Genomic DNA, 122,200 nt, shown 5'->3' with positions numbered 1-122,200 from the left:
GTTGCATATGGTCTTCATCTGCAAGCCCTAACATAATAAACACAAGCAGAAGATTACCAAAGAATATGGGGACAAAAATATGATATAGTGAAGGTAAAAATAAACAACACAACAATGTTAAATCCAATTCAAAAAGTGATACAAGTTAAGATGCAAATAAATGAAAATTACCAAGGATGATGAAGATCATCGAGATGATCTGGATGCACAACATCCTTAATAGATTAAGAGGTGGTGCAGAGAATCTCAACTGCTACTGCTATGGAGAAATCATGTTGATGAACCACTATCAGTATCTATATTTTGGAGGAGATGACTTTTTCGGATTTGAATTCAACTTTTTATATTTATTTTTCATTAATAAAAAAATACACATTATTTGTTATGACTATTTGTCCCATTTTTTTATTTTTATATATTTACCTGTTACAAATATTTATATTTTTGTTTATGTATTTGTTATCACTATTTGTCCCATTTTTTTTTATAAAAATCGGTGACTTATATTTGACTCTTCTTTTTTATATTACTAATAAATACTCCCTCCGTTTCTTTTTAAGTGTCGTTTTAGAAGATTTTTTTTGTTCCTATTTAAGTGTCGTTTTGATGTTTTAATGTTACAATTTGTCAATTATACCCTTACTATTTAAATAACTCAACTTTATATTTTCCATAAATTTTTCTTTCTTTATGTAATAACTCACTCCACATTTTCCATAAAATTCTCTTTCTTAATACGTACTCTCATTCCCATACATAACTCTCATTCCTATTCTTTGTTAATGATGTTTCTGTATCACTATCTAAATCCATATTTTATGAGTTGTAAATATTTTGAACTTATAATATGAAACCATACTATATGTACTACTGGTTTTAATTTTTCGGTGGGAAACTTAAGTTTTTATTAAAATAATTGGAGGGAATATTTTTTCCTTTTACTATATGGTGGATTAAAATGAGGGTACAATGGGAAAAAAATTATAACAATTCATTTATCTTGGTTGGAGAGCTTTATGCTAAAACGACACTTAAAAAGAAACGGAGGGAGTATTATGTCTCTTGTATATTTTTTTATATAATTAATCAAGGACAAATATTCGATGTGAACTCTATTTTCATGAGCCAAATACACTGAAGTGAAATTTGTTTGTGGAAATGTTCAAATTAATTAATAGATGTTTTAGATAAAATAGAAAAGTGAAGAAATATAATAACAAAAAATATGTAAAATATAAAAACTCTAATTAATATATTATTATAATTAATCTTATTTTTATCCACAAGCTATTAAAAATATTAAATTTAACTATTTAATTAGACAAAAACATTTATTTTCTGTATGAATTGTATGCTATAACACCTTTTTAAGTGCCTTGTTTCTTGATAAACCACTTGAATAAAATTAAAGTTTCCAAAAAACAATTATAGATTATAATTGTTCATATTTTTAATTGAACATTATTAAAAATAATTCTAATTTTGACTAATTCTTCAATCATAAATATTTACTATTTAAATTAGTATTTTATAAATAACTTTCCTTTTAAGATAGAAAAATAACAATTCTTTGTTTGGTTTCCATTTTATAACCGATTTTGATATGTTTATTTATTCTTGATAGAATTAATTTTTCCTCAATAATTTATTATAATTTGAAGATGCGATCATAGTAGATTTTGAGTCTTAATATGAATTAATACTTAAAGTTATAATTCATCTCTCTTACATCAATGCATCCAAATATAAAATATTCAATGAACTTTAAAAAAAATTATTCAAAATTTTATCATAATCAAATATTGACTAAATCATGTATAACTGCATGTGTCAACGAATTTTTTTAATGACTCATTTAAATGATAATGATAAAAAATGTTAAAGTATGAAAAATTATAATTATTATATTATAAATGTTCTCATTTCTTTTAAAGATATTAAAAAGACTTTAATTTTAATAAATTATTTTATAAAAAACATTTGTTCATTGAATGGTTTTTTATAATAATATCAAGTTAGTATATTATAATTATTTTCTAATTTTATCTAAAAATTATTTTAAAAAATATTAATTTAATTTATTGATCAATGTCAAATAAACGTTTGTCCCTTGTATAAAAATAACCTCAAAAGTTATAATTAAAGTATATTATGATTATTATTTTTTATATGAAAGTATATTATGATTATACTATACTACTCATATATCAACTATAAATAAAGCCTCACTACATATTGTACTATCCAATCGTCTAATTATATGCAATCCTTTGAATAAATGGAAGATGCTTGACCCAAACTTGTGTGCTTTTTTTCAAGTGTCTTCCATGCAATATCGCTAGTTGATATGACATGCTTAATTAACTAAAAAGAACAGACTAAGAAATATTAGTCATGGAGAGTCGCAAGACCATTAAAGTGCACTTACATACAAATTTCAGAAAGAGAAAAACAAATATGAAGTGAGAATTAAGAATGTCATTATGTAAAATAGGACCTAACCAAGTGTCTTTTGAAGTTATAGGCATAAAAAGGCACAAGTTTAATTATTTTTTTGTAACAAGTGGCCTAAAATGATTATTAGAGTATCTTAATTCAACATCATCAATGTCAGAAGTGTTGGTTCTGAATATAAATGTGAAAAATGTCTAGAAGAAGAGTTGAATATATAAACTATTTCAAAATCTTTTAATATAAAATCATAGTATAATGGACGAAAACTGAAATAAAATAAAATGAAAGCTTAGAATCTCATCAATATGAATACTAATCAATGTATTTTAATGGTGTCACTAAAATATTATCTTTTCAAGGACATAAACAAAATAGTATAATTTAAGTTGTTTGATCCAAACAATTTAATATTTCAATATTCTCATGCTTTTTATTACAATTGACTTAAAGGCAATTCAATAGGTTTGATGCAACACAAACATATGATTATACGATAAACCACTATAAGAATTATCTAATCTATATGACCTACAAACTATGATATGATTTAAATTTTACATGATGAATGAAGAAAGTTAAAGAGAGAATGGGGAGAAGGAGAGTACACCAAGAGATATATACTAGTTTGGTGCTATCGTTCTTGCATGCACTTACTCCAATCTTCAATGGTTTAAAATGATTGAAAAATAACCATGTCTTCTATTATTTTCATGAGTTAATATACAAGTATTTTGATACAACGAACTATCATTAATTTAAACACTAATAGCCACATTGTATTAGCCTACACATAAATCAAATGGTAATTCCTTCTTTTGATGTAGATACTCAACTATTACACACCAAATCCTCAATAATCTTGATCCAATAATCTTGTTATCCATAATAACTTACTTCAAGTTTCACGTGTGCAACATTCTTTCCCCGAATTTGACGAAGATTTATTTTAACGATTGTTATTAGCCACGAATAATTGGATAACTCCTAACTTTATTTTGCGACAACTTTCACAAGGTTTCACCAAAGTCTTCAATGAAGTGTATAAATACTTTTCTATCTTTGTGAATAACACACAACTAAAATCCATGTCCAAGAAATGATTCTTCCACATGATACACAAAAACATAGCTTCAGAGAAACATTATATTTCCTAATGTACCTTTAGTCTCCTTCTCACACTCAATCTTTAGAGTTGGAGATCCATAACAACGGTTCTTGACAAAGGATGAATATGATTATTATGATGAATAGTATCTGAAGAATCTCTCTCTCTCTCTCTCACACATACACACACTGATGACTTCTCGGCAAGTGTACTGATAATATCGTAGTAATAAAAAGATATTGATTCCACAGGGACTGCTATTTAACAAGAAAGCAGTTAGGTTTTGTATAGAATTTCTTATTTCTACTCTATTGATGCCTAATGCATTACATGAATGAGAATGTTATTATATTTCCACGGTGAATTAACACAATCATTATACTCAATTCCTTGGTGTATAGCTTACTACTTACCATTCCGGTTCTCTTATCCCTATTTAACCAGCATAAGTGAAATCAGACAATCCATATAATGTTAATTCAACTATCACTACTCGGGATCTCATATCCCTATTCAACCAGCATAAGTACAATAATTTCTCTAGTTTTAACACATAGACTAATGGGCAGTATTCCCTATGTGTCCAAGATCAAATTAAAAAAGTATCTCACATAAAAAGCATTAAGCAAAATAAGTAATTGAATAGAAATACAAATCCAATTATCCCTGCAATGACAAGTTAAACATATGTCCCAACAGGATCAAAATAAGCTCATCAAATAAAACCTAACTTAGAGATATTTAGTTACTCATAATGATACAATCAAATGCCAATTGATTAAATGAAGATTGCATATGAAACTCCTTGAAGAACTGGTCTCCAATGGCTTTCAATGATCTCAAAATCTCCCTTTTGGTGCTTTTTGCCGTCACTCTCAGTCTAAAAACGTTGAACCCTTGAAAAGATGTCATAGACTCCCTTTTATAGCAGTCAAATCAGTCTAGAATGCGTCAGAATAGACCCATAAAAGAATCTATCACGTACGTAACTTGTTTCGCATGCGATGTTGACTTTGCTTTTCTATCATGCGCGCGATGTTGCGCGTGATTATTCTAGGAGCTGCATGTTTTTGCTCCTTTTTCCATCTGATTTTCATTAAGTCCTTAATTCTTCATACTTAGTCATTTTTGCATCTTTCTTTGGCCTTTATTCTTCATTTTTTCTCTCATATTTAACTTGTTTTGATCCATTTCTGCAACCGAAAATATGCAATGACAAAGTGTCATCACAATCCCAAACTTGAATTATTGCTTGTCCTCAGGAAACTTGTCTGCATTGCTAATTTCAAACAAAAAAATGTTGCACAATAACAATTGAACATCTCCATATGAAAATTCTTAACCTGACCATCATTCTAACTTCCAACTTTATTCCGGAAAATTCATAAAACATCCTCAATCTTTGACAAGTACTGAACTTGTCTCTCATCTCATCATGACTTACTCAATTGATAGGGTAGTCTCTCAATCAACATGCAAAATCGTTTATACTGAGTTTGATCATGTTCTAATAGAATTCGTTAGCACATACATTTGAGGGTTTTTTCGATTGTATCTTGGCTTAAGTTCGGGTAGGATATATTTGGGAAAGCATGTATAAACCTTTGGATGGTGTAATACCCCAAAATTTACCCTTCATTTTTCCTAGAAGCATACGCTTTACACCTCATACATGCATTCATTTTTAGGTCATTTAGCATTTGTATTTCATCATGGCAATCAGAATCAGATCCAAGAAACTTTATTTAAAAAAAAAACGAAAAAAAAAATTAATTAATTAAATAAATAAATAAATAAAATATAAAAGAAAAAAAATCTTGGACTTGGACCTTTCTCATTTGAGCCCACAGGTCCACAAAAATCAGGTTATAAATTCAGAGTTTCAGTGAAACAAAAGGTCATTCTATTCCTATTACCCTGTCTGGGAAAAAGATAGTGAGAGAAGAACCCTGGGGAAAAAGATAGTGAGAGAAGAGCTAACAGAGTTCAGAGCAACCTCCAGGCAACTCTGAAAGGTTCATTCTGACTCACACACTTTCAGCTCAAGCAAACCCTAACATTGGTTTGCAAATCCAGTCGTGCCGTTTGATTTCAACCGATCTCTCCAATCAGGTTTTCCCTTATTCCCATTACCTTTGTGCTTTGAAGTTGAATACTCTGAATGTTTGAGGTATGATGGATGAATTTCATTAGGTTTTTGCCCACGGGTTCATAATTATGTATGAATGTATAAATAATGCCTTGAATGCTTAATCGTTTAATTTCTGAAGTGTATGCCACAGGGTTTGAGGTTTTTGAAACCATACTGTTATCCATGAAAAAAATGCTTATCGTGTTTCACTAACCCTTTTGTTGAGTTTTTGTGAAGGCTCACATGACTTTTGCAGGGATAGCTCGCTGGATATTCCACTTTGCTTGTGGGATACCATTTGGGAGATTTATTCTGATTGCCTTGTTGGTACATTTACTTTATACATGTTTGTTTTGTATGTGTTCGTATCCCCGCAGGTAGCGCGGTTCCTTCGTCAAGGACTGCCTTTTTGCATGAGCATCCCAAACCCCAACCCTTCATTGATTTTTCTTCTCCTAAACACACGTTTACTCCTTCTACTACAGGTGAGTAAGTCTCCAAAGGTCGAGCATCCGATAGATTGCGTAGTAACGCCGTCCGCACCCAAAACATAATCCTTAACCCCGTAGTTAGTCGAACTACGGCTTGCTCTGATTCTCATTCCATATGAGATACGTAGGCATAAGACGCGATGTCTTAGCGAGCACACATCCCCCAAGCCCATAGGTCAGCCGAGCTACGAAGACTCTGATTCTCATATTCAGATGAGATACGTATGCAGTGGATGCGACATCCGCGCGAGTCATTTTCATTTAACCCCTTTTTTAGTAAACAGCACAAGATAAACTCACACCCTTTAGACAAGAACTACAAAAGTGGATCTCGTAGAGTACTACGTATGTGTAAGGGTGCTAATACCTTCCCTTCGCATAACCGACTCCCGAACCCAAGATTTGGTTGCGAGACCTTGCCTTTTCCTTTCCTCTTTTCATGTTTACTTCGAGCGTTTCCTTTCCCTCCTTTGGGATGAATAACGCACGGTGGCGACTCTTCTGTCATTTTCTTTCGCCGGTTGTTTTTTCGCACACTGTATTTTTCAGGTTGCGACAGATGGTACTAGATATCTTGTTATTGTGATCCTCAACATTCATTATGCATTCTATTTCTCTTTTTTAAGGAGTTATTTTAACTCCTTATTTTCTTAAAATTTTGAATTTTTGACCTTTTTTTTCTCTAGTACCCACACCCCAAACTTAAACTTTGCTCACTTCCAAGAGCAACCTCAGACTTATTCTTTTTTATACAACTTAAGAACTAAATATTTCTACCTAACTCCAAAGAGAGGGTGGAAAGATGAAATCTTTCAAGTCATATGGCTAATAAATAAGGCTAAGTCACCGAAAGAATGGTCAAACCCAAATTGGTTAGAAATGGACGTATCATATTACTACATAGTGGTTACAAAGGCTCAAAGTTAAAAGCAAACAACTGCCTCAATGTGTGTAAATAAAATCAGACAAATTTAAACGGAAATAGTTAAAACATGATAAAATAATAATGCATGGATACACTCAATAAAAGGAATAGTAAACAATGAAATTTATTTGGCTTGAACCTTAATAGTTGAGGTATCTGAAGGTTGGGTATAAATCTTTTGATTCCTTTTTCATTCTTTGCCTTCAATTTGTAAGTCACTTTCCTAAGGATCAAGTTTCCTCGAATGATACTTTTGGTTTATTTTTTTAATGCTACAAGTGCAATTTTTGTAAATCTGAAAGAAACAACAACTGCAAGCTCATTCATTAAAGACAAACATTACTAAATTAATAAAATGGGGAAGAGTACTTATAAGTTCTATTACTCTTTGTTAGGTATACATTCGGAAAAAAAGAACTTCTAAAAATAAAGAAAACTAGCTACCATTATTTTGTCATTGTGGAAAAGATCATGCATGTCTTTTCATATGTTATCATTGTGGAAAAGATCATGCATGTCATTAATGGTATTGTTGAAATCATTATTTATCCATTAGTAAAGGGTAGAATCTGGTTGGATGGTCTCCGTTGCAGATTTCACAAAATGAAATTTGCCTTTATTGAAGTACTTATGCATCTCTTTTAGTTGTTATGGAACTTTGATATACATTTTGAGCAAGAATGGCATCGTTGGTATTCAATTATATGATATCGTTTTCCTATTAGAAGGGTTTCTATTGTCTTGTCCTTAATGATCACTAAGCGCCATTCGCCCAATGATTGTTATTGCATTGTCCGAGCTTTTGAACATAAGAGAACCCCCAACAATAACGTCTACCATCAACTTTAGTTGTTATTAAAGTCCATTTCTGAAGACGTGTATCTGATTGAGTTTGTCAAAATCGTAGTTTAGACATCGGCTCAGCATAAACTTGTACCTTTCCCATGCTTCACAAAGAGTTTTTGTTGCGCCTTGGGAAAACACTATGGTGGTTATCTTGGTTTCCATGAATTTGTTGTGAGGAAAGAATCGGTTTAGGAATTTTTCCTCTAACAAGTTATAGTTTATCATCATCGATGTGGGTTGATCTAGATACCACTCATTTATTTTTCCAATTAGAGTGTGGAAACAATAATAGGAATGCCTCTTCCTCATTGTCTAGAGCTCTTAGTATTCAAACAATTTTGTAGAATTTTGTGAGGTGTGTGTACGAGTCTTCATGATCTAAATCTGCAAAAGGGCCAGCATACAAGATTTGTAATAATTCCATTTTTATTTCACTTTCTTGGACATTCCTCTGAGTTCTAGTGAGATGAGCTACACGTCTGGGACTATTATGACATGGCGTACCATAATTGTTGTTTCCATTGTTGTTGGTGTTATCATCTACTTTAGCCATGGTTCTTTATTTTGAGATAAGAGACTCTTCTAGATCTAGAATTTTGACTCTTTGTTTTTATTTCTGTTTTTAATGAGGTTTCTGCGCGCGGTTCTTTCGATTCTAGAATCGAATAACAATTTTTACGCAGGAACCTTATAGCGCCATTTTGCTACGTTTGCAATAAAAGTAACTTTTACAATTATTGTATCGACATAGATTGATGGTTTCAAATAACCTTCAAAGTTTTTTTTTTAAATTTTAAGTAGAGAAAGGGTTGTGTATTGACTGTGATAGGCAAAATTAAATAACATATAGATAAATGACAAAAAGTAAAGTGGAGATTTCACTGTTAATAATACGAAAACTTGTTGGGGGGTAGATTTCATAATTGCATATTTATCATGCACATCCTTAGGTCAGTAATATGTTCCTCTTGTCATACCCCTAAATTTGCCCATTAATCTTGCAAAACATTTCTCGAAGCACTCCGACTTATTCTGCAAGGCATTGATCTTAAAGGAACAAAAGGCCAGCTCACAATGGGCCCACTCCAGAAAAAGGCCCAAACTAGCTCGCTCGCTAGGCGAGCAATTCCTTCGCCTAGCGAACCCCTCGTTATGACACTCGCCCCAGCGAAGCACCAGATCCAGAAAAAGCCCAAACTAGCTGGCTCGCTAGGCGAGCAATTCCTTCGCCTAGCGAAGCTGGCGAATATCAGAATTTCTGGGCTTCATTCAGAGCCCATTAGGTCATAACAAGAGCACTATAAATAGCCAAGCTTCAGTCACGGAAAGGGGGACGAAAACGGAGAAAGGAGAGCCCTAGCAAGCAAACCCTGATACTCACTGGAGACGAACCCTGAAGGAACTCGGCGGCACCAAGGTCTACCTCTGCCCAATTCAATCCGATTTGCCGATTCGAAGTCGCAATTCAGTTGCCAACAGGTTTACCTTGCTATTACTGCCTTATGTTTTTAATCTACATATGGCTTCATGATTAGATTTATGAAAATAGCTTAAGTTTGGCATGTGAACTTTAATATGTATCTGAATACCTTAAATGATTAACCATATAATTGCGGTAATGAAAGCCATAAGGCATAAAATTGGTTGAAAATATACTGATATCAAAACCAGAATCCGCAGCCGCTCGCTAGCATATCGCTAAGCGAGCATGCAGCGAGCATTCGCTAAGCCTTCGCTAGGCGAGGCAGGGGCGAACGTGACAGTAGCCGACTTTTCTGTTCTGATTTTTTATTCATGTTCTGTCATGCATCATTCACCCGACATTATTTACTGTTGTGATCTTTTTTTTTTCCTTGTGGTGTAATCCTCGATTACACCCTGATTTGGTGTTCTGACATGTTTTGTTGAGTTTTGTAAAGGTTCACGTGCCTCAGGAGAGGATTGCTTGTTAGGTATCCCCCTTTATTTGTGGGGTACCCTTATGGAGATTCACCCTGAATTACTCAATTGATTTTAATGTACTAATTTTATGGCGAAGATCCACCCTAATGGCTCAATTGTTCTTAATGTATTGATTTTAATATGGACCTAATTACCTACTTCATTATGGCTACCTAATTAATTGTAAAACTTTGCCTTTAAACAAGTGATCTCGGACCTCTCTTTGCTGCCCTACGGTATTACGGTATAACGGTCGTGTCCCGCGAATGTAGGGATACACTTAGCAAAGACCCTTCGGTTAAATCATCATAAAATAAATCATGGTCCCTCGGATGTTGCCTTCGAAAATACGATTTTGTCCCTCGATGACCCTTCGGTGTAGCCTACGGTTAAATGATGATCGTCCCTTCGAATGCTAAGGTATCCTTACAACTGTTGCCTTCAATGACCTATCGATGACCCTACAATGATCCTTTTACATCCAAAGGATAAAACTACTTACTTCTCAATAGTAAGGACAGTTTTACCCTCATAAGGATAGGAAATGCCCATAACAACCTTAGGAAGGTATAACTCTCAATTACTGGATCATAACCTAAAACATTTTCCACCCCTCACTCTTTGCAAGTCCTAGAAAATCACCACTTGGTATACATTCATACTAGGATCATTACCAAGTTACATTTTTCTAAACTGTTTTTTTCAAAATCAAACGAGATAAATACTTTGTATACATTCATGCGAGAATCATTACAAAGTTAAACTCTCTTTTCGAAACATTTTTAAACAATTCACCAACACTTTTCAGACAAAAATATAAGTGATCCAGCAATTAAGAGTCCATGGATAACCATGGATACAAAGGGTGTTAATACCTTCCCTTTGTATAATGTACCTCCCGAACCCAAAATCTATTGAGGTCTTTCCTGTTCTTTTCCACCTTTCCTTATTGGATAAAAGAAAAGTCGGTGGCGACTCTTGCTATCCGCGACATTGCGATAAAAAGCAAAACACAAAAAGTCAGTTCACCGTATGACAGAACTGGCGACTCTACTGGGGAGTCGGAGAGAGGTCACCTTAAAAAATCATTTATGTTTTTAAATTGTTCCTTCTTTTAAGGGTATTTTTGAGTGAAAGATCCTACACCCGGATCTAGTGTACCTTAGGTAAGTAGCAATAGATCATCGCGACTATCCGGCGTATACTGGAATGGTTAAAATGATGGCTACGGTTAATGTGACACTTTGGATGTCCTGATGTTCCTCATGTTCACTTGAGGAAAAATTTGGCATTCGCGTGGTGTCATCAAAGCATTAACCAGACCTTTAGAACCCTAATTGACTCATCCTAGCCATTAGAAAGTAGTGAGATAACTAACTTCGGTTCCGACCGTGGTTAGTTGAGACTCGATACTACACTCCTTGAGATTGGACTTTAGGGAAGCTTCGGTCAACCACTTGGTGTTGCACTGAAGTGGACTTGAAGGAAGGTCAATGATTGGAGATCCTTTTAGAACCGGGTTACTATTCTAGGACAGGTTGAACCAACCAAACTTCAGTGGGGAGGGTACTTACCTATGGAACTCATGCAAGCTCTAAAACCTAGGAATGATTGTTGTGTGACTCGTTTGTGCTTGTTGTTTACTTAACATCATAACATCATAACATCATAACATCATGACATTGTGCTAACCATTTCAAGGACTTAGGGATTTAGCTTTACTCCGTTAAACAGGTTATGGCTTCCAGGAAGACCATCCGGATCAATTTTGTAGCGATCTTTCCTCAACTAAAGAATTTGGTGTCAGAGCTTCCCGATCATGCTCAGTTCATCAAGAAACATGGTCATCTCCTCAATTTGGTTACCACTGATTTCAAAGAAGATATGATGAGAGTCCTATTCCAGTTCTTCGACCCTAAACATCATTGCTTCACATTCCCAGATTATCAGTTGGTACCCACATTAGAAGAATTCTCCAGACTGCTTGGGATACCTATCCTTGATCAAATACCTTTCGGTGGTTTAGAAAAGATTCCGAAGTCTGAAGAAGTTGCCGCAGCTTTACACATGACAAAGTCCGACATTGAAGCTAATTGGGTAACAAGAAGTGGAGTTAAGGGTTTACTTGCCAAGTTTTTGATAAAGAAGGCCCGGGAATTCTTAAAAGTTATGAATGTCCATGCTTTCGAAGATGTCCTAGCATTACTAATCTATGGTTTGGTGTTATTCCCCAATCCAGACCAATTCATAGACATGAATGCTATTAAGATATTCCTCACTCATAACCCTGTGCCTACCTTGCTTGGAGATATTTTGCATTCCCTTCACACTCGTACTATGAAAAGGCAAGGGACTCTCATGTGCTGCATACCTCTATTGTCTAGGTGGTTTATTTCACACCTTCCTCAATCAGTCTTGAAGAATGAGCAAAATCTGAAATGGTCTCAAAGGATAATGTCACTCTCCCATTCAGACATCCGTTGGTGTCCTCATCTCGAAGGAAATGTTATCCTCATTGACCGTTGTGGAGAATTCTCTAATATACCACTCTTGGGGATAAGAGGAGGTATTACTTATAACCCAGCTTTAGCCCTACGCCAGTTTGGTTATGCTCGAAGAGATGGTCCACATGAAATAATTATCCAGGGCACTGTGTTTGACTATGACAATGATTCTCAAGGTCTCCGTCAAAGGTTTGTACGAGCCTGGGGCATGGTGAAAAGAAGCACTTTAGGACAGAAAAACTCTATTCCTATGGAGCCTTATCTCAGATGGGTACGCGCCAGAGCTCGCGAACTTGGCATGCCATACCTTGCAGTTGGACCACTGATTGTTGAACCAGAAGCTGAAGGAGGTACTTCTCAGATCATTCCTTATCCAGATATGCCCACCGATGTTGAGGAGTTGAAGAGATCCTGGATCTAGTTGAGAGAGGAAAGGGATACTTTCGAGACTCAGTTTGTTGCAGAAAGGAAGAAAGTGTTAGAGCTCACCAGCCAGCTTAATGAGGAACGAAGACTCAATACATATCTTCGCCCAAAAAGAAGCCGTCCCTGGGAGACTTGAGCTTTCATTGTATTTTCTATTTTTCCTTTTTGTAATGAACATTGATTAAAGAAATTATCGATAAAAAGTTCCTCTCTTTTTGTTGGTTTACGCAAAGTTAAATTCCAAAAGTCCTTGAAAACATTTCATACATTGCATAGCATAACATAACATTGCATAACAGGTATTCTAAAAGATCAATGTTCTTACGGTCTTCCCTCTGAACAGAAAAATGGCTCTCGAACAAACTGTCAAAGATCTCCAGGCTCAGAATGCTCAATTCCAGGAGATGATGCTGAGCTTATCCAAGGGGCAGGAGGAACTGAAGGCTTTTTTGCTCGAGAAGAAGAAAGACCAGAAACCTGTGGGTTACATTAACCCAGGAAGAAGGCTTAAAAGACAGGCCGCGAGAGTCAAGTGTGGAATTCCGAATGGTCCAGAAGAGGAGACGGAAGATGATTCAGGAGAGGAAGATGTTGATCTCTTCAACGCTGAGGACAGTGAGGAAGATTATGAAGATGAACAATACTCTCCAAAAGGTGACAAATACAAATTGCTGGAAGAACGTATGCTAGCTATGGAGGGTCAGAAGGCGCCCGGTCTGGATTTCGAAAGCTTGGGACTGGTCTCTGATGTGGTCATTCCCCGCAAATTCAAGACCCCCACTTTCACTAAGTATGACGGTGCATCTTGTCCTCAGATGCATCTGAGAGCTTATGTGAGAAAGATTCAGCTGTATACCACTGATAGGAAGCTTTGGATCCATTTCTTCCAAGAGAGTCTGTCTGGCACACAATTGGAATGGTATTATCAGCTCGAGAGCTCTGACATCCGCACCTGGACTGATTTAGCAACAGCTTTCTACAAACAGTACCAGTATAACTCTGAACTAGCACCTACTCGGCTACAGTTGCAGAATATGGCCATGGGATCTAAAGAAAGCTTCAAAGAGTACGCTCAGAAATGGAGAGATTTGGCTGGCAGAGTCAAACCCCCTATGACTGACCGAGAATTAGTGGACATGTTCATGGGCACCCTGACTGGCCCATTCTACAGCCATCTACTGGGAAGTTCTTCATCAGGTTTCACTGAACTTATATTGACAGGTGAGCGTGTTGAAAGTGGCATCCGAAGTGGAAAGATACAGGCGGCCACCTCTGCAAGCACCAAAAGGTCCTATCAGGGGAGGAATGAGTCAAATGCTGTGTACGGTCAAAAGGGTCGTAACAAGAAAAATCGTGACCATACCATAGGAGCGGTTACGATTGCAGCACCGCCATCTCAAAACTTCCAGCCCAAACAAGACAAGCCGAGAAGGTAGTTTACCAGGATCAATATGACCTTGGCACAAGCACTGCAGGGGATGTTAAAGGCAAATTTGATCACCCTCAGAGATCCTCCTATGAAACCCAACACTACTTCGTCTCGTTATAATCCCAATGCCAGGTGTGCGTATCACTCCGATAGCCCCGGGCATGATACAAACGATTGTTGGTCGTTGAAGAATAAAATCCAGGATATGATCGAAGCTGGAGAAATTGAATTTGAGCCTCCGGAGACTCCTAACGTCATCACTGCACCTATGCCTAACCATGACAAGACTGTTAATGCTGTGGATAACAATTCTCATATCTCTAATGTAGCTGATCTAACGTCTCCTCTCCTGGTCATCAAGAAGAAGTTGTTGCAAGCTGGTTTATTTCCAGGATGTGCTGAAAATTGCGATCTCTGCATACTCCGACCCAATGAGTGCTTGAAGTTGAGGAAGGGTATTCAACGGTTGATAGATGATCGTACAGTTCTCTTCGAAAAGATTCCTAAGGCGGAAAACCCTATTGAAGAAATATCTGTGATTGCTAAGTCCAAAGTTCCAGTGAAGATTACCGCTACTAGGGCGCCTGTGAAGATTACTGTTGAGCCCAGGGTAGCTCCCCTAATCATTACTGCACCTGGCCCGATCCCGTATTCCTCAAGCAAAGCTATTCCGTGGAATTATGGCGGTGATGTTTACATCCATGGCGTAAAGCAAATTGACAATTCTACTAATCCTAATGGCATCGTTGGGACTAGTAAAATTACTCGAAGTGGAAGGATCTTCTCTCCAGAAATCTCACCTCCTGTCCTTGAAACTCGAGGAAAGGAACCAGTCAATCCTTCTCAGTCAGAGGCACCGGTCGAAGTTACTCCCGAAGATGTTGCCAAGCAGGAAATGGAGGAAATGCTGAAAATCATCCGCAAGAGTGATTTTGATGTGGTAGAACAGCTGGGGCATACTCCGTCTAAGATCTCGATGTTATCCTTGTTATTATCTTCTGAATCTCATGCCAAAGCGTTGATAAAACTCTTGAAGACTGCCCATGTACCTCAGGAGACATCTGTCGATCAGTTCGAAAACTATGTTGCCAACCTGACTGTTGACAATGGCTTAGGCTTTTCCGATGCTGATCTGACACCAGCAGGAAAGAATCACAATAAAGCTCTGCACGTCTCCATTGAGTGTAAGGGGATCACCTTGGCTCATGTGTTGATCGATAATGGCTCTTCTTTGAATGTGCTACCGAAAGCTGTACTCGATAAGCTTGACTGTAAGAGCATCGAATTGAAACCTAGTGATACTGTGGTGCGTGCGTACGACGGTGCGAAAAGTGTTGTCCATGGTGAAGTGGTTCTCCCTATCAAAATAGGACCTCAAGTCTTCAATACTACCTTTCACGTGATGAACATCCGTCCTGCCTATTCATGCTTGCTGGGACGACCTTGGATCCATGGGGCAAGTGTTGTAGCTTCATCCCTCCATCAAAAGCTGAAGTATCCAATAGAAGGTAAAATTGTCACTGTGTATGGAGAAGAAGAGTATATTGTCAGTAGTGTGCAGGCCTTCAGATACGTCGAGATGGATGGCGAGTTCGTCGAGACTCCTTCTCAGTCATTTGAAGTGGTCCCTCCGCCCAGTCCTGTCCTTAAGCCAACTCCCCTTGTGCCCAGGGTTATTCATGCTCCTCCTGTCATAATTTCTCTGAAGGACGCTCAAGCCGTGGTTGAAAATAGTGGTTTTGCTGGTTGGGGTCGACTGATCAACGTACCGTACAAGGCTGACAAGTCTGGTCTGGGGTTTAACTCTGAAAGGATGGTCAAAGATCATGTTAATGCTGTAGAAGAGGCTGATAGCGATGGCAACCTAGATAGCTGGATTTTCCCAACAGTTGGTGACGGACTCAATAATTGGAAGGCTGAAGACACTATCCTGATTTCCGTTAGTCAGGAGTAATTGTTATTGTCTATTTTAGTGTTGCAAATTTTTTACAATTGAACTTCTTAAAGCATTGTGTCTATGCCCGAGGCACAATAGCTAATTTGTTAAGGGTTTTGTCATTTTCATAAACATATTCATATTCAATAAATCAATGGACTTTTTGCATTCAAATATTGCGCTCTTTATCTTTCCTGTCATCTTCCGAAAAAGCTATGTTTTCTTACACACACTCACGTAACGAATTGCAGATCCATACCCACTCTGGATCCTGTTGGTAATAGTTCTACTACTGTTCATTATGACTTTGAAAATCCGATCTACCAAGCCGAGGATGGAAGTGAGGAAGATTGCGAAGTACCTGGAGAACTTGCCAGACTGCTACTGCAAGAAGAAAGGACTATACAGCCGCATGAAGAGTCAATCGAAATTGTAAACCTGGGTACTGAAGTGGACAAGAAAGAAGTCAAAATAGGAGCAGGCTTGGAAAACAGTGTCAAAGAAAGATTGATTCAGATGTTACATGACTATGTAGAGATTTTCGCTTGGTCTTATGAAGACATGCCCGGATTGGATACTGACATAGTAGTGCATCGTTTGCCAACGAAGGAAGATTGTCGGCCTGTCAAGCAAAAGGTTCGCCGCATGCGTCCTGAAATGTCTGAGAAAATCAAAGTCGAGGTTATGAAACAATTCAATGCCGGTTTTCTAGCCGTTACTTCTTATCCTCAATGGGTTGCCAATGTGGTACCAGTGCCGAAGAAGGATGGTAAGGTGCGAATGTGCGTAGATTACAGAGATTTGAATAAAGCAAGTCCCAAAGATGACTTTCCGCTCCCGCACATCGATGTTCTGGTAGATAACACCGCTTAACACAAAGTATTCTCCTTCATGGATGGATTCTCGGGTTATAACCAGATTAAAATGGCACCTGAGGACATGGAGAAAACTACGTTTGTGACGCAATGGGGCACTTTCTGTTATAAGGTAATGCCATTCGGTTTGAAGAACGCAGGAGCAACATACCAGCGTGCTATGGTGGTCTTGTTCCATGATATGATCCATCATGAAATAGAAGTGTATGTGGATGACATGATAGCCAGATCTCATACTGAGGGAGAGCATCTCGATCATTTATACAAACTGTTCGAGAGGTTGAAGAAATACAAGTTGAGGTTGAACCCGAACAAATGCACCTTTGGAGTAAGATCCGGCAAACTCTTGGGCTTTATTGTCAATGGTAAAGGGATTGAGGTTGACCCGGCTAAGGTGAGGGCTATTCAAGAAATGCCAGTTCCCCGTACAGATAAAGAGGTCAGAGGTTTCTTGGGACGTTTGAATTATATTGCCCGATTTATCTCCCACTTGACTGCTACCTGCAAACCCCTCTTCAAACTACTGAGGAAAAATCAAGAGATGATATGGAATGACGAATGTCAAGAAGCTTTTGACAAAATCAAGAAGTATCTCCAGGAACCTCCGATCCTGGTACCACCAGTTGAAGGAAGACCTCTAATCATGTACTTGACCGTGTTAGAAAATTCAATGGGGTGCGTGTTGGGGCAACATGACGAGTCTGGTCGAAAAGAGCATGCCATATACTACCTTAGCAAAAAGTTTACCGACTGTGAAACAAGATACTCACTGCTCGAGAAAACTTGTTGTGCTTTGGCCTGGGCTGCTCGCCGACTAAGACAATACATGCTGAATCATACCACTTTATTGATTTCTAAGATGGATCCTATCAAATACATATTTGAGAAGCCTGCCCTCTCCGGAAGAATAGCAAGATGGCAGATGATTTTAACAGAGTATGATATCCAATATACTACCCAGAAAACGATCAAAGGAAGCGTGCTAGCTGATCATTTGGCTCATCAAGCAGTGGATGATTACCAATCTATGAATTTTGAGTTCCCAGATGAGGATGTCATGCTTGTTACTGATTATGAAGAACCTGGACCGGATGAAGGACCCGAACCGGGATCCCGATGGACTATGGTTTTTGATGGATCTTCTAATGCATTGGGTAATGGTGTTGGTGTTGTAATTATTTCTCCCAAGGGGTGCCATACGCCTTTCACTGCTAGACTATGTTTCGATTGTACCAACAATATGGCCGAGTATGAGGCATGTATTTTGGGACTCAGAGTTGCTATAGACCTGAGAATCAAGTTTTTGAGTGTGTACGGAGACTCAGCATTAGTAATCAGTCAGATCAAAGGAGAATGAGACACTAAACATCTGAATCTCATCCCTTATCGAGAGCGGGTGTTGACATTAATCCCATACTTTGAAGAGATTACATTCGAACATATTCCACGAGAGGAGAATCAGTTGGCAGACGCATTGGCCACCATGTCATCTATGTTCAGAGTCAGATGGGACAATGAAGCTCCCAGGATCACCATTGGACGATTAGATGAACCAGCATATTGTTACGAACTTACTACTGGGGGGGTAGAGGAGAAACCTTGGTTTCACGAAGTAAAGAGATATTTAGAAACTCAGGAATACCCTGAAGGGGCGTCCATCAATGACAGAAAATTTCTGAGGAAGTTCTCCGCTAAATTCTTTCTGAGTAATGGAGTATTATACAAACGTAATCATGATTCGACTCTGCTTCGCTGTGTGGATAGAAAGGAAGCAGAAAAGATTATGGAAGACATGCATGACGGTGTTTTCGGGACTCATTCTAGTGGACACACAATGGCCAAGAAGATTCTGAGATCAGGGTATTACTGGTCTACCATGGAAGCTGATTGCCACCATCATTCCAGAACATGTCTGATCGGTCACCATTTCCATTGAATTCCCGCCGTTAATCCGACGTATTTTCATCACTCTGGTAAGATTTATGTTTGTTTTTAGTTGCATTTGAGTCAAGTATCGAGTTTTGTTGGTTTGGTATTACATTACATTCGATTACGAGTTTAAGTCAAAAAGACCTTGTTTATGCTTCGTTTGGGTAGTGTCATTGTTCCAGGTTTAAAAAGCAAGAATGGTGAAGTTCGGGACACTCTGAAGGACGAAAATATGACAGAACAGCAGGTCAACACGGCCACCCGTGTGCCACCACACGGCCGTGTTGTTGGTCAAGCAGAGAAAAAGATGAAGCAGAAAACAGGGATCAACACGGGCACCCGTGTGTACACACACGGCCGTGTTGATTAAAACAGTGCATCTACACGGGCACCCGTGTGTAGGGACACGGCCCGTGTTGTTGCTACTGTAACAAATGCTGAAATTAATTAATGCAGGAGAAAAAACACGGGCGCCCGTGTGTACACACACGGCCGTGTTGATTGCACGCAGCCTGGAAAACCTAATTTTGCATTGTGAACCGATTCTTCTCATTAAGGGCAGTATGAACCTTTTGCTTGGAGAGGAGGCATCTGAAACTATAAGAAGGCTTGGAAGAGAAAGAAGAAGGGACTTTTTGGACAGACGAACGAAAGCATTACCGTGGAGAAGATAGCGAATACAACGAATTCGAAGACGGCGAGATTCAACGGTAGCCACCATTGAAGATCAAATTCTCCTAATTCTTTGTAATGTCTAATCTTTACTTTATGAATTCTTTAAGTACTATGAGAGGCTAAACCCCCTGATGCTAGGGGGTGGTCCTGATGTTATCGTATGTTATGAATGTGAACCAATGATTCCTTGATTACTATGTTATGTCTTTCAATTTAATTGTGTGATGTTATTATGCTTTTGTATCGGACAAATACAAATTAATCTATGACTTCCAATAACAGGACTGTGATTGGTAGGGTTTTCACACAATTGGGTTTATGAATGCATCATCTAGGACTAGTAACTTTCATAAATTACCGTAAACCTTGATATATTGTACGATTAAAACCAATGATTAATTGAATGGACATTTGAGTAAGAATTGGTAGTTTAATAGTTTCTCACTTAAGGACTTAAGTAAGAACATTCTGAGGTTAGGTGATTGAATGTATCATAGGCACTAAGGAAATCGGGAGAAATTCATAACGGGCTAACTCAACCACTTACCCTAGCATCTTTTATCTTAAACAGTTATTTTTACTATCTTCGTGTCACTATTCGCAATTCCAAAACAAACCAACCATTATCTTTTTGTTTGAATAGAATCGAATTGAAATAAGTAATTCCTACGCAATCCTCGAGATCGATACTGGGAAATAAACTCCCTATTACTACATCGGTGAAAATAGTACACTTGCTATTTTTCCGACCAAGTTTTTGGCGCCGTTGCCGGGGATTGCCAAACTACATATTTTAATTTCTATTCTATCGAAATTTTGTTGCTCGCCAACCAAAATTTTATCTGTGAAAATTTTGTTATTCAATTTTAATCTTTGTCTAACTTGTTTATGCGAGGTAAGTCCTCAGCTGATTTTCATTTTGACGCAGAACCAGAGAGAATATTGCGGGCAAAGCTCAGAGAAGCTAGAAGAAAGAAACTGACAAACTCTGACAGCGAAGAACCGGCCACACCGAGAACACCAGCTTCTGTTCACTCCGAAAAATCTGAGTCAGACACAGATTCCCATCCAGACACTGTTAACATGGCTGCAGACCCACCTCCCCCGGAGAGACTTTTAGGTGACTATGGCAGACAGAATAATCCAGCAGTGCGGTTGACCATTGTGAATCAACCTGTTAATGTTGCTCACTTCCAGTTACACCCGTCTACTATCCGCCAGTTAGAAAGCAAACCTTTTGCAGGAAAGATCAATGAGGATGCAAACAAGCATCTGCAGAGGTTTCTGACTATGACTACGTCATTGAAAATTGATGGGCATTCTGAGGAAGCAAAGAGATTGGTCATGTTTCCATTCACGTTATCTGAGGACGCTGAGGAATGGTTTTATTCCCTACCTGCAGGAAGCATTACTACATGGCAACAAATGGAAACAGCATTCTTGAATGAGTATTTTCCTGCTTCTGTGTATATCCGTAAGAGGTATGACATTGTGAATTTTAAACAGAAAGAAGGAGAGACACTTGGAGATGCCTACAAAAGATTCAAAAGATGTTTAGTTGCATGTCCTACACATAATCTGGATGAAACTGAACAAATGCAGAATTTTGTGAATGGGCTGAAGATGAGAACTAAGCAACTCATTGATACAGCTGCTGGTGGCTCGTCTAATTTTTCTACAGCAACCGGTATCAAAAAAATCATCGAAGCTATTGCAGCAAATGAGCATTTGGAATTGTATGACCGTACTGTAAATCAGCCGGAGGGAAAAATTGACTTGAAATTAGCAAATCAGGTAGTGAAAATGGAAGACCAGATTGCTGCTGAGGTTGAAAGGAGATTGAAAGCTATGAATTTAGGTACCCAGACTGTTGCTCAAGTTCAGCCGGTTCCGACCATGATTTGTGAAATTTGTAGTGGACCACACTTTGCCATGCATTGTGTTGCAACCGCAGAACAAGTGCAAGCTATAAATTACCTGAGGCAGAATAATCCCTATTCAAATACATATAATCCGGGGTGGAAAAATCATCCTAATTTCTCTTGGAAAGATCAGCAACAGGTACCTCAGAAGGCAGATTGGGAGATTGCAATTGAAAAGATGGCAGCTCAAAATATGCAATTTGAAGAAGAGACTAGAAACAATCAGAAAAACACCACCGCCTCCCTAAGGAATCTCGAAGTTCAGCTGGGGCAGATAGCACAACAACTGTCAAGTTCTAGAACACCAGGTTCCCTACCAAGTGAAACAGTGCAAAATCCGAGAGGTCAGGAGAATGTTAACATTGTCACGACGACAGAGAAAGAGGTTGCTAAGAAGAAGAAAATTATATCACCGAGCGAGCCGACTAAAGAAGAAACTACAAAAGGAACTAAACCGGTGATTAAGTTGCCCTACCCTCAGAGAGTGACAAAGAAGGAACCTAGTGAGTCAGACTTCGAGAAATTCATAAAAATGTTTAAAAGGATTGAGGGTCATATGACTTTGTTTGAAGCACTTGAAAGGATGCCCATGTACAAGAAATTCGTGGAAGAGGTAATGGCTGAAAAGAAACCAACCACTGAAGAACAGGTATCTGGTAAGGAACAATATAATGCAAACTCCCTGGAGCAGAACATTCCTAACAAACAAAAGGATCCAGGAACCGTCACAGTACCGTGCACAATCAAAGAAAGAACCTTCAAAAAGGTACTAATAGATTCGGGAGCCAGTGTGAATCTGATGCCATTATCGGTCTATCACAGGTTGGGTATTAAAAATATTAGTGATATAAAGACCAATCTGAAGTTTGCGGATCACTCAAGGAAAGATGCATATGGTATAGCTGCAGATGTGCTGGTAACAATAGCGGACTTGACTTTCCCAGTTGATTTTGTAATCCTAGACATACCTGAAGACAATGAGGCAACCATTATTCTGGGTCGACCTTTCATGAAGACGAGTCGATGCAAGCTCGACATGGATGAGTGCACGCTAACCTTGAAAGTTCACAACAAGGAAATAACATTGAATGCTATTGAAAATCAGGAGATGGAAGAAAATACAAAATCTCAGTATCAAGTAGGCTTAATCAAGACATTGAATACTATCAAAGGCTCACCACTGCCAGTAGCCACCCGAAATGGAAAGATTCCTAACACTGAAAGGATAGTTAAAAAGGAATCGTGGTACAAAGGAGTCCACACTGATAAAAGAGACAATTTCCGTGTTGTAGACAAGAGGTGCAACAAGGTTTTGAACCTGAAATACCCCCCATGATAAGGGAAATGAACCGTCGAGCCATGCGACGTTAAACGAAGCGCTTCGTGGGAGGCAACCCACGCGTTTGATTTCTAATTTATTTCGTTTTTATTTTTTTGGTGTGTGCTAAAATTTTGTGTAGGGGAGGAGGAGAATTAAAAGGGCAAAGTCACAAACACCTCCAAGTGGAAGGAAATTACACAAGTGCATTAAACCAACAGTAGTCGCTGTGAGTCCCCTTAGTATCTGGATTTAAACATTGAGGTCAATGTTTAGTTCAGGTGTGGGGGGGTTTTCCTTTCATGTTTTATTTCCATCGCTTGTGTTTTTGTTTGTTTTCGTTGTTTACTTGTGTGTACAGAGTGATGAGAAATGGTTGGACGAATCCGGGATCAATGGTAGTGGATGAATGACACCCCTCATACTTATTCTGATATGGCACCCCGGAAGTTGATGCAACCATGATAAGTGCCAGATCTATGCGGACAAAGTACATGTGCCTCCTGCTCCGTTGAACGTGTTGACAGCACCTTGGCCCTTTGCAATGTGGGGCGTCGATATGATGGGAGAGATTAAACCTACTGCTTCTAACGGACATCGTTTCATTCTTGTTGCTATTGATTACTTTACAAAGTGGGTAGAGGCGGCCTCATTTGCTTCTGTCACCAAGAACGTGGTGGTACGGTTCATCAAGAATAGTCTTATTTGTCGATATGGCATCCCTGAAAGGATTATCACTGACAATGGTACTAATTTGAACAACAAGATGATTACTGAACTCTGCACGCAGTTCAAAATAAAACACCATAACTCTTCTCCATACCGGCCAAAGATGAACGGCGCCGTGGAGGCTGCTAATAAGAATATCAAGAAGATCATACAAAAGATGACAGTAACGTACAAAGACTGGCATGAGATGTTACCGTTTGCTCTCCATGGTTATCGCACCTCAGTACGCACTTCGACAGGAGCAACTCCTTTCTCTTTAGTCTACGGAATGGAAGCCGTTTTACCAGTGGAAGTCCAGATTCCCTCTCTAAGAATCATGAAAGAGGCGGGCCTAGATGAAGATGAATGGATTCAGACTCGACTCGATCAGATAAATCTGATTGACGAGAAGAGACTTGCGGCTGTTTGTCATGGGCAGATATATCAGAAACGCATGACCCAAGCATTTAACAAAAAGGTCAAGAGACAGGTGTATCAAATTGGCAACTTGGTGATCAAGCGTATCATTCTACCACAAGGTGATCCCAGGGGCAAATGGACTCCCACATACGAAGGGCCATTTGTAGTTAAGAAAGTATTCTCTGGTGGAGCCATGATACTTGCTACGATGGACGACGAAGACTTCCCGCATCCTGTGAACGCGGACATAGTTAAAAAATACTACGCATAAAAGACCCGCTAGGTCGACGTGTCTAGGCAAAAGTAAGGGCATCCCGGCGAGCCAAAAAAGGGTTCGGGCAAAAATTAGGGATAAACATATAAAAATGTACACCCGGCAAGTCGAAAACCTGAAAAGGCGGCTTGGGCAAAAAGGGGTATCCTGGTGGACTGAAAACCTGAAAAGGCGGTCCAGGCAAAAATTAGGGATTAAAGCGTAAGACTATGTCCCGTTCTCAGTCAGCTTCAACCCAGTTCAAAGGACTGAACAAGCTAATCACTTCCATCCGACAGCGGGAGATGAGATGCTTGAAGACATAGTGACAATGGCAGAATTAAAATCAATAGGACTTCTTCTTCATAGCTTTCCTTTGTTTTCTTGACGATTTCCTCTTACTAGGATTTCTGTCTCCTTGTACACAAATTGCCTGTTTATAGGCCCTCTTTCAAAATCAATACAATTTTATTTCCTAAAAGATGATTTTGTTTTTACTTTGTCTGTTTTGTTTGCGTAAACGTCCATTGATTTAATTTGAATTAATATATGCATTTGAATATGATCAATGTTTACCAAAAATACATACATAAAATAGCAATATCAATTACTACGAGACTTCAGGATCGAGGAGAAGGTCTAACCATGCTTCTGATGAATCCGCTACCAATTCCATTCCCCCGGCAAGCCTGTTATTCCCCAGAAGGAATTGGCACTATTCCCTAGCAAGGCCAGTTATTTCCCAGACAGGTTGATCATCTCATCCATCCCCAGCCAGGCGGTTGAATATTTCTACCATCAGACAAGAATCGAGTATCCCCAGTTAAGAAAGGATCACCGATACCAGTATCTCCAACCGGCAGACTAGATTTATTTCCCCAGTGGAGTCCCCTGGAAGAACATTTCAGACGCATAGTGCATTCATTACATCATTTCATATCATATACCTGCGTACAATGTTCACATTTATTTCATTCCGCATCATATACATTACACCGTTTCATAGCATGCACATGCATACCATGTTCGCAGGCATAAAGCATCTCATGCATCGTGACATGGCATGAAACTAACTTTATTTTTCAGGTTAACTATTCTCCTAAGGATGGTATCTTTGAGCCCATCCCGACCGTTTATTGCAAATACAACATATACAAATACTATCAGACATAGCCTAGCGTACGGTTCATCCTGAGTCAGCTCAACATATGACTCCTCCAGCTCAGATACGATCTAGCGTACGATCCATTCTGACCGTCAACGACTCCGATACGGTCTAATGTACGACCCAGTCAGACCTTCATTCCCTCAGACGCTACCTAGTGTACGAGACGGTCTAGTGTACGACCCAGTTAGACCTTCATCTCCTCAGATGCTACCTAGCATACATACATCTCTGAAGTGTAGTCTAGCGTATGACTATCCCTTTCATCCTCAGATGCAGCCTGACATGCCACAACTCCAACACGGTCTAACGTACGACCCATTTGGATCTTCAACTCAGATACGATCTGGCATACGATCCCTTCTGATCCCTTATCCCCAGCAGTATATAACACACTCCGACTCCCCGGCGAGGTCGACAGCATAATGGAGGACTCATTATACGGTCTAACGTACGGCCCGGTATGACACCCATGTCTTCAGATATCGTCTAGCGTACGACACAGTCTGAAGCTCCCATCATCGAACTTCCTGGATGGCATCGTTAAGCCCATCTCTCGATTGACAAGTGCAAATTTTTGGGGCATTCTAATGTTCAATAATCTTCCACCTCCAGACCACGAATGACATACTTGCCATCCTAACTCTCTCGGTTCAAGAATATTGAACAGGGGCAGCTGTCATACCCCTAAATTTTCCCATTAATCTTGCAAAACATTTCTCGAAGCACTCCGACTTATTCTGCAAGGCATTGATCTTAAAGGAACAAAAGGCCAGCTCACAACGGGCCCACTCCAGAAAAAGGCCCAAACTAGCTCGCTCGCTAGGCGAACAATTCCTTCGCCTAGCGAACCCCTCGTTATGACACTCGCCCCAGCGAAGCACCAGATCCAGAAAAAGCCCAAACTAGCTGGCTCGCTAGGCGAGCAATTCCTTCGCCTAGCAAAGCTGGCGAATATCAGAATTTCTGGGCTTCATTCAGAGCCCATTAGGTCATAACAAGAGCACTATAAATAGCCAAGCTTCAGTGACGGAAAGGGGGACGAAAACGGAAAAAGGAGAGCCCTAGCAAGCAAACCCTGATACTCACTGGAGACGAACCCTGAAGGAACTCGGCGGCACCAAGGTCTACCTCTGCCCAATTCAATCCGATTTGCCGATTCAAAGTCGCATTTCAGTTGCCAACAGGTTTACCTTGCTATTACTGCCTTATGTTTTTAATCTACATATGGCTTCATGATTAGATTTATGAAAATAGCTTAAGTTTGGCATGTGAACTTTAATATGTATCTGAATACCTTAAATGATTAACCATATAATTACGGTAATGAAAGCCATAAGGCATAAAATTGGTTGAAAATATACTGATATCAAAACCAGAATCCGCAGCCGCTCGCTAGCACATCGCTAAGCGAGCATGCAGCGAGCATTCGCTAAGCCTTCGCTAGGCGAGGCAGGGGCGAACGTGACAGTAGCCGACTTTTCTGTTCTGATTTTTTATTCATGTTCTGTCATGCATCATTCACCCGACATTATTTACTGTTGTGATCTTTTTTTTTCCTTGTGGTGTAATCCTCGATTACACCCTGATTTGGTGTTCTGACATGTTTTGTTGAGTTTTGTTAAGGTTCACGTGCCTCAGGAGAGGATTGCTTGTTAGGTATCCCCCTTTATTTGTGGGGTACCCTTATGGAGATTCACCCTGAATTACTCAATTGATTTTAATGTACTAATTTTATGGCGAAGATCCACCCTAATGGCTTAATTGTTCTTAATGTATTGATTTTAATATGGACCTAATTACCTACTTGATTATGGCTACCTAATTAATTGTAAAACTTTGCCTTTAAACAAGTGATCTTGGACCTCTCTTTGCTGCCCTACGGTATTACGGTATAACGGTCGTGTCCCGCGAATGTAGGGATACACTTAGCAAAGACCCTTCGGTTAAATCATCATAAAATAAATCATGGTCCCTCGGATGTTGCCTTCGAAAATACGATTTTGTCCCTCGATGACCCTTCGGTGTAGCCTACGGTTAAATGATGATCGTCCCTTCGAATGCTAAGGTATCCTTACAACTGTTGCCTTCAATGACCTATCGATGACCCTACAATGATCCTTTTACATCCAAAGGATAAAACTACTTACTTCTCAATAGTAAGGACAGTTTTACCCTCATAAGGATAAGAAATGCCCATAACGACCTTAGGAAGGTATAACTCTCAATTACTGGATCATAACCTAAAACATTTTCCACCCCTCACTCTTTGCAAGTCCTAGAAAATCACCACTTGGTATACATTCATACTAGGATCATTACCAAGTTACATTTTTCTAAACTGTTTTTTTCAAAATCAAACGAGATAAATACTTTGTATACATTCATGCGAGAATCATTACAAAGTTAAACTCTCTTTTCGAAACATTTTTAAACAATTCACCAACACTTTTCAGACAAAAATATAAGTGATCCAGCAATTAAGAGCCCATGGATAACCATGGATACAAAGGGTGTTAATACCTTCCCTTTGTATAATGTACCTCCCGAACCCAAAATCTATTGAGGTCTTTCCTGTTCTTTTCCACCTTTCCTTATTGGATAAAAGAAAAGTCGGTGGCGACTTTTGCTATCCGCGACATTGCGATAAAAAGCAAAACACAAAAAGTCAGTTCACCGTATGACACCTCTACTCAACTATTAATAGATATACACAAATATAAACAATACTTAAAATAACTAAGACTATGCTATATCTTTAAATTTTAGTACCAGTCCCTGACAACGACATTATTTTTTTGCGTTTACTGAAAAAGCAAGTTTTACAATTATCTTATCCACAAAGTCTGATGGTTTCAAAGACTCTTCAACAATTTTTTAAATTTTAAGTAAAGAAAAGATTGTGCATTGGTTGTGATGCGTGAAAGTAAATAACATAAAAAAAATTAGAAAGAAGAAAACCCCCTACTAACTTTACGATCAACCACCACCACATCTACCATCATGTCAAAATTAAGTATTCTTCCTATTTCTTATGAATCTCGATCAGTATGAGTCATAAAGACTTTTCATTGTCTCATACTCTCCATCTTATTCTATTTCTAATATGAATGTCCTAAACCTATTTCTCTTACTAATACTTTAAGGTTCTTTATCAGATGCCAGCGAGTCAATAATGTCTATTAAATTAGTACAAGTTGTCTTTCAAGTCACCGAAAGAATGGTCAAACCCAAATTGGTTAGAAATGGACGTATCATATTACTACATAGTGGTTACAAAGGCTCAAAGTTAAAAGCAAACAACTGCCTCAGTGTGTGTAAATAAAACCAGACAAATTTAAACGGAAATAGTTAAAACATGATAAAATAATAATGCATGGATACACTCAATAAAAGGAATAGTAAACAATGAAATTTATTTGGCTTGAACCTTAATAGTTGAGGTATCTGAAGGTTGGGTATAAGTCTTTTGATTCCTTTTTCATTCTTTGCCTTCAATTTGTAAGTCACTTTCCTAAGGATCAAGTTTCCTCGAATGATACTTTTGGTTTATTTTTTTAATGCTACAAGTGCAATTTTTGTAAATCTGAAAGAAACAACAACTGCAAGCTCATTCATTAAAGACAAACATTACTAAATTAATAAAATGGGGAAGAGTACTTATAAGTTCTATTACTCTTTGTTAGGTATACATTCGGAAAAAAAGAACTTCTAAAAATAAAGAAAACTAGCTACCATTATTTTGTCATTGTGGAAAAGATCATGCATGTCTTTTCATATGTTATCATTGTGGAAAAGATCATGCATGTCATTAATGGTATTGTTGAAATCATTATTTTGTCGGATCCATTATGCTCGCATGTGCTTTCTTCTCCTTGCTTGCTCTTGATCCTGATTTGTGAAGTAACTATCCATCTCTTCAGTTGTTGTAAAGTGTGCTCTTAAACTTTGAGAAGGCATGTGGTTTTCTTGTTGGTTGTAGAAGTCAATAAATACATGAGCGAATATTGGGGGTTCGACATACAAAGTGGGTGAAACTTCCATTATCCACCTTGTAACCCCCACTGCATGAGCTTCCATTCTTCTTTGAAACTCATATGCATGTTGATTTCCTTGCATTTGCACTGGCTGTTGCTGCACCTGAAGTTGGTAGAATTCTTCGTCATTTCCTGATGGGTTATCTTCTTGATCATGTTAAACGGCTTCTGTTGGGTGATTATGTTGCAGCCTCCTAATTGCTTAAGCATTGATAGGTTCTTTCGGACTTATCATCTTGTCATCGGGGTAGATGGGCACTTTGTCCCTCTTGCATAATTCATTAATAACAAAAAAATACCCACAAACTCTTTGTGCAACGTTAACCATATATTTAATATTTTCAAAAATTAAATGTCCTAAATCAATTAGTTCCCCCCTCAAAGGAGCTAAAAGTCCTAAACATCGCTTTACAATAAATTTTGATTGGTTAGACGCGACTTCTAGAGAGTGCACAAAAAATAAGGCTCAAGCTATAACGCCTCGGACTGGTTTCAGGATTACCGACTGACCTCACAAACCAACACAGGTCTTTTTAGCATATTATCCTCACTCACACGACTTCCGAGAAACTTCCCCTTATAAGCCTTCCTTCAACCATGCAATCTCATTTTATACAGCCTCAGGATCCCTTTCATTCCTATGTTAATTCGGCGACCACTCTCCGCCCTCTTCGACCTCGAGTGTTGCATCCACTCTCCAGCCTATTCAGCCTCGGGTGTCACATGCCCATCAGCTTCTGCTTAGTTCATCCCCAAACCACATCGTACTGGGAGAGTTTTGGCTCTGATACCATGTCTAACGCCCCGGACTTCTTTCAGGATTACCCACTGACCCCACAAACTAAAACAGGTCTTTGCATCATGCTTTGTCCTTACTCACACGCCTTTTGGAAAACCTCCCAGAAGATCACCCATCCAAATACTACTCCAAGTCAAGCACGCTTAACTGTGGAGTTCTTATTTGTTATGCTACCGAAAAGAAGATACATCTTATTGGTATATGTAGTAGTATCAATCAATCCTTATAAGTCTTCCTTCAACCGTGCAGTCTTACCTTACACAACCTCGGGATCCCTCTCCTTCTGATGTGAATTTGGCGACCATTATCCGCCCTCTTTGGCCTAGAGTGTTACATCCACTATCCACCCTCTTCGGCCTCGGGTGTTATACAAGCCCTCAGAATCTGGAAAAATTAACCAGTTTTAAGTCTCAGCGTTAAGCCACACTTAATCACCTATTTCACCTCTAGTCTACAAAATGCTTCAAGCATCTCTTGTGACATAGCTTCGTTAATAATATGATGCTCATTCCTATAAGTTCTAAGATCACACACATGAGGAGGTTGAAGATTGAAAAGAGAGTTAATAACACTAAAAGGGTAATCAATATAATTACTTTGCACATAAGAAGTATAGGTGCCCACATCGCTAAATGTCGCATTTGCATAAAATTCTAGGCCTATGGTTTTATTGGTTTCTTGAATCAAATTATTGAAATTTACCCAATGTCATTGTTGCATCCTTTCCACCACTTCTCTGAAGCCTCTTAGGTCATCACATGCAAATTCTCTCTCTCGCATAATGTGGTGGTCAACCAACTTGAGATATTTTTCTACATTAGCCTCTGAAAGAAACTTGATATTGGGGAAGGTTTGAGCATTAGGTGCGGGGGAAGCTCTTAAAGATGAACCTCTTGTAACTTTTCCTCTTTTTGAAGCCATAGTTCCTACAACAGCACAACAAAATAACACTTCATAGAGAAAAAATATTAAGCAGAGATTGTGATCAGAGGAAATTTTTTAAGAAGTAGTAGAAAGAGAGTTGTGAGGAGAAAAGATTCAAAATATCTATTTATAGGCCATGTTTTCGTTTCATCGCGTGCACTATACGTCCATCACGCATGATGCTACCTGTCTTACCAATGTCTCTCAGTCAATATCTATATTACGTGCATTTTGCGTTCATCACGCGTGATACTAATGATTTTCAAATTCCCCCAAAGTCTTTATCACGCGCGTGATATAGCCCTATCACGTGTGCGATGGCCTACGGGATTTTTCTAGGGCTTCGTCCTTTTCTTATTCTCTTCTTCTCTTCTATTTTCTTTCCTTCTTCTCTTTCACCTGCTCTTTTTTCTTGCACAACAACACACAAAAATGCCTCTTCTAAAGACGTGTATGCAAATCCTGCTGGAGTGCAAGGTGCAATGTTGGATAAGTTTTTATCGAAATTCCTTTTATCAACGTGATTCACTTCTGTCATAAAATAACCCTGATCAGACTCTATGTTTTCCACAACTTCATCATTCCTCTATATTGCAACCCTCTGATGGAGCATGGCGCAACCCATATACCATGGATCCACTCCCGACCTAAGAGTAGATTGTAAGTCGCCTTCGATGGTATCACCATAAAAATAGTGGGCCTGGTTATTGATCTGAATGTTACGTCGACCAATATCACACCCAAAGTATTCCCTGTTTTACCTTCATAATTCGATAACACCGTGTTGTGTGGCCTCAAATTAGTATCATACTTTCCTATTTTTGTTAGCAAGAAATGGGGCATCAAGTTGATTGCAGCCCCTTCATTTATCAAAATCTTATTCACTATGGTATTCTCGAATTTGGATCTTATGAATAAGAGTTTCAAGTGATTTTGCATACCCTCATCTGGCCTTTCAAAGAATGAATTTTTCTCCTAAATGCAGCCATTATTCATCATAAAATATCACACAAGTTTGTGCTTTGCCATCTCTTCTTCATCACAGCTCACTGGTTTTGTCACCTCTGTGACACATTCATACTACCTTGGAAGTATTGAAACTACATTACATACAATGTCGAAGTCATCCTTCGACCCTGAATCAAAATTATTTGTTGTTCTCTCATAGTCCTTGAGTGGCGTCTCCTCCTTCACCCCTTTCGCCTTGATCTTCTTTGGGGAAAACAAATGTCTTCCTACTAGTTTCTTGACTTGATCATCAACTTAGTTTTGATATGGTTTGTTTCTTCTTCCTTTGAAATCTCTTTCATTGGGTCCTCGACATTTGGTTTTTCGCTTTGTAATTGTTGGCCCTATAGGAACATTTCTCCGACACCTGAAATTTCTCTCGGTAAGCCAGTGAGGAACCTCTACCCATCTTAAAGTTCTTCCATATCTGGTGGCCAGATCCCTCTTTTCTTGTAGGTTAAACACATTTCCCCTAGGGGAGCATTGGATGTTGGAACACATGTATGGGGCTTGTTCCTCTGATGAATCGGGAACTAATATCTCTTCTAAGGGATTCCCTTTTTGTGAAAGTAGAACTGAGGTTTGTTGTTCTTCCATTTTCCTTTCTGTTGCATTTGTCGAGCATTCTCTACCTCCTTAACAACCTTTTTGTCGAAGACTGCACTAGATCTTAGGAAGAGCATCACCTCCTACTCCTTAGCCTTACAATGATGAAGGAAGTCGACTAGACCTTCCTCAATTATGGGAGATGTATTGCATATGATTTTTGTTGCTTTCGACATCCTCCTCTTCAGTCTCCATGTTGAAATCTTCAATAGTTTCGACCATGTTGATCTCCACAAGTTCGACATAGCAGGTTTCCTCAACCTGCAGCAGATCAGAATCAAACTTCATAGGTGCCTTATTCTTGCCAACAAACTTCACTCTCCCGTCATTCAGAGCATTTTGGAGAAGATCCCTGAAAAGAAAACATTGTGAAGTTTTATGCCCCAAAAAATTATGATATTTGCAAAAACCTATTTTCTTTCTTTGTTCTAAAGGTGGCACTTTTGCACCCTAAGGCACTAAGATTCGGCCATCTGTAACCAACAAATCAAAGATCTCATCACATTTGGTCACATTGAAAGTATATGTTTTTTGGGGGAACTTGTCACTATTTTCAGGCTCAACAGGGGTTTTTCCCATTTGAGAATGTAAGAAGTTTTCATACATATGGGGGTCCTGGCTTCAACTCAGCCAAGTTGACCTCATTATCTTCAACGTGATTATATTCAACATCTGACTCAGGGTCATTGTCATCCACGTTGACATAAGCCACTATTTCTTTTTTGTTTCTGTTCACTCTAGATTTTTTGGCCTTCAATCGCTCGAATTATCAAATACGGTCTGCCAGTTGGGCCATATCCCTTAGATATTGTGTATCTAATTTCTTTCTTATGGAATAGACTAAGCCCCTAGCCTCCATCTAGACTAGTTCGTGCTCGGGCACTTGGGTAAAGCACCTTTGTTTCAATAGTCAGAACCTATTTAGGTAATCATCAATCGATTCAATGAATTTTCGCTTCATGCTTGACAATTCTTTCAGGATGATTTTAGATTGTCCCATATAGAATTGTTCATGGAACAATCATTCTAAATGAGTCAAATCATTAATGTAATGAGCAGGGAGCATTGTAAACCATGTAAATTTGTTTTTTGTAAAAGAACTAGGGAAAATATTTAATCCTTAAATTCTCGTTATTCGATATGTCCCATGCTTCAGTCATATATCGAGTGATTTGTTCGATTGTAAATTCGTTAATATCACTGGTAAATTTGGTGAATTTAGGGACTTTCCAACCCCTTGGGAGTTCCACCTGTAACATGTACTTCGACAATGGTGATGTATAATTTGGCTTCTGTAAGCCTAGGTTCATACCATTTCACGCCATTATTCTTTCGGCTATGGCTGCAAGATTATTATCTCCTAACAAGTTCTCTTGTCAGACTCCTTGGACCACTTGGTATGCATCGTGGTTTCGATTAACCATTAATATTGGTGGGAAATTAACTTATCTAGGCCTTTCTTGTTCGACTACATGGAGCACAAATGGTTGTCCCTGATTAACTGTGTTTTCTTCTAGGGGTGTTCCCTCATTTTGAATCGGCCTAACCACCTGGGGTTATATAATTGGTCGAATTTGCGCCTAAGGAGCACCAAAGAGATCGACAACTCGAGTCATTTGATTCGCCAATTGCTGGTAACTATGATTCGTATTCTGAATCAAGATGTTAAATATAGTGCTCGTTTATCTGGTAAGCAAGTTAACCATATCATGGTTACTTTTGTCCATTTGTTGTCTCATCGTCATCACAAAATTTGTAGTGAAAGTCAACATCACTTGGGAACCGAATCCCATCCCCAATTGGGGTTGCATCATTCGACTAGGGTTACCTATAGCCGATCTTGATGCCAATAGAGGTGAATATGCAATTGCTGCATTGTCAGTAAATGTCAAAGCATTTGTGTTCAAGTCTGTCATCACTGATGTTGGCACGCCAAAGGATTGTTCCCAACCAGGCATGGGCATTATGAAATTGGTGGCAAAAGGCCTGAAGTTACTTGCCATGGTTGTCCTAGGAGTCACAAGGATACTATGTGTTATTTATGGGGAGAATATCACCCCTTATTGTGCAGTCGATGACATGGTCATCGTGCTAGATATGGAAGGATTTGCTTCAGACGAATTGGCAACGATTGTGCCTTCTCCCGTGTTATTGGACAACTTTTCTCCATTGTTGTTATTATTTACGGGATTTGTCATTCTTCTAACGTATCTCCTTATTGGTTTTCTAACATCTTTTTTGGTTATCCTACCACTCCTTAATCTCATGCACACTCACAAGTTTGAGAAGTTTCACAAATGAAGAATTTATGCAAATCTTAAAGAAAAAAGTAAAATTTTCGCACAAATGCCAATTTGTTTATTATGGATTTTGATAAACATTAACAAGTTTAATTTCGCTTAAGGGATTAAAACCGAAAAGATCCCAGGACATATTGTGTAAAAATTATGAGCTTGAAACATTTTGACATTTAAAGTCGAAAGTAAAAGATTTGAAAATAAACTTTAGAAAAGCAATAAATGACTTAAAAATAAAGATAGTAATTAATAAAATAGAACGCATATACATACATTCTTAGAACACTCTTTTCTCGCTAACACTTGGACACTTTGAGTTTTCGGAATTTGTGTACAATTGTGGACCCTTAAAACTACAAGTAAATATTACTTATATACTAATCCTAACATAATTTCCTTCAACGGTCGGCTAAGAAAATAAAGCCACGTCTTCGATTTCATGCAATCTTCGCTCTCGACAAGTTTCCACATGTCCTTGAATTACTGTCTGATCTTATCCATTTGTCTCGTTCAACCGTGTGAAGAAACTTAGAATTTCACTAAGTCCGAAAACTAATAAATCCATGGTTTCTAACTGCTTGGAAATTCGACCAAGGTTAGCAACATCACTCGACGGAAATCAGTTTGTCGAAAAACGCAAGCTTGATCTCATAGTCGAATGACCATTTCGACCTAAGAAGATCCCAAATCATCAAAGTCAACAAAAACTTCTAAATTCTTAAAATCAATGTTGATGTCGAAAATTCGAGGTAACAGGGTCGAAAGTATCCCCAGTTGGTCGAATGCTAGTAATGGCGGTGACATCGAAAAGATTGAGGGTTATCATTCTGCAGCGAAGGTAAAATGTATTTGTCGAACCCTCCCAAAAATAAAGGGTTGAGATGAGCCTGTTTGAGTTGTACTTGGGACCAGTTCTTGACAATTGAATCAAGTTTAAAATGCCTTGGTTTTTCCAAATTTGTCCTTTCTTCTTTTCCACTTTGTTCAACTGTCATACCCTAAAATTTGCCCATTAATCGCGCAAAACATTTCTCGAAGCACTCCAACTTATTCTGCAAGGCACTGACCTTAAAGGAACAAAAGCCCAGCTCACAACAGACCCAATCCAGAAAAAGGCCCAAACTGGCATGCTCGCTAGGCGAGCAAATCCTTCGCCTAGCGAACCCTTCGCTACAACGCTCGCCTAGCGAAGCTTGCGATATATCAGAATTTTCGGGCTTCATTCTGAGCCCATTAGGTCACCACAATCACTATAAATACCGACACTTCAGTCACGAAAAGAGACAGACGAAGACGGACAGAAACCCTGGCATAGAAACCCTGGAGACCAACTCAGAGAATTCCGAGTAAAGAAACCCTGAAGGCCGCTCATCCGCACCAAGGTTGCCTCCGCCCAATTCGACCCGATTTGCCAATCCAAAGCTACAATTCCATTGCAAACAGGTTTGTGCATCACTACTGTTTTATGCTTTTAATCGGTAATCGCTACATACATAAGGCGTCATGATTAAATTTTCGGATATGTAATTTGATTTCACATGTGAATTTAAGTATGCCTGAATATCCTGAATGTTTGTCCATGTTATTCCTGTAATTAAATGCCATAAAGTTCAGGGTGTCGGAGATCATGCTGCTATCAAACTCAAAACCCGTAGCAGCTCGCTAGCACGTCGCTAAGCGAGCCTGTAGCGAGCACTCGCTAAGCCTTCGCTAGGCGAAGCAGGAGCGAACGGGACAGTGGCTGTTTTATTTCTTTTCTGTTCTGCCTTATGTTTATCTAATCAAGATTTATTATAATTCTGCATTATTTGGCCTGACTTTATGACTGTTGCGTTTATTTTGTGGTGCAATTTTCAATTGCACTTTATCTCGATGTTCTAACCCGTGTGCTGAATTTTGTAAAGGCTTACACATTCCCGAAGAAACGGCCGGCTAAGTATTCCACTTTATTTGTGGGATACCCTTATGGAGATGGATTCTGAATTACTTAATTTTAATGTGGAGACACATCCTAAATTATCTAGCTGATTTTAATGTATTGATTTCATCGATTTTAATGTGGACCTAATTACTTAATCGATTACGGCTATCTAATTAATTGTAAAACTTTGCCTTTAAATATGCGATCTTGGACCTCTCTTTATTACCCAACGATATTACGGTATTATGGTCATGTCCCGCGAATGTGGGGATGCACTTAGCAAAGACCCTTCGGTTGAATCATCATAGTCCCTCGAATGTTGCCTTTGTCCCTCGATGACCCTTCAGTATAGCCTACGGTTAAATGATGATCGTCCCTTCGAATGCTAAGGTATCCTCACAAATGTTGCCTTCAATGACCAATCGATGACCCTACGATGACCCTTTTACATCCAAAGGATAAAGCTATTTACTTCTCAATAGTAAGGACAGTTTTACCCTCATAAGGATAGGAAATGCCCATAAAGACCTTGGGTAGGTATAACTCCTAAATGCTTGCTCACAACTAAAACTACTTTTCACACCTCACACTTTTCAAAACCCCCATTAGAAAATCACCACTTGGCATACATTCGTACTAGAATCATTGTCAAGTTATATTTTTCTAAATAACTTTCAAAACTAAACGAGATAACCACTTTGTATACATTCATACAAGAATCATTACAAAGTTAAATTCTCTTTTCAAAACATTTTCTAAACAACTCTCACACACCTTTTCAGACAAGAAAAACATAAGTGATCAAGCAATTAAGAGCCCATGGATAACCATGGATACAAAGGGTGTTAACACCTTCCCTTTGTATAATGTACCTCCCGAACCCAAAATCTAATTAAGGTCTTTCCTGTTCTTTTCCACCTTTCCTTATTGGATAAAAGAAAAGTCGGTGGCGACTCTTGCTAACCGCGACATTTGCTTTCCAAAGCAAAAACACACAAAGTCAGTTCACCGTATGACAGAACTGGCGACTCTGCTGGGGATAAAAAAGAGAGGTTACCTTAAAAAACAAGATCACTTATTCAAAATATCTGATTTACTTTTAAGGGATTACTTGGGTATTTTATGCTTGAGTGAAAGATCCTACACCCGGATCTAGTGTACCATAGGTAAGTAGCAATAGATCATCGCGACTATCCGGCGTATACTGGAATGGTCAAAATGATGGCTACGGTTAATGTGACACTTTGGATGTCCTGATGTTCCTCATGTTTACTTGAGGAAAAATTTGGCTTCCGCGTGGTGTCATCAAAACATTAACCAGACCTTTAGAACCCTAATTGACTCATCCTAGCCATTAGAAAGTAGTGAGATAACTGACTTCGGTTCCGACTAGGGTTGGTTGAGACTCGATACTACACTCTTTGAGATTGGACTTTGGGGAAGCTTTGGTCAACCACTTGGTGTTGCACTGAAGTGGACTTAAGGAAAGGTCAATGATTTGAGATCCTTCTAGAACCCGGTTACTATTCTAGGACAGGTTGAACCAACCAAACTTCAGTGGGGAGGGTACTTACCTATGGAACTCACGCAAGCCTTAAAACCTAGGAATGATTGTTGTGTGACTTGTTTGTGCTTGTTGTTTACTTAACATCATAACATCATAACATCATAACATCATGACATTGGGCTAACCATTTCAAGGACTTAGGGATTTAGCTTTGCTCCGTTAAACAGGTTATGGCTTCCAGGAAGACCATCCGGATCAATTTTGTAGCAATCTTTCCTCAACTAAAGGATTTGGTGTCACAGCTTCCCGATCATGCTCAGTTCATCAAGAAACATGGTCATCTCCTCAATTTGGTTACCACTGATTTCAAAGAAGATATGATGAGAGTCTTATTCCAGTTCTTCGATCCTAAACATCATTGCTTCACATTTCCAGATTATCAGTTGGTACCCACATTAGAAGAATTCTCCAGGATACTTGGGATACCTATCCTTGATCAAACACCTTTCAGTGGTTTAGAAAAAATTCCGAAGTCTGAAGAAGTTGCCGCGGCTTTACACGTGACAAAGTCCGATATTGAAACCAATTGGGTAACAAGAAGTGGAGTTAAGGGTTTACTTGCCAAGTTTCTGATAAATAAGGCCCGAGAATTCTTAAAGGTTATGAATGTCCATGCTTTCGAAGATGTTCTAGCATTACTAATCTATGGTTTGGTGTTATTCCCTAATCCAGACCAATTTATAGACGTGAATGCTATTAAGATATTCCTCACCCATAACCCTGTCTACCTTGCTTGGAGACATTTTGCATTCCCTTCACACCCGTACTATGAAAAGGCAAGGGACTCTCATGTGTTGCATACCTTTATTGTCTAGGTGGTTTATTTCGCACCTTCCTCAATCAGTCTTGAAGAACGAGCAAAATTTGAAATGGTCTCAAAGGATAATGTCGCTCTCCCATTCAGACATCTGTTGGTGTCCCAATCTTAGAGAAAATGTTATCCTCATCGACCGTTGTGGAGAATTCTCTAACGTACCACTCATGGGGATAAGAGGAGGTATTACTTATAATCCTGCGCTAGCCCTACGTCAGTTTGGTTATGCTCGAAGAGATGGTCCACATGAGATAATCTTTCAAAGCACTATGTTTGACTATGACAATGACTCTCAAGATCTCCGTCAAAAGTTTGTACGAGCTTGGGGCATGGTGAAAAGAAGTACTTTAGGGAAGAAAAACTATATTCCTATGGAACCTTATCTCAGATGGGTACGCGCAAGAGCTCGTGAACTTGGCATGCCATATCTTGCAGTCGGACCGCCGATTGTTGAGCCAGAAGTTGAAGGAGGTATTTCTCAGATCATTCCTTATCCAGATATGCCTACCGATGTTGAAGAACTGAAGAGATCCTAGATCCAGTTGAGAGAGGAAAGGGATACTTTTGAGACTCAGTTCGTTGCAGAAAGGAAGAAAGTGTTAGAACTTACCAGTCAGCTTAATGAGGAACGAAGACTCAATGCATATCTTTGCCCAAAAAGAAGTCGCCCCTGGGAGACTTGAGCTTTCATTGTATTTTTATTATTATTCCCTTTTGTAATGAACATTGAAAAAAATTATCATTAGTAAAAGTTTCCCTCTTTTTGGTGGTTTACGCAAAGTTAAATTCCCAAAGTCCTTGAAAACATTTCATACATTGCATAGCATAACATAACATTGCATAACAGGTATCCTAAAGAGATCAATATTCTCACGGTCTTCCTTCTAAACAGAAAAATGGACCTCGAACAAACTGTCAAAGATCTCCAGGCTCAGAATGCTCAATTCCAGGAGATGATGTTGAGCTTATCCAAGGGGCAGGAAGAACTGAAGGCTCTCTTGCTCGAGAAGAAGAAAGACAAGAAACCTGTGAGTTACATTAACCTGGGAAGAAGGCTTAAAGGACAGGCTGCGGGAGTCAAGATTAGACTTCCGAAGGATCAAGAAGAGGAGACAGAAAATGATTCAGGAGAAGAGGATGTTGATCTCTTTAACTCTGAGGATGACGATGAAGATTATGAGAAGGAACAGTACTCTCCAAGAGATGGCAAGTACAAGTTGCTGGAAGAACGTATGCTAGCTATGGAGGGTCAGAAGGCGCCCGATTTGGATTTCGAAAGCTTGGGACTGGTCTCTGAAGTGGTCATTCCTCGCAAATTCAAGATCCCCACTTTCACTAAGTACGATGGTGCGTCTTGTCCTCAGATGCATATGAGAGCTTATGTGAGAAAGATTCAGCCGTATACCACTGATAGGAAACTATGGATCCATTTCTTCCAAGAGAGTCTGTCTGGCACACAGTTGGAATGGTATTATCAGCTCGAAAGCTCTAACATCCGCACCTGGACTGATTTAGCGACAGCTTTCTACAAGCACTACCAGTATAATTCTGAATTAGCGCCTACTCGGCTACAGTTGCAGAATATGACTATGGGATCTAAAGAAAGCTTCAAAGAATATGCTCAAAAATGGAGAGATTTGGCTGGCAGAGTCAAACCCCCTATGACTGATCGAAAATTAATGGACATGTTCATGAGTACACTGACTGGTCCATTCTACAGCCATCTACTGGGAAGTTCTTCATCGGGTTTCACTGAACTTATATTGACAGGTGAACGTGTTGAAAGTGGCATTCGAAGTGGAAAGATACAGGCGACTACCTCTGCAAGCACCAAAAGGTCCAACCAGGGGAGGAACGAATCAAATGTTGTGTACGGTCAAAAGGGTCGTAACAAGAAAAATCGTGACCTTACCATTGGAGCAGTTACCATTGCAGCACCGCCATCTCAAAACTTCCAGCACAAACTAGACAAGCCAAGAAGGCAGTTTACCAAGATCAATATGACTTTAGCACAGGCACTGCAGGGCATGCTAAAGGCAAATTTGATTACCCTCAGAGATCCTCCTACGAATCCCAACACTACTTCTTCTCGTTATAATCCCAACGCCAGGTGTGCATATCACTCCGATAGCCCCGGGCATGATACAAACGATTGTTGGTCATTGAAGAATAAGGTTCAGGATATGATCGATGCGGGGGAAATTGAATTTGAGCCTCCGGAGACTCCTAATGTCATCACGGCACCTATGCCTAACCATGACAAGACTGTTAATGCTGTGGATGGCAATTCTCACATTTCTAATGTAGCTGATTTAACATCTCCTCTCCTGATCATCAAGAAGAATTTATTGCAAGCTGGTTTATTTCCAGGTTGTACTGAAAGTTGCGATCGCTGTATACTCCGACCCAATGAGTGCTTGAAGTTGAGGAATGGTATTCAACGGCTGATGGATGATCGCACAATTCTCTTCGAAAAGGTTCCTAAAGTGGAAAACCCTACTGAAGAAATATCTGTGATTGCTAGGTCCAAAGTTCCAGTGAAGATTACCGCTACTAGAATGCCTGTGAAGATTACTGCTGAGCCCAAGGTAGCTCCTCTGATCATTACTGCACCTGGCCCAGTACCGTATTCCTCAAGCAAGGCCATTCTGTGGAATTATGGAGGTGATGTTTACATCCATGGCATAAAGCAAGTTGGTAATGTTGCTAATCCTAATGACATTGTTGGGACTAGTAAAGTCACTCGAAGTGGAAGGATCTTCTCTCCGGAAATCTCGCCTCCCGCCCCTGAAACTCGAGGCAAGGAACCAGTCAACCCTTCTCAGTCAGGGACACCCGTCGAAGTTACTACTGAAGATGTTGCCAAACAAGAAATGGAAGAAATGCTGAAAATCATCCGCAAGAGTGATTTTGATGTGGTAGAACAGCTGGGGCAGACTCCGTCTAAGATCTCGATGTTATCCTTGTTATTATCTTCTAAATCTCATGCCAAAGCGCTGATAAAATTCTTGAAGACCGCTCATGTACCTCAGGAGACCTCTGTCGATCAGTTCGAAAACTATGTTGCTAACCTGACTGTTGACAACGGCTTAGGCTTTTCCGATGCTGATCTCCATTGAGTGTGAGGGGATCACCTTATCTCACGTATTGATCGACAACGGCTCTTCTTTGAATGTGCTGCCGACAGCTGTGCTCGATAAACTTGACTGTAAGAGCATCAAATTGAAACCTAGTGATACTGTGGTGCGTGCGTACGACGGTGCAAAAAGTGTTGTCCATGGTGAAGTGGTTCTCCCTATCAAGATAGGACCTCAAGTCTTCAACACTACCTTTCACGTGATGAACATCCGTCCTGCCTATTCAGGCTTGCTGGGACGCCCTTGGATTCATGAGGCAAGTGCCGTAGCTTCATCTCTCCATCAAAAGCTGAAGTATCCAATAGAGGGTAAGATTGTCACGGTGTGTGGAGAAGAAGAGTACATTGTCAGTAGTGTGCAGGCCTTCAGATACGTTGAGATGGATGGCGAATTCTTTGAGACTCCCACTCAGTCATTTGAAATGGTTCACCCGCCCAATCCTGTCCTTAAGCCGACTCCCCTTGTGCCCAAGGTTATTCATGCTCCTCCTGCCATGATTTCTCTGAAGGACGCTCAAGCCGTGGTTGAAAATGGTGGTCGTACTGGTTGGGGTCAACTGATCAACGTACCATACAAGTCTGACAAGTCTGGCCTGGGATTTAACTCTGAGAAGATGGTCAAAGATCAAATTAATGCTGTAGAAGATGCTGATAGCGATTGCGACCTGGGTAGCTGGATTTTCCCAACAATTGGTGACAGACTCAATAATTGGAAGGCTAAGGACACTATCCCGATTTCCTTTAGTCAGGAGTAATTGTTATTGTCTATTTTAGTGTTGCAAATTTCTTAGTTTTTACAATTGAACTTCTTAAAGCATTGTGTCTATGCTCGGGGCACAATAGCTAATTTGTTAAGGGTTTTGTCATCTTCATAAGCATATTCATATTCAATAAATCAATGGACTTTTTGCATTCAAATATTGCGCTCTTTATCTTTCCTGCCATCTTCCAAACAAGCTATGTTTCTTACACACACTCACGTAACGAATTGCAGATCCATACCCACTCTGGATCCTGTTGATAATAGTTATACTACTGTGCATTATGACTTTGAAAATCCGATCTACCAAGCCGAGGATGGAAGTGAGGAAGATTGTGAAGTACCTGGAGAATTTACCAGACTGGTACTGCAAGAAGAGAAGACCATACAGCCGCATGAAGAGTCAATCGAGATTGTAAACCTGGGTACTGAAGTGGACAAGAAAGAAGTCAAAATAGGAGCAGGCTTGGAAAACAGTATTAAAGAAAGATTGATTCAGATGTTACATGACTATGTAGAGATTTTTGCTTGGTCTTATGAAGACATGCCAGGATTGGATACTGACATAGTAGTGCATCGTTTGCCAACGAAGGAAGATTGTCGTCCTGTTAAGCAAAAGGTTCGCCGCATGCGTCCTGAGATGTCTGAGAAAATCAAAGCCGAGGTTATGAAACAATTTGAGGCAGGTTTTCTGGCTGTTACTTCTTACCCTCAATGGGTTGCTAATGTGGTACCAGTGCCGAAGAAGGATGGTAAGGTGCGAATGTGCGTAGATTACAGAGATCTGAATAAAGCGAGTCCCAAAGATGACTTTCCACTTCCGCATATTGATGTTCTGGTAGATAACACCGCTCAACACAAAGTATTCTCCTTCATGGATGGATTCTCGGGTTATAACCAGATTAAGATGGCACCTGAGGACATGGAGAAAACTACGTTTGTGACGCAATGGGGCACTTTCTGTTACAAAGTAATGCCATTCGGTTTAAAGAACGCCGGGGCAACGTACCAGCGCGCCATGGTGGTTTTGTTCCATGACATGATTCATCATGAAATAGAAGTATATGTGGACGACATGATAGCCAGATCTCATACTGAAGAAGAACATCTCGATCATTTGTACAAATTGTTTGAGAGGTTGAAGAAATACAAGCTGAGATTGAACCCGAACAAATGCACCTTTGGAGTAAGATCCGGTAAACTCTTGGGATTTATTGTCAGTAGTAAAGGAATCGAGGTTGACCCGGCTAAAGTAAGAGCTATTCAAGAAATGCTAGTGCCCCGTACAGATAAGGAAGTCAGAGGTTTCTTGGGACGTTTGAATTACATCGCCCGGTTTATCTCCATTTAACTGCTACCTGCAAACCCATCTTCAAACTACCGAGGAAAAATCAAGAGATGATATGGAATGACGAATGTCAAGAAGCTTTTGACAAAATCAAGAAGTATCTCCAGGAACCTCCGATACTGATACCACCAGTTGAAGGAAGACCTCTAATCATGTATTTGACCGTGTTAGAAAATTCAATGGGGTGCGTGTTGGGGCAACATGACGAGTCTGGTCGAAAAGAGCATGCCATATACTACCTTAGCAAAAAGTTTACCGACTGTGAAACAAGATACTCACTGCTCGAGAGAACTTGTTGTGCTTTGGCCTGGGCTGCTCGCCGACTAAGACAGTATATGTTGAATCATACCACTTTGTTGATTTCTAAGATGGATCCCATCAAATACATATTTGAGAAACCTGCCCTCTCCGGAAGAATAGCGAGATGGCAGATGATTTTAACAGAGTATAATATCCAGTATACTACCCAGAAAGCAATCAAAGGAAGCGTGCTAGCTGATCATTTGGCTCATCAAGCAGTGGATGATTACCAATCTATGAATTTTGAGTTCCCATATGAGGATGTCATGTTTGTTACTGATTATGAAGAACCTGGACCGGATGAAGGACCCGAACCGGGATCCCGATGGACTATGGTTTTTGATGGATCTTCTAATGCATTGGGCAATGGTGTTGGTGTTGTAATTATTTCTCCCAAGGGTTGCCATACGCCTTTCACAGCTAGACTATGTTTCGATTGTACCAACAATATGGCCGAGTATGAAGCATGTATTTTGGGACTCAGAGCTGCTATAGATCTGAGAATCAAATTTTTGAGTGTGTACGGAGACTCAGCATTAGTAATCAGTCAGATCAAAGGGGAATGGGACACTAAACATCCGAATCTCATCCCTTATCGAGAGCGGGTGTTGACATTAATCCCATACTTTAAAAAGATCACATTCGAACATATTCCACGAGAAGAGAATCAGTTGGCAGACGCCTTGGCCACCATGTCATCTATGTTCAGAGTCAGATGGGACAATGAAGCTCCCAGGATCACCATTGAACGATTAGATGAACCAGCATATTGTTACGAACTTAACGCTGCTGAAGTAGAAGAGAAACCTTGGTCCCACGAAGTAAAAAGATATTTAGAAGCTCAGGAATACCCTGAAGGGGCATCCATCAATGACAGAAAATTCCTGAGGAAGTTCTCCGCTAAATTCTTTTTGAGTAATGGAATATTATACAAACGTAATCATGATTCAACTTTGCTTCGTTGTGTGGATAAAAAAGAAGCAGAAAAGATTATGGAAGACATGCACAACGGTATTTTTGGGACTCACTCTAGTGGACATACAATGGCCAAGAAGATTCTGAGGTCAGGATATTATTGGTCCACCATGGAAGCTGATTGCCACCATCACTCCAGAACTTGTCACAAGTGCCAGATCTATGCGGATAAAGTACATGTGCCTCCTGCTCCATTGAACGTGTTGACGGCACCTTGGCCCTTTGCAATGTGGGGCATTGATATGATTGGAGAGATTAAACCTACTGCTTCTAATGGACATCGTTTCATCCTTGTGGCTATTGACTACTTTACAAAGTGGGTAGAGGCAGCCTCATTTGCTTCTGTCACTAAGAATGTGGTGGCACGATTCATCAAGAATAACCTCATTTGTCGATATGGCATCCCTGAAAGAGTTATCACTGACAATGGCACCAATTTGAACAACAAAATGATTACTGAACTCTGCACGCAGTTCAAGATAAAGCACCATAACTCTTCTCCGTACCGGCCAAAGATGAACGGCGCCGTGGAGGCCGCTAATAAGAATATCAAGAAGATCATACAAAAATGACAGTAACGTACAAAGACTGGCAGGAGATGTTACCATTTGCTCTTCATGGTTATCGCACTTCAGTACGCACTTCGACAGGGGCAACTCCTTTCTCTTTAGTCTACGGAATGGAAGCCGTCTTACCGGTGGAAATTCAGATTCCCTCTCTAAGAATCATGAAAGAGGCAAGCTTAGATGAGGATGAATGGATTCAGACTCGACTCGATCAGATAAATTTGATTGATGAAAAGAGACTCGCGGCTATTTGTCATGGGCAGATATATCAGAAGCGCATGACCCAGGCATTCAACAAAAAGGTCAAGAGACGGGTGTATCAAATCGGCGAATTGGTGATAAAGCGTATCATTCTACCACAAGGTGATCCCAGGGGCAAATGGACTCCCACATACGAAGGGCCATTTGTAGTTAAGAAGGTATTCTCTGGTGGAGCCATGATACTTGCTACAATGGACGGCGAAGACTTCCCGCATCCCGTGAACGCGGACATAGTTAAAAAATACTACGCATAAAAGAGACCCGCTAGGTCGACGTACCTAGGCAAAAGTAAGGGCATCCCGGCGAACCAAAAGGGTTCGGGCAAAAATTAGGGATAAACATATAAAATGTACACCCGGCAAGTCGAAAACCTGAAAAGGTGGCTTGGGCAAAAAAGGGTATCCTGGTGGACTGAAAACTTGAAAAGGCGGTCCAGGCAAAAATTAGGGATTAAAAGCGTATGACTATGTCCCGTTCTCAGACAGCTTCAAGGGACCGAACAAGCCAATCACTTCTATCCGACAGCAGGAGATGAGATGCTTGAAGACATAAGGGCAATAGTAGAATTAAAATCAATAGGACTTTCTCTGCATAGCTTTCTCTTTGTCTTTGACAATTGCTTCTTACTAGGATTTCTGTCTCCTTGTACTCAAATTGCCTGCTTATAGGCCCTCTTTCAAAATCAATACAATTTTATTTCCAAAAAGATGCTTTTGTTTTACTTTTTCTGTTTTGTTTGCGTAAACGTCCATTGATTTAATTTGAATTAATATATGCATTTGAATATGATCGATGTTTATCAAAAATACATGCATAAAACGGAAATAGCAATTACTAAAAGACTTCAGGATTGAGGAGAAGGTCTAACCATGCTTCCAATGAATCTGCTACCAATTCTATTCCCCGGCAAAACCAGCTATTTCCCAGAAGAGGTCAGAATCACCAGACAGGCTGATCATCTCATCCATCCCCAGCCAGGCTCTGTTGAATATTTCTGCCACCAGACAGAAACCAAGTCCCCCCCAGCTGAGAAAGGGCCATTAACACTAATACCTCCAACCAGTATCTCGGGATTTATTTCCCCCAGTGGAGTCGCCAGGAAAAACTTTTCAGATGCATAATTCATTCATTACATCATTTCACAGCATACGCGTGCATACAACATTCACATTTATTTTCGCAAGCATAAAACATCTCATGCATCATGACATGGCATGAAGTTAACTTTTCTTTTCAGGTTAATTATCCTCCCGGTATTGTCAAATTAAGAAGTTCATTCAGACAGACACCGTTATCAATCACATCCAAGATTCGATACATCTTTCAGATATAATCTACATGAACGTCCATTCCGACAAGCACATCCCAGACATTTGCTGCAAATACAACATATATGAATATTATCAGATACAGCCTAACGTACGGTTCATTCTGATTCAGCCCGACATATGATTGCCTCAACTACTCCAATATGGCCTAGCGTACGACCCATTTGGATCTTCATTCCTCAGATACTACCTAGCGTACGGTACATTCCGAGGTGTAGTCTAGCGTACGACTACTTTCTTCAGATACAACCTAATGGACGGCTCATTCTGCAATTCAGATACGATCTGGCATACGATCCATTCTGATCCTTATTTCTTCGGATACAGCCTAATAGACGGCTCCTTTTGCAACTCCAATACGGCCTAGCGTACGACCCATTTGGATGTTCATCCCCTCGGATATTATCTAGCGTACGATCCATTCTGATCTCTCATCCCCAGTGAAGTCATCCGCCTAATGAACGACTCACTCTGCTATTCAGATACGGTCTAGCGTATGATCCATTCTGATCCCTTATCCCCATCAACGTATAACACACTCTGACTCCCCAGCGAAGTCGACAGCCTAATGGATGACTCACTATACGGTCTGGCGTATGACCCGGTATGACACCCATGTCTTCAGATATCGTCTAACGTACGACACAATCTGAAGCTCTCATCATCAGACTTCCTGGATGGCATCTTTAAGTCCATCTCCATCAAGACTAATTGACAAGTGCAAATTTTTGGGGCATTCTAGTGTTCAATAATCTTCCACCTCCAGACCACGAATGGCATACCTGCCATCCTAACTCTCTCGGTTCAAGAATATTGAACAGGGGCAGCTGTCATACCCCAAAATTTGCCCATTAATCGCGCAAAACATTTCTCGAAGCACTCCAACTTATTCTGCAAGGCACTGACCTTAAAGGAACAAAAGCCCAGCTCACAACAGACCCAATCCAGAAAAAGGCCCAAACTGGCATGCTCGCTAGGCGAGCAAATCCTTCGCCTAGCGAACCCTTCGCTACAACGCTCGCCTAGCGAAGCTTGCGATATATCAAAATTTTCGGGCTTCATTCTGAGCCCATTAGGTCACCACAATCACTATAAATACCGACACTTCAGTCACGAAAAGAGACAGACGAAGACGGACAGAAACCCTGGCATAGAAACCCTGGAGACCAACTCAGAGAATTCCGAGTAAAGAAACCCTGAAGGCCGCTCATCCGCACCAAGGTTGCCTCCGCCCAATTCGACCCGATTTGCCAATCCAAAGCTGCAATTCCATTGCAAACAGGTTTGCGCATCACTACTGTTTTATGCTTTTAATCGGTAATCGCTACATACATAAGGCATCATGATTAAATTTTCGGATATGTAATTTGATTTCACATGTGAATTTAAGTATGCCTGAATATCCTGAATGTTTGTCCATGATATTCCTGTAATTAAATGCCATAAAGTTCAGGGTGCCGGAGATCATGCTGCTATCAAACTCAAAACCCGTAGCAGCTCGCTAGCACATCGCTAAGCGAGCCTGTAGCGAGCACTCGCTAAGCCTTCGCTAGGCGAAGCAGGAGCGAACGGGACAGTGGCTGTTTTGTTTCTTTTCTGTTCTGCCTTATGTTTATCTAATCAAGATTTATTATAATTCTGCATTATTTGGCCTGACTTTATGACTGTTGCGTTTATTTTGTGGTGCAATTTTCAATTGCACTTTATCTCGATGTTCTAACCCGTGTGCTGAATTGTGTAAAGGCTTACACATTCCCGAAGAAACGGTCGGCTAAGTATTCCACTTTATTTGTGGGATACCCTTATGGAGATGGATTCTGAATTACTTAATTTTAATGTGGAGACACATCCTAAATTATCTAGCTGATTTTAATGTATTGATTTCATCGATTTTAATGTGGACCTAATTACTTAATCGATTACGGCTATCTAATTAATTGTAAAACTTTGCCTTTAAATATGCGATCTTGGACCTCTCTTTATTACCCAACGATATTACGGTATTATGGTCATGTCCCGCGAATGTGGGGATGCACTTAGCAAAGACCCTTCGGTTGAATCATCATAGTCCCTCGAATGTTGCCTTTGTCCCTCGATGACCCTTCGGTATAGCCTACGGTTAAATGATGATCGTCCCTTCGAATGCTAAGGTATCCTCACAAATGTTGCCTTCAATGACCAATCGATGACCCTTTTACATCCAAAGGATAAAGCTATTTACTTCTCAATAGTAAGGACAGTTTTACCCTCATAAGGATAGGAAATGCCCATAAAGACCTTGGGTAGGTATAACTCCTAAATGCTTGCTCACAACTAAAACTACTTTTCACACCTCACACTTTTTAAAACCCCCATTAGAAAATCACCACTTGGCATACATTCGTACTAGAATCATTGTCAAGTTATATTTTTCTAAATAACTTTCAAAACTAAACGAGATAACCACTTTGTATACATTCATACAAGAATCATTACAAAGTTAAATTCTCTTTTCAAAACATTTTCTAAACAGCTCTCACACACTTTTTCAGACAAGAAAAACATAAGTGATCAAGCAATTAAGAGCCCATGGATAACCATGGATACAAAGGATGCTAACACCTTCCCTTTGTATAATGTACCTCCCGAACCCAAAATCTAATTAAGGTCTTTCCTGTTCTTTTCCACCTTTCCTTATTGGATAAAAGAAAAGTCGGTGGCGACTCTTGCTAACCGCGACATTTGCTTTCCAAAGCAAAAACACACAAAGTCAGTTCACCGTATGACATCAACCAATTGAGATAAACTTCTTTGTTGGTAGAAGGAGAATAACCGAATACACAGTGGGGTAAATCCATAAACTTTAACTCAACGATTTTGTCTTCAAACGCACTAGGTTTAGAGTAAGGCAAACAAGGAAATTATTTTGCTCAACTTAACAGGTTTTGTAGAAGATTTGGATAAAGGACCCAACAATGCATGAACACTACCTGAGATAGAAAAGGAAAATAGTACTAGGAAGCCTAGAAGATGATTTTTTCCTTTCTCCATTGGTGGTTCAAGGATGTAGGTGCAGATGTCAGAGTAGGAAAGAGCATTAACTTCAACAACGGAAGGAATTTCGAGTTGTTGTTTTGAGGCATAAGCCATTTTTCTAGAACTGAATTTAGAAGAAGATGTGAAAATGGAAGGTTGTATGGTACGAGAGTTCTTAAGGTTCAAAAGAATAAAAGTGGTGAAACGAAATAAAGAAGAGAAAAGTAAGTTATATAGTTGTTAAAATAAGACTTTTTATTTTTCCTTTTATTTAATGTGGTTAATTCTTGTGGCTCATGATAGTCTTGAAAATCATAGCCATGATAGTAGATGCATGCATATTGATGACATGATGGCTAGGTAGTAGTAGCCATGATGATTGTGACGCGTGCGTAACAGTTTGAATAGTACTGGGAGTTACTGAAAAACATCATTTATCTTTCCATATTGAAAATAGAATTTTTGGGGGGCATCTATTAGCCTATGATTTTCGACTCATGTTGTTCGACAAGTAGGATATGATATAGATATAAGTGTTAAATGCATGGAGCTAAGGTATGTCTTTCGACACCAAACTACAAAATTCGACCGAAGAACTTTTCGACAAAGATAGTAAAAAAACTTTGAGACAATTTCGAGTGTGATAGCAGTTTAAGGTAGTTCAAAAACCAAACACACGTGAAAACACATCAGATTCGACCGTTATTGATGTACATAGTAGTATGTAAATAGATTTGATTTTTGGGACAAGAGTTCGTTTTTTATTCTAATTTTTGTAAAATTCACATATTTGATTCAAATCACAAAGATAAAGAATTGTTGAGAGATGTATCAACTTACGTCTGCCTTCTAATTTAAGCATTTTTTACTTAATTATTTTAATTATCTTTCTTCATTTACTTTATCCTCTTAAACAATTATCCACTATTACACTTTCGGAAACATTTCATACAAAATATCCTTAAAAAAATGTTTTGGGTTTAATCTTTTAATTGAAATTAAAAAAAAAAACTAGTGATTTGGTTAGAAAAAACCAACCGTAAACAAATATTTTAAAATTCAAAACAGCAAACTTGTAGAACTCAAAGTCCAATGACTGCCCATATTCTATGCTTAAAAGATGAAAGTTATGACTGTAAAAACAAAAAAGATAGAATTGATAATTAATAAGTATAGTAAAAAAAAACAAAAAAGAGCAAGTACCCACTTGTGTAATGAGAGCAACATTTAAAGCAGAGAGGACGCAGAAACCGGGAAAAAACAAGACAATTGGTCAGACTGTAACACTGCAATATTCAGAGTACTACCAAACCTCTTCTCTTTTTGGTCCACACCCTTTCTTAACCATGGTTACTATTATTATCACTTTTTCATCTTTCTTACTACAGATTTTTCTTTACCATAGTTTATTCTTGTCCTCTCTACTCTCTTTCTACCTTACCTATTTTTTCTTTTTAATCTTTTTCATGCACTGATAAAAAGAAAATAACATGCAAGTAGGAATGAATGGACAGAAAAAGAAACTGAAATATCACTTAAATTACTTTTTCACCATTTGTTTATTTTAAAATGAAGACCTCTAGTTAATTCACCATTTCACACTAAAGTATATAAATAATATATTTTTACTATATTATTTTATTTAAGTGTAAGGATATTTTAAGTCAAATTTAAATAGTCATATATATTTTTTTGAAAATATTTATTTGAGTACGTATTAGTTAATATTAAAAAAAAAATGATTTATTTATCATTATTATAAATTAAAATGAAAATTATTTTATTATGTATCTATATAATACTAATTATAAAAAAATTATCTTGCAATATTGATTTTCTGTTGGTTGAGTTAAGACTCCGGACATAAAAAAATTATTTTTAGAAAATAAGAAAAAAAATACATTTAAATTTTTTAAAAAATTATTATTATTATTTTATGATTTAAAAATATTTTCCATTATATTCAATTATTTTAGTATTTCAAATACGTGTAAATATAGTGTGGTACTAGTATATTATATGGTGTTGTCGACGGGCTTCACAAGAGTGTTTGCTTTTAGACATTTTTTTAGGACTAGAGTTTCCAAAATCTTGATTCTGGTCAAAGATATTGGTCTGCCTTTAATTCTAAACCTTATATATATTATATTTAAATATACATGAGAGAGAGTGTGTGTGTGTTTTTGTCTTAGAAAGAGATTCATAAGTTTTCTTCTCACTCTTTTATCAAAGATTTGATTCTATAAGGTTTGTGAAATATATTTTCTAGATAGAGAGATTGAATGAAAGAAGGGTTTATGGGTAAGAAACCTCAGAAAACAAAGGAAGTTTGGGCAGCAATAGCTGAAGCGTCAACAACAATAGATGATGAACAGCAACAACAACAACAACCTCAAACTAGTCGAAAAAGAGGTAGACCTCGTAAGATTGTTGTGAAAATGGAAAGTTCGGAGGAAGTTAAAGAAGAAGAAGACAAGAATGAAGAAACAAAAGGTTCATCAGAAACAGAAACAGAAACAGAAACATGCATGGTTAGAAAAGAAGAAGAGATTGAAGTTCCGAAAGGTGTGGTTTCTTATAGAAGCAGCAGAGCTAGGCGTAAAAGCAAACCTACAAAGAGTAGTCACTAAATTTATTTATGCTTTTTTTTCTTCCATCAACAAATTATTGGTTACTTCATTTCTCAATCTTTTAGAGGGATTTATATTTAAACTCATTGTTATTATTATTATTATTATTGCTATTAGTTTCAAAAGAAACTCTTTCACTTCATGTTGTTTAGTTTAATTTTGTGCTTATAATAATTAATTGTTTTTAATCTAATCCTTATTGCATAAATCATGTTTATTGTTGTGATTTGTGAATCTATGAGTTTAATTTAATAATTGATTGATTGAAAGTGTATTTGGAAGGATTGAACTTATACTATTACTATTAGCTTTGTAAGTTGTGTGCACTATTAGTGATTGAATCCTTCTGCTTAGAGATATACATATCTAATTATTACTATTATTATGAATATTAATATTATTAGATGAATGAGAGAAGTATAGTGAAAAAATGGAAGAAGAAAACAACAAAATAACATAGTGAGAGCGTGAGATTTGGGTTCATTCGGTTCTCACTTAATAGAGAATGAGTGGGTAGAATTTTTTAATTTCACTGATTCTTTTTATTTAGCTTTAAAAAATAGATTTTTTTTTATATTTGAAAAATTGAAGTTTTTTAAATTTGTTTATTATAAATTAAATTTAAGTTTTTTTAAAATATTTTGTATGTAAAACTATTTTAAATAGTTTTAAATTTAAATATTTTTTTAAAATATTAATACCTAAAAAAGTTATAGTTAAAAGATGAAATATCTAAGATAATGTTTTAAAAATAACCATTAAAAAACAATTTTTATTTGAGGCATTTTTAAAAAAATATATTCATAATATTTTTTAAAGAAAAATATATAACACATAATTTAATTAAATGAAATAAATGAGACCAATATTTAATCATAAGACAAACAATTCTACATTTTTATAATAAATTACAAACTCGGTATGAACTCAGGTGCATTGATGTCTTGTATGATACTAGTAACACAACTAAAAAAATATATTACAATTATTTTTAAGGTCATAAGACACTCTTTAAGAATTCTAAATTAAAAAAAATATTATATTAAATACAAATCTTTTAAATAAATAAATAAATAAATAAATATATATATATATATATATATATATATATATATATATATATATATATATATATATTTATATTTATATATATATATTTATATTTATATATATATATATATATATATATATATATATATATATATATATATATTTTATAAAAAAAATCAATTATTTTTAATTTTTAATGCATTGAACATAAATATTTCAAACAAAACATATAGTTGTAAACTCGTGCCTCTCGAACCATTTCCCTTATTTTTAAAATTGTTTCAATGCCTTTGTACACTCTTAATACATACTACCATTATATTATATTTATAAAGTTCATTCAATAACTAATGCATCTACTTTATATTTTGTCGAGATATATTACTTATTCAATAAATAAAAATAATAATAACTTTTTTCTTAAAAAATAGGGCCAGAGGGAAGTAATAAATAAAGAAAAATTAAAAGCGGTAAAACTAGATATTAGAAGTTAAGATTTTTTCACATTTAAAAGGCTTCACCTCCTGCCGTATTTGAAAATGAATTTTGATAACATTGTTTTCCATTTTTCGGTAGAAGATAGACATATAAAGGTGAAATACTAACAATATAGTATATCTTATTTTAGGTTCTTTTTTTATAATTTAACAAATTGTTTAATTTCAATGTGTATACAAGCTTTCATATTAGCAATATGAATGTGTTGTAAGTGCTATCCACAGTTTTGTTATATTAGCAATATGAATGTGTTGTAAGTGCTATCCACAGTTTTGTTATATTAGCAATATCAACAGCGCCATACAACTTGTGAACTAGTTTCCTTATTACCTTTTATCTATCTTGTTTATTTGTAAGTGTTTAGTGGTGGCCTAGTGAAGCTTGCGTAACATAAAAATGGTGCTCCTAAGGGAAATATTATATTTCCTATTTCCTCCACGGAGGCTCCTTCTGTCGTCTTATATATTGTTTTTTTCCTGTCATTTGGGTACCAAATGAATCAACTACTGCTCGGTTCTAGTGTTCCACCCAAAAATAAAGACATGTCATTGGTTAAATACATCCATGGAAAATGGGTTCAATTGATAGGGACTACTAAGAATAATTGCCACAACATAGTGCTGCTGCGAGAAACCATGTTTAAGGAAAAAGGGTATTCGGGCTTCTAAGTCTAACACTTGTACAAAGGGTACGATCAATAATAATCCTACCTAGATCAAGTTCAATGCATATGCAGAGTGGGTGATGCAGCATGGAGAAAAAAACACATTAGGTATCATTATTTTGACTTTAATTATATATATATTCAAGGTTCAACTTAACATAAAAGTATACAAATGACATCAATTTAGTCACTTTCCAATAAATAAGAAATAACATCAATTTAATAGTTGGAATTTTGAATGTCATGGATTTTGTATAATAGTATGTTTTGATATCACATTATACTGAAAGATTAAGGGATTAGGTTGATGTCAATTTGATACTAACACCTTTAAAGGACTAAAATAAATATTTAATCTTTAACCAACAGATGATGAAGCTGTGGAGACTTTGGTAAAGTCAATCAAAATCAATAACTACCCAAGGTTTTTAAATGATAAATAAAATAAGAAAAACGGAGTGAGTGCAAATATTGTCCTCAGATTTATAAATTTTTTATTTGTTTGCATTAAGATTACAGCAAAGCCAACACTATGCCATGCTATCCATTATTATTCCAATCTCAATTCCAAAAACAAATAGATGGAAGACAAATCTCTATTAAAAGTTTAAAACAGCTAAACAAAATTCTCTCCTCAATTGCCTTGAATTGAGAAAACATTTAGACTTTTTAATACACTGGAATGGCTTAACCTATGTCTAAATCATTCTATTACAAAATTGTCCTACTGAAATATGTTTTATAACCTATTGAGTTACACACTGGAAGAAAGATAAAAGGGGAAATGGGTGCTGGCTGCTCATCGCTCCTAAACTTTTAACCTGATTCTTTGCGGGTCGACTTGTGATGTCTCTCTTTCCTATATCTCAATTGTGCTGGATCAAACCCGCCTTCCTCAGCTCCATAGACGGCCCAGGATGGTGTGGCAGCCATATAATCTTTGCTATCAAAAGTACTTCCAGAAGCCACCTGATTTAAATTGATGATAAATTTCATAAACAAAACAATAATCCAAATTCAATCCAAAATAATAGGACGGAAATACACACCAGATCATGAAATTTCTCATAGTCTATCCATGTATACCACTGGCCATCAATTTTGAACTTCTTAGTTTTTGCTAAGAGGACGCAGCACGAGTGAACATGCTCACATGCAACTTCATACTCCCCTTGGCTTTTCAGAGCCAGAGCCTCTGAGAAAGCTCTCACGTCGGCATGCCAAGGGACATTCTCCATTGTCAATTTTGATGTAGCAGTCCTGTTTAGAGTTCATTATCATTCAAAGATGGTTCTCAGACAAAAGAATTTAGCTGGACTAAGGGGGGGTAGTGATAAATAGAGAAGAGGAGGAGCCTTACGAGCCACAATATGTAACACCCTTGATCTCAATGAAGTCGGGTTCTCCTAAGCTAAAGAGATTATAGTAAGCATCAACTTCTTCAGCATTCCATCCTTTCACAAGGGTCAGGCGGTACACAGTACGCTGATGTTTTTCTTTAAGAGAAGTCAAGGAATCCTGCCACATAGTTATCAAAATACAAGGTGGGTATCATTAAACATTCAAATAAAATCCTGGAGAAATTAAATGCTATGTTAGCAGTCACCCCTGCTTGAGATAGCAATCATGCAGTAAAAAGAGCCCATGATATATTAACTCTAAGACATCAAAAAAAGGTATTTCTGCTAAGTTGCTCCTTGGAGTAGTTACAATTCCTGCATCATGAATTCATGATGTAAATTTAATTCTACTTTTCTAAATTTCCACTGAGAATGAAAAGATACTCACAATAAATCTTTCCCAAAAATCTCCAAAGAGCGGTCTATCGATTGCCTTAAGAGAGTCCTTTGTTCCAGCATCAACACTGACATATAACTGCAAACAGAAAACAAGAATAGTAAGTTTGGCTTGCTTATCCAACATGTTTTCAATTATGAAACTCTGAAAACCCCAAGACCTGGGTGATAGGCCTCAACGCCTTAATTTTCTCTGGAAATTGTGCATTTGTAACTAGAAAAGTGGAAATTCTCCTTTTGTGCAACTCATCCACAAGTGCATTTATCTCTGGATACATAATAGGTTCACCAACAAGAGATAATGCACAATGCCGTGGTGTGAAGCCTTCATTTAATCGCTCCAACGTGACTCCTACAGAAAGAGTTAAATTAGTCAATTTTGAAACTAATTGCATACACAAGGGTGGGTGATTCTGTAACTAATCCTCACAGTATCAGTCAAAATGGATACATGATAGGGAAATCAATAGTTCAACATTGCAGTATGGAAATCAATAGTTCAAAATAGGTCATGCCATCACACAAATTCAAAGGCATTAGGAAGTGCCGTGTACATTGAAGACAGTGGTCATATAACAATGACAAATTATTTAAAGATTCTGGATCGCTAAGTTTTCTTAATGATATGCTAAGCTTGAGAATCTATGTTCAGTACTGTGTGCATAGTGACAGGCCATGCCAGGCACCAGATAAGACCAGACCACATTTCAGCACGTCAGAGTTGGGTTCATTCACCTGGTTGGCCTGTTGGATTCATTTCAAACTTGAAAAGATGGACTTGATGGCATTTTTTAGTTCGTGAATTCATTTATGCAGGGAGCTATGTAGATGTGACTTGATATAACAATGCCCACCTTTGCAAAAGGCTGGCTCCATTTGGGATATTAGATGCATCTATGTTGTAGAGGGGCTACAACAATTGAGATGTTTTTTGGATTTCAAAAAACATTAAACCACTTGCATTTTAAGCATGTGGTGGTGAAAATAACCAGTATTTTATAGACTCAATGAATTATCCTCATATTCATGATTCTACAAGAATATATACCAGTCTATACAAGTCTACTCAAGTAACGAAGAAAATGTAAATATTTAGGGATTAAATGTATATATTTAGGAATAGAGGTAGTAGAGAACAAAATCAAATAAAGGTTACACAGAAATCTCATGCTAGAACAAAAATCAAATAAGAAAATATTGAAGTGAAAGAATTCACTCTCCCTTCTTTTTCTCTCAAACTCCTCCACTCAAACATATCCCTTAGTGCATGATGTGGTGGTGACTAAACTGTGTGCATGTTATGATTGAGAGCAACTCTAGCTAATTCACTATTAAACAGTGTTGTTCAATTTCGACCATGGTGGATGACGGGATTTCAACACATAGGCTTAGAAAAGTGGCAGTGTTGTTGTTGTTGAATTTCGACCATGGCAGATGCAAGGATTTCAATACAGGCATAGAAAGGCGACAATGTGACAGTTTTTGCATTGCGGACACCGTGAAGGACGTGGCGGCAGGAAAAGCATAATTTCTTTCATAAATTACAGGGGAAATGTTAGGGTTGACCCAACCCCAGGCCCAGAATGGGTTAAAATAATAATAAGACCTAAAAATTGGATAATTTACCAGTTTACCCTCTCTTTAACACGCTTCTCCTTTTACTCTCTACCTGTTGTCTTCTTCCAATGCATACGACCACCACCCTACTGTGTGCGACAACCATGGCACCACCAATTGCAAAGACCACCAAGCTCTCTATTCACTACTAAGATGCCCCAAGCTCTCTCTTCTCTACTGAGAAGCACCAAGCTCTCTATTCACTACTAAGATGCCCCAAGCTCTCTCTTCTCTACTGAGAAGCACCTAGCTGTCTCTTCTCTCTGTTTTCTAGTTTTCTTATTCTATTAAATATTTTGCTTCTTTCTCTTGTATTTATTTGGTTATTTCTATTCTTCATTTTCTGATCTATTTTTTTCTTTGATATTTCATTATTTATTTGCTTTGTTTAAACTTCTTTTTTTCTGTTTTTTAAATTATATTAAATCTGTTTTTAATTGTTCATTTTAGACACTCAGTTTTAAATTAACTTAATTTGGTTTTTATTTCTGATTAATAAATTAGTGTTTTGTTTATTTCTGCTGCTTTTGTGTGTGTGTTTTTTATATATATGTAATCTGCCACTTGCTATATGTTTATGGCAGAGTTTTGGCTCACTTCCATAAACCGCCATCCACCATCGATAACACTGCTACTAACCTATGTAAGTCCATCAACCTGTCAATGAATGGAGTCATAGTTTTGAAATGATAAAAGCATAGAAAACACAAATTTACCAGGAACTCCTTTCATTTGTTTAATCATATTTGTATGCTGCTCTATTGCGGAATTTACGATCTCTAATGGATCGTCCATCTCCCACTGCCAACTTTTTGCTACTGGATTTGTGTGATGCCTCCAGCAGAAAACACATTTATTTGCACATGCCAAGCTAGGGGTTGCCTCCATGCACCTGTTTCACTCATACAAATGTTGAAACAATGAATATGACAGCTGAAGTATGATTGCCGATATATAAATAGAAGAGTAATCCGCAATTTAACAGGCACAAATAAATTGCGGTCAAATCAAAACCCGTGATCAGGATCAAAAGCTAACATAATGTGTAAAGGAAAGTATAATTCCAAAACAATTATCTTCTGAAGCCATGTCAAATACTAGCTCAAAGTTACTTTCAAATAGAGATACACCATGTTTCTTTTCTCTTCCTGATTACTCTACAAACTTCTTTTTATTCAAATTAAGTTCAATCCACCAACAATCTAAAAGTATCACACCATCTATGAATCGTATATCCACAAACTAACAAGGTCTATTTTAAATTAAGATTCAGATTTCAGTTGCCATAAGTAAGGAAATGAATTACATGATGACCCACGATAATAGAGTTATCATCTAGCACGACACATGAACAAAGCTCAGACCACCAAAACAAAATCCTAACCAAACGCAAACTTAAGAAAGTGACTCGAACCCAGGTAACCATTACCTGTGACTCTCAATTCCATAAAATGAATGCTTGTAGCAACCACCTCGACCTCGAAGTTGTGACTTGGTCCATCTACAAATCTTGACACCACTATGCGAACCAATAATCTTATATCCCTGCAAACTCATAATATTTTTACAGAATCATATTCATATCTTATCTAACCAAATTCAATTGAGAATAGTAAATAAGCTTAAACCCTAAACCTTAAATCATATCTTATATCCTGCAAACTCATAATATTTTTACAGTCATATTCATATCTTATCTAACAAAATTCAACTGAGAACAATATGTAAGCCAAAACTAAGACACTAACTATGCAATTTAAAAAAACTGGAATCCAAGGCATATATGAATTACAGAAAGTACAATACCTGCTTCACCAAATTTGCTCTAATCACAGGAGTCACCATTTGTTTCTTGCCATTCAACTTCCCATTAGTCTCCTTCACTGTTGCGACCGACTTCCTCGAAGGAGCTTTACCAGCAATGTCTTCAAGATCAACAATCTCCGACTCCGCCTCTTCCTCCTCATCAGATTCCTCTTCATCAGAACTCAAAACACCACATTCCGCATCCCCGTTCTCCAAATCACCACGAACAACATCACTGTCCCCTTTCAACAACCCAACCACCTTCCCACACCACTGATCAAAAACCCCATCCAAGTCACCACCATCAACATCCCCTTCCCACAACGGAATCAACTCAGCAGCCCCCAGTGCTTTCAACCGTTTACCGAGATCCTTACCAACGGCATTGAAATTTTCCCCGTAAGCTCCGCTACCTACACCAAAAACCGCAAACCTACACCTCGAGAGCAGCAAAGAACCAACTCTAAAGTCTTCGGAACTCTCAGCGAGCCAATCCGCGAAGAATCTATAAGCAGGCGATGGTTTTCCGTCTTCCCAGGTGGAAGCAACGATGAGAATGAGCGCTTCTTTGGGAAGATCTTCCGGCTCGTAGTTTCTTCCATCGATAAGGTCAACTGCGACGTCGTTTAGAGCGAGAAAACGATGGAGACGGTTAGCGAGGGATTTGGAAGTGCCGGTTTCGGAAAGGAAGAGGATCTTAGGGTTAGGGTTAGGGTTAGGGTTTAGAGAGAGTGTTGTTAACTTGAGGTTTCTTAAGCGGCGAGATTTGTAGAAGCAATAAAAGGTTGTGGCGGATAAGAGAGCGAGGAGTGTGAGACGAGCGTGGACTGAAGACAACGACATGGTGGTGGTGATGAATCAGAAATGGTGAAGCGGTGAAGGGTGCGTCATGCGTGTGTGGTGGTTGCGAACGCCGTGGGAACGAGAGTTTTAAATTTGCAAGAGCTGGTTCGCATTCATGAACTTGATCACCATGTAACACGCCGTAGTAATTCTTTTTTTCTTAATCTTTTCTTATTGTAACAAATGTATAAAAGTACTACCTCTAACTCACAATAAATGTCTTAAGTGACCAAGATGTAATTCTTAAAAAAATTAGTAATTTTAATAATAAAATTAGCATTATTTATTAAAATATCTATATTAATTATAATTAATAAAATAATTTTAAAAAGTAAAAGTTAATAAATAATGATATAATAGTAAAAAATAATAATAATAAATATTGTATTTGTATTGTAAAAAGATATTTATTTTGAGACAGAAAATGAGATAATTTTTTTATTTAAAAACTTTAAATTAAAATATTTTTACATTATTATTCAATTTGTCTCATTAAATGGATTTTTTTTTAAATAATCATAATTTTTAATTTAACTTTTAAAATAATCAATTTTTCAAAAAAAATACTGAAATAACCACATTTTCAAATAGATGCGTCAGATGAACTGATGCATCCATTTGATAGGAAGAGGAGGCGTCAGCGTCATTGGGGCATGCCTTAAAGGCAATGTATGGAGGCGCCAAGGTTGTTGGCGCATGCATTGGTTGCATGTGTTTGCGCCCATGCTTCTGGCGCATGCATGTAATCACAGTAGCGGAGCCAGATAAAAAAAATTGGGATGACCGCTAACGTAAAATAAAGATTATAAATAAAATGTAAATAGTATTTTAAATAAAACATTGAAGTTAAAATAAATACAAAGTTAATTACTAAAAATTTAAATTACATGACTTAAAACTACCTTAAAGTAATGCTTTACGCGTTCCGAGTGACTTGAAATCGTCAATAATTGACTCCGAACTAATGTTTGCACTAATCTCCCTTTAAATATATACTGTCATGCTATCTCTAAGAAACCCATCATCCATCTTGTTTCTCAACTTAGTCTTAATAATTTTCATTGCTGAAAAAGACCTCTCAGTTGTGGCCGTAGAAACGGGAAGAGTCATGATAAGACGAAGTAGTCTATCAATCAAGAAGTAAGTTTCAGCCTGTCCAGATGCAACCAAACATGAACATAGTTCTTGAATAGTTGATAAATTATTCAAGTTTTTATGCTTGACGAGCAACAAATAGAAAATGTTGGAGTTGAAATTGCAAATTATTCTTCTCTTGATCACTAAAATCCATAAGATAATATTTTTCAACTAAAGAACAAATAGTATCAATGCTAAAAGCTTTATATCCATCCTTAGGAGATAAAGAACAAGAAAGAGTTAACAAATCCATTGTCTGCTCACTGAATCTGCTATTCAATTCTTGTAACTGTTTGCCAATGGTAGTGAAAAAGATTTTAACTTTAAAGTAATGTTGAATTGTGATTTGATTCTCTTCAAGACGGGAGCGTCCAAATCTTGTTGTTGAATGAACATCATTAAGATCAGGAATCTCAATACCATGCTTTTCACAAAAAGATACCACTTTGATTTGCACCTTTACTAGTACCAACTTGATTTGCACCTTTACCAATTACAATCTCATCAATCTCTAACAAATAAGCAATTTCTTCTAATTGGGCAGCTTGTAACTCATCATGACGCTTTGTAGAAGAACAAACAACATTCACAACAAAGATCAGCTTCTCAAAAAATTTATGAACAGGTTTGACTTCTCTTGATGATGTAACTAATGCAAGTTGCAATCGATGAGCAAAACAATGAACATAGTATGCATAAGGACAATCATTCATAAAGAGGGCTTGTAAACCATTCAATTCTCCTCTCATATTGCTAGCATCATCATACCCTTGGCCACGAATGTTAGAAACATCAAGGTTATGTCGATAAAGTATATCACATATTGCTTCCTTAACAGTTAAAGATGCGGTGTCTTTAACATGTGCCACATCAAAAAATCTCTCTTGTATTAAACCAACTTTATCAACAAATCTTAATACAAGAGCCATTTGTTCCTTTTTTGACTCATCACGAGCTTCATCAACAACGATACAAAATTTGGAATCACCAATTTCCTCACGAATACTCTTTTTCATCCTACTAGAAAGAATTTGCAAGAGCTCTTTTTGAATTTGATGTGAAGTATACTTGCAATTTTGTGGAGCATTTTCCAACACAACTTTTGCAACTTCATCATTGTAGGATGCTAAAAGTTCCAATAACTCAAGAAAGTTACCTTGATTTCTTAATTTGCTACTTTCGTCGTGACCCCTAAAAGCACAAGCTTGTAGTGTTAACCAACGAACAGTGTCAATTGAAGTCTTGAGTCGTAACCGATTATTCATTCTTTGACTTGAACTTTGCACTTGAATAACATTTCTAATATGACCATCTTGATTCAACATGTCTTGACAAGCTTTCATTGCATTGTTGTGTGGTGAGCAAGGATCCTTCCCTATATGTTTAAGAAAGGAACAATGTTTTCCATTCCTAACTTTCTTCCAATTTCTAAAACCCATAGAAATAAAGACAAGTGATCCGGGACGTCCACTTAGTTTTTTGCTAAAAAGGTAACATGGTAAGCAATATGTGGCATCTTCAGATGGTGGATATTCTAACCATGATGGAAATATGATAAACCAAGTATGTTGAAACCTTCTCGGATGATCCTCATTACCGGACAAAGGATAGTTTTCTAAATGAATTTGATATGGACCCCATTTTAGATAAGTTCTTCGTATTGCATCCACTTGATTTGGTGGATATTGCCAAATCGGAGGACGCTTTCCAGGATCGCGTTCCAAAGAATTTTCAAAACCATGATGCTCTTCAATTGTTGGATTCTCAAGAACTGTTTCAGATTCGGATGTCGGGATTATAATTTCCTCATCTCTCTCTTCTCTTTCAATTTCACATGCTTTCCTTTTGAAAAAAGAATTAATTTTCCTATTATTCATCTTTACTCTTCCTATAATATCATATCAGATCCAAAAATCAATTTAGAGAACATCAAAATTAAAAGAGAAAAAAATTAATAAACTTAATTAATCAACTTTAATCTATTTTCAAATACCAGTAACTTCACTATTAGAAATTAGCAGCAACAATGATTAAATAAACTTTACTAAAGTGTATAACTATATTTATAAATTAGAGTGTTATGAATTGGCTTAATAAACCTCATATAGGTTATTTTAACACATCAAGAAAGAATAACCCTAAAAATCTCAAAAACACAAATCAAGCAATCACTTTAATTTGTTACTTTTTATAAAAGAAGAATGAATAAAGTTTTTTACCTGTTAGATGCCGATCACTTTAATCTGTTCCGAATCCGGTGCCGATAGCAAACCCATATGAGAAAGAAAGGAAAGGTATGAGTTTTTTACCTTATCTGTATTTTAACCTAACTTTGAATGAAAAAGAAAAAATAAAAAATAATTTTAATTTAAAATAAGGATGTTTTAGTAATTTAATATATATGAATTAAAAAAAAAAAAGTTAAGGGGTGGTCGTGGCCTTCCCACGTCCCCCCTCAGTTCCACCACTGTAATCACATGTGTGGTACTTCTTGCATGTGCTTGCGCTCATGCTTCTGGCGCATGCATGTAATCACATATATGGTACTTCTTCTATAGATTACATGCATTCACCAAAAGCATGGGCGCAAGCACATGCAACCAATGCATGCGCTAGCAGCCCTGGGGTCTCCATGCATTGCCTTTAAGGCATGCGTCAATGGTGTTGGCGCCTCCTCTTCCTATCAAATGGATGCGTCAGTTCATCTAGTGCATCTATTTGGAAAGGTGGTTATTTCAATAAATTTTTTGAAAAATTAATTATTTTAGAAATTACATTGAAAAATGTGGTTATTTAAAAAAAAGAATCACAAAGTGTGTCATATTTATATTTTTCTTTTTCAAACGAATTGTTCATTTACAATATCAATTTTATAATTATCTGTTTTTTTACTAACTTTCACTTTATCTAAATACTCTATTAACTATATTTAATAAGAGTATTATCGTAAATGATATTAATTTTATCATTAAAATCAATGCATCTAATCATTTTAGTAATAATCGCGTATTGCTCAAATATGATATTTTTATGAACAGATGAAGTATTATTTTCACTTTTTCCGTCTCGTAAAAAATGTTTTTTGAACCATCACAATTCTTAAGAAAATGATTAGATGTATTGGTTTTAATGATAAAACTAATTCAATTTATTAAAATATTTTATTAATTATAATTAATAGGGTAATTAAATAAAGTGAAAGTTAATAAATAATAAAAAAAATAATAAATATTACATTTGTAAATAAATAATTATTTTGAAATTTAAAAAATATGCAAATGACATTTTTATGAGAAGGAATGAGTATTTATTTTACTTTTATCCTTAAAGACTATAAGTTGTTAGTCAAAATCAATAGACGATGATCTTAAATATGATATAGTTAATATAAACAATCTTTTTAAGGTTTTTTGAGTTAAGAGGGGTTTTAGGAATATTAAAAGTAAAAGTAAATGAAGTTTAATAATTTGATTACATGCTTTTTAACTAAAAGTTTGGAATAATGAAATGTATTTTTAGAAATTTTAGTTTTTATGTGTTTTTTCACTAAACAAAAATATTGAAGAAACGGTTGGTCTTTGAAATTCTGTTAATAAGGGAACAAATATCGGATATGATGTTAGGAGAGTTTGTCGAATGTGATATATCAGTATAAAAGCAATGAATAATATTTTAACTTATATAAGATGATGAAGCAGAAAAGTGATAAAGAGAACACAAGAAATTGATAACTTAATTTTGTGAAATCACACCTACGTCTAGGGGGCACTCTACTCAAGAAAGGAAAATCACTATTTCGAATCAACTCCTATGAAGTTATATGTCTCTCCCTAATTCCAGTGACTTTCTATTTAGGTCTCCTCCCCCTAAATATGAGAACTCGCTCACTTTCTCCAACCACTAAACTCCGGTGATCAACCTCGATAACTAGTATGACGATTGTTGAATTTATAACTCAACTAAGACAAACTAACTATGTCCAGTTACTGAAACACTGTGGTGTACACAAAAATTCAACATTAATCCAGTTATGACATTAGCGTGGAATACAAGAAATATTTTATTCTCAAGTTCATAGAGTTAGTGTGTTGGAACAAAGCTTTACAACTAGCAAACCAAATTTTGTGCCTTAAGATATGAAATGAGATGTTAAAGTGGTGCACAAATAAAGATTTAAAAGATAAATCCTAACACTCGGAATCTTCAAAACATGCACACCTCAAAAGTGAGATTTGAGTCTCCTTAAATAGCAATGTCTTATGGGCTTTTCTCCTTTGAATTTCAAATTTGATTTTGTCCAGAAAATAAAAGATTATGTTGAAATTGATTTGCTTCATAAAAATCTCCAATAAAATATATTATTTGTTATTTATGCAAATTCAAATTTAAATTTTCAATTTAAATCTGATTTGATCTTTAACAATTGTCAAACAAATCACACAAACGTGTTGCATTAAAATAACAACAAATTTGATTGAATCTTAACCAGATTTTTGCTCCAAAAACGCAACAACATTGGCCTGGTCAACTAGGGTCAGATATTGCACACATGTTAGAACATCGTGTTGCACATGTGCCCCTTCTTTACTACAGTTGTACTAACATATGTTTCCTAACAAAGATCAGATATTTCAGCATACTCTTCTTTACTACAACTGCACTTAACATATGTATGTTGACATAAACCAGATGTTGTAGCACACATGTTAGAATATTGTGTTCCACATGTTACACTAGAACATCGAAAATAACTCCTTTCATATAAATATTCTTTGTAGAGTAAATTTTGGACCAAAACTTCCTTCGGGGTACATTCAATCAAATCTTCTTTGACTGAAACAAATTCAAATCTTTTCCAATTGATTTTGGATTGACATCACATACTTCTTACCAAAAGCAAACATTTGCATCTTGAAGAAGTCAACATCATACCACTTCTGAAGGACATCTGAAGATAGTCTGAACTCAAACCTTATGCTTATTGATTAACTAGTTATCTCAAGCATTTTAGTTGCATCTTAGAACCTTTTGCTTAACTGGTTCTGTCAAGCACTTTAGCTAAACAACTCTTGCTTAACTGGTTATGTCAAGCACTTTAGTTAAACAACTCTTCTTAGTAGCAAACTCAGATACTGGAACATCTTGTTCCACATGTTGCCTAAAGTACATCTTGTACATATGTTGTTTTGCCTAATGCAGCCAACCAGAAGGACCTACAATCTCCCTATTTGGAAAGTTTTGGCTAAAACAACTATAAGTTTTATTTTGAAATTTTTGTGACTGTAACCGTATACGGGTTTTGGTTAACCGGTTACAGCTGCAGTGTTTTCCATAAATGTTGATTTTCCATCTCCAACTATTTTTGTCGTAACTTGAGTTTCGTGACTCGGATTGAGGCACAATTTGAAGCTTTAGAAAGCTAATGTGTAGAGCTATCACACTGTGGTTCTTGGTGAATTGTTTGAATTATAATTATGCACCTAATATGGAAATGTTTGTGCTAACTTGTGTGATCGGTTAGCGAATTGTTATAGTTATATGATGATGTGTTGTTGTTTTGGTGAAGTAACATGAATAAATGCCTATGAAGTTACATTTGTTGAGTTACTGATGTTGGTTATTGTTTATTGATGTTGTAAAATTGATTAATTATTGCACATGATGAATGAAGTCATGCATAAATGGTGAGATGTGCTTGGTGATTCATTTGGTGAAAATGCATACTGTTAAGAGTCATGCATCATAGTGTATGGACTTAGGTCCAATTTTGATGTGTTCTGGTCTAATGGTGGGGATCGAGAGCGAGTAGTTGATCTCAGGTTGGGATCGATGAAGTGTTACTTATGGTGATGGTAATAATTTAATGTGCTTTGGTGATATGGTGGGGATCGGGAGCGAGATGAACCTGGGTGTTCATGAATGGTACCGCATGCATAATGAGTCTGTTGTGGAGTATATTGCACACGTGTTTTCATATGTAGTTAATATTTAATGATGTTGTGGATTGATTAACAATATATACATGTTGTCATAATTGGGTGTGAGAATACATTATTGTCGATTGTGTAATGAATGTGTGCTTATTATGTGTTCTCTACCTTAACATTATTTACACTGTTTATATTGGTTTGTTGTTTCTCACTTTCTTTGATTTTATGTTGTCCATCCTTTGCATCTTGCAGATACTCAGGGGTATAGTTTGTTGTAGTAAGTGGGAGTTAGCTCCCAGAGTTACTTTGTTAGTTTCATCGTTGTTTAGAAGTCTTGTTCTGATCCTATAACATCGAGGTTGGGAACGTTTGTTTGCTTATTATATTTTGTTGGAGTTTAATCATTTTTATTTGTTTTACGTTGAAGTCGTTAAAGAATGGAGTATGATAACTCTTTATTTTGAAAACCATTTATCATAATTTGAAGATTAAGACTAAGAGTCTAAGTTATGTTGTTTTATTTAATTGAAATAATATTGAATACTGCCACAATGATGCCCTAAGTGAAGGTGAGCGTGCGATGATAGGTGTTTTATGACGTTGATACTGTCAGTTGCATGTTTGTTAAATGTTTGATTTGTTAAATGTTTTGTCGTTGATGACATCTTAGATTGTCGTGTAAAGCTTAATATAAGTATCGAGGCTTAGGGTGTCACATTCAGAGTCACTACTAGAGTCTTTTAAGTCTTCATTAGGAACATCAGCCCCTTGATCAAAGTGATCAGTTTCCGGCCTCATCCCTGCTCCACCTAATCTAAGCTTCACAACAACCTGGGTTGATCCCTTCACTGAACCTTCTTTAATTTTCTCCTTTGAATTTGTATTCTCCTATGAATCCTTTGCGTCTACCATCCTGTCATCGTTTAATATCACATCCCTGCTTATGATACACTTCTTAAGGTCGTTGGACCATATTTTGTATCCATTCACTTGTCTGGATATCCAAGAAATATCCCCTCCTTAGCACAAGGTTCCAACCTACCTTTGTTAATATGGTAGTAAGGCGGACACCCGAATATACTAATATTATTATAGTTGTCTGACTTCTCATTCCACCTCTCTTGAGGTGTCTTGCATTTGATTATTGCGGACGAGTTTTTGTTAATGAGATAGCATGTAATGTGAAATGCCTCAGGCGATAACTTTTTGTAAATATTGGCATTTGAGAGCATACAACATTCCCTCTCCAATGAAATTCAATTCATCCATTATGCCAGTCTGTTCTATTGTGGTGTTCCCCTGACCATCATGTTTCTCCCAATATCGTGCTCTATGCAGTACTTATTGTAGCGGTAAATTCATGATCGTCAAGCTATGGATAAGCTAGACATCAAATAACAAGAGTCTCCACCGCGCTTTTATTGTTTCCAAGGGAAAAGGGAAAAAAGTACGAACAAAACCCAAAAGTAAGAAGTTTTCAAATCAAAACTAATAAAATGTCAGAGATTGTAGGTAAGGGGGTTGGTTACACAGAGGGAATGTGTTAGCACCCAAAGTGTCCTAGGTACTCCTAGGGAGCCCTTTTTGTGTGCATGTGTATTTGGTACAAAAATGATGTTTACAAACAAATAGAATGGAGGGATGAGAAAAGAATTCATTAATTATATTTTTGTGTTTGACAAGATCTTCAGACTTGTGCCTACGTACCAACATAAAAATGAGGGATCAAAACCTCGTAGTTCGTGATACAAATTTCAAAGTGGATGCATTGTTTTTAACAAAATTTAGGTTTGAAAGGCACAAAGGCCTAAAAATGGTTTGAATGAGTTAGTTCTTTTTGGCTTTTTGAAAGTTTAAGTCAAGTATGAAGGTGAGAAAAACAAGAAAGGGGGGGGTTGAATTGTTTGGAAAAATAAACGCTTTTTCAAAATGAAAAACACACAATGATTTTATACTGGTTCGCTTATAACACAAAGCTACTCCAGTCCACCCGGCCAAGGTGATTTCGCCTTCAACAAGGACTTAATCCACTAATCTTGAAAGATTACAAACAACGTCTAAGAGAAAAATCTCTTAGTCCTCTCAAGTATACAGACTACACAGAGTCACTTGAGAAAATCAACAAACAAATAAATGAAAGATTAATGTAATCTAGAATGCTTCTAAGAAAGCAGATATTACAATAGTAAGAACAAGAGTTTTTCACGTAATAAGCAAAAGCTTCGTGAAGATCTTAGAGAGCAAGAGTGTTTTTCTTGAGTGTTGATGTTTCAGTATAATTTTGGCTTGTTGGCTAATACTTGTGTGTAGTGTACTGAATGTTGATTTGCAATCCTTTATATAGATCAATGAGGTAGTAGTTGAAACTGATGAGTAATAAGATGAATTTACGCCATAACATAAACAGCTTCTGCAGGATAACTTTTTCTCCTTGAAATGACTACTTACCACATATAGTATCTTCTTTATTGAAATTGGAGATTAACGTCTCTATCTGTTTTAGGAAATCCATTTGCAAATCTTTTCTTGACTTAAACGTTACTCTTTCATGATTAGTAATTCCATGCTCAGAGTATTTGTGTTTCTGGAGAAACTTGGAATCTTGCTTCTGATGTTGATCTCTTGTGAGTTCAGATAGTTTCTTCAGATAGTGCTGATAACTTCTGGAGCTTAGAGATAGCATTGTTCAGAGTCAGAACTTCTAGAGCTTACTTCTTGTTCAGATGCTTCTGATACTTTGCTGTTTTGCTCAGAGTTAGACTTTCTTGAACGTGTCTCCACTTCAGATGCTTCTGATCATTTGATAATTTGTATCTGATCTGGTTTTGTATCTGATGACATCATCAGATTTCTTCCTTCTTTCTTTAGAATCCTGCACACTTAGAAACTTTTCGTTAGGGTGCCATTTTTGGTTTCATCCTTTGTTATCATCAAAATCAAGGAATCTGTTGTAGAACAATTTTTGTTCTTACAATCTCCCCCTTTTTGATGATGACAAAACAATCTTAATTAGCAGATGAAACATATAAAATATCAGATCAGATAGACAGAAGCTCCCCCTGAGATAGTGCTAGGGAGTTCAGAAGTTCTTACCAGAGCTTCTAAGTAAAGAGGTTTCTTGATATCTTCTGCAGTTGCTTAAGTCCAGGTTAGATAAGTTTATTTTTAAGAAAAATATGTTTGCAGAATGCTTAAGGTATTTAGACAATATTTTCATCAGAGCTATTAATTACTTCTCCCCCTTTTTGTCAGAATCAAAAAGACATAGTAAAAAAAATAATTGAAGAGAAAAACATTGTATTAAAATAGAAGCACAAAGCCAAAAAGGAGCAAGAAAACATCAGATTCAGAGAAAATAAAAACAACAGGCAAGCAAAAAAATAAATCCTAAGTGCCTAAGGGTTCGGAGGCGGAGGCATTCTCTGAAGCAATATTGCAAGCATGCTCTGGATGTTGTCGTTGACAGTATCTTGCTTGTCCATTCTGGCCCGGAGTTCATTCTGATCTTGCTTGAGTTCTTTCAGAGTCTGAAGAACCATAGGGATCACAGAAGAGGACTCCCCCAGAGTCAGAGCCTGCTGAGCTTCAGCTTCAGCAGCAGCTTGTGCTTCTGCATCCGCCAGAGCCTTAGCTTCAGCTTCCTTTTCCCTTAGGATTTCAGCTTGACGAGCTTTTTCTTCTTCTTCCAGTCTTCTTGCTTCTTCTTCAGCTTCCTTTGCCAATCTCTCTTCCTCTAGCCTTCTAGCTTCAGCTTCTCTGGCTAATCTCTCTTGGAGTCTTGCCTCAGCATCTCTGATGTAGCCATTTCTGACTTGTTCAGAGATACTATTCAGCCTAAAAGACTTAGAGGTCATCCAGCCAATGACTCTGTTCCAGTGTGTCCTTACAGATTTAGGATCATCACTGATTTCAGAGTTAGTGGTCAGAGACTTGACCTTTTGTACTGAAGCTTCTGCTACCTGCATGATGGCTTCCTCAAGGGTAGGTGTAGAAAGTTCAGGTTCAGGTTCAGGTTCAGAGGTATGAGGTGGAGAGTTTGGAGGGCTGAGATTTAATGTGTGAGGTTCAGATTCTGATTCAGGTTGGGGTTCAGATTCTGCTTCTAGTTGAGGTTCAGATGTTTGGGGTGAAGCGTAAAGAGGGTTTAAATCTAAGGGTTCAGTTTCAGCTTCAGGTGCAGGTGAGATGTTTGGTGGGGTGATATCAGAGGTGTGGGGTTCAGAGGGTTGAGTTTCAGAAGGTATGGTGGTTGTTTGTTGTGGTGGTGAAGTTATTTCAGGTTTTGTTGGTTGTTGTGAAGCGAATTTTTGAGCATAAATTTGAGCTATGGTTGGGGAGTCAGGGTCAGAATATTCTGGGTCAGAAGAGATAGAAACATAAGGGGGTGAGTCTGGTGCTAAGGATGATGAAGATGAAGTGCTTTGGTGGGTTTGTGCAGGTTTAGAGGGAGGTATGAAAGTACGAGCATTATTTAAAACTGGTGAAGGTTGGGAGGTTCTGGTGGTTGAAGGTGGGATTTCAGAGGTAGTAAAAATAGGTTGTGAAGAGAGAGGGTTAGAAGAAGCCATCAGAGGATTAGTGGTAACAGAAGGAACAGACGTACCAGTAGATATATTCAGAGGAGCTGAGGATTTGCTTCCAGAAGCTTCTCCAAGTTTGGCCTTCTTTGCCGGAGGTGCTATCTTCTTCTCAGAGAGACCTCTCTTGTATCTGACGAAGTCTTCCTCTGAATCCAGACAGTCGTCGAGGCTGAAGTCAGAGATGTCAACACCATCATCCAGCAGACGCTGAAGATAGATAGCGACAGCATCTCTGGGTTCATTCTTGAAGAACCTGGCAAGGCCATGAGGCATCTTCCTCTGATCTTTCAAACAATCCCAGGATGTATCCAGAGTGGGTCTGACTTGAATCTTCTTAATTATCCCCATACTCTTGAGATTTCTGACATTCAGAGGCTTCCCAACATCTATTGCCAGATCTAGCATCAGCTTGGCCTTCTCCAGATGATCCACCAGCCCATTCTCAATGAAGACATCAGATAACAATCTTCCTAGAGGGATGTAGGATCTGGGCTTCATGTTGTTTCTGGTTTCTCTGACAGAATCTCTCAGATATCTGAAAAGGAGAGCAGGGAGGCAGATCTTCACACCCTTCTGAATGCAGTACAGAATGCATTTCTGGTCTGCATTGATGTAGTCAGAGGAGTTAGAGGCTGGACGGTGGTGAATAGTTCCCAGAATAATCTTCAGCCACACTCTGAGGTTCTGATGCAGCTCTTTGTTCTTTGAAGGATTTCCTTCAATGTTGGGTTTGAAGATTGTTGGGTTGATTACTTCAGTAATGCGCTTTGACCTAGGATGGATGTTGTAAATCCTTTTTCCTCCAGCTCTCTCCATGTTCAGTAGAGAGGCTATTGACCCTTCAGTGATAACAATCTTCACCCCCAGAACATATGAGACGATGAAGTGGTCATCTGCATCTGCAAACCTCCAAAACTCCTTGATGAGAAGAGGGTAAACAGGACCATAAAGCCTTTGGAAATAGTTTTCCCATCCTTGTTTACGAAGCTCTTCAGTAAGATCAACGCCATTTCTCTTCAAGTTGTCGAAATCAACTAGTGATTCACACAACACGTCCAATCCTTCAAAAGGGGTTGAAAGGTTAATATGGCGTTCACGGTCAAGAACATGGGGTTCTTTGTAAACAGGGGTTATGGTGACGCCTGTAACCGTTGGTGTTGGAATGCTTGAGGTTTGAGCAGTAGAACTTGATTCCATTTCTTGAGAGAAGTTAAAGACTTGTTGTTGTTGAGCGTCCATGGTGAAGGAGAAGATGAAGATTGATGAAGATGAAGAACTTGCAGAGAATGTTTCAGAGAGGGTTTAGGGTTTTAGAGTGAGTGAGAGTGATAAGTGTGTGAAATGTGAGAAAAGTGTTTATATACTCTAAATGAAACACATGCAAAACGACACATAAAATTGCGTTAGCACAACGCTCAAGTAAGCACGCTTGGGGGGAAAAATGATTACAGCTAATTAATGAATGTCTAATCCCATAGTACGCACACTGCTCAAGGAGATTTCAAACGTTCTGACCTTTGAATTTCTTTTGACAGCTGTCTAGAAGTTCTAGGGTTAGACGCTTAGTGCTCCACGTGTTGATGTATCTGATCTTCAGGAATACCAAAAGATTGATTCCTGGAGATTTCTAACTCAGATATCTTCTTAACTGGTAGAAGTATCAGAGTCAGAGGCAGAAGTGTATTTGTTTTTATCAGAGTCTCATTTTACATTTTCAGAGCCATGCTTCACTTAGGGCAATTTTTAATGTTCAGATGTTCTAAGATAAAAAGAAATCTATCTTCAGCTAGAGGCTTAGTAAAGATATCTGCCCATTGATGTTCAGTATCAATGAACTTCAATGTTACTATCCCTTTCTGAACATAGTCTCTGATAAAATGATGTTTTATTTCAATGTGTTTGGCTCTGGAATGTAGAATGGGATTCTTACTTAAACAAATAGCAGCAGTATTATCACAAAAGATAGGAATGTTACTCTCAAAGATTTGCAGATCTTCTAACTGATGCTTCATCCAGAGCATCTGAGTTGTGCACAGTGACGCTGAGATATATTCTGCTTCTGCAGTTGATAGAGCAATTGTTGATTGTCTTTTGCTAGCCCAGGATATCAGATTGTTTCCCAGAAGCTGGCAATTTCCAGAAGTGCTTTTTCGTTCTATTCTATCTCCTGCATAATCTGCATCACAATAACCCGAGAGTCTATACTCTGATGTTTTCTCATACATCAGGCCCAGGTTAGGAGTTCCTTTCAGATACTTAAGAATTCTTTTAACTGCTGTTAAATGAGATTCTCTAGGATCTGATTGGAATCTGGCACAAAGACAGACACTAAAGAGAATATCAGGACGAGTTGCAGTCAGATAGAGAAGAGAGCTTATCATACCTCGATAGAGCTTCTGACAAACCTTGTTGCTTACCTCTTCCTTTTCAAGAATGCAAGTTGGGTGCATGGGAGTTTTTGCAGAGTTGCATTCAGTCATGTCAAACTTCTTCAGAACGTCTTTAATATATTTACTTTGATGGACGTACGTGACTTCTGGAGTTTGATTAATTTGAATTCCCAGAAAGAACTTTAGTTCTTGCATTAAACTCATCTCAAATTCTGCCTGCATTAACTTAGAAAATTCTTGGCAAACAGAGATATTAGCAGAACCAAAAATAATATCATCAACATAAATCTGGCATATCATGAGATCATTATTAAGGTTTTTACAGAAGAGTGTAGAATCAACTTTCCCTCTGATAAAATTTTGTTCCAAAAGAAAATTGCTTAATCGTTCATACCAAGCTCTGGGAGCTTGTTTAAGTCCATATAAGGATTTCTTAAGTTTAAAAACATGTTCTGGAAAATTTGAATTTTCAAAACCTGGAGGTTGATTGACATACACTTCTTCTGAAATATAACCATTAAGAAATGCACTCTTGACATCCATTTGATATAATTTGATAGAGTGATTAATAGCAAAAGATACAAGAAGACGAATAGATTCTAACCTTGCGACTGGAGCAAAGGTTTCATTATAGTCAATACCTTCTTGTTGACTGTAACCTTGAGCTACCAGTCGAGCTTTGTTTCTGACAACTTCTCCTTTCTCATTTAGCTTGTTTCTGAAAACCCATCTGGTTCCAATGACATGAGTGCCTCTGGGTTTAGGAACGAGATCCCAGACATCATTCTTTGAGAATTGATCCAATTCTTCTTGCATAGCTGCCACCCAGTCGTTATCCTGAAGTGCTTCATCCCAAGACGTAGGCTCAATCAGAGATACTAGTCCTAGAGGAGTATCTTCAGAAGTCCTGAAGGTAGATCTGGTTCTGACAGGTTCGTCCTTGTTTCCCAGAATCAAATCTTCAGATACATTGATACGACTTTTGACTTTCTTTGGGATTTCTGGAGATTTAATTTCTTCAGAGTTCTGAGTGACAGTTGCTTCTGGAGTTTTATCAGATTCTACAAGAGTGATTTCCAAATCTGCAAACTTTTCAACTAGCTTTGACTTTTCAGGGTCAAGCTTATCATCAAATCTGACATGAATTGATTCTTCCACAATTTTGGTTTCTGTGTTGTATACTCTGTAGCCCTTAGAGCGTTCTGAGTATCCTAACATAATACCTTTCTGTGCTTTGGAATCAAACTTGTTCAGATGTTCTTTAGTATTTAATATAAAGCAAGAACATCCAAAAGGATGAAAATATGAAATGTTTGGTTTTCTTCCTTTACACAGTTCATAGGGAGTCTTTTCTAGAATAGGTCTTATAGAGATTCTATTCTGAATGTAACACGCTGTATTTACAGCTTCTGCCCAAAAGTGCTTTGCTACATTAGTTTCATTGATCATGGTTCTGGCCATCTCTTGGAGTGTCCTATTCTTCCTCTCTACAACTCCATTTTGTTGTGGAGTTCTAGGGCAGGAGAAATCATGGGATATTCCATTAGAATCAAATAATTCCTCAAAATCTTTGTTTTCAAATTCTCCACCATGATCACTTCTGACTCTAATAATTTTAGAGTCAAATTCTTTTTGCACTTTGGAACAGAAACTGGTGAATACAGAGTGAGACTCACTCTTGTGCTTTAGGAATTTTACCCATGTCCAGCGACTGTAATCATCAACAATGACTAGTCCATACTTCTTTCCATTAACTGATGCTGTTTTCACAGGACCAAATAAGTCAATGTGAAGAAGTTCCAGAGGCTTAGAGGTAGAAACAACATTTTTCTTTTTAAAAGATGTTTTTGAAAATTTTCCTTTCTGACAAGCCTCACATAGAGCATCTGAAGAAAACTTCAGTTTAGGTAGGCCTCTGACTAACTCGAGTTTAGTTAGTTGAGAAAGTTTCCTCATGCTAATGTGGCCCAAGCGTCTATGCCATACCCATTGCTCTTCGTGAACTGACATTAGACATTTAACATTTTGATCTTTTAAATCAGAAAGATTTATTTTGTAAATGTTGTTTTTCCTCTTGCCTGTGAAAAGGACAGAGCCATCGTTCTGATTAATGGCTTTACATGTTTTTTGATTGAAGATTACATCATAACCGTTATCACTTAATTGACTTATGGATAACAAGTTATGCATTAATCCTTCTACATAAAGAACATCAGATATAGAGGGAAGAGTACCATTACCAATAGTTCCGGAGCCTCTGATCCTTCCTTTCTGATCTCCTCCGAAGCCTACAAATCCAGCATCTTTAAGTTCCAGACTTTGGAACATAGACTTTCTTCCCGTCATGTGTCGCGAGCATCTAGAGTCCAGGTACCATGACTGGTGTCTGAACTTTGCTGCATAGGATATCTGCAACATACACAATCTTATCTTTTGGTACCCAGAATCTCTTGGGTCCTTTCAGATTAGTTTTCCCAGAGTTTCTTATAACTTTGGGTTTTCTAGCATTTTTAAATTTTTGTTCTTGTGTGTGTGTGTGTAATGATATGAAAAGGGAGACTTAAGTTGGTTACTGGTAGAAGTTTTATCTTCTTTAGAATCATACCCAATTCCCTTTTTATTGTTCTGACTAACTCCATAAATCATGGATGCCATAATACTCCTATCTATCCCATTTTTCAGAAATTCTTGAAAGGCTTCTTCGTATTTATAAATTATTGCATTTGAAGTTTGTGGAGTTTGAGATAACGCTTCTTCTAATTCTAAGCTTTTTCTTTTTGCTCCATCTCTTTCTAATGTTAACAATTTAATTGTATCTTCTTGTGCTAGAATTGTCATCTCAAGCTCTCTACATTCTTCAAATTTTGCTTTAAGACAACCTTTGATGTTTTTAAACTTTTGTTTTAATTTCTGATATGAGCTTAGAGTTTCTGACAAGCATGATTCTAAATCAGAACGAGAAAGTTCAGAAAATACCTCTTCAGATTCTTCATCTGAGCTGCTGGATGTGGTAGCCATAAGTGCTACGTTGGCCTGTTCATCAGAGTCAGATTCTGATGATCCAGATTCACTATCATCCCAGGTGGCCATTAATCCTTTCTTTGTTCTGAAGGTATTTTTCTTGAAGCTTTCTTTTCTAGAGTTGTCTTTCTTCAGCTTGGGGCATTCATTTCTGTAATGACCTGTTTCTTTACATTCATAACAGGTAATATCTTTGTTAGCTTTACCTTTTGAAGTTGACTCTGATCGATCCCCTCTGGGTCTTGGTCTTCTGAAGTTGTTGTTCCTCTTTTTCCAGAGTTGCTTGACTCTTCTGGTTAGTAGGGACAACTCTTCTTCATCATCAGAGTCTTCTGGTTCAGAATCGTCAGTATCTTCAGTTTCTGCCTGGAGAGCTTTGGTTCTGTCAGGTTTCCGTCTTTCAGATCTGGACTTTAGCGCTACGGACTTGTTCTTTTTCTGAGGCTCATCCTCCTCTAGTTCTATCTCATGGCTTCTGAGAGAACTAACAAGTTCTTCAAGGCTGATATTGTTCAGATCCTTTGACAGCTTCAGAGCAGTAACCATAGGTCTCCATTTCTTTGGCAGACTTCTGACTATCTTCTTAACATGATCTGCAGTCGTGTATCCTTTGTCTAGCACTTTAAGACCTGCAATAAGAGTTTGAAATCTAGAAAACATAGCCTCTATAGCTTCGTCATCTTCCATTTTGAAGGCTTCATATTTCTGGATAAGCGCCAGAGCCTTCGTCTCCTTGACTTGGGAGTTTCCTTCATGGGTCATCTTCAGAGAATCAAGTATATCTTTGGTTGTCTCTCTGTTGGTGATCTTTTCATATTCGTTGTATGATATAGCATTTAGAAGTATTGTTCTGGCCTTGTGATGATTTTTGAAGATACGTTTCTGATCTTCTGACATCTTGTTTCTGGGAACTTCAGCTCCATTTTCTAAGACTGGAGGTGTATATCCATCTGTGACTATGTCCCAGAGGTCAGCATCATAACCCAGAAAGAAACTTTCGATTCTATCTTTCTAGTAATCAAATTTCTCTCCATCAAAAACAGGAGGCTTAGCATTGTAAGAATCTTTTTCATTTGAGTGGGCCATTGTTTTTCTCGTACTGGATCTCTCTACACGGTTAAGTGTTTGATTAGAAAATCAATAACAGAGTCGGAGCTCTGATACCAATTGAAGGTGAGAAAAACAAGAAAGGGGGGGGGGGGTTTGAATTGTTTGGAAAAATAAGCGCTTTTTCAAAATGAAAAACACACAATGATTTTATACTGGTTTGCTTATAACACAAAGCTACTCCAGTCCACCCGGCCAAGGTGATTTCGCCTTCAACAAGGATTTAATCCACTAATCTTGAAAGATTACAAACAACGTCTAAGAGAAAAATCTCTTAGTCCTCTCAAGTATACAGACTACACAGAGTCACTTGAGGAAATCAACAAACAAATAAATGAAAGATTAATGTAATCTAGAATGCTTCTAAGAAAGCAGATATTACAATAGTAAGAACAAGAGTTTTTCACGTAATAAGCAAAAGCTTCGTGAAGATCTTAGAGAGCAAGAGTGTTTTTCTTGAGTGTTGATGTTTCAGTATAATTTTGGCTTGTTGGCTAATACTTGTGTGTAGTGTACTGAATGTTGATTTGCAATCCTTTATATAGATCAATGAGGTAGTAGTTGAAACTGATGAGTAATAAGATGAATTTACGCCATAACATAAACAACTTCTGCAGGATAACTTTTTCTCCTTGAAATGACTACTTACCACATATAGTATCTTCTTTATTGAAATTGGAGATTAACGTCTCTTTCTGTTTTAAGAAATCCATTTGCAAATCTTTTCTTGACTTAAACGTTACTCTTTCATGATTAGCAATTCCATGCTCAGAGTATTTGTGTTTCTGGAGAAACTTGGAATCTTGCTTCTGATGTTGATCTCTTGTGAGTTCAGATAGTTTCTTCAGATAGCGCTGATAACTTCTGGAGCTTAGAGATAGCATTGTTCAGAGTCAGAACTTCTAGAGCTTACTTCTTGTTCAGATGCTTCTGATACTTTGCTGTTTTGCTCAGAGTTAGACTTTCTTGAACGTGTCTCCACTTCAGATGCTTCTGATCATTTGATAATTTGTATCTGATCTGGTTTTGTATCTGATGACATCATCAGATTTCTTCCTTCTTTCTTTAGAATCCTGCACACTTAGAAACTTTTCGTTAGGGTGCCATTTTTGGTTTCATCCTTTGTTATCATCAAAATCAAGGAATCTGTTGTAGAACAATTTTTGTTCTTACAAAGTATAGTTAAGTTTATTTACAAATTTGATTTAAGAAAAGAAGTTTGAGAATGCAATGGCATAAGGCTAAAGTTTCTATCTTTTTACAAAGTGGTCAAAGTTTAGAACAAAATAAGTTCAAATAAAGAAGATTTTTTAAAGGGAGGGAGAGATTTTGAAATTAAAGAAATGGGGAGAAGATGAAGAGACTAATTCTATGCGCAAAATTAAAAGTTAAGAGTTGAAAAGATCTGACCGACGGGTAGCAATCCAATTGGCAAGAATGTCATATAGAAACCCAAATTCCCTTGGACATTTAGAATCAAGCAACACATAAATGCATAATTATATCAATCTTGAAGAGCAAAGGCATCAAATAAAGATAGCCACATCCAAGCTTAGCCACTCCATGATCTTCTTCAAATTAGCCCATGCAACAGATGAATTCCACAAGTCACAGGTTCAAAATAACAGCTTCACAATGATCATGTTGCAGATGAACTCAAAGGAATCTTGAATGATGTATCAGATGAAGTTTCAAATTGCAAGCACTTGGTTTCACAGAAAGTTGGCATTGGTCAAGTCCTTTAGCATAGGAATGTTGCCTAAATTCTAAGTCCATTTGTCCAAGATCAAGCCAACAGTCCACACAAAAGTTTTTTAGGGTTTTTGTTGTTATTATGTACATTAATGGTCAAAGACCACACAAACAAGCAAAGTATACACAAACAAGATATATCACACAATACGGTCCAAATGGACAAAGTGAAAATTGCATTAACATAAACAATTAAAATGGTATGAATAATGGCAAATGAATAAAGACTAAAATTAAATGACATTAAAGTAAATGGCTTGAAATTAAAAGTTAGTTGTTAATGAGTTAGAAGTTAGTATTGTTTTACTTTTGCTTTTCATTTTAAGTCATTCTTTGGAGAACACTCAACCCACTTATCACAAGCATGAATCCTTGAGCCAAGACATCTTCCAAAGGAAGGAAAAAATGCCAAGTTTCCACATAATACCATGAAAGAGGGAAGACTTACAATCTCACTAACTAGAATGATATGCCTCTTGTGTCACAAATTTAGCGCCATGTCAAGCAATCATAATTGGACTTATGTAGAAGTCACAACTATTTGAGGTCGGGCAATAGAATTTTGGTGTTAATGCATGTTAGAGACATAGTATAATGGACTATGCTCATGAAACATACCACACACAAAAAGAATATGCAAAAGAGGTGGCATAATCTCATCCATACTTATATTGATTTTTCAATCAACTAGCCTTAGGACTTTGAGATATCATAGACCAAATGAGATGAATGCATAAAGAAGGGGAATGAGATGAAGAGGGATGGGAATGAATCAAAACTCAAATTGGTCAAAGGAGGACTTTTACCAAATTAATATCATTCATTCATTTTGGGAGATGGAATGTACATTCCATCAATCCCCTAAATCCAATGATATTAACTTGACAAAGTCAAATCAACCTTGATCAAGGCCCAACAACAAGAGTCAAACTCAAACAAGTCATCTCAATTGGTCAACACAATTAATTGGCATTTGTTCAAATTAAAAAGGCTAAAATAATACATTTAAATTAAATATGGCTTGTCAAATTCCTAAAACCTCATCAAAACACCAAAGAAATGGCCATGAGATTTACCATAGGTCAAACAAGGTCAAAGGACCTTGGAGAAAAAAATTCAGAATTTTTAAAGACTTAAAAGTATTTTTAAACAATTAAAAATAATCAAAAAATCAATTAAATCATGAAAAATATTAATAATGATCCAAAAAAATAATTTTAATTCAAAATATGAAAGAGGAAATTTTTTGAATTTTTTTGGTGAAACTCTCATATTGTTTGGATCAATATTAAAATTAATATGAATTAATGAAAATAAAAGGATTAAAATGAAAATCAGAAAATAGCAAAAAACGTGGTCCACTTGATCTCCCTCATTAATTAAGGTGGCAGATCAAGTGGTCCTCAGCGCACGTTCCACAATGGACACTAGTCAATGCGCTGCAGGGATGGTAATCAGAACCAACGCGTGAGATTAAAACATTTGAAAAGGATCTTGTGGTCTGGAGAGATGCCCACACATCACCGGAGTTGTAACTACGATCTTTTTCTCCAGTGGACCTCACCGGACTGGTCCACCCTCAACCATCACCAAAATAAAAAAGGAGGACATGATCTGAAAGAAAAGATGGCTTGGAGCACGAATCTGACCTCAATTTCAACTAACTCCAAATATATAAAAAGATATGAGGAGTTAAATTTTGAGGTGTGTCAACTGAGTTTCTTCGATTTGACCTCTAAGCAACTCAATCTTCTTGCCTACATTGGTAGAACTTCAGACAACCAAAGATCCAAGCGAATTGAGTAGAATTGAGTGAGAATCGAAGAGATGAAGTTTTCTGAAAATTACCTTCAATGCTATGCAGTTCTTGATGTGGCTTGCTCCAAACACGATCTGATCACACTTGAGAAGCTAGCAGAAAGTGATTAAAGAGGTTGCAAGGCTTTGGATCCTGGAGTTCTTGAATCTCCAACAGTTGAGATTCAAACTCAAATTTCAAATTGAAATTTCTCAGGTTTTCCTTTAGAATGAGAGGGTTTCAATGGGGGGCAAAGTTGGCGCGCAAAATATTCTTCAAATGAGCTCAGAAGCCTTCTATTTATAGCCAAAGGGAATGATATTTTCACACTTCAAAATCTGTCCAAAATTAGCAATGTGGATGGCACGAGTGCATGGGCATGTACATGCCCACGATGTAATGCATTAAGGTCCAAAATGATTCCAATTGAGGTCTGAATGAAGCTTGAATGGCAAGGCATTGTGAATTGAAGTTTGTGCATTGATTCTTTCCAATGATGCAACCCTGTTAAAGTCATGCGCAGACTTATCAATCTTTATCCAAAATGCATGAACTTGGGTTCTTTGGAAAATTTGGATCAAGGGGAACAAGTTTGATGTTTAACACCTTTTCATTTGGAGCTTGGATAATAGAGAATTTTGAGGTGGAAGTTTGAAAATTTCAACATGTTGAAAAATTTTCTAAGTGTCAAGCCATATACCTCAATATTCCACCTTGCTTAACTTTTTATATGAGCTTCAAATGAAAAAAGTGTCTTCATCAAAGTTGTAGCTCTTTGAAAGACCTTTAAAATGGTCACAAATTTCATGTAATTTGGATTTATAATGATAGAGTTAAGCATTTTTTAAGTTTGGAAAAATCACTTGTTCAATGGTATAGGTAAAAAATGACCTATAATGTTCCCTCATATCACATGCTCATAAAAGTTGAATTAGCTCTCACTGCAAACATCAAAGTTGAAGTATACATCTTGAATTTGATTGTGCAACTTGGAAATATTTCATCTCATAAAAATTGAGCAAGTTATTCCCTTGGGAAGTTGACTTTCAAATTAGGGTTTAGACAAAATGACCTATAATGTTCCAACATAGAAAATGATTTTACAAGAAAAACTAGCTCTAGGTCTCAACATGAAAGTTGTTTGGAATGTCAATTATAGTAACTTTTCTCTTGGAAGCATTTTCATATGGTGAAAATTGTAGGAGATAGGGTCTAAGGAGACCCAGTTTTGATTAGATGAATTCATCTGGCCAACCACCATCAACCAACTTGCTAACCTTCAATTATTTTGACTTTCTTGGCTCATGGTAGATCATATATGCATAAGATGATGAATTTTGAAGTGTCCCTTGATAAATTTGATCAATTGGTGAGATAGCTTGTTGGAGAAGTTACTCAAGATACCCAGTCAAACTAGGGTTTCCAAGGCAAATCACCCTCAAACTCTTGAAGAACACTTGATCAATATAACATGTTGGAATCAATGGAACTCATGTATGATGCTCATAAGCATTCTTGAATCAATTCATGGTTGTGTTATCTGTCAATGAGGGTCTCAAACCCTAGATATGAACTTGATATATTAATGGAGATCATGCCCTACCTACAAAAGAGTTAGGCAAATGCAAAGACATATTTTTGGTATTTTGGTTAGTAAAATGATAATATACAAGTATGATGCAATCACATAGTGCTTGGTGATCTCTCCCAAAACAAACCTAATGAAAGAGGGGTAAGGAGGATGCCAAGGTATGATGCCAATGCTAATGCTTATGATGAAATTGCATGAGGGGTCTTAGGGTCAAAATTGGGGTCTTACAACTATCAAACTCGGCATTGCAGAACTCTAACTTGCCATTTGTCCTTAACATCTTAACTATTCACCCACATTGAATTTTGACCCGGACCTTCCAATCAACAAACTCCTTGAATGTCTCGTCCTTATTCTTCAATAGACATACTCAAACTTTCCTATTGTAGTCATCAATTAGGGATATAAAGTACATATTCCTGCCATGAGATGGAACCCCAAGATGGGCCTCACAAATATGAGTGTATAAAATCAAGCTTGTTCTTGGTTTTATGCATGGCGATAGCAAACTTGACTCAGGTTTGTTTCCCAAGCATGCAATGCTTGTAGAAATCTCGATCTTCAATCTTGTTCTTACCAAGCAGACCTTGCTTCCATAACTCATTGAGACTACGTTCACTAATGTAACCCAAGTGTTTATGCCACAAGCTTCCTGGTCATTTCCCTCCCATTTTCACCATGTTCACTTCCCCGATTACTGTGTTCCCCTTTAAAAGATACAAGCAGTTTTCATATGCTCCCCTTTCATCACTACCCTTGATCCCTCCAGTATCTTCGAGATCGAGTGTCTGCCCCTGAAGTAATGCCTTTTTTCATTAAGTTTTCCTAGTGAGATAAGGCTTTGTTTTAGTTCTGGTACATGTCTCACATTCATCGGGGTCTCGATGGTCCCATCACACAATTGGATCTTGGCTGAACTAATTCCCATTACATTTCATATAACGATGTTCCCCATCGTCAACTAACCACTTTTGTATTACTTGAACTTATTAAACCAGACCCTCCGTAGACACGTGTGATAGAAGCATCCCTAATCCAATACCCAGTCCATGGTGGTCTGTGTTAATGAGAAATCTTATCGTGTTTTTAGGCTTATTTCACATGTTATACGTCTATGTTTTTATGCATTTTATCGCCTTTTACTTTCGTTTTATTTGTTTTGCAGTTGTTAGCGATTTCATCAGAGTTTTGGAAGCCTCACGAAAAAGAAGCAAAAAGGAGCCAAAGTGGAGCAAAAGAGTTAATTTTAGCCAATCTGAGCAAATGGTGTTTGCCACCTGCTAGATGGAGTTCGCCATCTCCACTGTCCGCCAAGTCATTTAATGAGCAAGACAATGACGTTCACCATTGCCCTAATGGCGTTCGCCATCTTCATGCAGAAACAGAACTGCGCTAGTGGGGCAGTTTCTTAGCAGTTTTTTAACCACTTCTTTCTCCACTAAGCCAGCACGTCCAAGACAGTTACCAAGCCTATGAACTCTATATATAAAGCCATTTTTGGAGTGTTAGAATACAATTGAATTCGCGTGGAAGCTCTATCAAAATTCTGTCTTAGTTTTAGGCTGAAAATTACCTATAAAAGTGGCAATAACTCACATTGAGAGATTGTCACACCTTTTTATTTCCGTATCGTTTGTACTTTGGATCAAGAACAAGTTTGTCGTTATTTTCAAGTTCAAGTTAATTCATGTTTTATTTTACGCAATTTTAGGTTTTTTTTACTGCTTTACTATCTTTTATTACTTGCATGCCATGCTATTCTCAGTTATAAGCACTTTAATCATGTTGCTTCCAATTAATACCATGCCTTGCTAAATTATTCTGAGTCCGGCGTATGAGGATCGTCGCCACTGACGAGACTCAGTAGAAATAATAGGCGCGCATATATGATTTAACTATGTTTTGGCTTTAGTTTCCAAATGTATGTTTTATTGTTTTGGCACGAGAGTGTGAGACAAATCAAGGTTCAGTCTGATATCGCGAGAGTGTGAGGAAGGAACCGGATAATGGAAACTAGGCAACGATCCTAAAACAACGATAGCGCTTTAGGCATCGTTTAGGATCTCATTTACTTTCAAAATACACTTTCTAATTAGAACGGGCGAGCGAGAGCAAAATCTTGTGGTTAAGAGGTGTGGTTTTTGTCGATAGCGCGAGAGTGTGATACGGGACCTTTAAGTCGATATTTTCTACATAACGCAATAGAATCGTATTTAGTGCCCGAATTCTACCTAAGCCCCTAGGAACACGAAATCCATATTTCGGACTCGTTTTTATCATAACTTTTAAACCGTTAGAAATTAGTATTTTCATTCCCGTTTATAACCTTATAACCTTTAGCCTTACCTTTACACTGCAACAATAGATAACATTAGCTTAACCGTTAGTCTCTGTGGGTTCGATAATCTTTTAAAACTACACGATAGACTGTGCACTTGCAGTCATCATCCGAGAGACACGTCAGTCGCGATCAGTATGTGTGTTGGACATCTCCAAAACTTCTACTATCGTACACGTCTGATGCCACAGACGCATCGTTGCTCCCTTATCTAACTTTCTTGTTCTTAGTCGGATAATCCCTCTTGAAATGTCATTCTTTATCGAAACTGAAACATTTCAACCTAGGTTGATTGCTCTTGGATCTTAACCTTGACTTCTTCTTCCCTTTCCACTCCCTCTTTGAGCTTCTTCTTGTAACACTAAGGTTTTCCCCGACCTCCACTTCCTTGGAACCCACCTTCTTTGACAAATCTATGGCCATCAAGGTTGCCTGAACCTCCTCTAGAGATATAGAATATCTTCCATAGATCAGAGTATCTGCAAGAATTAAGAGTTGATAAGAGACCATATCAACATCAATGATTGATCCTCATCATCCATTTTAATTTCTAGATTCTCCAAATTGAGAATAAGCCTATTATATTCATCAAGGTGTTCTTTTATCGATGTCCCCGGTTGCATCTTCAATGCATAGAGGCATTGCTTTAGATATAACTGGTTTGCTAAAGTCTTGATCATATACAGGCTTTCGAGCTTCGACCACAATCCGATAGATGTTTTCTCTTTTGAAACTTCACGTAACACCTTATCCCCCAAACTCAGAATGACCGCACTATGAGTTGGACTTAGGATTCCTCACTTCTCATGCTCATTGAGCGAGGTTGGAAACTTTTCTTCTTCTTCCAATGCATTGCCCAGTTCTTGATGCACGAGCAACGTCCGCATGTTTACACACCATAATGCAAAATTATCATTGTCATTGAACTTCTCCACATTAAACTTCGTCGTAACTAACTCTGATTCAATTTACGTTGACTCTCGATCGAATCGCCTCTATGAATTCTAACACGATTGCACCTCCTAATCAATCACCTTTTCTTCTTCGATTAGACTTTTCTCCCTGGATTGAAACCAATCGGAGCTCTTATGCCAATTGTTATGGCTTATTGGCACAACAAAAACGAACACCAATATAATTAAAGTAATAAATTTCCAGTCACCCAATCACATATAACAAAATATAACGCAAGAACAATCAAGAACAGTAAAGAACACAACAAACACTTTGGTAATCAAGTTCAGAGAGAAAACTCTTACTTTGGACGGACTCCTCTGAAATCGAGGTGATCAGAGACACAATTACTAAAGAATACGAAGGTACAAAATGGAGATTCACCTTTCCCTGACACTACCCTTTCACACGTGTTTGTCCAAAAACAAGTCTACACTCACTTAAACTCTTTCTGCTAATTGATTGTTTCGCTACTCAACAACTACCTTAAGAAACAAAGTGTGATTGTTTCGCTACTCAACAACTACCTTAAGAAACAAAATGAATATGATATATAAAGCTTTCCACAACCTCTAAACTTCTGACCTGTCAAACACGTGACTCATAACTGCTGTTATAGTAGTTATAGGATAACACACAAATAACTATTGTTATAGGATAACACACAAAATCCGCAACAACTATAATTGTCAATCACCCGGATCGCAAGAATCGGTTATAATCCAATTCAACACATAAAAACGACTTCAACAATAAATTTCACTCTAAAAATTAGTAAACAAACCGCAAATATTTATTTAGGTTAGATTCAACTTTAAAACTAAAATCAATTTTATTTCATAAACTATGAAATAGTAATTAACTTGTTTTAATCATTTCAAATGAACTTCCTAAATTAATTAAATAACAGTGTACTAAAATCAACGTTAGGTCTTTTTTTTTGCATGTGGTCAAAGCTGTTATGAAACAGTGTACTATGAAAAAGACATGCAAGTCTCATTCAATTGAACTATCAAAATCTCATGATTATCTTTTTGTTCTTAACTATAACAAACTCACGATAAACAAATGATCCTTAACTATGTTATATACACATACAAACTCAACAAAGAAAAGAAAAAACACAAACATGGGTGAAATTTGGGGTCTTATTGGTTCAAAGCTTGCAAGCATTTTGTTCATATGGGCTATGATTCAAAGATATTGTCCTCATCAAATCCATGCACTCATAGAAAAACTCTCACAAAAATTAGCCAACTTTGTTTACCCTTATGTTGAGGTTAAATTCTTTGAGTACATTGGTGATTACTATAGAACCAATGAAGCTTTTACTTTCATTGAACACTACTTACAATCCAAACCAACCAACCAAGCAAACAAACTCCGAGGCGAATCTGTGAGAAAGTCTTTAGTCCTTAAAATGGATGAAAGACAAGAGTTTCATGATGAGTTTGAAGGGATTCACGTTGTTTGGAGTTTAAGAAATCTTGTTCAAAAAACAAATTCTGTTTCATTCTATCCAGCTGATGACAAAAGGTATTACCTTCTAACCTTTCATCGCGGAAACCGCGATTTTGTCGCGAGAACTTATCTTAACCATGTTCTTGAACAAGGTAAGGACATTGGTTTGAGTAAGAGACAGAGAAAGCTTTACACAAATTGCACTGGTGATTCTGATAAGAGAGGTAAATGGAGTCATGTGATTTTCGAACATCCATCGTCTTTCGAAACGATTGCGATGGATGGTAAGAAAAAGAAAGAGATTGTGGATGATCTTGTTACATTTAGTAAAGGTAAGGACTATTATGCAAGAATTGGTAAGCCTTGGAAGAGAGGCTATTTGCTATATGGTCCTCCAGGAACTGGAAAATCATCATTAGTTGCTGCTATTGCTAACTTTTTGAAGTATGATATATATGATATTGAGTTAACTAATGTGAAAACAAATGCTGAGCTGAGGAAGCTTTTGATCGGAATCACGAGTAAGTCTGTTGTTGTTATCGAAGATATCGATTGTTCCCTCGATCTAACCGGCCAGAGGAAGACAGATTCGGAGAATGGAAATGAAAAAGATGAAAAGAATGAGGAAAATGAGATGAATAATGAAGTTGTTGCTGCTTCTATGATTCAATTAAAAGAGGAAACAAATAAGAATAAAACGAGTCAAGTAACACTTTCTGGATTGTTGAATTTCATTGATGGAATTTGGTCTGCTAGTACTGGTGAGAGATTGATTATCTTCACTACTAACTGTGTTGAGAAACTGGATAAAGCGTTGATTCGTCGAGGACGAATGGATATGCATATTGAGTTATCTTATTGTTGTTTTGATGGATTCAAAATGTTGGCTATGAATTATATGAGTGTTGAAACACATCCTTTGTTCGAGACGGTTCGATGTTTGTTGGAAGAGACTAATATCACACCTGCTGATGTTGCTGAGAACTTGATGCCTAAGGTAGCTAATGAAGATGTTGAAACATCATTGGAGAGGTTGATTCAAGCAATTAGAAGCTCTAAGGAAGAAGCAAAGAAGAAGGGTGAGAAAGAAGAAAGCACTGGTGAAGAGGATTCTGCAGAAGACAAGAAAAGCTTCCCTAAGGAAGAGATTGATAATGGAAAATCCTAAGCATTATTGTTGGTTATTTTACACTAGTATAGTTAGATTAATATTACGGTTAATATGAAAGAATGTTATGGTTGTGCTGAATTACAAACTCAAAATTTGTAGTTTTGGCATAATAACAAACTAGGTTGAATGTTTAGTACTATTAAGAAGATGGTTGTTAACTTGTTACATTGAATTATGAATATTTTTAGTTTGTATTGCAATACTATTTGCAAGTTATTTAATAAAGTGTTTTAAGATTTAAAAAACTTTGTTATGTGAGCTTTTTATTCTTTGTATTAAAGTATACTAAATCACCATTTTCATATTGGCCTTTACATGAGAATAAATAAATAGATAAATGACACATAAAGTAGCATCATATTTTATGATAAAAATCAGGTTTGATTTCATCTTATCTTGTGACTTTTCGACTTTTCAACTTTTCTAAGGACAAACACAAAATAGAAATGATGTAATACAAATAAGTCATGATCCATGATACCTACTCCAAATAATTTTAATTTGCTTCATTTTGTTATATTGTTATATGAGTATCTAAATGCGAAACATGACTCATATTTACTTATAAATGACTCATTTTTTCATAAATAGAGATGTAAAAAGAAATAGTGTATTTTAGATTTCAATTAAAATAGTCAATGGTGAATGAAAACTTTTAAATATTATAATCTAAAAATACGATTTTGATGTTAAAAGTCTCTAAAATGAAAGAGAAAAAATCTGCTATTTAATTTGATTTGATTGATTTTTAAAAATAAAATCGAACCAAATCAAATCAAATCAACACGGTTGATTTGGGTCGGTCGGTTTGAATTTTTGTTTTTAAAAAAATTATTGTGTCCTATAATACACTATAATACTGGTAAATTATTGAGTATCGTAGTCGCAAACGCAGAGACATTGAGTTAAAATTCACAATCATTTATTTTTGTTAGTGTTCTTTGAGTTGGTATTCTTAATTGTTATTACAAATTAGTAGGCATCCAATCATCAATCAAAAGAGAAATTGGCTTCTACTATTTCTGCCGAACGTTTGAAGATATACACAGATATCAATCAACTTTATATTGTATAATAGCCACATAATATTATTCACAAAGATAACAAGTTCTCTTTGGTACACAACACACACGTAGACATTATCACATATTCTTCACCTTTATATAAGACAAAGCTAGAAAACACAAACATCATAGAAGGAAAAAAAATGAAACAAAGTGACATGTTTGCTCAAATAGGATCCTTGATAGCTTCCTTGATGTTCATTTGGGCTATTTTTCAACAATATTTTCCTTATCAACTAAGAAACCAACTTGAGAAATACTCACAAAAACTTGCTACTTTGATCTACCCTTATATCCAAATCACATTTCATGAATTCACTGGTGAACAAAAGCTCATGAGAAGTGAAGCTTATTCTTCCATAGAGAATTACCTTAGCACAAAAGCATCCACACAAGCAAAGAGACTCAAAGGTGATATAGCTAAGAATAATCAATCACTTGTTCTTAGCATGGATGATCATGAAGAGGTTAGTGATGAGTTTAATGGAGTTAAACTTTGGTGGGCTAGTGGCAAAAATGTATCAAAGCCAAATTCATTTTCACTTCATCATAACATAGATGAGAAAAGGTACTATAAACTAACTTTTCATAAAGTTAATAGAGATTTGATTTTAGGTAGTTATCTTAGTTTTGTACTAAAAGAAGGTAAAGCAATTAAGGTGAGGAATAGGCAAAGGAAGCTTTATACTAATAGTGGTTCTTATTGGAGTCATGTTGTGTTTGAACATCCATCAACATTTGAAACATTGGCTATGGATTTAGAGAAGAAGAAAATGATTATTGATGATCTTGTTACATTTAGTAAAGCTGGTGAATTCTATGGAAGAATTGGTAGAGCTTGGAAAAGAGGCTATTTGCTATATGGTCCTCCCGGGACCGGAAAATCGACGATGATTGCGGCTATGGCGAATTTGTTAGGCTATGATCTTTATGATCTTGAGTTGACTGCTGTGAAGGATAATACTGAATTGAGGAAGCTTTTGATTGAGACGTCGAGTAAATCTATAATTGTGATCGAAGATATTGATTGTTCGCTTGATTTAACCGGTCAGAGGACGAAGAAAAAGGCGAAGAAGGACGACGAGGAGGAGAGAAAAAGTGGAGTTATGATGGAAGAAAGAGAAGGGAGAATGAGTCAAGTAACACTTTCTGGATTATTGAATTTCATTGATGGATTATGGTCTGCATGTGGTGGTGAAAGACTAATAGTTTTCACAACAAATTATGTTGAGAAATTGGATCCTGCATTGGTTAGAAAAGGTAGAATGGATAAACATATAGAGTTATCTTATTGTGGATTTGAGGCATTCAAGATTTTGGCTAAGAATTATCTTAATATTGAGTCACATTATTTGTTTGATACAATATGTGAATTGTTGGAGGAAGTTGAAATTACTCCAGCTGATGTTGCTGAGCATTTGATGCCAAAGAGTTCTTCTGGTGATGTACAAGTTTATTTGAAAAGTTTGATTCATGCACTTCAATTGGCAAAAGAAGGAGCTAAAGTAAAATCAATGGAAGATGCAAAGAAACTATGAAGCAATCAAATGTTGGAAACTGTAGACTTCAGCTACCTTGATGTTATGTATAGTCAATGAAAATGGATTTGTCTCCATTATTGCAATATTAGAGTTCTAGATTCAACAATATATATGACAGCAATATCGGAGTTCTAGATTTCAACAATATATTCGATCAAAGATATCTTAAACCTTTTGAAATTTTCAATTTAGTCGGGAAAAATGTATAGAGCTATTACGACATGAATTGCAAATTGTATTTCTTCAATTAATAATAGCAACTATGAAGTAGTAATTTTTACAACAACAAAAAATAAAACAATGAAGTAATGTTTACAGATTTCATTTTTCTTTAACACATTGACAAATCAACAACTGTTTCAGTGTAAGTTGAAGGAAAGAATATCATGGAAATTGAATCAAGTGATGATAAAAGAATGGCATATGATTGAGGATTCAAGTTCAAGGCCTCCATGTAGTTTTCTGTGCACATATCATTCCCTCTCTTTCCTGATAGAAAGTCATTCTGATCTCCCAATGCATACTTCTCAGAATTTCCTCCAATGAATTTAGAATTTCAACTTTGTCGCGAATGATTGTCAACCCGCCCGGCCGTAAGATACGGTCCATCTCAACGATAATCGACACGGGCTGCTTGCACCTGCAAAATAGTTGTTAAAATAATTTGGTCAGAAGTCTCACTTGGTGCATTTGTAATTGCAAGGGCGGACTTACATCATATTCAGACTTACGACATAAACGTTCGTGTAAGTGTTTGAGATCGATTATGAAAATAGCTTATAAGAAACATTCACCAATACCTGTTTTTGAGGCGTGAGAACAGATGATCGGCATGCAGAAGGTCATACGTTCTTGGGTAAGTACCGAATGACTCGCACCAATCGTGATAGACGCCAAAAAATCCACGTTCGAAAATTATGGGAAGTGTGTCCGGTAGATGAACAGGGACTACATTCATCACCCAAACATTATGTTTAGATAGAGCTGCAGCCAATCTGTATTTTCATAAAAGAGTTATTAATTTAATTTTACTCGTGTTTCTAACATGACGTTCGAAATCATTCAATGTAATCAAGTTGCATATGTATTGAATATGTGATGATCTACTAAATATAAGCAAAAAAAAAAGATACATGTATTTGGTTCGCATTTGGACCAGATACATGTACTTTTTTGCTTATATTAATGTCTTGAGTAGTATCACAGAAAATGAAGCTCACGTATTGATGCAACGAACTTAAAATCAATCTCGGTTTTGCTGGCATACCCTCCATAGATGGATTTCATGTCCAATACATTTCTGATATTTGTCCAATTAATGCCCATTCCATTAAGATATGACTTGTTAACAATCGCATTCCAATGGTTGGTGTCCGCAATCAATTTCTCTTTATTGTTGATCCAGTCGGGATAAGTTTCGAGCCTCTTTGGCCATTCCTCCGGCCACTCTGCCCCGTGTTGTTCAATTCCAATTGGAATGGTGTGCAAACAACTCTTGATTGGAACATGCCTATTCAAAAGATGTCGTAAAATAACCGACTAATAAATAACAACCTTAAGCTGATTAGAAACAAGTATCGTATAATGCTTCAGCAGCATACCAGGCTGCATCGGGATTTTCGTTTTCTTTGCAAATCGGTGGGATCTTCTTCCTTCTCAATTCGTACAAGTCATTTCCTTCAGGCTTTTGATATATTCTTACTTCAACTTCACCAACATCATCGCTTTTATGTGCCAGAACATTCCAACATATAGACGCTATCATCGCTGAAACAAAGAAGAAACGTTAAGTTTCTATTTCTATGTATGATGCAAAACAAGGTTCATATCTCCCACAAAAGCATTGACATATACAAAAACGTATCTAGAGTTTTCCACTAAATGAGACCGACCTTCTTCTTCTTCAATGCTATCATGTTTAGTTGACATAATGAAGTATCCACCTGGTCTTATAATCCGATTCATCTCCAATAGAAGCTTACCCCCTGAAAAAAGAAAAGGTTGATTCAACTTCAATCTACCATTGTAATTATAAAATAAATAGAAAATTGTATCTTAAAAATCGCAAAATTTAGAGACATGGACACAAACCATTGGAATGCCAAGGTATGCGGCAACGCGAACAGTGTATAGCATCAAAAACTTGACTTGGAAAAGGAAGTCTCCTTCTAGCAAAAGGGCTAACTAAGGTTGGGAAGCCGCGCTCGAGTGCCACCTGAGCTAAGTCGACTAGGTCATCTTTCAAACCAAGTGACAATGTTAAAACGTCCTTATCAAGGAGAGCAGCTGCAAAGCTTGAATCCGTACATCCAATGTCGAGGACAACACGAATGTTTTTACCCCACTCAATGTCTGGTACCATCTAAAATTTTCAGAACAAGTTTCAAGATGTTTCTAAAAATGACGGCAGCAAATATTATCGAAAAACTATTATGTTCAAGAGGAACCAACAAACAAACAAGCATCATTCTAATAGAAAGCTCACCTCTTCAATGAACTCAAGATAGTGCTGAATCCCTCCCAAAAATTCAGTCTGGTTTTGAGGGAAAGTAAGATATTCACCCGAATCCACCAACCAATTATGCTTTTTTATATATGCAGATAGTTTCGGATGTGCAACATTCTTATACAATATCTGCACTGACGCCAAATGTTACCATGAGATAACAAAGAAGCAGCAACATAATACTAATAATACTAACATTTGCTACAACTTCTCAACAAAAACAAGCTTATAAAGATTGTTTCACAAGTGAAGAATCATAAACTCGTAATCTAGAAACTAATTAATCCAAACATGACCTTTAACTTAACATACTTTTCATATACCTTCAATTTACTCTCAGGCCATGGAACTTGAGACTTATAGCCTTCAAGAGGAAGAGGAACCATACACATGAAAGGTGTCCTCGGACAAGTCCTCTCCGAATGCCGGTAACTCTGCACCTTTCCACCACCAACTTCAATATCAATGCAAGGAATGTAGTTATGCTTGCTTCTAGCATTGCACATTTTCCACCTATAGTTAACATTTGAATCAAACAAAGGTCCTTTCACTTTTCCTTTCTTTGTTTTCTTGAATTCTTCCATGTTCTCATCTTCCAACACCTCAGAATCTCCATCCACAGATTCATTACTCTCGTGATCCAATCCCAATCCTTCTTCTTCTTCTTCACCCTCCTCCTCTTTTTCTTTCTCCAATGACCCTTGATTCACAATCTCTTCATTATTATCATCACCATCATCATCTACCTTCTTATGCACGTGTTTCTTCTCACGCGCCGCTTCTTTCTTATCAGGGCGCGTGGAAGAATGAGAAGAAGATGACCCATTAACCTTTTTCTCATCACTCTCACGAAATTTATGATCTTTCGAAACTTCCACATGATTTTGTTCTTTGGGTGTTGTTTGTTTATGAACACTGGAAGAAGAAGAAGAAGAAACAGGTTCTTGAATATCTTCAAAACTTTCCCTTTGAAAAGTAACAGAAGTAGAAGACGAAGATGAAAACACAGTCCAAACAAAGAAAAAACAAAGACCCAAAATTGTTACAGCTGTCATCTTTATCCATAACCCAATTGGTCGTTTAGCTTGACGAGTTATGGTAGCCATGGTTAGCTATCTAACTCAGTGAGTCACTGTTTTGAGTTCAGCTAGCTCTTGATCTGAACATGTTAAGGTATATGGTGTTATTGGTGAAATGTTGAACTTGAAAGAGATTGAATTGGAAAAATTAGTGAATGAAGAATTGAATTGAGAAATCGAAGAGGAAATGAAGGAGACGAATGGTTGAAGTGTCGTGGTTTGATTTGGGATAGAAGAGATCCTGTTGTTTGGAGGTTTGATACTTTTTGAGGATGGATGCAGAAACCATAGAGTAGATAGGTAGTCAGCATTTTCAACTCTAATGACTAATTAATATGATTAATTAAACTAGGATTATGATATTAATCTCCTAGATTTATGTTGAAGGAAACCATTTTTTTTGTTATGAAATTAATTTGATTAATTAAACTAAGATTATGATATCACTTTGTCAAGAAGATTTTTTATATTAAAAATTGTTATTTTAGTTAACTCATAGTTGGATTTCTAATGGATTTAAAAATTTTAAGATTTAAAAATTTTAAGATTTTACGATCTCACTTCCATTCAATGAATCCGATCTTAAGTTGAATCTTGAGTTGTAATCAAATTGTGGGAAAAATAGTAAAATCATTAATTTTATGCGATATTTGTCCGTTTCGGTCATAATTGGATGTTTTTCGGTCATTTTCAATAAGATGTGAGAAGGATGACAGGATGCAAATGAGCAACAATTACGGTTTGGAGAGACAAATAATTATCTTTTGAAATGAAGTTTTAGATTTAGGATTTAGAGAATAAACATTTTACTCGTAGGGTTTATTTTGACTAATTGACTTATAGTAATTCTAATAATTGACAAAATAAATTCTTAATATCTAACAAATGTTCGATGTGGTAGTAATAAAGTATAAAAACTATATATCATATAAAACAATAACAAATTTAAACGGTCATTAATTGAAGGTTTGTTAAGGGTATAAAGTTTTATACTTTCTTTGTTTACGATGAAAAATTTGTGTTTAAATAAAATATTAAAACATAAATTTTCTATACAATACAAAGTTATATATTTTCTTTGTTTACGATAGATAGTTTTCTATTCATGATGTATTAATTCATTTGGTTTAATATTGATTTTTTTTCTAATTATGCTTTTTATGATTCAAAGATTGTTTTGGAATGCATTACACTACTGAACATGTCACGACCTCGAAGTTTCATTGGGGATTTGAAAAAGAGACAACTAAGTTTGAAAAATTGAAATTCATATTGTTGTTCTTTGAATTGTTAAAGAATGCAATAGTCAACAATGTAATGTTCATGAATGTTTATCCAAAATTCCAAGGTTACAATTTTCATTTTCATGTTTTTGTGTTTTAAATGTTTCAACTTTTTCCAAAACCAAAAGAAATTGGTATTGCTATGAATGAGGTGATCACATGCATATCATTACCTTCCATATGAAATTCGAAGATTGAAAGCTAGCAAACAACAAATTTTCATTGTGTATAATGGAGATCTCCCGGAAAACAATCTACCTTTAAAGGTGTGTGATAACCCTTAGATAGTCTTATTCAATGGTGGTACAATTGTTACCAAAACTTGAGAAAAATGCAATAAAGTTAAGACAAATATACAAAAGGTGATAAATGAAGCAAAAACTCAAGCTTTTGACTGATCATACCAATCTTTAGGAACTAAGGGGTGTGAAAAATCGGTGTAAAGATTTTCTAAGGAAAGACAAAGAAAGACAAAATATTTGAATCAAGTAAAATGTGTTAAGAGGAAGAAGGCGGAGTCTTGGTTCAGAAAAAATAAATAAAGGAGGTGAAAAAAGTATTTCTACAATTTATTAAATAAAGGATATGATATCTCACTTGAATCTAACATGTTAGACATTAGAGAAGATGATTGAAATTATAATTATTATCACCATATTAGAAAAAACACAAGGTAAAAGAAACATTCAAAATGAAGAATAATAATAAGTCCGTTGACCATACAACTTACTTATTCATATGTGAAAAAATCTTTGAGATAGATACATTGAGTCAAAATTTTTTAACAAAATTACGAGGTCAAAGTGAATGTCGAATAAATGAAGATGAATCACTTTAATTCCAATCTAGAAGAATTAAAAGAATATATTAAATTATACAAATCATATGTAGATTAAAATCATGATTCATACCATGAAGTTACGAGGAAAAAGTGATTGAATATAGGCTAAGAAAAAATATTCAAGTTACTAATAATCAATTTGATTTTAATCTATTTACTATGACCATTTTATGTATTGAAAATGAATGTTGGGTTAATTAATCTAGTTATCATATCATACTTAAAATCAAAGTGTCAAACCATTTTATTGGAATTGTATTGGGTTGTAATTTAAATAGAAACACGATCCAAATATTGTTGTCTCAATTTAGCATTTTTTAAATTTAGAAATATATTAGTTGTGAACTTACCTGCGGATTTATTTGCAGTTTTATGTGTGGATTTTTCTTAGATAAAAACATCAAATAAATTTAATGAAGGTTCAAATCGCCGCAATTATGTTGTTAAGGAAGTTTCAAAACCGTCGTAAAAATTAAAGGTTATTGGAGCAAAGGTTTTCCAAACCGTCGTAGAATATACTGGCAACACAATTTTGCAACAAATGACAAACCATCACAACTTGAGTTTTACGGCAGTTCAAACCTCCACAACAACAAAAGAAACCGTTACAAAACCTTTTTTTCTTGCGGTGTTTGTCCATCTCTCATTACCAAGTTTAAAATATAGGCAACACGTATGAAAAAAACCCTTCACACATCAAAACATTCTTGTTCTCAAGCTTTTTTGCCCTCCAAATAAGACACAACCACATCATTGGATGTTGCGTTGTTAATGGTCATTATTGTCACTTTCATAAACCCTCATTCTTTCAAGACATCCCCAACTTTCTTACCAATGGTGTCACCTCTGTGATATGGAACTAAACTAAAAATAATATTTTTTTTGTAGTTCTATGCGTTGTCGGTGAAATATGCAGTAGTGGCCATATTACTAAGAGTAGTGGCCATGTAAATAGGGTTTTGAATGGAAGTCCAACAGATTGTGGTCAGTGCAACCCTATCACAATCATATTTCAAAAGAGCTTTAAGTCGTAACTTTTCAACTAGTTAAAATTAAAAACAATCCATAATAATATTCCTCCTTGAAGGGATATTCATTTGTGATTGCAATTGTTTACATATTTGCTTAAAACCCTCACCCTCAACCACTTTAAATGCATGATCATCAAGGATAACAAATCTAGTCATGACCTTCGTACATAGCATTGAACCATTGACTTGTTGGAACTAAAAAACCACCCTCATCACTTATAAGGTTTGTTTGTTTTGGGTCTTTCAACAAAAGGGTAGAGTTTTTGTGACACACTTTCAAGTGATATAGCATGTTAGATGTTCCATGTGTTTTAGGATCACTTCGATATCTTTTATGACAGTATTTGCATGCGGCTATTGAGTTCTACTAGCATTAAATTTTCTTTTTTCCTATTAGTGGGAAGGGGAGGGAGAGCAGCACCAACAACTGCTGGTTGTGTTTGTTGAGGAGGGGAAATAGGTTGTTCCATCACTGAAAAGATTTTGAGAAATTAAAAACACACATACTACATAGCATATATCGCTAGCAAATAGCCATGCACACAACCATATATCACTATCATACAGACATTTAAACATATACCCATCTAGATTATATATGATGAATGTATAACACTATCATGTAAATTAAACACACACATATCTAAATTAAATATCATCTCCCACCATGCCATATCTTCCAATGTACAAAAGACAATAAAGTTAGAAACAATACAATGAAATTTTTGCATAGCAAACTTGTCTTATTTTTACAAGCTATGTATCGACAAACATGTATATGTAGTACCACCTCAATCAGATAATGTGAAACACAACAAACATTTTAACTAGAGAAGTATTAAAAAAATGAGAATGTTTCCACCCATTTATTTTCTATTTAGAAGCAAGATATCTCAACATTCAAATATAGACAACAATCAACAACCATTTGCTTGTATCAATTACTAACAGTTCATAAAATACAAATATTGTTCAACAAAATTGAGAAGAGCCATGAAATGGAAAAAAAACATTTCATTTCAGAACAACAAAACTAAGAGAACTCGAATTTAACATAAAGTAATTTTTTTTTCCAAACAACAATGAATTCCCAAGCATAACACAAATCCTTATGTAGTAGAAATACACATTGCAACCTAAGGAAATCAAACATACAAACTAAACTGCACTTACACCCAACCCTTCAATCATAAAGATAAACAAATACAAAATACAAAGAGAAATAAATATATTTGAATTAACACATCTTCAATCCAAATCAGTTTATTTTGAAACATTTTAATCTTTAATGTTCCATAACAAAGATTAATTATTTTAATTTCCAAAATATTAAATATATATATTTTAATTTTTTAATTATTATTTTAAAGTATTAAAGATTGTTCCTAAACCATTCGCTAAACTTTCTCAACTTTAAACTTATGTCCACGCACACAAAAAGCGCGTCAGTAAGTGTCCCCGATACTCTTCCACGCGGCACTACCCTCCTTCCCTAGCTAGCTCTCTATTTTTCATTTCATTTTCCCACCAACACTCCCATTCCAAGCATTGCACTCTCCAATCCCTATTATTACCCCACCACCAAAACTAGCTTCAAATTAACCAAAGATTACTAACATTTTTAATGTGAAGTGCAATTTCAATTTCATTTGCATTTGCATTTTCAACTCACTTCAACTCCAACAATGCCTCCATCTAGTAGCATCCCAATCTCAACCTCTCATTACGTTTCAATCTCTCTCCATAACCGTTTCTATCCTTCTAGAATCTTCTCCCTTTCTCACACTCCGCGCTTTCTTCCCTTCCCGCACCGCCCTCACTCCTCCGCCTCCGCCGCAGGTTCGTTTTCCGTCTCTTCTATTCCTACTTGTTCTGATCGTGCAAGCAACTGAATGACTCATTTGATTTTTTCACGTTTCATTCGTTCTAGTGTAGTTCAGAGTAAGGAACTTGTTAGGAGATTAATTCGATTCAGAATTTGAGTTTTCATGTGTTTGTTGGAATATAGCTTGTGAAAGTTTCTGTGGTTCTGAACATAGTCTTTTGCATTGTGTACGTGTTCGTGCCTTATAGACTCTTTTTGGATTAACAACTTAATTAATTAAGATTTTATAGTATAAGCACTTATCACATAAGTGCTTATGTATAATTTATTTCTATAACTAAAGATAAATTTAAGTCAAACAATTTTCATATAAGCTATCCCGCAGAGCTTACGAAAATTAGTTAAAAACAACTTATAAAAACAACTTATGAACATTTCTTAAGCTGATTCTATAAGCTCTTCCAGGTAATTTAACAAATGCTTATGCCAGTGCATAAATTCAAATAGGTCAATGCAAATAGACCTAATGTCTTTCACGTATTGCTCTAGAAATCAGTTATATTGTTGTTGATATTTTTTCCTTATTGTTATTAATTTTTTCTGTTTTTTTTCTACTTATTCGTATGTTAGATCAAATACATGTCTTGTGTTAATGCGAGAAAATGCAATAGTGCTTCCGTGATTAATTAAGAGTGTTTGACTGTATGTTGTGTTTTCTGTAAGCTCACTAGATGGAGCTGAGACCTTGTGCCTCTTTTATCATGTGTGTGATAGAGCTAAGACTTTGTGCTTCCTATCTAATGGCTGTAGTTTTACACTTTGTGGTTTTATAACAATTGAGAACCACAAATTCATCCCTTCTCGGTCTGAATGTAGTATAAATAATGGGGGTCACGTGTATCATGTATGCATATTTCTATATAGATTTAGGACAAATATACTGCCCAGCCTTTTGTGCAGAAGCTTTTGTAGAAAGTTAAGGAACTTAATCTATAGTTATTGTTTATATTCTAAAGATTTGCTTTCATTAACGCGGTCTACCGTTTTATGTACTAAAGTCATTCCTGATTATTGGTGGAATATAATTCTAAAATTGATCAGGAGATAGTCAGTTGCATGCTCAATTTTCAAGGGATGAGATCCGTATTGATACATGCAATGAAAGTTCTGGAGGCGACAGTGTCGAACAGCTGCGAGAATGGTTATCATTTTCTGATTATAGGCCTAAAACTGATATAGGAAAGCGGATCTTCTGTAACCGGCCACTGAATATGAAGAACATTGTTGCTGTGGGATTTGACATGGATTATACTTTGGCACAATACATGCCTGAAACTTTTGAATCCCTTGCTTATCACCGCACCATTGAAAAGCTGGTTTATGATTTGAAATACCCTAGTGAGGTTTGTCTAGTTGACCTTGCTCTGATTCTTACTATGTTTACGTTTGTTTTATTATTCTTTTTCTCGTGACAATGGTGATTAAAAATGGTTTTGTATTTTTATTTTGTTTATTAACTCACATCTTTTCGAATCACTTTGTATCCATCAACTTGTTGAAATATAATACTCCCTTCTTTCCATACTCAAATATAAGCAAAAATTAGGCCATGATTCGAGTCAAGAGGAGTATTCTTTAACTATACAACAACCAAAGCATTTTCCACTATTTGGGGCTGCCCACATTAATCAAACAATGAATCACTTCTAAGGACAAACCACTTAAATCTATCTTAATGATTTGACCGATAGTTTTTGTCGGTTTCCCTTTGTTCCTAATTGTTAAACTATCTTCCATAGCATCACTTATACTGGTCTTCTCCATACAAGTTCAATTGCCTAAGATAAGACTGTACTATCTTTTCTGCAATGTACACTCCTCCAACTTTCTCTATGATACTATTTTTAATCCTATATTTTCTTGTGTGACCACTCATCCATGGGATCATTCTTATCTTTTCTACAATGATGCCTCAACTTCCGCTTCAATCCTTTAATTTTAATCCTAACTTATCTTGTGTGACCATTCATCCCTCACAACGTCTATCTTCAAACCTATGGTGAGAGAAAGAACTATACTCATGGTGAAATAGACTCATCCTTGACAGAGCCCCTCCTAAAACTCACAAATTTTCTGATAATTATTATTTGACAACTTCATTCTAAAATATATTGCCTTTTAAATAGGCTACTACATCTGAAAGAATGCTACTTGTATTAGGATAACAACTAGCATATCTTAAGGAATATAAGCAATCCTCAAATGGTAAGAATTCGAAATTTATGAATTCGTCTATCCTAATCTGATCAAGATAAGGAAACTTGATAAAATAACAATAAATTAAAATAGATAACCTAATCCTATTCAGCAAATCCTAATTAACATAAGTTTTCAAAGATAAAATAATCCCAATCAATAATTCAAGTTGTCTTCTTACTCTAAGTACTATTTAAAGGGTTTAATTTATTACCGTTTTATTTGTTTAGTTTATGAATATGAATATCAGATTGTATAGTATTTTGGCTAAACGAAGTACTGTGTTTCTGCAGTTACTGAGTTGGTCATTTGATCCAAATTACATGGTTAGAGGTTTGGTTCTTGACAAAAAGAGAGGCAACATCTTGAAGGTTAGGATCAAGCAAATGTTTTATACCCATCCATTTTTACCCGGGAAAGAAATATATAATGAAATTGCATGGATTCTTTTGATTTTGTATTGATTGTTTTATCCCTTTGTATATTTAGATGGATTGCCACAAATATGTGAAAGTAGCTTATCATGGATTTAAAGAGTTATCAAAAGAAGATAAAGTTGGGACCTACGGAAATACTTTAGTATGTGATCCTTTTGATGGGCCAGACTATGCTCTAATTGATACACTCTTTTCTCTTGCGGAAGCCTACTTGTTTGCACAACTGGTTGATTTTAAGGACAGAAATCCTGGAAAGATTCCAATGTCTGTTGAGTAAGTTCAACTATTCCTTGTATGGGTCTTCTATAAGCATGTTTATACACCTACGGTTCTCAAGATCAATTGCATACCAGGACTAAAGTATTTGTTAGTTTTGTTCCTTTGAAATGAACGCAATCCTGGTCGTGTATATATATATATATATATTTTTTTTTTTAGTTTTATCATTCACAATAATATATTACATTCCAAGAAGAGTTGGGTGTCTTTATTTGTGAACATATTTGGATCACTGTTAGTATATCACGAGTATTCATATGTTGGGTAATCATAAACGATGTAAAACATAAATGAGCTGCATTTTATATTTTTTTTTCTTCATGAGTTGCCCTTCCAGTTATGCTTGTCTCTACAAAGATGTTCGTAATGCAGTAGATTTGTGCCACCGAGATGGAACATTGAAGCAAAAGGTTGCAACAGATCCCAGAAGGTATTGGTTACATGATGTTTGGTTTTGGGGTGTGGGGTGGGGGAATTATTTTCAATATTTATTGTTTGGTTTATTTATTTAGAGAGGAGGGGAAGAGTGTAAAATCACCACTCTTCACTCAATTTTGGCTCCTTTCAGATGTTGGAGGGAAGGGAAGAATTGACTCGAAATATTTAAATACATTGACTTATATATCCTTATTTGACCCCCTATTAAAATTTGGTATATCTATGGATTCATGATGGAATTATCTGACTTGGTTGTTTTTGTTTTTAAATTTGAAATATTAGGTATATCAATGAAGACTCTTCAATAGTTCCCATGCTTAAAATGCTTAGAGATTCTGGACGAGCTACATTTTTAGTGACAAACAGGTAGTGATGAATTCTCTAAATAAGAACAGGCTGAAAAGTTGTTATTTATGTAGTCCATCCTTTTTTTTGTTGAATGCACATAATGTCCATAAAACAGTTTAACATTATTTTTATATGAAAAAATACCATCATTTCTCTAAAATTAAGAAATTCTGTTATTTTTATTTATTTAATGTTCTCATTTTTAAATTGAAGAACACAATGGGTTATCATATATCGGATAAAATCATTCATGTGCCTTTATTGACAGGTTCTTGGAACAGTTGATTCTTGACATTCTAAGCCTCTGTGCCTTCTAAATTTAAAATTAAATCGCAGCAATAAGCATTGCATGTTTTAAGTCTAAAAGTAGAGAGTAAAGTTACAAGGCATCTGTGTCTTCACCCAATAGTTTAAGCTTTTGTGGAAGTTAGTTCACGGTAAAAAAAAATATTACCATTGAGAAGTTTTTTTACCATTGAGTAAATATAAATACACTTTTACTATGGTTTCTGTCTCTACACAATTAATTATCACTCTAAAGATTCATCTCATTTTACAGTTTATGGGACTATACAAATGTTGTCATGAATTTCCTCTGTGGATCCAGTGTGGTAAATGGCAGCACGGGCTTAGACTGGCTTCAATACTTTGATGTTGTCATCACTGGCAGGTTATATCTTCTTCTTCGACCATCTGCAGCTTGCTTATTTTTTGTTTTGAACACTCTGCTTAAAATAAATTTTCATTCAGCGTTACTAAATTAGGCTCCAAGGAATTATGCTCAAACGCTACCACGACTACAAGTAACTTTGTAATCATTTAGTTGCACAGTTCATCACTAAATGGCTTTTGCAATTTCATTAATCCTTAATCACAAAATATGTTTATATTGTATTTTTATTATGTTGCATATAGTTTATGTATGTGCTAATTCATTAGAAACATCGAAACATGTTTTTGTTACTATTTTACTCTGCTCTTGTGCTCAAAAGTTAATTCATTGGGACCTTATGGATTGCATTAAATTTAGTTAGGGATTTCTTTGCTAACCTGGTGAAGTCAACCATTCATGCAGTACAAAACCGAGCTTTTTTCTTGAGGGAAATGATGCTAGCCTGTTTGAGGTTGAGCCTGAGAGTGGAAAGTTACTTAATACAGATAATGGCTCTCCTATGCCTCAGGTCAGTTCAATAATCTATAAAATCATTGTATTCATTTCTCCGGTGACCTTGTTTTGAAATATGTCTTCTATTTTGTCTTGTTAAAGGTCGGTAACATCTCAGCAGGGTTGTTGACAAAAGTTAAGGACCGTGTTCGTAAGGTTTTCCAGGTATATTAAATTAATCACTTTTTTTATGTAAATTGAATTTCATTTTGTAGCTTTATGTAACTCAAAAACTTTGGGTAAACATTATATATAATAATCAAGCCGATAAAGTTGATACTTCAAATATCTTTTTTACTTGATATGGTTATTCCATTTTAGGGAGGCAGCGTCAATCATTTACATAATCTACTTTCGATAGAATCAAGCTCACAGGTATCAACTTTCTTTCATGAAGATATTTACTAGTAGCATAAACAAAATGGTATAATTTTTTATTCATTGTGAATTGTGTTTTTGGTTTGAAGAGTTTATAACCTATGTAGCAAACATGGCTTGTCATTCTAGAATTCTGACATAATAACATTAATTGAAGTGCTCTGTAAAACTCCTTAACACTTGTAGGTTCTATATGTCGGAGATCATATTTATGGAGATATACTACGCAGCAAAAAGGTTCTTGGTATATTATATGAATCCTTATCACTTCTCTATTTGAAAGATAGTTTTTCTTTATCATTGGTAAACTAGGACTTTACCTGTAGTTCCTATCTTAGGGGGAGAGGAATATGTATAATCGGAAAAATAATTCAGAAGTAAGGTATCAATGGAAGTTACAAAAAATGAGTTTAAGTTAGGTTTATTCATGTGTGGAATGGAAACCCAAATATCCATTCAGTTAACATCATACTATTTGTTGATTATTCTTTATGTGACTTGAATTTGGTTATAGTTCAATGTGCTTATGAGCAGGTTGGAGAACAATGTTAGTAATCCCAGAGCTTGAGAGGGAGGTTCAACTCCTCTGGCAATTGAGGGATTATCGCAAGGTGCTAAATTGTTTTTATCGTCTCTGATTTTTGTGGATAAAATAAAGCATGGAATATGAGATGATAGAAAGTACAAGTTTAATTCATGCAAAAAAAATCGCCTGTGCTTCTGACATTTTTAATGAAGTGTGCTTTTGCATTCTTATTTTCATTCTCAATGGACACCATCTAACATACTAACACACATTTGTGGCATAAGATTTTTACGTGATTAACCTCGTGTGCAGGATCTTCGAGTATTGAGGAGCAAGAATGATTGCATTGCGGATAAAATGCATGATTTGAATCGGTCTCTCAAGTTAGTCTAACTTTAGACCTTCTTAGTCATGTCTTATTTTCTGATTGCAGTGTTAATCAGTAGTCTACACTTTTTCAGATTGGAGAATCTAGATGACCATACCAAGCAGAAATTGTATTCAAAACTTGACGAATTGAAGGTTAGTTCTTTCGGGTTCATTCTCGTTTCTCATATCATGCATAGAAGTTCGAGTATGGGTATTTGTGCTTAAGGAATTTATCTTTTATCAGCTTGAAAGAGAGATGGTGCGATTAAGTAATCAAGAAATGCTAAGAAAGTTACACCTAAAGGTAGAAACCCGCAATCTTGTACTATAATCTTCTGTTTTAGTTCTACATATCTAGTACACTTAGATTATATTCAATTTATTTTGTACATAAGATTACAATTGTTTACCATTGCAGTTTCATGAGCCATGGGGCCAGCTTATGAAGACTGGTTATCAGAACTCTCGCTTTGCTCATCAGGTAAAGTTGAATGCTCTCTTCTGATGTTGTATGTCAGAACGAGCTGTACATGTGTTAATTAATGATATATTCTATAGTTAAATAGGATTAAAATCCCATAAATAGGATTTGATTAGCTGTGTATGTATTTATAGAAATTATTGGTCCTTACTTATAGAATTGATTGAGGGAAATGATAAGTATTTATTAGGAATTTCCTTTCCTAAATATATTGTATTCTATTTAAGAGCACAGGCTGCTCTAATCAATAAGAAGAAAAATTATCTCTGTCATGGCATCAGAGCTCCAAAATCCATAGGAGCCTGTTAAAAATTGTGGCCTGCATTGCCATTGTTTCCGCTGTGCGGCCTGCATTGCCGATTTTATTTTACGGTCTATCTTGCCGTTTTTCCCAACAAAATTCAGAATGTCTGAACCAGTTAATACCCCTGCCCCAAACACCGGCTCTGTTGAGCTGAAAAATGTTCAACCTAGCCTTCGTCTCAATGGTAAAAACTACCTCAAATGGTCTCATTTTGTCCAAACCTTTTTAAAGGGGAAGGGCAAATTGAATCATCTTACTGGAAAGGATACTCCAGAAGCTACAGACGGGAAATTTGCTGCATGGGATGAAGAAGATGCTGTTGTAATATCATGGCTATGGAATTCCATGGTGCCTGAGATTAGTGACGCATGCATATTCATGAAGACTGCCAAAGAGGTGTGGGACAGCTATAAAGAAAACTATTCCAAGGTTGGTGATGCTGCACAAATTTACGAAATTAAGATGAAGATTGCAACTACCAAGCAAGGAGATCAGTCCATTAGTGAGTATGCCCAAACTCTACAAAATCTATGGTTGGAGTTGGATCACTATGAACATTTTGAAGCAAAATGCACTGCAGATGCTACTTTACTAAAAAATTATAAGGAGAAGGATAAAATCTATAAGTTCTTAACCGGTCTGAACAATGAGTTTGATCCAATAAGGATTCAAGTACTCGGAAAAGAATTACCCTCACTAAATGAAACCATGGCTGCCTTTCGAACAGAAGAATCACGAAGAGGAGTGATGATGGAGCCTCAATCAACTGAAAGTTCAGCCTTAGTAGCACAAAGTCGAGAGAAGAACATTGACCAATGGAAGAACGGGCAAACCGGAGGAGCTCCCAAAATGGAGATTGAAAGAGGGGATAACAAGGATTCTCTATGGTGTACCTTCTGCAAGAAGCCAAGGCACACCGAAGACAGATGCTGGAAACTTCATGGAAAACCGCCAAATCAGAACCGAAATTGGAACACCAAAGGCATTCAACGAGGAGGACCAGCACATGTCCACTTGGTCCAATCAAGTGTTGTCAAGGAAAGTCATTCCAAACCTACTGCTGATTTCAATTCAGAAGAAATTACAAGACTAAGGGAACTACTAGACTCTTTAGTCAAACCCACAAACACAGGTAGTTCTTCCATGGCATTATCAGGTAGTTCTCATCCCTATGCTCTTAGTGTTTTACAATCTACAGGAAAAGGGACATGGATTGTTGATTCTGGGGCTACGAATCACATGACCCATTCCTCTACAGAGTTTATCTCTTACACACCGTGTCCAAGTAATAAAAAGATTGTCACTGCAGATGGCACTTTTATCACTGTTGCAGGAAAGGGAGATATTCCACTAAGTCAAAATTTAATGTTGAGAGATGTCTTGCATGTGCCCAAATTATCTGCCAAACTGTTATCTATTCACAAACTTACAACAGATTTACAATGCTTGGTAACATTCACTCCTACACTTTGCAAATTTCAGGATCAGGAAACGGGGAAGATGATTGGACTTGCTAGAGAGGACAATGGGCTCTACCTTCTTATGGAAGCGCGTGAGACAAGTAGCATTAAGAGTCAACTTCCACTGTCTTTGTTGTCAGAATCTATTCCTTCCCTCAATAAAGAAATCTGGTTGCGTCACTTCCGGTTGGGTCATCCTTCATTTAGCACTCTCAAAAATATGTTTCCCACCTTGTTTCAAGGTATAAACTTAGAAAATTTTCACTGTGATGATTGTGAACTTGCTAAACACAAACGTGTCAGCTTTCCTAATAATAATAAAAGAATGTCTACTCCTTTTTCCTTAATCCATAGTGATGTTTGGGGGCCATCCAATATCCCAAATATATCGGGGGCCCGTTGGTTTGTCATTTTTATTGATGATTGTACTAGAGTGTCATGGATGTATCTCTTAAAACAAAAAAGTGAAGTCACTCAAATATTTAAATTGTTTTTCCAAATGATAAAAACCCAATTTGAGACTACCATTAAACGGTTTCGTTCTGACAATGCCAAAGATTATTTTAATCAAACATTGTCTTCCTTTTTCACTGAACATGGTATTATTCATGAATCATCATGTGTCCACACCCCACAACAAAATGGGATGGCTGAAAGAAAAATTGGGCATATTCTCAATGTTACCCGAGCATCTTTATTCCACACAAATGTTCCAAAACAATATTGGGGGGAGGCTGCTCTTACTGCAGCCTACTTGATTAATCGCTTACCCTCTCAAATTCTTCAGAATAACAGCCCCATTCAGCTCCTCTCCAAATTCTACCCAAATTTCAAAACTTCAAACCACCTAGTTCCTAGGATCTTTGGGTGTGTGTCATTTGTCCATGTTCATTCTCCACATCGAGGAAAACTTGATCCCCGAGCTATTAAATGCATATTTCTTGGTTACTCGCCTACCCAAAAAGGTTACAAGTGTTATCAACCTACAACAAAAAAGAATTTTGTGTCTATTGATGTCACTTTTGTCGAAACCGAATCCTTTTTTTCCAAACCTTATCTTCAGGGGGAGAAGGAATGCATCGAAGATAAGGATGATTTGTTCAAAGACCTTTCTTTTATGCCCAAGACTCCCGAGTCAAGTCCTATAACCACTTCATTACAGACTTCTAATGCTACTCGTCCACTACAAGTTTACACAAGAAGGGCAGCACCTATTATCCAACCTGTGCAAGTCCCAGAATCTGACCCAATTCTTGAAACTGTAATCAATGAGACTGTTTTAGAGGAGCAAATTGTGCCCCCTGAAACTGAAGTTGTTGGGACTGATTTAGAGGAGCAGAATATATCCATGGATGCTAGAGATCTTCCAATTGCAATAAGGAAGGATGTTAGAGCATGTACAAAAAGGCCAAGGTATCCAATGTCTCACTTTATATCCTATGATAATTTGTCCAACAATCATAGAAGTTTTCTTGCTCATTTAAACACTACCGCTATCCCAAAAAATGTTACCGAAGCACTAGATAGCAAAGAGTGGAGAGAAGCTATGAAAGTTGAAATGGATGCACTTGAGAAAAATGGAACTTGGAAGTTAGTAGAGCTTCCTAATGACAAAAAACTTGTTGGCTGTAAATGGGTATTCACCCTTAAATACAAGTCCGATGGAACACTAGAAAGGTATAAAGCAAGACTAGTAGCTAAGGGGTACACACAAACATATGGGATTGACTATCATGAGACTTTCTCTCCTGTCGCAAAAATGAGCACTGTCAGAATTTTGTTATCTCTAGCAGCTAACTATGGATGGAATTTGCAGCAATTCGATGTCAAGAATGCTTTCCTACATGGCAACCTTGAAGAGGAAATTTACATGGAGGTCCCACCTGGGTTTAACTTTGAGAAAGACAAAGTTTGTAAGCTAAGGAAGGCCCTTTATGGACTGAAACAGTCCCCTAGGGCCTGGTTTGGCAGGTTTACCACTGTGATGAAAGATATGGGATATAAACAAAGTCAGGGAGATCACACTTTGTTTACTAAGCATTCAGCCTTAGGGGGAGTTACTGCACTAATTGTTTATGTGGATGATATAATTGTAACAGGAAATCATCAAGCAGAAATGGATAGCCTAAAAGTGTGTTTGCTAAAAGAGTTTGAAGTAAAAGAGTTGGGCAAATTAAAATATTTTTTGGGCCTTGAAGTGGCACACTCTCGTCACGGTATTTTCATCTCTCAACAGAAGTATGTGCTGGATTTATTATCTGAAACTGGTAAATTGGGATGCAAACCAGTAAAAACTCCAATTGAACAAAATCACAGACTTAGTGAATTTGTTGAAGATGCAACTGTGGACAGAGAATCCTATCAAAAGTTGGTTGGAAAGTTAATCTATTTATCTCACACTAGGCCAGACATAGCTTATGCAGTGGGAGTGGTGAGTCAATTCATGCATAATCCCAAAGAAAATCATCTTAGAGCTGTTTACCGAATTTTGCAATACTTGAAGGGCACTCCTGGAAAAGGAATTCTATTTACAAAGGGTCAAGGAATTACTTTGGAAGCCTATACAGATGCTGATTATGCTGAATCAGTAGATGACAGAAGATCCACATCCGGATATTGTACTTTTCTTGGAGGAAACTTGGTGACTTGGAGGAGCAAAAAACAAAACGTTGTTGCGAGGTCAAGTGCAGAAGCAGAATTTCGGGCTATGGCTTTAGGTATTTGTGAACTCCTATGGCTGAAAATAATTCTACAAGACCTAAAGATTGAATGGAATGGACCCATGAAACTATATTGTGACAACAAGTCAGCAATAAACATTGCACATAATCCAGTGCAACATGATAGAACGAAGCATGTCGAAGTAGACAGACATTTCATCAAGGAAAAATTGGATAGTGGGACAATATGTATACCATTTGTATCAACTGGAAATCAGCTGGCAGATGTTCTTACAAAAGGATTAAGTGGTTCTACATTGCAATCTATTATTGGCAAGTTGGGAATGAGTAACATCCACTCTCCAACTTGAGGGGGAGTGTCAGAACGAGCTGTACATGTGTTAATTAGTGATATATTCTATAGTTAAATAGGATTAAAATCCCATAAATAGGATTTGATTAGCTGTGTATGTATTTATAGAAATTATTGGTCCTTACTTATAGAATTGATTGAGGGAAATGATAAGTATTTATTAGGAATTTCCTTTCCTAAATATATTGTATTCTATTTAAGAGCACAGGCTGCTCTAATCAATAAGAAGAAAAATTATCTCTGTCATTGTACAACATTAATATTGGCGCATGTTTCATATTTCTATGCAACGAGAGAAATCGGGCTTTTTAACTACATTTTTAAAGTCAGAATGGCTATTAGGGTGTGGTACTAATGTTGTCAAATAACATACCAACTGTTGCTAAGTCATGCTTCAATTTACTAACATGCAGGTAATTAGTTATGCAGTTAAGTATGACATTTTTTTCTTTTATTTTAAAATGAGTGAAAACGAATGGCAATGTTTTCCTCTACAAATCATAATTATAAATTATAAAATTGATCTCACAAAAGGTAGTTTGGTTAATGCACTTGTGTAATGTGCATGATACAGGTTGAGAGATTTGCCTGCCTTTATACAAGCCGGGTATCTAACTTGGGCTTGTTATCTTCAGACAAGTACTTTAGACCCAGTGAAGATTTTATGCAACATGAATTTGGCATTTCGGAAAGCTGAGATATTGCTAATATGCTTCATACCTCCTCCCATGGATTTTTTTTGAAACATAGCCATTACTACTTTGGTTTTATCATTGCTGCTGTTCAGACAGTGCATTAATTGAGTAAAAGAAGGTTGTATATTACTTTTAACATAGGATTGTATTTTTCTTCTTCCCTTTGTTTGATAATAATAGGGAAGCAATGGAGAAACAATGCACGGTAATAACTCTGCTACTTTACCAAAAAATTAACCCTATTTTCATTGATATCAATCTCGGATCGGCATGAATATAATATCTATTGATAAATATATTTAAAAATGAAAGGAGAAAAAAATAAAGGCGTTTGATGGATATCCACATATATCCATTGATATGAAAAATATAAAAAATGGTTAAATATGTTTAGGTCCTGTATTATATTATATTTTATTTTAAAAAACTCACCTCCACATGTGTTCTGTCACAACTTGTTGGTCATTGCTGTTAAAGTCTAAAGTCTAGTACATGTCAAACGAAGATCCATGTGGTACATGCCACATGGCTTTTTAAAATGGCATGGCCTCAATATTGAATAAATAAATACAGGGTAATGTTAATTTTTGTGTTCCAAAATCACAAGTTAAGAGATAAATATATAAACAAATTTTTGAAAAATTTGTATTGAATTTATTAGAAATTTATCATTAATAATTTTATTTATTTTTTCAAAATAAATTATTTATTTATTGGTTTTTTAACATGTGCCATTGGGACACAAGTTAGCATTATCCTTATCACCGAGTCAGGTTATTGAGCCTTGAACGGTTACCAAATCAATCTCATATAAGGAGGAGGGAATTCATGAATGTGGCGGCTGTTAAAAAAATAACTAAATAAATAATATTAGAAAATCAAAAATAAATTATAAAGAATTAATTACTTAAATACGAGTGAATATTTTTAATTGAAGACAAGTAAGTGGAGGCATCTCTTGGAATAAGCAACTATAAGATTGGTGAAAATTGTGTGAGAGTGAGAGAGAATGAGAGAGGAGGATAATTGAAAATGATAATTTATTACCTAAAGAATATATATATATATATATATATATATATATATATATATATATATATATATATATATATATATATATATATATATAAAAGATGAGGTATAATTATCAAATTGAAGAATTAACATATGTAATTTGTTGCATATTGCAACCGATTACATTTAGCTATTGTCCTAGACTTTAGAGAAAATATAACAGAGATAACCTATTGATATATTATGGTTCTGTTTGACAAATCAACGCTGCAGAATAGGATGTAATATGTTGCATTGACTTGAATTATATTAATTTCTTAATACACCACCTTAATTCAAGTCCCTCATGTCTTCCATACCTATTAACTTCTTCAATCTCTTGACCATTTCAATCGAGATTTCTTTTATCAGCAAATCAACCACTTGGTCTTCACTTTTACAATACTTCAATCTCAATCTTCCTTCACTAACAAACTCTCGCAAATAGTGAAATTTCATCTTAAAAAGTTTGCTTCTCCCATGTGCAATGGGATTCTTAGCAAGATTTATAACATAAACGTTATCAACCATGAGTGATACAATGTCACCCTCTTCGCTATCCAGTAACTTCAGCAAATTCTTCAAGCACACGACTTGTAACGCACACAACCAAGCCGCAATGTACTCGGTCTTACAAGGAGAGAGCGCCACTATCAATTCCTTCTCCGAACACCAAAATATTGGTGTTTCTCCGAACATAAAGATGTATCCAGCTATAGATTTTCTATCATCTTTATCTTCGCACCAATTGGTATCAGTATATTCGAGTAAATTGCACTTTTTGTCATTTTTCATTGTGGAAAATAGAATTTCACAGCCAATAGATCCTTTGACGTATCTTAGAATCCTCTTGACTACTTCCAAGTGAGATGCCTCAGGTCTCTCCATAAATCCGCTCACAATACCAACACTAAACGTCAAATCCATAACGTATTTCACAATACACGTATGGATCTAATCAGCCTCCGATACTTAGTTGAATTAACATCCTAATCATGCTCACCCTTCGACAACTGTAGTCTTGGTTCAGTTGGACTAATGGAAGAATTACAATGCTCCATTTCAAATTTCTTCAAAATCTCAAGCGCATACTTCTTTGGTGCATGAGCAGTCCCTTCTTGGACTTGTAAAACTCAATACCAAGGAAGTATGTCATGAGGCCTAGATCGGTCATGTCAAAATCCTTTATAAGCCCACTCTTGAACTTAGTAATGCAACCCTCATCGCTGCCTGTAATCAACAAATCATCTACGTAAAGACAAAAGATTATCACCCCTTCAGTTGTATCCTTCTTCACATACACACCATGTTCAGATACACATTTTTTAAAGCATATTAATATCTCTAAAGAAACCATCTATCCTCTTGTTCCAAGCTCTTGGAGCTTGTTTCAAGCCATGCAACGCATTCTTCAATCTATAGAACTTTGACTATTGGGTTTTCACAACAAAACCAGGGGGTTGTTATACATAAATCTCTTCTTCAAGGCACATATGGACTTGAACTTCTTAAACACTTCAAGAATTAGAAATACAAATAGAATGATTTGAAGGGTTATGATTCTCATTACAAGTTACAGTATATATACAAGAGAGACATGATCATTCATGATCCAAGAATCAAGGGAACTTAATGTACAAGCTGCCAATAAGGAAACTAATGAAGACAAAATTAAATATTCTAATTACATATGATTTGTGGTTAATTACTGTCAAGACAGTATTAAGTGACCTGTCTAACACCCCCCCTCAAACTTGAGGGTGATGTAATTACTCCAAGTTTGTCTCTTAACAGATTGAACCTTGAGTGAGTGAGAGCTTTGGTGAGGCAATCTGCAACTTGGTCTGCTGAGGGTACATAAGCAATTGTGACTTCATTTTGTAGCACTTTGTCTCTGATGTAGTGCACATCGATTTCAATGTGTTTAGTTCTAGCATGCATCACTGGATTGGAAGCAAGAGCTTTAGCACTTAGATTGTCACACCACATAATAGGATTTCTTAATTGGGGCAATTTTAACTCTTGCATTAGTGAGCATGTCCACGTAATTTCAGCTGGCAAGTCTGCCAATGCTCTATATTCTAACTCAGTTGATGATCTTGACACTACCTTTTGCTTCCTTGAAGACCAAGATACTAGAGTTTCACCAAGAAAAACACAGTGCCCTGCAATTGATTTTCTATCATCTATGCTTGTTGCCCAATCTGCATTTGAAAACCCTGTGATGTCTAGATCAGTTGATGGTTTAATATGTAGACAATGATCAATGGTGCCTTGAAGATATCTGAATATTCTTTTTATACCTTGCCAATGTTCCATTGTAGGAGAACTCATGTACTGACTCAATTTGTTGACAGAGAAGGCTATGTCAGGTCTTGTGTTGGTTAAGTACTGTAGTGCTCCCATGGCTTGTCTAAATAGAGTTGCATCTTTCATTGGTTCCCGCTCAATGGTAAATTGTCTACCACTTACCATTGGTGTTGGACAAGCAGTGACTTTTTCAAAGTTGAATCTTTTGAGTAAGTCTCTAATGTACTTGGATTGCTTCAAGTACAAGCCACTATTGTTTCTTTGCACTTCAATTCCCAAAAAGTAATGCAATTGGCCAAGATCTTTTAATGAGAACACAATGTTTATCTGTTTGATAAAAGCTTCCAAAAATTTGTTATTGCTACCTGTGATGATGATATCATCAACATAAATGAGGAGAAAGGTTGTGTGATCAGTACCTTTGAGAAAGAATAGACGGGTGTCACTTTTGGTGTTCTGAAATCCCCAACTTAATAGTGCATGTTTGAGGCTATCATACCATGCTCTTGGTGCCTGTTTCAAACCATAAATTGCTTTTGATAGTTTGCAGATGTAATTTGGATGTGTGGAGTTGAGAAATCCCTCTGGTTGATGCATATAGACTTGTTCTTTTAGGTAGCCATTTAGAAATGCATTATTTATGTCCAATTGTCTAATGTCCCAATTGAGATGAACTGCTAATGACAGGATAATTCTAATTGTGCTAGCCTTTGCCACATGACTGAATGTTTCATCATAGTCTAATCCAGCAGTTTGCTGAAAACCCTTAGCAACTAATCTTGCCTTTCTCCTTTCAATGGATCCATCTGCTTTGTACTTGGTTTTGAAGATCCATTTTGAGTCAATAATATTTTCTTGGCCTGTGTATGGTACTAGATTCCATGTGTGATTGGACATGAGAGCTTTGTACTCATTGCTCATTGCTTCCTTCCAAAGTGGACTAGTGAGTGCCTCCTTCACATTTCTTGGTTCAGTTTCTTGTATTTCTGATTCAGTGAGACCAATGTAGAGTAATTTTGGTTTATGAATCCCTGCTTTGCTTCTAGTGCGCATTTTGTGAGTTGCCACCGCTTCATGTTGATCATTGATGTTATTACTTGTCTCAACAGTGTCTTCATTTGATGCCATACTTTCAATGTTGTTTTCCTCTACATTGATTGAGTCACCTTCACTTTGAATAGTGAGTTGTTGCTGAGTGTCAATACTTGTAGTTGGTGAGCTGTTGTCTTGACTTGCAACTGGTGTGAGAGTGTTCTGACTTGTAGTTACTTCTGTTTCATTTGTTGGACTTGGATTATCATTACCTGCACGACATAAAGGAAATAAACTGTGTAAATGGTCAGTATTGGTTATCTCTTCCAATGGCCTTTTTGTGTTGAGGAAGCCATCATGAAAAGGGAAGTGATTCTCATTGAACACAACATGTCTTAAGATAAAGACTCTTCCATGGGAGTTGAGACATTTATAGCCTTTGTGAGAGTTGTTGTAGCCTAGAAAAACACATCTTGTGGTGTGGAATTGCATCTTATGTTGATTATATGGTCTGAGACAGGGATAACAGGCACATCCAAAAGGTTTTAAAGCTTTATAGTCATGTTCCTTTTTGGTGATTAAGGTGTAGGGACTTTTATTGAAATTTGTTGTTGAAGGCAACCTGTTGATCAAATAAACTGCAGTTGAGAAAGCATCCCACCAAAAAGACATTGGCATTTTGGCATGAGCAAGTAGAGTTAAGTCTAGCTCAGCAATATGTCTATGTTTTCTTTCAGCTCTACCATTTTGTTGGGATGTGTATGGACAAGACATTCTAAATTGTATGTCCGCTTCTAATGCTTGTTTCTGAATTGGTTTGAATTCACCACCACCATCACATTGGATAGTCTTTATTTTTTTGTTCAAATGATTTTCCACCAAGTTTTTAAATTGAGAAAAAGCATGTATGGTTTCAGATTTATGTTTTAAGGGAAAGATCCAAGTAAATCTGCTATAGTCATCTATGAAATGGACATAATATTTAAAATCAGAAGTGGAATTTATTGAGGAAGGACCCCATACATCAGTGTGAATCAAATCTAATGGCTCAAGGGCATGTGAGCCAGAAGACTTAAATGGTAAAAGATGCATTTCCCAAACTGACAAGCTCCACAGAAGGTAGGGTGGTCACTATCACTAGGTGGTGTCTTGATCTTGCAATTCTTCAAGACTTTGTCTAGCACTTTATTATTGGGATGCCCAAGTTTTCTATGCCATCTTTCCTTTATTGAAATGTAAGCACAGGGGTCATTGGACTTATTATCTGATTTTGAGAGTTGGTACAATCCATCTTTAAGTCTCCCTCTTAGGAGTGCCTTCCCTGTTATTTTGTTCTTCACAAAGCAACAATCAACATCAAACTCAACAGTGATGTTATTATCATGAGTCAATTTGGATATACTAAGTAGATTTTTGGTAATGTTTGGTACATATAACATGTTATGCAATTTAAGTGAATTTAGATTGGATGAACCTGTACCAATAATATCTAGCTTATCACCATTTCCAACAATAAGTGAATTCTTACCATTATGCTCGGTTAAATCTTGAAACTTTTCTGTTTGATGTGTGACATGATTGCTTGCACCACTGTCAAAGTACCAATCATAGTCTTGTGCATAGTGAGGTGAGGCCAGATATGCACTGTGTGTATCACCTTTGTTTGCATCAGTTGATAAATTTGAGTAAGATTTGTCAAACCTGTGGAAGCAATTCATTGCTATATGACCTATTTTGTTGCACACTTGGCATGTTGGCTTGAACATTCTTCCTCTGCCTCTTCCTCCTCTATGGTTTTTGAAATTGGAGCCTCTCCAATTGGAGTTTTGTGTATTTGAGTTGAACTTGTTGCCTTTGTATTCAGTTTTGTTGACAACGTTTGCAGAAGCATTGAGAGACATATTTATGAGTTTTTTGAGTTGATTGAGCCTACTTTCAAATGATAAGAGTTGAGCTTGTAGATCAACCCAAGTGAGTGATGATTGATCTGAGAGTTTGACTACTATAGGGTTGTAGTCAGAGTCCAAACCATTCAAGATTTGAATGATTAGATCCGAGATTGTGACATGATTACCCGCGAGCTTTAGTTGATCAATTAGCTTTTTCATCTTAGTCAGATACTCCTCCATTTTTAGATTTCCTTTTCTTGTACCATGGAATTCAGATTTCAAATATGTGATTTGAGATTTGGATTGAGCACCTGCCAAACTTTGAGCCTCATCCCAAAGTTGTTTGGAATTTTCACAGTGCATCAACTGTGTTGCAATATCAATGGTCATTGAATTAAATAACCACCCAAGCAGCATTTGGTCATCTGCTACCCATTCTTCAAAGCTTGGATTTTTTGTCTTGTTTGAATCAGCAGCAGTGATGAACTCTTGAGGGCATTCTTTTGTTCCTAGTATATAGCCATCTAGTTTACAGCCCCTAATGACAGGTAAAACTAGTGACCTCCACAAGGGAAAATTATTTTTGTCCAGCTTGACAGAAACTAATGTTGGTAAGTCATTTTTCTTTGAATTAGTAGTGGTTGTCATTGTGGTTATTGTGGATCGAGAGCTTTCAAGCTTAAAGCTCTAATACCAAGTTAGAAATACAAATAGAATGATTTGAAGGGTTATGATTCTCATTACAAGTTACAGTACATATACAAGAGAGAGAGGATCATTCATGATCCAAGAATCAAGAGAACTTAATGTACAAGCTACCAATAAGGAAACTAATGAAGACAAAATCAAATATTCTAATTACATATGATTTGTGGTTAATTACTGTCAAGATATTATTAAGTGACTTGTCTAACATCAAGTATCTCATAGGTGTCAGGAAGAAGATGTTTATTTAGAATAGCACCCTGGTTTTGATTGTGAAAAACCAAGAGTCAAAGTTCTATAGATTAAAGAAGGAGTTTGATAGCGTGAAAACGCATCTTGTTTTTAGACTCATTTCGCATGTTTTTTATCGTAATTTTACTATGTTTTGTCACTGTTACGTCTTGTTTTGTCTGTGTTTCAGGTACTTGTTAATTATGGAGCATATGAGTGTACGAAGCGGAAAAAGGGAGCGAAATGGTGAAGAAAAGTGCAAAAATGCAACATTCTGGTGCATGGCATTCGCCATGGCACCAGAACACGTCAACCTCTTCATTAAAGCTCATGGCGTCCGCCATAGGCCTTATGGAGACCACTATATGCCTTCAGAAACATAATACGAGAAA

General features: G+C 36.6%; 6 protein-coding genes across 7 annotated transcripts; 4 read left to right on the top strand and 2 right to left on the bottom strand.

Annotated features, from left to right (window-relative positions):
• Positions 1 to 53,147: 53,147 nt before the first annotated feature.
• On the top strand, positions 53,148 to 53,938 carry LOC127096685 (proton pump-interactor 1). Its single transcript, XM_051035238.1, has one exon. It carries the CDS (start codon positions 53,398 to 53,400, stop codon positions 53,743 to 53,745), a length of 348 nt encoding a protein of 115 aa, XP_050891195.1. The 5' UTR covers positions 53,148 to 53,397; the 3' UTR covers positions 53,746 to 53,938.
• Positions 53,939 to 56,535: 2,597 nt separating this feature from the next.
• LOC127096684 (S-adenosyl-L-methionine-dependent tRNA 4-demethylwyosine synthase) lies at positions 56,536 to 62,198 on the bottom strand. The gene is made up of 8 exons (XM_051035237.1): positions 61,177 to 62,198; positions 60,800 to 60,915; positions 60,087 to 60,262; positions 57,915 to 58,105; positions 57,746 to 57,832; positions 57,318 to 57,475; positions 57,007 to 57,217; positions 56,536 to 56,926 (listed from the first exon to the last, which is right to left on the bottom strand). Exons 1-8 carry the CDS (start codon positions 62,017 to 62,019, stop codon positions 56,774 to 56,776), a joined length of 1,935 nt encoding a protein of 644 aa, XP_050891194.1. The 5' UTR covers positions 62,020 to 62,198; the 3' UTR covers positions 56,536 to 56,773.
• A 27,542-nt stretch (positions 62,199 to 89,740) lies between these two features.
• Positions 89,741 to 91,395, top strand: LOC127096683 (AAA-ATPase ASD, mitochondrial). The gene has a single exon (XM_051035236.1). The coding sequence runs from the start codon at positions 89,747 to 89,749 to the stop codon at positions 91,244 to 91,246; it is 1,500 nt and encodes a 499-aa protein (XP_050891193.1). The 5' UTR covers positions 89,741 to 89,746; the 3' UTR covers positions 91,247 to 91,395.
• Positions 91,396 to 92,335: 940 nt separating this feature from the next.
• LOC127096682 (AAA-ATPase ASD, mitochondrial) lies at positions 92,336 to 94,101 on the top strand. The gene has a single exon (XM_051035235.1). The coding sequence runs from the start codon at positions 92,457 to 92,459 to the stop codon at positions 93,849 to 93,851; it is 1,395 nt and encodes a 464-aa protein (XP_050891192.1). The 5' UTR covers positions 92,336 to 92,456; the 3' UTR covers positions 93,852 to 94,101.
• On the bottom strand, positions 94,081 to 97,781 carry LOC127096681 (probable methyltransferase PMT28). The gene is made up of 8 exons (XM_051035234.1): positions 96,684 to 97,781; positions 96,340 to 96,489; positions 95,946 to 96,216; positions 95,747 to 95,839; positions 95,456 to 95,621; positions 95,122 to 95,364; positions 94,655 to 94,849; positions 94,081 to 94,494 (listed from the first exon to the last, which is right to left on the bottom strand). Exons 1-8 carry the CDS (start codon positions 97,464 to 97,466, stop codon positions 94,296 to 94,298), a joined length of 2,100 nt encoding a protein of 699 aa, XP_050891191.1. The 5' UTR covers positions 97,467 to 97,781; the 3' UTR covers positions 94,081 to 94,295.
• Positions 97,782 to 102,090: 4,309 nt separating this feature from the next.
• On the top strand, positions 102,091 to 114,840 carry LOC127096680 (uncharacterized). 2 transcript variants are annotated; one of them, XM_051035232.1, is made up of 17 exons: positions 102,091 to 102,433; positions 103,521 to 103,822; positions 104,969 to 105,046; positions 105,165 to 105,385; positions 105,717 to 105,821; positions 106,112 to 106,195; positions 106,737 to 106,847; positions 107,253 to 107,358; positions 107,445 to 107,507; positions 107,664 to 107,717; positions 107,907 to 107,964; positions 108,255 to 108,331; positions 108,559 to 108,629; positions 108,708 to 108,768; positions 108,860 to 108,919; positions 109,034 to 109,096; positions 114,468 to 114,840. In XM_051035232.1, exons 1-17 carry the CDS (start codon positions 102,280 to 102,282, stop codon positions 114,588 to 114,590), a joined length of 1,791 nt encoding a protein of 596 aa, XP_050891189.1. In that variant the 5' UTR covers positions 102,091 to 102,279; the 3' UTR covers positions 114,591 to 114,840. The 2 variants fall into 2 exon arrangements, with proteins under 2 accessions (XP_050891189.1, XP_050891190.1); XM_051035233.1 differs by having other exon boundaries at positions 102,093 to 102,433; positions 105,729 to 105,821.
• The last annotated feature ends 7,360 nt before the right edge of the window (positions 114,841 to 122,200 follow it).

The sequence above is a fragment of the Lathyrus oleraceus genome, chromosome 6 (genome assembly GCF_024323335.1).
Source record: "Lathyrus oleraceus cultivar Zhongwan6 chromosome 6, CAAS_Psat_ZW6_1.0, whole genome shotgun sequence".
In the NCBI taxonomy this organism is placed as follows: domain Eukaryota; kingdom Viridiplantae; phylum Streptophyta; class Magnoliopsida; order Fabales; family Fabaceae; genus Lathyrus; species Lathyrus oleraceus.
The sequence above is the reverse complement of the archived record's forward strand: the minus strand, read 5'-3'. Positions and strand labels throughout refer to the sequence as shown.

Excerpts from the sequence above, each read along its gene's own strand:
- LOC127096681 (XM_051035234.1), bottom strand. The coding sequence starts at position 97,466 with ATGGCTACCATAACTCGTCAAGCTAAACGACCAATTGGGTTATGGATA. Across the intron at positions 95,622-95,746 it reads TAGCATTGAAGAAGAAGAAG|CGATGATAGCGTCTATATGT; the intron begins GTCGGTCTCATT and ends TCTTTGTTTCAG. Across the intron at positions 94,850-95,121 it reads ATGAAATCCATCTATGGAGG|ATTGGCTGCAGCTCTATCTA; the intron begins GTATGCCAGCAA and ends ATGAAAATACAG.
- LOC127096685 (XM_051035238.1), top strand. The coding sequence starts at position 53,398 with ATGAAAGAAGGGTTTATGGGTAAGAAACCTCAGAAAACAAAGGAAGTT.
- LOC127096684 (XM_051035237.1), bottom strand. The coding sequence starts at position 62,019 with ATGTCGTTGTCTTCAGTCCACGCTCGTCTCACACTCCTCGCTCTCTTA. Across the intron at positions 57,833-57,914 it reads CGTTGAGGCCTATCACCCAG|TTATATGTCAGTGTTGATGC; the intron begins GTCTTGGGGTTT and ends TTCTGTTTGCAG. Across the intron at positions 57,218-57,317 it reads GGTGTTACATATTGTGGCTC|GACTGCTACATCAAAATTGA; the intron begins GTAAGGCTCCTC and ends AACTCTAAACAG.
- LOC127096680 (XM_051035232.1), top strand. The coding sequence starts at position 102,280 with ATGCCTCCATCTAGTAGCATCCCAATCTCAACCTCTCATTACGTTTCA. Across the intron at positions 107,718-107,906 it reads CGATAGAATCAAGCTCACAG|GTTCTATATGTCGGAGATCA; the intron begins GTATCAACTTTC and ends TAACACTTGTAG. Across the intron at positions 108,920-109,033 it reads TAAGAAAGTTACACCTAAAG|TTTCATGAGCCATGGGGCCA; the intron begins GTAGAAACCCGC and ends TTACCATTGCAG.
- LOC127096682 (XM_051035235.1), top strand. The coding sequence starts at position 92,457 with ATGAAACAAAGTGACATGTTTGCTCAAATAGGATCCTTGATAGCTTCC.
- LOC127096683 (XM_051035236.1), top strand. The coding sequence starts at position 89,747 with ATGGGTGAAATTTGGGGTCTTATTGGTTCAAAGCTTGCAAGCATTTTG.